General features: G+C 36.8%; 2 protein-coding genes across 2 annotated transcripts; both read right to left on the bottom strand.

The window, feature by feature from the left end:
* Positions 1-537: 537 nt before the first annotated feature.
* On the bottom strand, positions 538-7,571 carry LOC306880343 (uncharacterized protein). The gene is made up of 6 exons (XM_079433826.1): positions 7,490-7,571; positions 7,333-7,395; positions 6,973-7,054; positions 3,239-3,300; positions 2,911-3,022; positions 538-1,461 (listed from the first exon to the last, which is right to left on the bottom strand). Exons 1-6 carry the CDS (start codon positions 7,560-7,562, stop codon positions 1,401-1,403), a joined length of 453 nt encoding a protein of 150 aa, XP_079289952.1. The 5' UTR covers positions 7,563-7,571; the 3' UTR covers positions 538-1,400.
* An 8,725-nt stretch (positions 7,572-16,296) lies between these two features.
* Positions 16,297-116,634, bottom strand: LOC306880012 (voltage-gated delayed rectifier potassium channel KCNH5-like; the record flags this gene model as incomplete). The annotated part of the gene is made up of 12 exons (XM_079433276.1): positions 16,297-17,463; positions 36,240-36,436; positions 42,448-42,700; positions 52,127-52,326; positions 76,999-77,428; positions 80,354-80,446; positions 87,204-87,596; positions 88,825-88,940; positions 96,403-96,531; positions 99,195-99,301; positions 101,981-102,104; positions 116,562-116,634. 12 exons carry the CDS (start codon positions 116,632-116,634, stop codon positions 16,297-16,299), a joined length of 3,282 nt encoding a protein of 1,093 aa, XP_079289402.1.
* Positions 116,635-132,431: the final 15,797 nt, after the last annotated feature.

The following is a 132,431-nucleotide window of genomic DNA, read 5'->3' on the forward strand; positions in this document are numbered from 1 at the left end:
CACGGAGCTACAATCGCAAACCTCTCAGCATCATAACAGACAGGGACAGACAGAAGCAATCGATCAATCAGTCACCTGATTGAAGAAAGACAGCGTTGCTCTGTCGGAAGTTTTCACCTGGGCATGAAGTCTGGCGGCCCGCAGAATGAGCTCCTTGTCCGTGTACCACAGCAGTTTAAAGATGAAAACCCGTGGTTTAGCGCAATCTGAGGAGAGCCTTGTGTACATGCATCGGTAGCGATCTTTTCAAAAAGCCTATACCCAGCTAACATAAGACCAGCGGGCCACTGGTGGCCCACCGGAGTCAAAGTCGGCGGCCCACCGGCGGACGCCGCCAGCGGTTCACCGGCGTTTTGCTCATCGTTATTCCAGCGGACCACCAGCGGCAGCCACCGCTTTTCCGACAGCGGTCCTCTGACGAGCCGCTGGTTTATAATTACTGTATGCTGGCGGTCCACGGTCGGTCCGTGGTTCATAATCAGTTCAATTACGCTAACCAAAATATCCTTGCACACAATAATGGATCAAAAACAATGTAAAATCGCAATTCCAAATTTATTTTCAGTGAACAGATTAAACATGCAAATGCATTTACAGTATATTTATCAGATGGTTTTATCCAATGTGACTTTCAAATAGAAGCATTCGATTCACATATGTCCATATACAAAAGTCAACCACAAATTTAACCATGGTTTAACTATGATTGTTGTAGTAAATTCATGGTCTTATTACAGCATAGTACTAAACCTAAACTTTACCTTGGTTTCAAACACTATGGTTACCAGTTTGACTCCAGCCTTACTAAAATATTACTATAGTAGAACCATGATATCAAAACCTTTATTTGAGGAAACATAAATAAATAAACTAGTTACTACAGTTATGGTTACTAGATTTACCCTAGTAAAAACATGGGTACAATGCTTTTCACAATCAAAGCTGCTTTAGAAAATGCATATTTCAAGGTTACAATAATAATAAAAAATTCCTTTAAACAACCAGAGATGACTGTGACTCAAAGGGGAGCATCTTCTGGAAACAAATTAACGTCCATATGTCAATAACTCTAAGATAATACAAGTTATTTGTTCAAAGTCATGTTCAGTTAAACAGACAAACATTAAAAGGGTAAGTTTGGTGAATTTAAATCCACTTCATACTGTCACAAAGTCTGTAATATGTAAATAAACAATATTCAGATAATGCAAAACATTATTGGGCATAGAGAAAGATTAAACATTGTTCGTTCACATATATTACCATCATAGTAACAATACAAAGTGGGTTGAAAATCACTCAACGTATGCTTTAAGGCAATGATTACAATACATAATATGTGTCAGGTTGGTATGTTCATCTTTAGTTGCCATCATCTGGAGTCTTCATGAGTGTTGGCATCATCTGAAGTCACCACAAGTGAGGCTGGATCCAAGATGTAGTAACATTGGGATGGGCAACCTGAGAGATAGACAGGAAAACAAAAGGAAAAGGATTAGCATAGATGCTGTTCATATTATTTCATTTATTTAGAGTACAAGGTTATGAGATGTGTTATGTAAATGCTTGACTAAAAAAGATGTATTTTTAATCTAGATTTAAACAGAGAGAGTGTGTCTGAGCTCCAAACATAATCAGAAGGCTATTCGAGAGTTTAAGAGTAAAGATCACTGCACACTGAGTCCGAAATGTTCATCTGAAATTTTCACACGTTAAAAAATAAATACGATCTCACATTGTGTCAATCACGTTTGCGCACTGCCTCCGAAATTTTCGTCCGTCAAAAAAAAATTCGGATCAGGTTCGATATTCGCATCCGTAGCATGCATTTTGATAGGAAAGGATGGGGAATGTGAAAAAAAAGAAAAACGCATCCGAAATTTTCGTCCGTCATAAAAAAAAAAATTGGATCGGGTTTGATTTTTTTCCGTTTCTCGCATCCGTAGGAAGCATTTTGAGAGGTGTTTTGACAGTTCAGAGCCACCGTACAAGCGAACGCCAAAATCCAGAATGGCGATTGTCAAGTTCATCCACTTCATCTTGCAGCACAAAGCACTGTATATAGTAGGCATGGGCTAAAATGGGTCTAAAATGTGTTATTTTTAAATGTCTGGGTAGAAAACAACAACTTTTTTCCCCACTGAACACAATATTTTTTTTTAAGAAACATATAGAACATTTTGGAAAGGTAAACATGTCAAGCTAAATAATTAAAATAAATAATTGAATTCTTCTTAATTAAATTAAGTACAGTCACTTAAGTGAGCCTAAACCTGCAGCTCATATAATCAATAAATAATAAATCAATAATCAAAAAATAAATTACTTTCTGTAAAAAAGAAAAAGAAATCCTTATAAATGAAAAAATAAAATAAAAATGCAGTCACTTAAAGTGAGCCTAAACCTGCAGCTCAATAATCAAAACCATAATCAAAACAATTTCTGTAAATTTAAAAAATAATAATAATAATCAAAATAATTTAAAAAGCAGTCATTAAACCTGTAGCTTAACAAGGTTTTTGGAGACATGCTCACTTTCTACACATTCATTTTTCAGTCCAAGTTATGATGCAGGAATGTTCCCCTTTCCCAGATTGAATTTGGATCGGTGAGGTACGGGGCTGTGTGACTCATTATGCTTTTCGCTGCACACAACTGAGGGAGTCCTGAACTTTCTGTCTTTGACAACATGTAAAAAAAAAAAACTGTGCATACCGCAGAAATGTTATAATGAAATATTTTAGTGGTTTTGAAACCGTGACTTTTCCAAACCGCGGTATACCTTGAAACCGATTATCGTCCCATGCCTAGTATATAGATCCTTGCACACTGAGTTCACAGAAATTGGTGGTTTTCTTTTTAATATGTGGCTCTAGTATCACTAGCAAAGCATCAAACTGAGACACTGACATCCTGGAGTAAACTTTGAATCGCCCGTGATAATCCCGCTGCTCCTTAATAAGGAGGGGGAACTCTCCATCCTCTCTATATCTCAGGATTGGATGGACCCAATATTTCCTTTCTGTTTTTTAAGAAGCGAGAGGACAACAAAATCATCCTCAATGCTTGAAGACTCCATTTAGTAGTGTGGAGAAATCTAGAATATGTATATTGATAGATTCATTTTTGTATAAAAACTAGGCCCCCCAAATATATTAATTTTTCTTTGTAATGTCTGTTAAACTATTATTGTTTTATTTGTTAAAATATTCAGTACATGCATAAATTTTTTGCATACTCACAGCTAAGCCATGGTTGTCCAGTGGGTGACGGTAGCCAGATGAAAATCCCAGAGCAGACCTGAAAGAGAAAAAGAGAAGAGTTAGTAGTAGTTCACGCAAAGTTGTGTTGCACGGAGCTGTGGTGAGATCTGTAAAAGAACTGCTGGCTGAAAAAACGAAAGAACCCAAAAATCAATCAGGCTTGTTGCCTTCTTCAAGTGTGTTACAGTAGGCTACTGTTTTGCGAATTTTTTCGCAACGGTTTAATTAACACGCATCGGACTCAGTGTGCAAGGTTTCTGTTCAATTTTTAGGATTACGAATACGAAAAAATGCATCCGAAATTTCGGACTCAGTGTGCAGTGACCTTAAAACACAAAAAAGCTCTGCTTCCTTTTAGGGGTGTGCGATATGACGATTTTTGATCGTGGACGATAAAAATGTCTCCACGATCTGCTTTTGAAGAAATATGGTAGTATCGTGCTACAGCGCACATTGTCAAATACAGTTCTGGCTCCTCTGTCTCTATATACTGTACAACACGACATACAGCAGTAGAGTTACTCTGAAAGGACACTGCACTTATTCGCGATCGCAAAAGTACATTATTTGCACACAAGCCTTGCTGGTTAAATGTTTCATTCACGCGCTGGTCTGATGTGCGCTTTTTCTGAGCACATACACCTGAAGCACGCGCACTAAAACGCCTGTCTAACAGCGCCTGATTACTCAACTAACTTATATTTTGCGCTAATACTGTCAAAACACACAAGGTTTACATACAGACTGAGTTGGTTATCTCTAAAATGAAAGTAAATATAGTTAAGAGAGAAAAAGATGCGTGCCTGTATATTAGATGCGTGTAGGTCTTAAAGGGACAGGACACTAAACGTGCTGTCACTGTCATTAAAGGGATAGTTCACCCTAAAATTTTATTTCTGTCATTATTTACTCACTCACATGTTCTCCCAAACCTCTATTAATTTCTTGTGCTGAACCCAAAATAAGATATTTTGAAGAATGAGGGTAACCAAACAGTTGCTGTCTACATTGACTTTGATAGCAGGAAAGAACAATCCTATGGAAGTCACTGAGGACCAGCAACTGATTGGTTTCCCACCTTCTTCAAAATAGCATTTATGTTCAGCAGAAGAAAGAAACTCATTCAGGTTTAAAACAACTTTTGAGTAAATGATGGTATAAAAATAAAACATTATGACAGAATTGACAGACAGATGACAGAATATTTATTTTTGGGGGAACTATTCATTTAACATTAACAATATGGAGGACCAAACCTGCATAAATTAAATATGAATAAATAAATATATTAATGAATAAATAGATAAATAAATGTGACAATAGGAAAATTAATAAACGACTTGATAAAATAAATATGATTAATTTGTAATAAAGTAACCCCCCCCCCTTAATTTATTTTCTGCTTTTATACATTTATAAACATTTTTTTAACTTTTATTTTTTCATTAATTCTTTTTAATGTATTTTTATTATTTATACATTTATTTTGAGATTTATTTATATATTTATGCATTCATTTTTTTTCGAATGATTTATTCCCACATGTATTTATTTATTCATTTATTTTTACTTTTCCGTGTGTAACATGTAAATGAGGAAGGTGGTCCTTGTGTAGCTTCAGTGCATCATTGGTTGAGAGTTCACACGTCGCATCGTCAGCCCAGCTAAGCGATAGAGATGAGTTTTCAAAGAAAATAGCGGCAAGTAGTAATTCATTGTCCAGTTTGCTACGGGATGTGGCAGATCAGCTGGAGAGTTGTAAGTTATTTTCACCGAACGTTATTCGCATTAGTGCCGAAATATTTAAAATATTTTCCAGAAATAAAAACAGGAAGCTGAAGCCTGGAACCATCGACATCAGACCCTAGGGTGATGACACCCAGTTATTAGACTAGAAACCAAACATCCTCTGGGTGTCTGACTCCGACTATATATAAATAAGTCTCAAAATAAATGTATAAATAATAAAAATACATTAAAAAAGAATTAGTGAAAAAATAAAAGTAAATTTTTTTTATAAATGTATAAAAGCAGAAAATAAATTAAGGGGGGAAAATCGTATTTTATTAGAAATTAATCATATTTATTTTATCAAGTCGTTTATTCATTTTCCTATTATCACATTTATTTATTTATTAATATATTATATATCATAATATAATATATATCATATTTAATTTATGCAGGTTTGGTCCTCCATATAACAAAACCCAAAGAGAAAAATCACTCACTATTCTTGACTGAAAAACTTTAATCCAGTTGCTTTAGGAATCAGTCTATCTAGTGTTTTATTTTTATATTTGTTCATTTAATTTCATTGAATGCTCTGCTAAATACACCTATTGTACCTGGAAATAAAGCACTGTTTGTTTTATTTGTATATTATGTGTATTTGTAATGTGCATCTTTGTTCTTATTTTTTAATAAGAAATATAAAATAATGACAAAGATTTTTATCTTCGCCCACTTTGGCCTAAATATCTGCCATGTCTTTTTTTTTTTGTTACCTTGAAAGGCTTTGTCTTTCTAGTTTGGCTGTAATGCTCAGACAACTTGTAAAACCAACATGACAAAGAATCGTGATAAAATCGTTAATCGTGATATTTCTAAAAAAAATCGTGATATGATATTTTTTCCATATTGCCCACCCCTACTTCCTTTACTGGAGTCTGATATTCTGGGTACTGTCAATAGTCCAGAGTTTTGTGACATTATTTAACTTACTTTGCTATAATTTTGTTAAATCGCAATCCGATTTTATTCTATATCCCTTAGTAAGCATATCATTTGTCCTCAGTATTCAGAGAACAGACATACTCTACATATGCCACAGTATTATTGAAGTGAGAGGAACATCATAACTGTAATTTACACAACTGTTCAAAAGTCAGTAGGATATTTTGCATCTTTGAAAGAAGTCTCTTTTACTCACCACAGCTATATTTATTGTAAAAGAGAAATTAAAAAACGCATTAAAACTATAACATTGTGAAATATTACAATTCAAGAGAACTGTTTTTAATTGGATATGTTAAAATTGTAATTTATTGCTGTGATCAAATCTGAATTTTCAGCATCATTACTCCAGTTTTCAGTGTCACATGATCCTTCAAAAATAAATTTGATATGTTGATTTGCTGCTCAAGAAACATTTCTGATTATTATCAAAACAGATGTGCTGATAAACATTTTAGTGTAAACTGATTTTTGTTCCATGATTCATTGGTAAATAGATTCCAGACCTTTAAATGGTAGTGTACAATACTGTTCAAAAATTTGCAGTCAGTGAGGTTTAAGAAATTCATATTTTTATACAGCAAGGATGCATTAAATTGATGAGAAGTGAGAGTAAATATTTTTGTTTCAAATAGACAGTTACTTTTCAACTTTGTTCATCAATGAATCCTAAAAAATAAAAAAATAACACACAAACAAAATACAAATCAGAAATATTTTCCTGAGCAGCAAATCAGCATATTAGAATGATTTCTGAATGATCATGTAAAACTGAAGAGTAATGAGGCCGAAAATCCAGCTCTGATCACAGAAATAAAATACATTTTAACATCACTCACTCATGTTTGGATGTCAAAACCTTCTTAAAATAACTTTAATAAAGAAGTGTAACAGATGGATCATGATACATGCAAATATGTAATGAAAAAATGCATATGAAGTGATTTAATGATCTTTCTCAGCTTAATGTTACCTGTTTCCCACATCTCTGTCAGCAACTTCCTTCAGAAATATAGTTATCTTGGAGCTTCTAATCTGTTGCAGAAGTGTTATTCCTGAAACCACAGAACAATTTTTATCAATAATAGCTTGCCATAAAATATCAAATCACATTTTAATTAGATTCAGTTAATTCACGCTCACTGATTAACAGGAAAGATACAGCCCATATTTTAGGATAAATAAATTAATCTAATTCCAGTAAGCGATTGAAAAAACCTTTACAAAGCTATTACAACTTCCCATCTAACGTTACACATAAACATGTGATGAAAAGTGAAAACTTTGATAAATCAGAGCTCAATATACAGAGTTAGCATACCAGTTAGCATACCTTGTCTGAAAACAGTTGAGATGCTAACGGACTTTTTCGAAGACACTAAACTGTCTTTATGACCTAAATATTCAACAGAAACGTGTCAATTAATAGTAAGAAAAGTGTCAGGAACAGTTGTATGTAATATTTGTGTGACTTTAGGTACTAAACTCACCCGAAAACGGTGAAAACAGCAGCGAGAGACGGAGTGTTGCAGCTGTCAGTTGGAGAGTTGTGGCCGTTTCCATGGTAACTCCCGCTCTGCAGCGTTTGATTGAGACTCAGCGCGCGTCCATCAAATCACGTCACAGCCACGCAGCATTTAAATAAACATAAACAACTAAAAATAATAATTTGATAAAATTTTGGATTTTAATCGTTTTGTAGCTCTATAACATAGGTGTAAACTGGAAACCGCACGTGACAGTGGGGCAAATTAGCACTTTTATTTTTATTTTATCATATATTTTTGTTATTTTTATGAGATGTATGATTTTGTACTGTTGTTTTTATGATCATTCAAACAATGTATTTAATTTAAAAACGTGCTTGCAGTATTTTTATACTGAACAATAATAATTAGTTAATTCTCTCACTATTTTTATTCAGTGCTTCAGATTCATTTTAACTGTAATACTGTAAAAATGTAATGTAAAACATAAATTTTAAATATATTATAAAACAAAGATGTCATATAAGAGCTCATTAGAACACAGGACAGACCCTCTTCTTGCCACTGGTGTACCGACGGAGGCCCAGCTGCGGCAAACCGCTGGTGGCGTGCCACCCAAAAAACGCCAGCTGACCGACGGCATTTTTAGATTGGCCGGCTCGCCGATGGTGTGCCGACGGTGGTCCGACCATGTTAAGCCGCTGAATTTGTGCCGCCCAAAAAACGCTGGTGGACCGCCAGGTCATTGTTTGCTGGGTAGGGTCGCCCTTTTCGAGAACCTTCAGGCAATCTAACCAGATGAAGATTGCTGCGCCTATGCGATCCTGCAAGTACACAACCTGTTGCTCGAGCGCGGCAACGCGCCTATCGTGATCTGCGACAACTTTCTTTTGTTCTCTCATTTCCCCTATAAGAAGATCCAGTTTAGAGTATAGCGACTGAACAACTGACATGTGAGAAGCGAACTCGTTCCGCATCGCTGTCAACTCGGTTCTTAGAATGTCCTCAAAGTGTGTAACAGTGTTCCCCATCTTGTCCATCATATCGCTCGCGGTCGGTAACTTGGATTTCTTCTTAATCGGAGAAGCCGACAGAGACAACTCCTGCTGTTTACAACTGCATGCCATCAGGTAAAGCACCACCAATGAATAAATGAAAAAAATCTGCAAAAAAGAGGCCAAACGTACGGAGCTCTACTCAAGTGTGACTAGGTTCATGAGCACGTCACGTGACTCCGTGACCCTTCTTTTTAATGTTTTGTTCCTCTGATATTTTCCTTTTTTTATCTTCCAGTTCTCTCTATCTATAGTCAATCTGCTAATATCAGTCCTGTACACTCAAATTGAGCCCTCTCTTCTCGCTATCATTACAAGACATGCCCCCTTACTGCTGATTGGCTGCAAGTGTGTTTTGGGACATGGTCCAACAAATTGCTTAGTACACCTTTAAAAGCTCACTGTAGAGAGAGATGGAATGAGTGAGTGTGATTACCTGCATCTGACCCACATTCATTCTTCAGCTCACTGCAATCTCATATTCACAATAAAACATAAATTTGAATGTCCACTGATGAGATTTTGCCCTCAGCCAAAACTATTTGCTCTGGAACAAATAATAGATTAATGAGACCAAACACTGCCCATTAGATTAACCCAAACAAAACTCATATTTAACCAGACACATCAAAGCCAGCGGTAAATTCCAGAAGATCTGGTCGAGGTGAGGCTGCTTTTGGCACGTTCATGAGAGTTGAACGGTCCTGGAGCTCAAATCTCCTAAAACACTGAAGCAAATTTTCAAATAGACGTTATCTTTATTATGAAGCTGCATATTTGAAGTCTAAAGAAGTATATTCTCTCCTAAAAACTCTTAAAACTACATTCCGTGACAAATAAACAGTACTATTTAAAGAATTATAGAGAAATACCGCAAAATAGAATGATACAAATGGTGAAACGGTTGGAGCTCAGTTATCATTAGAATATTGCACTCCTCTCTACCAATCAGATTCGAGGACCAGAAATAACTGTTGTATATAATATAATATAATGTAATGTAATATAATAGTTTTTATTGTTACATATTTAAAAATTAAAACATATTAAACATTAAAAATGTTTTATATTGTTAAGTGAAATAAAGTGAAATAAATATTAAATGTAAAAAAATGAGATATTGCCTTGGCAACTAATTGAAATAACATTTATTAAAAATAACACTGAAAAATAAAGCTAAATAATATTAAAAACCGACAAAAGCACATAAAACTAAAACTTGAAATGAAAACTGAAAATATAAAAATAAATGCTAAATAAAAATATTAATAAATACTGTAATAGTATATAAAGTACAAAAAATAACACTGAAATTGGTCTTGGTATAGTACTTGGGGTCGGAATGGAAAATAAAAATATATCACTCACCACTAATTTGGGTAGCATGTAAAACTTAAAAACAAATAAAGAGAAAAAGTTTAAATTATTCATAAGCATCTTTGATTCTAGCGTAGCAGATTTTAATGTGTGGAAGTGACCATAAGAGATATGTACTTCTTGGCTTTTGAGAGTCTTTTGGGCTCTCCTTACACTTCGAGAACCATCTCTATGAAGTGTCAGATTGGCTTTGTATTATTCAACTATAGGCACTCCACATTTGACATAAGGGTGTTTGGAAGGGTGAAATTTGCCTGGATGTGTTCACTGAATAATCTTACAGAGTAACTCTGCAGTCCATCTTGAGGTATCTGATTATAGGGAACAGATTCAAAAGTCCTCAGGTCAACACTGTTGGCAAGGTAAGACATTTCAGTGGAGATTAGTGTTTAAATTGTCAAGGAAACAGTCACTGCATCACAACTTAAAAACAAATACTGAAGGTTCTGCTGGAGTTGGATCAGTGTGTCAAATCATTCAGATACAGTTAATTAACGGTTTTTAACATTCTAGATTATCAGAGAGCAACTGGATAGTTGAAACAGGACAATAATTTAATGTGTAATGCAATAATATGATACAAAAACAATGTGCATTTAAATACAGGTAAAATTAGAAGAATGACAAGATAAGTAAATTAGCACAATTAAATTTTTATTTTATAACATCAGTGTATTACACTGTATATAACAAATTATTATTAATCATGCCAGTGTGGTAAAAATAAACACTTTTCCCCACCTCAGAAATATTATCATAATATTTTTTACACTGATAAAAAGGCAGTCTCATTTACAGTGGAAAAGGAGCTTAATAAACTCAGTGGTCACTGCTTCCAAAAGGGTTAAGAGGAGCCTGGGCAGCACTTCAGCTATGAGAACAGATGAGAGCAATGAAATTCTGATTATGTCTGAGACATGGAGGTCTGAAAAAAAGAGAAGATTGACCTCCTACAGTGTGTGAACTGCAGATCAGCTTGAATTGATGGTTTATCTAACACCAATTTCTGTCCAGTTAGAAATTAATTTGAACCTTAACCACCTTTTTATTCATAAACAAGGTTCTTGTGATAATTTTGAGGCAAATGCCTCATCCTCACCTTTACAGTGCCTATAAAATACCTTTACGCTCATTTTCATGTTTCATTGTTGAATAGCACTGAATCACATTGGACTTAATTTGGCTTTTTGACACTGATCAACAAAGAGACTTTAATTTCAAAAAGGAAAACTGATCTCTACAAAGTGATTCTGAATATAATCAGTTTTAACCCTTATATGTGACTCACCGAAGTCATCATCGGTGCAGCCAAATGGTTTGTAGTCATAAATACTTAATGTTAAATGAATAGTTAAATGGACTTGTGTGCATTCTCTGATGATTATAAATACTTCTATCTGCGAGGTCCAAGTTTTGGTGAGTCAGAACTGCGGCAGAACATAAACCATGAGAAAAACCTAACACTCCGAGCAACTCTGAAGAGAGTAATAGAAAAGCACATGCCAAGAGATGGACGTGGCACTGAATATCTCTTGGATTTAAACCAGTAATTAAGAAATGGAAATGCTTTGCAGTCACAGCTTTATGGGCGAGTGACAGAGAAGCCACTGTTGAAAAATGGGATAATGACATCTCATCGACACTAAGACATGTGGGAAATACTAAACCCAGCTGGAAGAAGGTTCATTTGTCTGATGAGATGAAAATAGAACTTTCTGGACATTAGACTAAATGCCATGTTTGTTGTAAGTCAAACTGCACAAGATCAGAAACACACCATCATGCTGTGGGGATGCTTCTTTCCCTGGCAGGTTTGTAAGGGCGGAGGGTAAAAAATTAATGCAGGAAAACATAGAAGTCCTGATGGTGTCTTTGAGACACTTGTGACTTCAGAGAATCTATGTTTTCATGCAAAATGGTGACCTTAAGCATAAAGCCAAAGCTTAATATTACAGGGATAGTTCCCAAAACTGAATATTTTGTCATCATTGACTTATATCCTACAGTTCCAAAACCTGTATTAGTTTCTTTCTGCCGATGAACACAAAAGTAGATATTTAAAAAAAAAAAAGATTGTTACCAAACAGTTGATGGTTGTCACACACGGTTGCAGAGATAAGATTGATGAAGAAGATAAGGTAATACTTTAGTATAGGGACCAATTCTCACTATTAACTAGTTGCTTATATGCATGCCTACAATATAATTTACATATTGGCTGTTTATTAGTGCTTATAAAGCACACATTCTGCATGAACATATTATATCCCTAATCCTACTCAATACCTATACTTAATGTTTACAAATTAGGAGTTTATTGAAGCAAAAGTTATAGTTAATGGTTTGTTAATGGCAAGAACTGGATCTTAAAATAAAGTGTGACCAAAGATAAAGTTCCAAAATAGGCCATAACATGGACGACACCAGAAAAAGGAACTTAACTAAAAAACAATTAACTAATGAGCTAGAATGAACAGAATGAATCAAACAGACTAAGAAACTAGGTCAATGAGGAAGACAACCAAAATACAAAGAAACAGAACTTAACTGTGACAATGCTAGCCATTGATTAAATTTTATTTTATTTTTTTCTTCAATAATTTGGAAGTCAATGGCTACCATCAGCTGTTTGGTTACCAACATTCAGACAGAATGACAGAAATCAGAAGTTGAGGGTGAACTATCCCTTTAACAAATCCAGATTTCAGTCCAACTGAGTATTTATGGGGTGCACTTTACAAAGGCTCATCTACTCAAGATATTAATGCGACCTGACAGAGCTTGAACAGAAATAAATACATACATACATAAATACTAGGGCAAAATACTTGTTTAATAACTAACCGTAAGACGTTTTGACCAATAATTTGTCAAAAAAGCCAAAATATATCCTGTGTGAAAAAAAAAAAAAATCCAACAGCACAAATCCCTTTTAAAGGCACAGTAGCTAATATTTGCTGAGAGACAATCTATATTTATGTGTTATTAAATAAACCAAAAAATCAAGATCAAAGATCAAAAATTGGATTAAATTAATTTTATTTAAACCGCTTTAATTAATTATGGGTACTGTTTGATTTTAACATCCCAGATTTTGGTTTTATTTTTTTCTTTTGTACTCTTTTATAGAGACTGGAGATATAATAAATGGCAATTTTATATTAGTTACTATATATGATGATTGTGATGCAATGGCCAGCATGTATTCACAGACATTAGAAATGTTCTGTATTGGCATGTAGCATCTTCATTCACAAAGTAATACTGTATTTTGTGATGTGGTTTTAATGATTTAGTGCCCAGGCCTCTGCCCATTTTGTGTGTGTGCATGAAAAGTCGCAGCAAAACACTGCTTTGGCAGGCAAATATCATTCTCATTGGCATTAAGTTTTATACAGTTCAAAAATGCAGCATGCAGTCAGATGCCAGAGTCCAATGCCTCACTGGGCCTGTGGTGCTCACCGTTGTCTCCAGCGTGTGTAAGGACCGGGCACGTCATCTCAAACCCTCCCCACTCCGAAAAGTTTCAATACCCAGTGGAGATGAATACACTCATAGCTTTCCGAAAACTGTGTGTAATCCTCGAAACAGGCAGCCTGGGGTCCACGCAGCGAGTCAGATCCATTCCATTACAGAGACAAACGTCGTCTCCCACACTATTACAGCTTTTAGCATCTATTACATCCATCTCTTCAATTTCATGGGAGACTCAAAGAATAATCCTTTCACTGTCTGTGCTCCTCTCCGCTGGGCTGAATGACAGGAAAAATAACTCCAACAGAATGAAGGAGCACAGGACACTGAAATCTCAAGGCATGAAACCAGTGAATGAAAAAAAAAAACCCACACATAATCAAGGGTGTTTTATTTTTTATGATGCTCCAAGTGTGTTATTATTGGAGGATATTATTACTGTTATTATTATTTTCATGATTTTCAAGTCAGCTTGAAAGGGACAGTTCGGCCAAAGATTAAAATTCTGTCAAATTTATTTGCTCTCATTTTATTTAAACCTAGTTTAAAGTTTGTTTCTTTTGTGAAACACAAAAGATGCTATGTTAAAGAATGTACTGGTTGATCTTTGCCATGTAATTGAAGTTAATGTGAATCCAAACTGTCAAGTTACAAAATAACATAAAACAAACAAACAAAAAGTTTTTTTGTACAATATCAAACTTTTTCACTGTGTTACATTGAAGAAAGATTCACATGGGTTTAAGCAAGTAAATGTTGACAGCATTTTCATGTTTTAGTTAACTATCCCTTTATAAACAAATTCTCAACATCAAATCATGGGGTTTAGAAATTTTATGCCCATATTTCTCTGAATACTGTCATTTTTCTTATGTTTATTTTGCTTAAGTAGCAAAACAGAAAACCCAATAAGGCTTTTATCACATCCACTGGTGACAGATAATAATGGGGCTGAGAATATGAGCAGGACACTGATTTAATGCGATTAGTACAAAAGAACGAATGTCTTTGGTCCCAATAAACATCATAAACTCTGAAACGATGATTAAACCAAACGATTAGTAGTGAACTAATATTATTATTTGAGCACTTACAGTGATGAGCATGTGTTTATCAAAGAGGGAACCAAATTGGGGACTAACGGGAGGGATATACGATAAAGGCTATTGCTTTGACTTACTGTTGCTTGTTTGTGGATTGCTTTATGAAAGAACATTTTTATGTTAAAGGATCTATATGCAATAACAGGAAAATAAATACAACCACACTCCTGTTGTTGTTATATTAATCTTAATAGTCTCTCTTCTGAGCCCCATTCACAATTCAACATCCCTTGTGTTAGGTATGAATATTACCAGAATGGACTAATAACATACAATAGAACTGATGGGAAATAAGAGGTGTAGGGGCATTAGTCATTACACTATAAACCGTCTAAAGCACCCATGAGTATGCTGATACGCAGTGAGTCACCGCCTGTGACTATAATAATGTAATATTTAGAAAGTTCCCCACAGCACTTTCAAATGACCAACTGAAAGGTTAATTCAAAAGCACTGCCTTACAAGGCAGTTTAGTGTGGCTTTAGTTTGGGTACTGGATTAAAATGTAAACGTTTTGAAATATGCATCTGGAATGAAATTATATGTGGGTCGTATACATTGATATCTCTTGGGAAACAATACTGGGAATCCATGACCTTTCCTATGTAACACACAATGTTGATACCATGCAAAGAATTCAGTGCATGCCTGTATAATTTCCAAATGACCTGAATGTGTTCATGCTTTCCCAAAATGCAGGCGCCCCTATGTGACTTGCACTTTGTATGTTTGCATAATTGATAAGGGAAAAACAATTAGAGCTAAATCCATCCAGCATGCAGATATATCTCTCTAAAACATGTATAACAGCCCCTCAAAAATTGGGCTAAGTCATCACTCTCTTATCTATCGTAACGTTCCACAAAATAAATACAGAAAAGGCTATAATGATAATGGAATTTGAAACAGTGTTGGTAATGAAATGTGTTTTGAATATCAAAAATTTGTTTAGTTATTGGATTATCGCCTTAATCACATCCAAGAAATCATCTGGGCAAGCAATCCTGCAAACGTCCAATTATTATGCTTATAAAGGAGAACTGCATACTGGGGGAAATAATATTTGAGCAAACTGTGCTAAAGGGATTGTTTACCTAAAAATGAAAGATCTGTCATCAATTACCCAGCCTTGTGTTATTTCAAACCTGTGTGACTTTCTTTGTGTCAAACACAAAATCTTGCAATATGTCTCTTGTTTTGTGTCCATACAACGAAACTTTATAGGGTATTACCGTTTTTTGTTTTTGTTTTTTACAGACAAAAATAGGTAATTCATTTTTCAAAATATCTTCTTTTATGATCTACAGAAGAAAGTAAGTCATACAGATTTGGAACGGCATCAGTAAACAAAGACGGAATTGTCATTTTTTGAGTAACTACCCAATTTAAATGATTGTAGCTATTAATAGCCATTTCACTATGAAGAATGATCGATGGCGGTATTAAACCAAGCCTGATTCTGTCTTACAGCAACCCAAGATCCCATGTCTAGGGCATCAAGCTGTCATTCAAAGAGAAAATGCCCTGAAATATCACCTGGTTAGAAGATCCCATGTGCAAGGTCAGAATAAAATCATCTCCGCATGCAGCCGACTCTGTACGTGTACAAACAACTACTATCCGTAGAGAAGATTTCATTGGCAGGCCAGATTCCAGCTGGACATGCAAGTATATATTTACAACAGCAAGGATCCTTCCTCTAATCATCAGTATGCACCGTTCCTTCCTGAGTGTGAGGAAGGGAAGTGATAAAAACATATCAAGATCCAGCATATCAAGATCTAAATATATTTATCCTAATTCAAAGGGGTCCATTGTCCCCCTCTGTTTCTGGAGTGACAGGCAGAGAAACAGCAAAGATGTCCTGGCACTGAAGTGGGGTTTTTGGCGAGGAGGTCTGAGAAGGTGGGGAAGGTTTCGTCTTCTCCGAAAGGAGTCTCAGAATCTCCCCCACCTGGTCCTCGAGAGCCGCTAGCCGGCTGTTTAATGTCTGGATGTCACCTTTTAGCTCCAGCTTTGCCTCGTACAGACTGTTTTGAAGCACAGTCTGTTCAGGGAGAGACTGAAAGTGAATCCCCCGAAGGGTCATGTCGCCCACTCCAGGGCTGGGCTGTTCATACGGGCTCCTTTCCATTGAACATCTCTCGTATGAGCTCCGTGAATCACCAACCCGGTCAATACGCAAGTCACTTTTTGTGATTCCGCTGTCGCAAGAATCAGTCTTGTGTAGAGCACTATTCTCATCAGTCTCATCGCTACTGTTACCATTTCCACTGGGACCCCTTTCGTAAGACTGTCCACCCTCTGCTTCCTGGCTCTTCCCATCTTCAGAGATCACATTTAGCGGCTGGGATACATCCTCCCATTCCTCTTCCTTCTGCTGTGGCTGCTTCTCTAGTTCTAGCGGAAGCATAGGAGATGATCCTGATGCAATGTTATGAAAACGCATCCAGCCTCGTCCTCTTCCTCCTCTTGGTCTCACCGGACTTGTTACCTTCAGACAATTTGAGTCCTCTATGCCAAAACTGGGCTTGAGCTCCATAGCCTCATGGCCTTCACTCCTGTTCGGTTCCTCAGTCTGAACATAGGCTAGGGCACTCTGGATTGGGGTTATCTGAGAGACGGTCACAACGCTAGAACCACTGTTCCCATTTCCTGAACCAGGGGCCCCGTTTTGTATGGGGGCCACGTGTTGGTGTTGAAGAGGATGGTGGCCCTGGTACTGGGGCTGATATTGCTGCTGATGAATCTGGTGGGACAGTGGATGGAGGTGGTGTTCCACCTGAAACTGGTTCCTCTCCAGGTCATGCTGGGATGAACCTTGTGTGCGCATCTCCTTCTGTTGCTTGAACTTTTGGAAGAGCTTGCGGACAGGATGGTCTACAGGGATTGACAACGTCACCTCATTTTTGTGGTGTTTCCTCTCCTCTTCCTCCTTCTTGACATCAACAATCTTGCGGAAAACAATCTGGGGAGACATAACAATATGTAAGAAATCTGTATGTTTGGAATCCATGTCTGCTTTGAATGAATGAAATAAAGAATTGATTCAAGTTCTAGTAAGAGGCACTAGTTACTAAGAAGGCATGAAGAACTTTTACATTATACATTTATGCATTTAGCAGACGCTTTATCCAAAGCGACTTACATTGCATTCAAGTTACAGTTTTTTTACATTTTATCAGCTCTTGCTTTCCCTGGGAAATCAAACCTATGATCTTGGTATTGCTAACACCAGGCTCTACTGTTTGAGCTACCAAAGCTGGTTATATCATCCACTGGCTAATTACATTGGAGCAAGAACATATTTGTCATGATTAGGGTTGCATAGATTTACGATTCCTCAACTATTCTTCACTCGAGACCTTTACATCCAAAGCAGAGGGGAATAGGTCACCATATACAACTCCTGAGAATAATTCAAATCCCATAGTTTTGGAAGCCAGTTTCCACCTAAAAGTAAAATAATAAATATGTTAAGTGTGAAATTAAGTTTAAAATCAAAAATACCTTTAGGTGTACAACAGCTTGTTACTGGGGCAGTACCTTCAAAGCAACATCTTTGTAACTCATTTACTCCTAAAAGGTTCAAAGCAGTACCTTAAGGGTCCATATTATTACTATGAGGCTATAGACCATTTCAAAGATGTAAACAATAACAAAGGCGTTGGAACGCTACTGCACATGTCTGGTCCTGAAGCATTTCCGGTAGCACCATTTTTAAATCTCAGATCTGTCAAAACAAGCGCGTGACATCAGTCTTATGTTTGGTTAAACTGAAACGAGACAAACAGTGTCACTTACGTACTTATCATGGTTTGTTGCTAAGATGTCCGGGGAGGTTTTTAGTGGACATTTAACTTGCATTGCTGGGTCAGTCTGTATGTCTACACAAATATTCATTTTCATATTTATTTGTACAGCTCTTTTCACAATACATATTGTTTCACTGCAGCTTTACAGAACATGCATGTATATTACAACGCTAAACGAATACTAGTAAACTAATCACAACATGCCATTATTACTGATTTCATTTGTTTTAAAATGTGTGCTTAGTTTGGTCAAGTTTGTTGCTGTGGAACAGTGCGAGAAAGCATTTGAATGCTCTATCTGAGCCATCATGTGGTCACAAATAAACAAAATGAATGAAAATCAATGCTGGCTACCGTGTTTTGCATAAACCCGTATTATTATTATTTTTTAAGATAAAAGCATAGCCTAAATGCAGAATAATAAATGCACACACACTATATACAGTCAAAGTCCCTTTAATCTATAGTCTTTGATACAGTATATATATATATATATATATGGGTATGTATGTTTTTATCCACATTTACTGTAAACACACATGCACATCCAGTAGTACTGCTCAAAAGTGTGGGCACTATTACTATTTTTAGTAATATGTATTCTTTTTACTGTTTTTGAAAGAAGTATGCTCATCAAGCCTGCATTTAATTGATCTAAAATACAGACAAAAACAGTAATATTTTGAAATATTATTACAATTTAAAACAATGGTTTCCTAAGTTTTTTAGAGCTTTATAAATGAAAACCTTTTTTTATCTAAAAAAAGGTTTTCATTTATAAAGCTCTAAAAAAAAACTTACTCATTTTTTAGTGCACTTCCTGCAAATTTTGGAAAAATAAAGGGTCTCAATTAAATACGTGCAGTTTTACATGGTTAGTGCAAATTGTCACATGACCAGAGTAGTTTAATTCCTGTTTGCACCTTGATAAGATGATGGCTGTATCAAAACGAAAGGCTAGTAAAGCATGTTAACAAAGATATGACAAAGATTTTTGGAACATATTATCTTTAGGGTGTCTAGTATTAATACATGAATTCACATATATTCAGTTTTGTTGAGTGTGGTCATAGAATGAGTAAACGCTTTCCCCCAAAAAACTATATCACAATATTACTGACTTTGTCTGTATTTTTGATCAAATAAATGGAGGCTTGATGAGCATAAGAGACTTCTTTCAAAAACATTAAAAATAAGTCGTAAAAAGTCGTGACGTATTGTCAAGTATGGTGACCCATACTCGAAATTGGTGCTCTGCGTTTAACCCATCCAAGTGCACACACACAGCAGTGAGTAGTGAACAAATGCACACACACACACACACACACCGTGAACACACACCCGGAGCAGTGGGCAGCCATGCTGCAGCGCCCGGGGAGCAGTTGGGGGATCGGTGCCTTGCTCAAGGGCACCTCAGTCGTGGTATTGAGGCTGGAGAGAGCGCTGTACATTCACTCCCCCCACCTACAATCCCTGCCGGCCGGGGACTCGAACCCGCAACCTTTCGATTACGAGTCCAATTCTCTAACCATTAGGCCACGACTTCGAAATAGTAATGTGTCCAGACATTTGACCAGTACTGCATATAAACAAAAGACATCCTCTCATTGTTTCCAGCAAGTTTATTCATATGTGATCAATATCAAAAGCAGCAGGTTGGCCATGAGCAGCTTTAAGTACTACATTGCATTTCATCCTCAAGTTCTCAAACACATCTGGGTGTTCATATGGTCACATGTGGTTTGGCACTGTCCTGTCTCGCTGTAGCACTCACTGTCTTAGGTGTCTTTCATTACAGATGATGGCTTTCCTAAAGACAAAAGTAGAAAAACAATGTTAATTTAATGCACAATATTTATTAATAATACTATTGTTGTATAATACATCAGTACATGTTTACCGTTAGCTTTTGTAAACTACTGCAGTTAACTGTTTCACTATTCAACATTCAAGTTTACAGAATACATTTCTATAATGTGTTACTCAATGCATTTATCTGCTGTCAAGATAGCTAGATAACTAATGTGAACTCATATTTAATTATAGCCCACATAACACTTGGCAATAAAACGGAAATAAAAGCTTGGCCTTTTTCACTAAACAAGAATCAAAATGCTAGGCTAGGTGTAAACAATGGTGAAAACTCATTGCTGCATTATACTTGAAGAGTTAACGTAAATAAATACAAATAATCAAATGGGGAAAAAACATTTCCACATTTCCTTACCTGAATCGAAATGTGCGCTGTATATCCTAGAGTTGCTATTCTGCTTCTCGCTGCACTGCTGCAATCCAGGCACGTTTCTCAGAAATCTAAACCCTTTAATTCCAGATTATTTATAAATTAATGTTAGTTCCAGGCCAGAGGGAGCACCCAACCACCGAGCAACAAGGATCTAATTTTTAATTTTGACATTTTAAACAGCAATCCCACTGCGCAACAAGTGCCTGCCGCCATTTTTTTGAATGCCCTCAAACATTAACCGGAAACGTCCAAGGAACAAAGACGTCACCGCCGAATATCCGTTGAAATGGTCCATAATATATAATACCTTTCAGAGGTAGATAAGGTAAAAAGATGTCTTTAAAGGTACTGCCCCAGTGACAAGATGGTGCATCCCTAAATGTACTATTTTGCACTTTTTTTCTGAGTGTGTTTGTGAGATGTAAAGTGACACTGTGTGATATAAAGTCATAACTGTGAGAAGCAAGATCGTAACTGTGAACTATAAAGTGGCATATATCAAAAATAGAGTTCCTAGGAAACCCTCCACCTGCCCCAGCTCCACCTGTCTAGGTCCACTATGGGTAATTTCATGTATGCTATGTGTGTAACAGTGACATGGCTTCAAGCTCACAGAAGTGTGTCTGTGTATGTATCGGCAGTAGTGTTTCAGCAAGAGCCCTTACTGATTTACATTTCACTGTAAAAGATTAAGTATTTTCTCTCATGCTTGCAGCCAGCTATCCAGTCAAGTGCCACTGGCATGGTTCCTGAGGCATGATATTATTGAGCAGGACAGTAGAGTACACAAACGAACAACACTGGAGCTGTGCCAAGTGGGTCAACAGTTAGGTTCAGGAACTAGTACCATTTAAACTACCAGTACTTTGAGGTTAACAGAGACCTGTACAGTGTTTGAGAACTTTTACCCAACAGCAACACAGCACCTTGCAGAAATAGCCTGCCCCCCCCCCCCCCCCCCCCCCCATTTTGTTTCTCTTTCAGCTGTGAGTATACGCATGGCAGTAGCTTTGATCGCATACGTTTTAATTAGAGTGTTAATTAGCCACCCAAGCCCCCTAGCTGAGCACCCTAAGGAGTTCTGTGCGGACCCACCTGACATACAGAGCAGGACAGCTTGTTATTTTTTATGGAATTTCATCAAACATTCAAAGACCAGCCTGAAATAACATTTTGTTTTGTGTAAAACTCTCACTTATAATGAGATCTTATAATGAGATCACTTATAATGATAATCTTTGTATCACTTACACATTACAGTAGAAAAAAATCATGAACTTCTTGTAAATTACTGCATTCTTTTTCATCACTATCAATGTCGTGTGAGATAATGTCACAGCGACTGTGCTGATTTAAAAGAAAAAAAATCCTCCAGGCAAACATTGGTCTGTAGTGTTAAAAATAGAACAGAGCGTGTCACGTGCCCTTCAGTTATCCCTGTGCAGTCTTTCGGCACCCTGAAGTGCTGCGTCGCATGCCACTTCTCATCTCCCAGGAGGACTCTAGTAAATAATGAATCCAGCCCCCTTCTGCCTCTTCGTATTATTTAAATGTCGTTTAATACGAGCAGAATGAGATGGGAGTGACAGAGTCAACTAGAAAGAAAAAGAGAGAGTGGGCTAGGAACAATGTGTAGCCAGTGGCGTAACTTTGCTTTGAAAAGTGGTGGGGACACCGCACAAAACGTTTTGCTATTTGTTTATTTAATAACCGAATTTACTTGGTGACTGATTTCAGAGTTGGAAATGCACTTAATTTCCACACATGCATCACATTCACAAATATGTCTATAAACATCCAAATAAGCAAAACGTAACATTCACAATGTGGAAAAACTTGCTAAAAGGACAACTTGCTAAAAGTAGGTGTGATCAATGCACGCGCTGAACGAAGAATCAACATTACGTCAAGAGTCAAGACAAGCCCACAAAATGTTTCCTCATCCAATCAAATAATTTAACCAATCCTGAACTACGCAAAACCTTGTGTAAAACATGAATGAGAGTTCATTTGTGTTTGAAATAGTTAAACTACCTTTATTAATTAAATAAATTAAATTGTTTTGACGAATCTTTTTTTTATGACGTTTTTATAAAAGCTCTATTTTTTCCTCCCCCACCCCACATGTAAAGGCTAGTTAACGGTAAATGTTGCTACCTATAGCATAAATGTTAAAACATCAACAAAATGTCCAAAAGAAAGTGTGGAAGTGATATAAGAAGCTTTTTAGTGAAGCAGCCACGCACAGTAAAGGCCATTGCACACTGAGTCCGAATTTTTCGTCCGAAATTTTCGCACGTTGAAAAATAAATACGACCTCACGTTGTCAATCACGTTTGCACACTGCCTCCGAAATTGTCGTCCGTCAAAAAAAATCGGATCGGGTTCGATTTTTTGCGTTTTTCGCATCCGTATAAAGCATTTTGAGATGCTTTGAGAAGGTGTTTTGACCATTCAGAGCCACCGTACAAGCGAAAGCCAAAATCCAAAATGGTGTCAGACAAATTAATACACTTCGTCTTGCAGCACAGAGCACTTTATGACAAACAAATTGCGGAATACAAAGATACAGAATATAAAGAACTGCTGTTGCCTATTTTTTTATGCCTGGCGCGCACCTTTCCGATGCCGCAGTTCGGGGGGTGTGTGTGTGTGTTGGTGTATCCATACCTCAGACAGTCTCTGTTCAGGATAAATTGGTTCACGGAAATTGGTGGTCTTCTTTTTAATATGTGGATTCAGTATCGCTAGCAAAGTATCAAACTGAGGCACTGACATCCTGAAATAAACTTTGAATCTCTCGGGATAATCCCGCAGCTCTTTGATATGAAGGTGGAACTCTCCTTCCTCTCTGCGCAATCTAAGGATTGGATGGACCCAATATTTCCTTTTTCTTTTTCTTTTTTTAAAAAGAGAGAGGCCAACAAAATCATCCTCACTGCTTGAAGACATTTTGTATAGTTTTGCGAATTCTTTCGCAACGGATTAATTAAAACGCATTGGACTCAGTGTGCAAGGTCTCTGTGCGTGATGAATTTTTAAGAATGTGATAAAACGCATGCGAAAATTTCGGACTCAGTGTGCAGAGACCTTAAGACTAAAATACAGTATTAACATTGTAGACTACAAATAAATTTTAAAAGAGGTACAGGATCTGTAGACTAATTAATTATAGGGAAAGGAAACTACATATCCCATGACGCATATCGTGTATCTCGCGATAGTTTCACAAGGAGACTTAATATTCATCTTTGAGGATGTTGAAAAGCTTCTGACCGGCGGAAAAAATAGTTAAATGAATGAATTAGATTATGAAGAGTGACGATTTGTAGATGGTGCTTTTCCTTTAATACATACCTTACGCAATCTATTTTTCAGTTACTTTTTAAAAGTGGTGGGGACAATATCGAGCCTGGTAAAAAGTGGTGGGGACATGTCCCACCCGTCCCACCCGTAAATTACGCCTATGTGTGTAGCCAAATACAAAATAAGTGCTAGGGTGCAGAGTGAGAATGCAACAAAAGAAACAAAGGTGTGTGCAGTGATGGACGCTAATTATGTTTGGGAACTGACAGGAAATGGTTCTAAAAAATACTTGATATAAATAATAGTCATCACATAAATGCTAGTTGTGGCATTTAATTTGCATTCTGAACTTCTATTTTGTCACTATTCAGAACAGTTCAAATTAGGGTTTCACTGACACAGCATATCAATTTTGGCCAATACTGATAAGCTGTTAATAATTTTTTATGTTATGACATAACTCATATATGGTAAAAATCAATGCTATTTTGTAAAAAAAAAAAAAAACATTAATTTAAAAAAATCAACATTAATAAAATCAAACTACAACATTACAGCATTATAATACACATATGGACAATATATTCATCTTGAGATTTGCTAAAGATCACATTTAACAATGTTATTAAATTAGAGTTGTTATTGTTATTAAAAACAAGAAAACGAGAATAAACAGTTAAATATTCAATATCAACTGATTCCAGTAAATTAAAATAATAATATTTAACATTTTTATGCATTTAGCAGATGCTTTTATCCAAAGCGACTTACATTGAATTCAAGTTACAGTTTTTACATTTTATCAGCTCTTGCTTTCCCTGGGAATCGAACCCCTGACCTTGGCGTTGCTAGCGCCATGCTCTACTATTTGAGCTACAGGAAAGCCATAATGATTATAAATAAGATGCCATTAACCAATATATAATGCATCCCTAATTTAAACAGCCATACATGTATCTGAGCAAACACTTAAAACAACCCACATCCTTCAGAGGGTAAAGGACACAGTAAGGCTGCTTATTATGGATAAATATAGTACCGTAATCTCTGTGTACCATTAAACACCATTACATACTGTATATGAATGTTAAAATGCAGTGTAAGTGATGTGTATAATATATGGATGCAATGTTATGTGCCCTTGGAATAAAACAAGAGCTGTGAATTAAGTGAAGTACCATTATGCCAGAATATAAAGAATTTGCTCTTTGGCCTCAGCTATGCACGCTGTTTAATTATTCCCTTTGTGCAGCCTCTTATTGGATAATGACAATTATCACAACGCTCAAGCTATCTGCTGAATAAAAGCAGAGACAGAAAGAAAAAAACATGTCAACAGCCTGCATCTCTGCCGCTGAGGAAAACTGATTAGGGATTTATAATGATCTGTTAGCATCCATGGGGAATTTTAATGAAGAATCCAATATTTCATTTACACTCTCTGGAGCAAGCGTTATTATTCTAACATTCTTCACCTGTGTGAAGAGACTTTTTTCCTGTTCCAACAAAGATGGATTGTATAATTGGAATAATTGCACAGGCATGCTGGGTCAGTCTTGTTTTATTTAACACAGCCATGAGTCCCCTCCTGGACAGAAACTCAAACTAATGAGCTGTAGTATTAGACTAGTATGGCTGCAACACCAAAAACTGTCCAGCCTGCAATTTAACAGAACTGTCACAGTAGGAGTATTAGATACAAATCAACACAGCATTTCTTCTAAATTTCTTGAGATAACATCAGCCCCACACAGCAACAGCGACTCAGCCAATGGCCTTGGCTTGGGTGCTGGACTGTTTCAGACTACTGTAAAACAGGAAACCTGTTTGAAAACAGTCAATACAATTAAACTTTAAGGGGTCCAAAATACCCATTTCAGACCACATTGACAAAAATCATGGACAAAAAACTTCAAAAAGATATTCTTCAAAATATATTATTGTGTGTTTTACAGATGAAAGAAAGTCATTCAGATTTGGGACAACATTAGAGTAAGAATATAATCACACAACTTAATTTTTTTTGGCTGGACTATCCCTTTGAACAACATTATCACAAGAAGTGTCAGTGTGGTTAAGTTTACTGGAAGAAATTATCAGCGTAACACATAAACATCAACATTTAACACCATGTATGGTTGATTGAGACAGAAGTAGAGCAGATGCATGAGCTCAGAAACCAGGCCACGTGGTTAACGGAGGAAAAAAAGACAACATGAATGATTTATGCTTACTTCAGAAGCATTGGGACATAAATAAAGGGTAGCTCGAGTACTATTAAACAATGTTAGGTGTGCAATACTTGATGTGCAATACTTTTGAACAAAGCAATAATTTAGCTGAACTATTTAGGAAATGCTCTCAAGAGATGTCCAACTTAAATGGTACAATTACTCTTTTACAGTATATGCCTAAAATGTGTGCACTGGGAAATACTGTAAGAAACCCATAACAGCATTTAATCAAACAAACAACAGAGTCCAGCTCTGAGATTAAGAGTGTTTTTTCTTTATCATTCTTCCTCTTTAATGCACCTTCAATGCTAAATACATTCTGCTACAAATACATGGTAGGATGGTATTTTTTTCATTATAAATTAAGCAAATGTCAAGGATATATAAGTAAACTTATGAGATCAAGTGAGTATTTGGGTTTTGAATTTTTTAAGTTTTCTTTTGTTGAAAAAACCTTTCAAGTAAATTTGAGACAATAATCACGTGACTCATTTGTACAGACAGTCAAAGATGCTCTCTCTCTCATTAACCAGAGTACCAATTGGTTCTCATGCGACATGCATTTTCTATGAGGAATAATCCAGGCAATACTGTCTGTTAAGTTAAACTCTCAAATACTTGTTTCTTTAATAGATACATTTAGTTCAACAAGAAAAAATGTCCATTTTCCAAAGAAAACATTCTCACAGTGTTGTTTATTCCCCTTGGATGTTGCCTGACTTTGATAAATACATAAAAGGAATGAGACGACACTTTCATCACTCATGACAAGAGCCACGTGGAACCTAACAAGCCCTGACAGTGACTGAGTGACAGATAGCGGGAACGGTGACAGTTACACCGCTCCGATGTATCCCTGAGGATGAGGTGGATTATGAGAAAAAGGCCTTAACATACAAAAATCCATTTCTTTTTTCTCATTCAGGTTTTATGAATGCCTCTTCCTTTTCAAAAAAATATACAGTACTGAAATGCATTAAGATAAACAAGATAAATAAATCCTATTTTTGCCTACTGATTAGATTTACATTATTTACTTTTATTTAAATTGGTTATTGAAGATTAAGCTACCAAAAAAATAAATTGAAGTAAGGCTGTTCTTGATTAAAAATATAAATTTATAAAACCACTTCAAAAGCCAGGCACAGAACTCTAGTTATAAAGTCTTTGCACAGTTTTATACACCTTTGTCTTTCTTTTTTTTTATTAAACCGGTGTTCTCTTGGGTATTCCAATCCAAGAAAAAAAAAGCGATAAACTGTATAAAGTGTGTGTTTGTGGATGTACTGTAAGAGAAATTCATATTTCATATGCACCTGAATTATCCCACACTGGTTTGGTGTTTATCATTCTATATTAAGCGATAAGCACAACCAGCATAGGAAAATGAATCAAAGTGAAATGCACAGCATGACTGCTGACACTTATAGTTTCTCTTGAGAAGCATAAAAACATTAGCCTTTGTTCTGGTTTGCATTGTGATATGATTTGAAAAGGTTATGAGTCATATTATACCCAGGTGCAGAGATATTTTTTTGTATATTATATGATAATCAACTCACAAGGTTCATTTCTGTGCTTGGTTTGAAATTATTCAAATTACTCACATTAGCCCCGCTAAGATGTAATAACAGCAGCTGTTGAAAGACTTCCAGTCTCTGCGGTCTTTCATACAGCTGTTGAAGCTTTAGTTTTGTTAGAAACTGTTGAAACTACATCCATTTGCAGCTGAAGATAAATTAAGTATCTGCAGACTGGGATTCAAGCCTAGGAAAGTGGTGTAAAGCCCTAATTTTGAGCTGTTATCCCATGAGCAAAATGCAACAGCATGGTTACTTGCTGATTCTGGTTTTCATTTAGTTAAATTTTATGAACAGTCTCACTGAAATGTCTAAATATATATATATATATACATATACAGTGGGGCGCAAATAAGTATTTGAAACACTGCTGATTTTTCAAGTTTTCCCACTTACAAAGAATGGAGAGATTTGTAATTTTCATCGTAGGTACACCTCAACTGTGAGAGACGGAATATAAAAAAAATCCAGAAAATCACATTGTATGATTTTTAAATAATTAACTTCCATTTTATTGCATGAAATAAGTATTTGATCACCTACCAACCAGCAAGAATTCTGGCTCTCACAGACCTTTTAGTTTGTCTTTAAGAAGCCTATCCTCCACTCATTACCTGTATTAATTGCACCTGTTTAAACTTGTTACCTGTATAAAAGACACCTGTTCACACACTCAATCAATCAGACTCCAACCTCTCCACTATGGGCAAGACCAAAGAGCTGTCTAGGGACAAAATTGTAGACCTGCACAAGGCTGGGATGGGCTACAGGACAATAGGCAAACAGCTTGGTGAGAAGGCAACAACTGTTGGCCCAATTATTAGAAAATGGAAGAAATTCAAGATGACTGTCAATCTCCCTCGGACTGTGGCTCCTTGCAAGATCTCGCCTCATGGAGTATCAATGATCTTGAGAAAGGTGAGGGATCAGCCTAGAACTACACGGGAGGACATGGTCAATGACCTGAAGAGAGCTGGGACCACAGTCTCAACGGTTACCATTAGTAACACACTACACCGTCATGGATTAAAATCCTGCAGCTCGCGCAAGGTCCCCCTGCTCAAGCCAATACATGTCCAGGCCCGTCTGAAATCTGCCAAAGACCATCTGGATGATCCAGAGGAGGCATGGGAGAAGGTCATGTAGTCAGATGAGACCAAAATATAACTTTTTGGTATAAACTCCACTCGCCGTGTTTGGAGGAAGAAGGAGGATGAGTACAATCCCAAGAACACCATCCCAACCGTGAAGCATGGGTGTGGAAATATCATGCTTTGGGGGTGCTTTTCTGCAAAGGGGACAGGACGACTGCACCGTATTGAGGGGGAGGATGGATGGGGCCATGTATCGCGAGATTTTGGGCAACAACCTCCTTCCTCAGTAAGAGCATTGAAGAAAGGGTCATGGCTGGGTCTTCCAGCATGACAATGACCCCAAACACACAGCAAGGGCAACTAAGGAATGGCTCCGTAAGAAGCATTTCAAGGTCCTGGAGTGGCCTAGCCAGTCTCCAGACCTGAACCCAATAGAAAATCTATGGAGGGAGCTGAAACTCCGTGTTGCCCAGCGACAGCCCCAAAACCTGAAAGATCTGGAGAAGACCTGTATGGAGGAGTGGGCCACAATCCCTCCTGCAGTGTGTGCAAACCTGGTCAAGAACTACAGGAAATGTCTGACCTCTGTAATTGTAAACAAAGGTTTCTGTACCAAATATTAAGTTCTATTTTTCTATTGTATCAAATACTTATTTCATGCAATAAAATGGAAATTAGTTTTTCTGGATTTTTTTTCTAAATATATATTCTGTCTCTCACAGTTGAGGTGTACCTACGATGAAAATTACAGATCTCTCCATTCTTTGTAAGTGGGAAAACTTGAAAAATCGGCAGTGTATCAAATACTTATTTGCCCCACTGTATATATATATATATATCAGAAAAAGCTAATTTACAATGAGCAATACTTCAATACTCCACTGGTCTTGATTATGAAAAAAGATGATAGAAAAGTCTAACAAGATTGGAACTTACCTCCTTTTGGGACTTAAGCTTATTTTTGTTTGTATATGCTTACTCGTGCAGGGGTATCCCTCCAGCTAAATCAAACACAAATGATGAATTCAGGCTCACTCAAAAATGACAGGAATCTGTGTTAGATGACCCAGGCTCATTGGAAATGTGTGATTCTGCCATTTTTGCAAAACCTGAAATACCTTGTTTAAGGTACATTTCGCTGCACTTTGCCGATGGCACATCCACAAGAGGCGCTATCATTTTTCTCCATTGCAGATGTGGGTTTATTAAAATATTGATATTGCATAGCTTGTTACATGTTTAACGGCAGTTGAACTATCCAGTCTCTGGCACTAAATAGCATGTTTAATATTCTGCAAAACGTGACTGTGGCAGCATTTTATGTTGTTTGTTGTACATATAATGGCAGTTCATAAATGAAATGTCCTCTATTGCATTTAAAATTAACATACACCTACACTAAAACCTAACTGATAGTGTTAGCAAAAGCAAATGTGAGATGAAAACTTATTTGCCAAAGCAACTCTTTTGACTCCTGTATCAATATCATAACTAGGGATGCAAGATATGAAAAATTGTAACCGATACTGATAACCGATAATTAAGTCCTTCTCATGGCCAATGCCGTGCAGTTTGTGCACCCAGGAGAATACAAAATCTAAGATTCACTGATTAAACTGATAATTTAGTAGCTCTAACTATAGTAGGCCTAACTATAGCAAAGTCCTGTCCTGTCCTGTTAAGTCCTGACTCTTCAAATGTTTTTTATTTTTTGTGTAAGGCACCACAATACTTTGTAACAAGAATTATGTCAGAACTATGGTTTATCGGCAATTAACAACTCATTAACAACAAATTTATAATCAAATATTTCATGCATAAAGAAATGCATCTATTCAACGTTTTTAGTGCACGAGGATGAGAAAGTTATATAGTCTTTAAGCAGTGTTGGGAGTAAGGCGTTACAAAAGTAATGCATTACAGTAACGTATTACTTTTTGCTGTAACGCAGTAGTGTAAGGCATTACTAATCAATTTTCAGTCATATTTTACTCAGTACATGTTCAGTAACGCTTGCATTACAAAACATTTTTAGCCCCCAATTATTATTATTATTATTTTTTAAAATTTAATTTAATTTAAAGTTGGGCTCCTACTTTTTTATGTCCCTAGGGCTGGGCTTTGGGCCAATATTAACATCATAGTTCAGACGCGGGCCGGGCCTCGGGCCTGTTTTAGGCTTCTCCTTATCTTTATATTTTAGACATCCATCAATTATTGATGAAAAAAAATTGCAGCGCTGGTGGAAACAACATGAGTCTGTGCTGCCGCGACTGTCAAGAGCCGTCAGCACAGCTGAAGAGTTCTGCATTCAAATACACGCAATAAAGCAAAAGCCCCAGCAAAAGTAATTACCATGAATGTGTCCGCGGGAAATAGTAAGGATTCGCCATCTCCTCGTTAGACGCGCCTTAAGAGAGAAGTGAATCTTCACGGATAACAATTGTATTAAATAGTTTTTGTTTTCGTTTTTATTTATTTCGTTAAGTAGCAATTTAAAGTTTTCTTTAGATATATTTATCATGTCCGTGAGGCATGTATTTCGGTTCATTTTTGTGAAGCGCTCCTGTTCAAGATAAAAGGACGTTTTGTTGATATTGTGAGTGCACACAAATAAAAGTAGACCCTTTACAGTTCAAAATTATGTATTACTCTTACCTTTATGAGCACAAATTATGGCGTACGTTGTTTCCATTGAAAACAAAATTGCAATTGATTGCGCTGCTGCCTCCATGTCCTGCGCTTTAGCTTCCACTCTCCGCACAAACTACTGATGCAGCGCACATTTATCTAGGTTTAACGTTTAAACATTGTTATATGCTTGAAGTGTTTTAGTATATCTATAGATTTTATTTTAGGCAAGTCATGATGATTTGAGAAGGCTAAATTGATCAAACATAATCTATGATCAGCCTGCCGGTCTGTCGTTACTTTAAGAAAGAAAAAACTTATTTAATGAACAAAAAATGCTCCAAACGTTTTTTCTAAATGATCTTAATAAAAAGCCAGAATGAAATATAAACACTTTGCCATTAGGGCAGGGCTCTAGTGCATTTTGTCATTTTAGAATGTTAAATTCTACTTCTGTGGATATTTTGGTGAAAGTAACTCAAAAGTAATACAGGAGTCATGTAACGCATTACAATTCTGAGACAGTAATATTGTAAGGTAAGGAATTACTTTTAAATAACAGTAGTAATCTGTAATGTATTACAGTTTGGAAGTAACTTGCGCTTGTCTTTAAGTCACGTGTTTTCAAATACATTATAAAAAAAATGCATTGACATTTGTCAGCCTTGAAAAAAATGAAAAACAAAAGTGCATGCTCAACAAAAATAAAGTGCATCCTCATACCAAGGTTGTTAAGTCGCAACACTGGTTATCACTTGCCCACCGCAGCACCATCCCTCACTGTCATTTAGATTTTTTTAATAGTAATAAAAATCATTTAGTTCAGTTAGAGAACAGACACTACAATTAAAACTGAACGTGGCTGCTCAATGCAGCACACCAAACGAACGACAGTCGCGCATCACAGATCAGATTTCATTTATCACCTGAGGAGAGTGAGTCGAGCTGACTGACAAGAGTGAGGTGGACAAGATGATGGCAGAAGAGTTTTGCCACTAATTTGAAAGTGAAAATAAAACGCGCACAGAGCTTACAAGCTATTTAAAACCGAAGGAAAGCGAGGAAAAGAGAGACGACTCAAACGACGTCCACCCCCCATCCACCGAGGTGATACCGGTAAGGTGTTGACACACGTCGATTAACCAGTGGGAATATTTCCTCACTGTCACAACCCTACTTGGTGCCTTTTTTCCTCCTTTCGGAATCATAATATTTGGTATTATGTTTGGGTGTAAAATAACTCAGCAATAATCACTGTAGGAGATTTGAAATGTGTCCCTGAGTTTTGAAAGATTCAGATTATTTTCTGCAGTGCAAATGGGTGTAAAGGCAAAAAGCACAGGGAATTGAAACAAACGTGCACTGAGTCTTCCAACACAGCAAAATCCAACAGTGTAGATTAATGGAATCTGGCAGGCATTTATCCTTCCTTTGCAGCCCCTTTAAAAAATGCACTTACAATTTTTTTTTTTTTTATGAGTTCAGCATGTCACTAAATGCATACTCACACAGTAACACGTATTTGGGGTTGTTGAGAAGATTTTTTTTTTTTAAGTTTTATCTGCATTTATTATTTCCGTGATCATTATTCCAGTCTTCAGTGTTACGTACATGATCCTTGAGAAATCATTGTAATATACTGATTTGCTGCTCAAGAAACATTTACTTTATTATCTATGCCAATTCTTTGATGAATAGAAAGTTCACAAGATCAGTAATAAAAATATTTTCTAGCAATGTAAACCAAATGTTCATTTTTGCAAGGCATTAAAAATGGACGTAAAAGATCCCTAAATGTAAAATTCAAAAGGATTCATATGGGACACTGCTGATCAATGCACCAAACAAGTGAGCTGTTCTATTAAGCACGGCTTATTTTCTGTGTGGACACACTGTGTTCTGATGATTTCTGTATGAATCTTACTCTTGTTGCTGAGGGAGCATCTCTCTGCCTGTCCTGTTGGTAATGGAGGGGATGATAAAGTTGCTTCGCCCACCTTATTGGCAGGGGTTTGCAGCTTTCCAAAGGCCTTGTAAATCTTGTTAGGAGGAAAGCATGGCAGGTGTGGAGGATTCTGCTTCCTCTTTGCGTTTGCTGCCTAGATAAATCAGCTCGGGCAAAAAAAGACTCCGATCTGACACTAATCAGCAGCCAAAGACAAACAGTTGTGAGCCCAGCGGGTAATGGTGGAGTATTCATTTGAGATTGGCTTGCATTGTCTGCTGATCTAGCAAAGGGATTGTCTACTGAATATGTGGCCTTGAAACGGGATAGATAAACTCAGACCTTTCCTTTAAAACTGCCAAACAATATCTGTCAATATCAAACCATCAAAGCTCGTCGGTTCCACAAAGCTTAATGTGATCTACTCTGACCATCATTAACCACAGGAGTTACTTTAACTAAAAAAGAGAGTTCACAGGAACAGTTCTTTACAAAGCACACCGCACAGCTAATCCATGACTGAATGTAAAGCAGTGGAAAAATTCACTCACTAACACACTAGGGCTCTCTTAGAGTGACCTTTGCTTCAGAGATATTTACAGGGCTTTCACTGAGCTTTTTTCCTTACAATCAGGATCGCAGTGAGCCGTTCAGACATTGACCAGCAGAGATAAGCGATAATGAGGGAGTCTGAAGGACAGCTGAAGAAGCCTTTAAAGAAAGTGTGAGAACTTGGGGTGTGAATCTTTTATTTTTATAATAATGCCGCCTCCTAAAACACCTCTTTTTAGCCAAATTCTAAGGCATCATCACAAATATATTTCGCCCATTGCCAGAATGCATTGTGATGAGCTCAGTGAAAATATTAATCCAGGAAGTTTAGGGTGAGTAAGATTTTGTAAGTAATTAATCACTTTAATTAGCAAGGATGCATTAAACTTGATCTAAAGTGACAGCAAAATACATTTTACAAAACACTTCTATTTAAAAAAAAAAAAATGTTTTTGTTTTTTGTTTTTTACTTTCTACTCATCCAAGAAAATTAATAATACAATTTTAATAATAAATGTTAGTAATAATATTTTTTTCTTCATGTGACACTGACGGCTGAAGTCATGGCTGCTGAAAATTAAGCTTTGCCATCATAGAAATAAATTACATTTTAAAATATATTTAAAAATTAATTTAAAAATTTAACACAATATTATTATAATTTTTTAATTATATAAATGCAGCGTTGGTGAGCATAAGGGACTTCTGATGAACTAATATGATTATAAAATATTAATATTATTCAAATATCATTAAATAGTCCAGTGTAATTACATATTGATTGTATATTATATATTTCATATGCTATAATTACAATTTCTGACCAACATTTGTAATGTTGTGTGTAGGGTGAAGATGAGATGACAATAACGTAATAATATTAGTAGGAGGCCACACTTATTATAATCATGCATGATAAATGTGTGTGGTGTGTGTTAGTCGTGTGTGTGCGTGTATTCCCGCTGATTTGACTCATGCTTTATTCAGAGTGTGCGCTTCGGGGGGCCGTTTCTCCTCAGTAAAGCCGGCCCATCAGCAGCGTAACCCAGTCGACTGAGCACAGCGGGGCAAAGGGGCGGCCTCTGTCACTCCACCGACAAAGAAACCAACACTCTGCCCTTAAAACACTTCACACTATTTTCACCTCAGCCTGGTCACTTTAAACAATGGTTCTTAAGTCTAATATAAATGATAGATCTAAAGTCTAAGATAGCATATTCAAATAATAATCAACAGTAAAATCACAGTACATTAAAAACCAAAAGTAATAATGCAACAAGAATTTTTCATTAGGAGTGAAAGCGTGTAGTCTACTAATGAAAGACATATCCCGAGCTCTACAAATCAACTGCATGCAAAATTCATGAACTCAAAGTTACTCAGAGACCTTGAAGAACCATACACATTTAAATATATTAATGTGTGCCCTTAGCAAAGTATCCTCTCATTAGACAGGTCCTCTTTTGCTGTGGCCAGAGGAAATAAATTCATATCATGGCTTACTGATTCCTGTCTGTGTCCAAGAAGTCCAGCAGCTCTATTTTGTTTACTTGAAGGCATACAAGAAGGATCTCCCTTCCCTCATTATTTAAAAAATGACATTAACACACCAAATTTCAGTGCATCGTTTCCTCAATATAGATTAGATATAGCAAGAGAGGAAATCTTTGCATCTAAATATAGTTTTACACAATGCTCACTAATTATGAACTCAATGGCAGTAAAGTGCACGGCTGAGGTCTTCTAATTGTGCTGTGAGTGCACAGGGTCTTTCTTTTGTCAAGAGACCCAAAGTTCTCCATGGGCGGTCTGTCAGAATTAATCATTTATGTATTTAAGGAATGTGAGGTCAGATCTGAAAGCCACAACAGAGCTCTGAACTCATGCCAACACTGCACATAGCAGGACTGCACAACACACATTCAGGTCAAAGTGCACCAGGATGTGCTTGAATCTCTAAAACAAAAATCTGACTGATATGGCAAAAGAAAAAAGAAATATAAAAATAATAATAACAAAATAGTTTATTTCACTCATAAAGCAGCAAACAGTCTTGACTTTTTTCTTTGTGTCTGGTTTTTGAATACTGTACTTTTTGCTTCAAATCGAAGATTGTCATCATGTAACTCATCTTAGAGCTGGTTGGTTTTATTCAGGGTTTCTAATGTCTAGATTTTTAAATGCAGAAAATGGATGAAAAACAACCTTCTTGAACCAAGACTTGAGAAAAAGTGGGCGATCATGTTTGAGTTCTATACTCCACGGCTTTTTAGAAGGGATTCAGCAAAAGTCTGTTGCCATTAGAATGTGATATTTGGTGATAACAAGTATGTAGAACTTACCCGCTTGCGGAGGTTGCAGGTGAGGATGAGGTTTCGGGAGAAGGAGTTGGCGAAGGCCGTGTAGAACTCCAGCACTTTGAGTAACGCGTCCCTCCGGATGACATGCAGGTCGCAGTATGTCAGAGCCCTCACGTTAGCACAGGCATGAGCCAGTGTGGATTCCTTCCAGAACACATCACCAAACACATCACCCTTACCTGGGACAGGAGACAGGGAGTATAGTTTGAAACGACATCACAAATAAAGTTGCTGGTAAAAAGTATTCAAACCCTTTGGATATGCCTGGATTTTCGCAATTATTCAAACTTGTAATTCATGTACAATTATTCAAACTTGTAATTCTGACTTGTATGTCAGAATTGTGAAGAAAAAAAATCTGAATTTTGAGTTTGTATCTCAGAATTAATGGTTTATATCCTACAGTTCAGACTTGTGGGATAAAAAAGGCCAAATTACCTTTTGTATTTTTTTTATCCCGTGGCAGAAACAAGCTTCAATAGGTAGATCTTACTACAGTATGACATAGATACAATATCTTCTAAGTTCACACACCACACTCAGGAGAGAATCTGTACAAAGTACCCAGTGTTCTGTGCTTTTGATGAGGGGCATCATTAGGAGCCCAGCAGGTTTAGTCTGGTGGGTTCAAGTAAACGCCTTGGGGCTAATTTACTCACAGCATCTTCGCATCTTATTTCATTTCATAATCATTAAAGCAAAAGAGCATCTGATACAAATCCCCATTAGAGAGAAGAGACATTAACTTCCTCTCTACAGTGTCTCATAAGGTCTAATGTCATGTCGTTTGCAGTTACACACAAGTTAGTGAAGGGCACGTCACATTCTTGTGGCAGCAGTACATCAGCAGACTCGAGAAATGGAGATCAAGAAATAGTCCATTTGAAGAGAGAGAAGTCTTAAAACGTGCCTGTATGCGCACGTGTTTATCAAAACAAAATTGTTGTCTTATTTTTATTGTTCATTGTGGAATTGGTTCCAGGCTCAGAGTTAATAAGTTAAATAAAGAGGTAGCAACTGTCCTTTTGCATGCGCTGATTTGTGACTGCGTGTTTTGAGTTTGAGCTCCATCAAGTTGATTCTTTATCGTCTATTTTCTATCTTAAAAACTATTTTATACACTATCATTTTCGTTTCTATAATATGTGAATATATCCCCTATAGCATTATAAAACAAAACCAATCAGAGCGCCTTGTTATCACTAGTTTTATTTTGATTTCTTGAGTCTGCTATTAGCTTATAGCCCGTTAGCATCAGCAGCGTGGCTGCCGCTAATCTCTCTTAGATTGCTAATACTCTATTCACACACATTACCATTGTTTCACTGTTACTTGCTTAAATGGTGGATTTGTGTCTATCTTTGAGTGCAGGTGAGGACACATTCGAGCAGCATTCGGTGCAGCTGGAGCTGGAGCCTGTGGAGAAGTAGATCCGCTACCTGGTGGAGAAGCAGGCCCAGCTGAGAGAGCGGAGAGCCGCGCTGGAAATATCCCGGGTAAGTATACAGCACGCTGCTAACACTCCCACCACCTCTACTCCGTGTGTTTCTCTGCACAGACCCTGTGCACCCAGGACACGATCTTCCCAGATGTCCTTCACTCCGGCGCCGGAATGCCACGGACCCTGGGTGCACCAGCAGCGGAAGACGCGAGCCAGGCCCTGGGCGATGACCTCTCCCCCTCCGCTTCCTCCAGTCTTCAAGATCTCCACCCGGAACCGCTTCGCTCCCCTCCGCGAGATGGAACGCGACGCTGTGATCGTCAGAGACTCCATCGTCCGGCATGTCCGTGCTACGTCAGCTGAATGTAAAGTGCACACTCACTGTTTCCCTGGTGCACACTCACTGTTTCCCCGGTGCTCGTGTTCTCGATGTTTCTGCGCAGATACCCGCGATCCTGAAGGGCGACGAGAGCATCGGTGCTGTCGTGCTGCACGCGGGGGTTAACGACACCAAGCTGCGGCAGACGGAGACACTGAAGAGGGTCTTCAGGAGCCTGATAGAGACGGTATGCAGCACATCGCCTGCAACAACGATCATCGTGTCAGGACCGCTTCCCACGTATCGACAAGGACACGAAAGGTTCAGTAGACTTTTTGCTTTAAACTAATGGTTATTGTCATGGTGTAAAGAACAGAAACTGCTCTTTGTTAATAATTGGAATATTTTCTGGGAGCGTCCTAGGCTTTTCCGTGCTGCTGGCCTGCACCCCAGCAGAGTCGGAGCGGAACTCCTGTTCCGGTTTAACTCTTTCGAAATACTTCTGCTTAATGTTACACTGTTAGATATGCAAAATAAATCTCTCCTGTCTCTTGCTCTGGCTACTATGTATAGACCGCCAGGTCCATATACAGATTTCCTAAAATAATTTGCAGATTTCCTCTCAGATCTATTGGTCAATGTTGATAAAGATCTAATTGTCAGAGATTTTAACATTCACGTTGATAATACAAATTTCCTTGTATCATGCATGCTGCGTATTACTGATATTAGTTATATGGCTCCGCGTTATCGTCCGGGCAGAACTATTGTTCCAGCCACCAAAGACAGATTCACAAATAACCTGCCTGATTGATCTCAACTGCTCTGTGTACCCATAAATACACATGAACTAGACGAAATGACTAGCAACATGGGCACTATCTTCTCTAATACATTAGAAGCTGTTGCCCCCCTCAAATTGAAAAAGATTAGAGAAAAACGTACTGCGCCATGGTACAACAGTTATACCCATTCTCTCAAGAAAGAAACTCGTAATCTTGAGCACAAATGGAGAAAAACTAACTTAGAAGTTTTTAGAATTGCGTGGAAAAACAGTATGTCCAGCTATAGACAGGCTCTAAAAGCTGCCAGGGCAGAGCATATCCGCAAACTCATAGATAATAACCAAAACAATCCAAGGTTCTTATTTAGCATAGTGGCTAGATTAACAAATAAACACACGCCACCCGATCTAAATATTCCCTCACAGTTTAATAGTAATGACTTTATGAATTTCTTTACTGATAAAATAGATAACATCAGAAATACAATATCAAATGTATATTCTACTGCGTCTAGTATTTCAGCTTCATTCATCGCACCCAAAGAAAAACTGCAGTGCTTTACAACTATAGGACAGGAAGAGCTAAATAAACTTATCAGTGCATCTAAACCAACAAAGTGTTTATTAGATCCTGTACCCACTAAACTACTGAAAGAGTTGTTACCTGTAGCAGAAGAACCGCTTCTCAATATTATTAACTCATCGTTATCTTTAGGTCACGTCCCAAAACCATTCAAGCTGGCGGTTATTAAGCCTCTTATTAAGAAACCACAACTAGATTCTAATGAACTGGCAAATTACAGACCCGTTTCAAATCTTCCGTTTATGTCTAAAATTTTAGAAAAAATTGTCTGCTTAATTGTGTTCCTACTTGCAAAAGAATTATCTCTATGAAGAATTTCAGTCAGGTTTCAGGCCTCACCATAGCACAGAAACTGCACTTGTTAAAATTACAAATTACTTGATTCTTGCTTCAGACCAAGGCTGCATCTCATTGCTAGTATTACTTGATCTTAGTGCTGCGTTCGACACTATAGACCATGACACACTCATAGATCGATTACAAAACTATACTGGTATTCAAGGGCAGGCTTTAAGATGGTTTAGATCCTACCTGTCCGATCGCTACCACTTTGTTCATTTAAATGGGGAGTCATCTCAATTATCACCAGTAAAGTATGGAGTACCACAAGGATCTGTCCTAGGTCCTCTGTTGCCCCTTGGTAATATTATTAGAAAATATGGGATTAGTTTTCATTGTCATGCTGATTATACTCAACTATATATCTCAGCAAGACCAGATGAAACTTCTCAACTATCTAAGCTAATAGATTGTTTAAAAAATTTAAAAGATTGGATGACCAATAATTTCCTCCTATTAAATTCAGATAAAACAGAGATATTACTTATTGGACCAAAAAACAGTACACAGAATCTCTTGGATTACAATTTGCAACTGGTACTGGTACTGTTACATCCTCTAAAGTCAAAAATCTGGGTGTTATATTAGACAGCAACTTGTCCTTTGAAAATCATATTTCCCATGTTACAAAAACAGCATTCTTCCATCTTAGAAACATTGCCAAGCTTCAAAACATGCTACCTGTTTCTGATGCAGAAAAGCTAGTTCATGCATTCATGACCTCTAGACTGGACTATTGTAATGCACTGCTAGGTGGTTGTCCTGCATCTTCAATAAACAAGCTACAGATAGTCCAAAATGCAGCAGCTAGAGTTCTTACCAGGTCAAGAAAATATGATCATATTACCCCAATTTTACAGTCTCTGCACTGGCTACCTATTAAGTTCCGTATCATTTACAAAATATTATTACTTGCCTATACGGCCCTAAATGGTTTAGCTCCTGTGTACCTAACTCGTCTTCTACCACGCTACAATCCAACCTGCTCCCTAAGGTCGCAAAACTTTGGACTTTTGGTAGTACCTAGGATAGCAAAGTTCACTAAAGGAGGTAGAGCTTTTTCACATTTGGTTCCCAAACTCTGGAATAGCCTTTCTGATAACATTCGGAGTTCAGACACACTCTCTCGGTTTAAATCTAGATTAAAGACACATCTCTTTAGCCAAGCATTCACATAATGCATCTTATAATCTTGTACTGCAGTTATATCTGATCAAATGTACATTATTATTATTCTTTAGCTTGTGTTGAACATTTTATTTTTGCTTAGATGGAACAGCAGCTACGCTAATTATGTCTCTATTTGTTTCTCTGTTTCTGTCATGGGATTAACATCCCATGGTAACTAGGAATTACAGAAGCTTCAGTCTGGATCCAACCCTTAAATGATCTGAGATGACTGAACACCTGAGAAAAGATAATGCCAACCCCTCAGAGGACCTCAGAGGATGCCAATGCTCAGACAACATACAGAATTTCCAAATTTTGCCATAAGTTAAATACATTAAGGTTCTGCAATATATAAATATATTGTGGAAACTTAATTTCCTGTAGAGCTGCTTTGCAATGATTTGTATCGTAAAAAGCGCTATACAAATAAACTTGAACTTAAACTTGAACTTTTGTTGCAGAGACATTAAAAAAATACAGCTATACACAATTGGACAGATCAACAATGTCCGGATAGTTATTGTTTTGTCCATTTTTAATAAGAGGTTTACGAGCCAGGACTTACTCATCTTTTACAAGAGCAGTTTGCATGCTTAAAAATATGCCTTTTTCTCTTGACAACAAATCTGGTCATTGTTAAAGCACTGGAGACTGTGTGAACTATCAGTGCACATCTCTGTGAAACAAAAGACTCAACAATCAATGGACGGAGAATCGGTCCCCACAGCTCCATTACTGCAGGACAAGGAGACGGCGTGGAAAGAGTAACAAATGCCACATATAACGCAAGGAGCAGACTGTGGACAATTATGTTACTTCGGAGAATGAACATTAGTGAGTTCACTGTGCAAGATCCTGTGTGAAAACCATCTTTTACGATCCACTGCAATAGTATTGTGCCCTTTATAAGTTTATCCAAAGCTTGATATGTTTTGGAGCAGGGGTGTGTGCCCTCAGGAAAAACCTGCAGAGCTCTGAAATATTACTGTAGTATAAACAGGCTAATTGTGCAGCATTGGGCTTTCTTGAGTTTAATGAGAATGCAGAATGTTGTGCAGAAAATATTAACAGAAGTAGCAAAGTATATATTGAAATAATACAGGGTTCTGTATTTGTTCAAGAATATTCAAGTTGCTTAAAAACTGAATATTTTGGATACTTCTCAAGTTTAATTTTGAAAGTAAATTTTTGTACAGGCACATATCTTGCCGTCTTGAGGACTAAATGTTCAAAAGCTATTAAAAGATATTGAACATTTTCAACATTATTGGCTAAGAAAAAGATACACTTTATTGTACACACAGCTGATTTCTTGTGACCACAATGGGGTATGTTGTCACAATATAAGGGGTAAGTTGCCACAATGGCAACTTTGCCAGTTTTGCTATTAACCAAACCTAAGACTATTAGAAATCAACCTTCTAGTAGATCTAGCAAAGTCTAGTTAATTTAGTGTTAATGTATGGTAATGTGGTTTTACTGTGTTCACTTGTGACAACTAACCCCTGAGGTCACGCTTGTATTTTTTAGTGTGGAAAGAATGATTTAACTCACCTAAAATGGCAATAACCTCATCATCCTGAATGACCTCCAGCGATCCAGAAACCACAAAGCAAAGAGTGTCTACGCTCTCCCCTGCATGGAAGATGAGATCTCCTGGAGCGCAGTGTGTGGTCTGGAACTCCACCGCCAAAGAGCGCAGACAGCCATCATTGGCCAGCCGGAAGGCAGGGTGCTCGTTGAACACCTGGCTGTTGAGGTGCACACAGATGTCTGCACGCATGTCCTTAGGACAGATGGACAGAACCTAGCAAATAAAGCAAGGAAAGTCATGTCTTAATGAAACATTCCCTTAACAGTATGTACATAGTTTGATGAAACTCTTCTTGTCATAAAACCTGAATTCATTTGTTCTATTTTGGACCTGTAATTACATAATACAGACTTTTTGCCTATATAGCATTAGTTACATACGTCCTTATATAAATTACACAGCTGCTTATATAAAAAAAAAAAATTATATATATATATATATATATATATATATATATATATGTGTGTGTGTGTCTGTGTGTGTGTGTGTGTGTGTGTATGTATATGTGTGTGTATATACACACACACAGTGCCTTGCGAAAGTATTCAACTGTATGATTTTTCAATTTATACAGATTATTTCAGAATTCTACCTTACATTTTATATATATATATATATATATATATATATATTGTGACGAGTCGGCTGGCTCCCCCCTTATTATCATCACCACCCCGTCCCGTATTCGCCGCCCTTCACCAGGCTCCCGACGGGAGTGGGTGTGTGAGAGAGGAGGGGCGCTGAAACAGCCAGGGCTGGCGGCGTGTGATGAGGCGCACCTGATCCGAATAGAGCCTCATCACCACCGCTGTTTAAATGCCGGGCGTGCCTCTCCTCGGGAGACCGGTCTCTTCCCCGTGCATGCACTCTGGTGTCCTCGTGGGTCCAGGAAGGGAGTGTCGAGAATGGATCGAGTTCCGCACCCGCGAGACGGCTAACGGGCCAGGATGCCGGGCCGTACTATCCCCCGGAAGCGCCGCGGGCCGAAGAAGGACGAAGCCGCTAGAAGAAGCCGCCGCCCCTCACGCCCCGGTCCCGAGAGGCCTTCATTCCAGAACACTGCCCTCCTTCACGAACCCCGCAGCCCGACGAGGACACCAGACCCCCCTGTTTATTTTTGGACACTTTTACCCCCTTTGGACACTTTATTATTTTGTTTAACAAAAGCCTCTCCGAGGCCTGACGCCACACCCACTGTCTGTCGTTTGCTCCTCCCGCCACTATATATATATATATACAGTGCCTTGCGAAAGTATACAAACCCCTTCATTTTTTCACGTTTTGTTATGTTGCAGCCTTATGTTAAACTGCTTTAAATGACCTTTTTCCCCAAATCAATCTACACTCCATACACCCAAGCTAAAACAGAACTGTCACAACTTCGTAAATTAAAAAAAAAAATGAAATAAAGTACACTGCATAAGTATTCAATTAATTGTTCAAACCCTTAACTCAATACTTAGTTGAAGTTCCTTTATAGCCTCAAATCTTTTTGTGTATGATGCGACAAGCTTTGCACATCATCATTTGGCAATTATCTGCCATTCCTCTCCTCACCTCTCAAGCTCTGTCAGGTTGGATGGGGGCAGACACACATTTTCAGGTTTCCAAATATTTGATTGGGTTCAATCCCAGGCTGTGGCTGGGCCACTCAAGGACATTCACAGAGTTGTCTATAAGCCACTCTTGCTGTGTGCTTTGGGTCATTGTCCTGTTGGAAGGTGAACCTTCTCCCCAGTCTAAGGTTCTGAATGCTCTGAACTGGGTTTTCATTAGAGCTATCTCTATATTTTGGTGCACTGAGCTTGTCTTCTACTCTGATGAGTCCCTCAGTCCCTGCCGCTGAAAAACAGCTCCACAGCATGAGGCTGCTACCTGCACACTTTACTTTTGGGATGGTACTCTGCAGGTGATGAGCAGTGCCTGCTTTCCTTCAAACATGATGCTTGGAATTTAGGTTCATCAGACCAGAGAATCTTGTTTCTCACAGTCTGAGGGTCCTTTAGGTGCTGTTTTGCAAATTCCAAGTGCGTTTTCATGAGTCTTCACTGAGGAGAGGATTGAGTCTGGCCACACAGCCTTAAAGGGGAAGTCGTGGCCTAATGGTTAGAGAGTCGGACTCGTAATCCAAAGGTTGCGGGTTCGAGTCTCAGGCCGGCAGGGATTGTAGGTGGGGGGAGTGAATGTCCAGCGCTCTCTCCAGCCTCAATACCATGACTGAGGTGCCCTTGAGCAAGGCACCGAACCCCCAACTGCTCCCCGGGCGCCGCAGCATAAATGGCTGCCCACTGCTCCGGGTGTGTGTTCACGGTGTGTGTGTGTTCACTGCTGTGTGTGTGCACGATGGATGGGTTAAATGCAGAGCACGAATTCCGAGTATGGGTCACCATACTTGGCAGTATGTCACTTCACTTTCACTTCACTTTCACTTTCACTTTTTAAAGCCCAGATCGGTGGAGTGTTGCAGTGATGTTTGTCCTTCTTTAGGTTTCTCCTATCTCCACATATGATCATGGATCTCACCTAAAGTGACCATCAGGTTGTTGGTCACCACTCTAACCAAAGCCCTTCAATTGCTCAGTTTGGCCAGGAGGCCAGCTCTAGGAAGAGTCCTGGATGTTCCAAACGTCTTCCATTATAGATAAAGGAGGTTACATGCTGTGAACCTTCAATGCAGCATAATGTTTTTCTGAACTCTTCCACAGATGTGTGGTTTGATGCAATCCTGTCTTGGAGCTATACGGGCAGTTTTTGGTAACACTTTATAATAACAGCATGCTATGAATCATTAGTTAAGCATTAGTAAATAATCAGTTCATCCTTTATAAAGCATTGTCCCAACATTAATAGTCATTAGTAAGCACTTTATAAATATAGCTATAAATGCCTTGTTCTTTATTTATAAGCATATATATTACAAAGGAGATTTAAAGGCTCAGTTATCTTCCTAACAGAAAAAATAAACAAACACAACAGAATACAGAAGGGATACAGAACTCAGAAATATTTATTTCAAGATGCAAAAGATATTTTTTTTTCTATGAAATTGCAGAAGTTTCTTTTTCTTTTTATCAAGTGTACAGTTGTACAGTTTAATTTGTTGCATCTTGAAAAAAATATTTCTGTGTTCTGTATCCCTATGTGTTGTGTTTGTTTAACTTTTCGGTAACACTTTAGAATAAGGTTCCATTTATTAACATTAGTTAATGTATTAACTAACATGAACAAACAATGAACAATGCATTTATTACACAATTTATTAAACTTTGTTAATGTTAGTTAATGAAAATACAGTTGTTCATTGTTTACTCATGTTAGTTCACACTACATTAACTAATGTTAACAAACACAACTTGTGAATTTAATAATGCATCAGTAAATGCTGAAATTAACATTAATTAAGATTAATAAATGCTGTAGAAGTATTGTTCATTCTTAGTTCATGTTTACTAATGTTGTTAACTGATGTTAATAAATGGAACCTTATTGTAAAGTTTTACCAACTTTTCTGTTTGGAAGATAAATGAGCCTTTAAATCTCCTTTATAAATGCTTTACAAGGTATGAATAGTCATCACTTTAGATGAGCTCCCAAAAATAGATGGCTGGCAACTACTAAAAGTTTTGTAACTACGTGACTTAATTATGAATTACAGCAGGAATATGTGTTAATAAAGCATGCACACTGAGCAAATATTATCATGTGTCTATATAATAAGATTGATAAATGTACATTTAAATAGTTTAGTAATCATTTACTTATACTTTCTAAATGATCTTATGAACCACTGACAACTCTTAAATAACTGGTTTGTAAATAACGTAATAATTTAGAAATTATAAATTGATCATTAATACAGTATGAAAATACAATTATTAAACATTATAGATGCGCTCAAGAATAAAACATTTATAGCTGTATTTATAAACTACTTACTAATGCCTATTAATGTTGGAACAATTCTTTATAAAGGATGAATTGACTATTTACTAATGCTTAAACAATGATTCGTAGTGTGCAGTTATTATAAAGGGTTACCCAGTTTTTTTACCTCAGGGCTTGATCTTTGCTCTAACATGCATTTTCAGCTGTTAGACCTTTTATTAAGACGCGTGCCTTTCCAAATCACCCATTCAATTTATTTTGCCGCAGGTTAACGTTACTCAAAGTGTGGTAACATTTACAAGCAAAATGAATGCTCCTGAGCTAAATTTCAACTGTCCCAGATAAGGTTATGAAAATTTATGCAATGGAATCATTTAAGTTTTTAACTTTAATAAATTTGCAAAGATGTTAAAAACCTGTTATTTGCTTTCTCACTATGGTGTACAGACTGTAGATTGATGTGGGGAAAAAAGTAGTTTAATGCAGTTTAACATACAGTCATGGCCAAAAATATTGGCACCCTTGGTAAATATGAACAAAGGCGGCTGTGAAAATTAATCTGTATTGTTAATCCTTCTGATCTTTTATTTTAAAAAATTCACAAAAATCTAACATTTCATTGGATAATAAAAATTTTAAATGGGGGGAAATATCATTATGAAATAAATGTTTTTCTCAAATACACGTTGAACACAATTATTGGCACCCCTAGAAATTCTTATGAGTAAAATATCTCTGAAGTATATTCCCATTCATATTTACAATTTTGTGCACTCCAGGGTGATTATGAACATGAAATTATCCAACCATGGCTTCCTGTTTCACAGAAATATAAATAGGAGCGAAAGCAAAGCCTTAATCATCCATCACAATGAGAAAAACTAAATAATATATTTCTGATGTGCAGCATAAGATAATTGAGCTTCACAAATTAGTGAAGTGGCTTTAAGAAAAGAGCTAGAGCAGTGAAAATCCCCATTTCCACCATCAGGGCAATAATTAAGAATTTCCAATCAACACAAAATGTTACGAAACTGCCTGGAAGAGGACGTGTGTCTATATCGTCCTAATGCATGGTGAGGTGGAGAGTTTGAGTGGCTAAAGACTCTTCAAGGACCACAGCTGGAGAATTGCAGGAAATAGTTGAGTCTCGGGCTCAGAAAACCTTTAAAAAAATTGTCAAACAGTACCTACATCACCACATGTTGTTTGGGAGGGTTTCATGAAAAATTCTCCTAGCTCATCCAAAAACAAACTCCTGCATATTCAGTTATCAGACACGACTGGAACTTCAAATGAGACTGGCTTCAATGGTCAGATGAAACTAAAATAATTTGCTTTTTAGCAGCAAACACTAAAGATGGGTTTGGTGAACAAAGGGATAAAAAGTACCCCATGTGTAAAATAAAATATACTGCTGTATTTTTGATGTTGTGGGCCTATATTTCTGCTGGAGTTCCTGGACATCTTGTTTAGACACATGGCATTATGGATTCTATCAAACACCAATAGATAAAAAAAATCAATAAGTGACTGATTCTGTTAGAAATCTTATAATGGGCCATGTTTGTATCTTCCAACCGGACAATAATCCAAACATAAACCTCAAAAACAACACAAAAATGAGTCACTGAGCACAAAACCAAGCTTCTGCTATGGCCATTCCAGTCCTCTGACCTAAACCCTGTAGAAAATGAGTGAGGTGAACTGAAGAGAAGAAGCACCAACATGGAGCTGGGAATCTAAAGGGTCTGGAGTGATTCTGGATGAAGGAATGGTCTCTGATCTCTTGTCAGGTGTTCTCTAACCTCATCAGGCATTATAGGAGAAAAAATAGAGCTGTTAAACTGGCAAATGGAGGTTTCAAAAAGTATTGTGTGTATATATATATATATATATATATATATATATATATATATATATATATATATATATATATATATATATATGTATATAAAATGTAAATTAGAATTCTGAAATAATCTGTATAAGATGTAAAATCATACAGTTAATAAATAAATAAACAAACAAAAACAAAAAGACACTGAATATTTATTCTAGCTTAAAAAAATGTAATTTGTGAGGAGAAAAAAAGAAAATGAAACGATATGAGTGATAGTTGAGTTGAGTTGATATTTTACTGCAGAACATCTCGATTAACCAATGAGAATCAAGTATTGCAGAGAGTCATGTAATAACATAGAGTACATCAGTTAATAAAATGATAGGCTAGAGAACAGAATTGCATTGGTAAGCAATGAGTTTATGCTCTTCATTACTTAGGCTAGAGAGAAAAAAGAAGTCAAACAGAAACATGTTCAGTTGCTGGTGATATTTGGAAATGTCAATTTCTGAATATTTCACTTGTGTGCGGTCTACAGTGAGAGCTAAATTAACACCGAGCTGAAGAACCTGAGGTTATTACAAAAAATATTCAATAATATTTATACTGTAATGCTATTAGCAAACTATGATTAGCTGCCTTTGACACAATTATTAACAATGAACTTTTATGTATAATAACAAAAGATGATTAGAACTGATTATGTATGTTAATCATGACAGTTTTGAAACTGTTTATTGATTCCAATTTGGACCAAAATACAGTTTATTAATGAGTTTAAGTGTCTCATTAATGAGCTTAAGTGTCTCATTTAGAGGAGGGCCCCAGTATTGGTGTAAAAAACAGGAATCAAATATCTTCGGCATCATGACAGCTAAATACATTTTATTTTGGCAATAACAAAGTCCAATTATAGGGGTTTATGGAATTTATTAAGTCATATCAATAACTGTCCATTTTTTTTTTTTTTTGTGACATTCAGCCAAGTATGGTGACCCATACTCGGAATTCGTGCTCTGCACAGCAGTGAGCACACACACACCGTGAACACACACCCGGAGCAGTGGGCAGCCATTTTATGCTGCAGCGCCCGGGGAGCAGTTGGGGGTTCGGTGCCTTGCTCAAGGGCACCTCAGTCGTGCTATTGAGGGTGGAGAGAGCGCTGGACACTCACTCCCCCCACCTACAATTCCTGCCGGCCGGAGACTCGAACCCGCAACCTTTGGATCACGAGTCCAACTCTCTAACCATTAGGCCACGACTTCCCCAGTTCCCCACGACTTCCGCAGTCCCCCATCTACATTTGATGTAGATATACAAAAATCATTGATTTACCTGTGTAACTTAATAAAAATGGCACACAAAAGAGGCTTTTGCATCTGAACTCTTCATATAAATATACATATAAATTATACATTATATATATATATATATATACATACACACACACACAGAGGTACATCTCAAAAAAAAAATTATATCATGAAAAACTTAGTTTTTTTGTAACTTATTTCAAAAAGTGAAACTTTCATATATATTTTACATTCATAACATGTAAAGTAAACACAGCTCATGAGTAAACGATCATCCCTACAGTATAAATTCTGGGTATCTCTTGTTCTTTGAAACCACAATAATGGGGAAGACTGCTGACTTGGCAATGGTCCAGAAGACAATAATTTTTTTGTAACTTATTTCAAAAAGTGAAATTTTCATATATTCTAGATTCATTACGTCAAATATTTAAAAAGTTTTTTAGTTTTAATTTTGATGATTAAAGCTTACAGCTCATGAAAGTAAAAATCCAGTATCTCAAAATATGAGAATATTTCCTGAGATCAATCAAAAAAAGGATTTGCAAAACAGAAAAGTTCAAGTTCTTTAAAGTATGTTCATTTATGCATCAATACATGGTTGGGGCTCTTTTAGCACAAATGACAGCATCAGTGAGGTGTGGCATGGAAGCGATCAGCCTTTGGCACTGCTGAGGCACTATTGAGCCTTCAGCTCATCTGTATTGTTTCTCCTCTTTCTCTTGAAAATATCCCATAGATTCCATATGGGGTTCAGGTCAGGCATGTTGGCTGGCCAATCAAGCACAGTAATATCATGGTCAGCAAACCATTTGGAAGTGGTTTTGGAATGGTGGACAGGTGCTAAAGTCCTGCTGGAAAAGGAAATCAGTATCTCCATAAAGCTTTTCAGCAGATGGAAGCATAATGTGCTCCAAAATCTCCTGGTAGACGGCTGCATTGACTCTGGACTTGATAAAACACAATAGACCAACACCAGTAGATGTCACGGCACCCCAAATCATCACTGACTGTGGAAACTTAAAACTGGACTTCAAGCAGCTTGGGTTCTGTGCCTCTCCAGTCTTCCTCCAGACTCCAGACTTTGATTTCCAAATGAAATGCAAAATTTAAATTTTTCTGAAAAGAGGACTTTGGACCACTGAGCAACAGTGCAGTTCTTTTTCTCCTTAGCGAAGATAAGATGCTTCTGACATTGTTTCTGTTTCAGAAGTGGCTTGGTAGCACTTTTCCTGAAGACATCTGAGTCCAGCTTCTATCCACTCCTTGTGAAACTCTCCCAAGTGTTTGAATCAGCTTTGCTTGACAGTATTCTCAAGCTTGCGGTCATCCCAATTTCTTCCTTCCAGTCAACTTTGCATTTAATATGCTTTGATACAGCACTCTGTGAACAGCCACTGCTTTCAGTAATGACCTTCTGTGACTTACCCTCCACAAAGAGGTAGATACAAAACACGTATGTAGGCCTTTCCGTGCATGGAAAAGAGCTAATATACTTGACTTCACTTCACCAGAATGCAATTACAACTGCAGAAACAATTACACTTTGTGCCTTCATTACCTGTAGAGGATTATTCTGGTCAGGCCTATTAATCTATATTCCAATTCTAATCTACTGCTCAGGTCATGATAAATAATGCAAACGAACTATGTTATACGCATGTATAACAAATATCTAGACTTTTGAAACATCTTCTGCTTAATATATAAATGAAAAGTCACAACAGGCACATTTTTTTGCTCTGCAAGTTTCCATCTCTGCTGTCTTTTGAAATGTTTAAATTTGCCTGTTATGTCCAGTGCCATACATCAATAAATGGAGAGGATTTCTCACCCCACACTGCATGAAAATCAGTTATGAGAAGTCTAAATTTGAGCCAGAGGTTGAATAGATCTACTACATTTCCTGAGGGTTGATGTCTCCTGGGATACTATGCAATTTCCCATTCCTCTTTTAGAATGAAATACAAAAGGAGGTTTCGATGCAGAGACACTTAAACAAAAAAGATGGCCCGCTTTTCTCCACCTCCCTTATTTTAAGTTTGACATTTCTCACAGTATAATAGCATCCATCAGAAAAAAATATAAAGCAAATGATTTCTTTTTAGTTCAGCATATGCCTTAATTTGGGGTCCATAATTAAAATCAGAAAGAGATGAGGAAACTGCTTATTATTCCTGTTACCACTATAAAGATTAAAGAAAAGTAATTAAACAATGCCTTCCACGATCAAAACCACATCCTTAGCCTTGCCTAGCTAAATAAATATAATAAGTGTTTGTGTTTTCAAAACGTGTCTTTCACAAAAAATAATAATAAAACAAACACTGATGAAAACAGCCATGATGGCCCATGTTTGCAGAGAATAAACCTGCATAAATAATGTCACGATTGTATAAAAGGGTTCAAATGTTCCTCCAGTCTTTATAGTTACATTATATTAGATCAAAATTAAAATACCCCAATTTTCCATTAATTTTTACACAAATTATGTTTCTTGATCAATATATTCAATGAGAAGAAAAAGAATACATTTCCCTCATTAGGGCTTACAAGGTATGTGCTAAATACATCAGAAAGAGGACCAGGTTTACCCACCTTCTCTGTGTCTATGCCTTTGGTCATAGCCCATGTGGACACAATGTAGTCCATAACTCTCTCGCTCAGTCCTTTAGGAACCTGATAGAGCTTCAGGAAGTCTCTCACATTGTTCAGCATCTCATGGTAGCGATTGGTGTTCGTGTACATCTGCTGAAAGATGGTGGTCACGTTTCCAAAGATGGTGGCGTACAGAAGAGCTGCAAATCAGAGAGGGGCACTTTAGAAAGCTGCTATATATAAAAATCAAAGGCTAGACTGAAGTGAGAGTGTCTAGAAGTATCTGAAGAGAAATGGGGTTTGTGATTCGCTGGCTGAGGAGAGCTTTAAATTAGCTTTGGTGCTAATGTCAGAAACCAAGATCAGCAATTTGAACTTTCTCGCGCATTACATCCCTCTAGTATACCTTCTATCACATTTTCTAGAAGCAGAGTAAAATCTGAAGCACTGTTAGAAGAAACATGATTCTGACTGAAAACTCTCATCAACTTTATGTATGTATGTATGCACGTTTAAACCTGTGTGAATGTTTTGACACAAATAATGGATTATCAATAATTCAAGTTTTTACTTTTTTCTAAATTTAACATTTAAAACCAAACTGAACCACACAATGTAGTAAAATATTAAAATATAAAAATCCTAAAATGAAAATTGCATTGTTGTTGTTTTTAATATTATCATCAACAACATTAGTAATAACAACAAAACAATATTACTACTACTATTATTAACAACAACATTAGTAATATTAGTAGTAATATTAGTATTGATAATAGTAATATTAGTAACAACATGATAATAATAATAATTATTATTATTGTTGTTGTTGCTGTTGTTGTTGTTGCTTTTAATATTATTATTACCAACAACATTAGTAACAACAACAACAAAATAATATATGAATAATTGTATTGTTATTAGTATATTACTACTACTACTATTATTACTGTCAACAACAACGTTAGTAATATTAGCATTAGTAATATTAGTAACACCATCAATAATAATAATAATAATAATAGTCATCATTATCATCATCATCATCATAATCATTATTATTATTACAATAAGTGAGTCTTATTTTCAACAATATTTATAGCTCAAACTGGGATAGGTGAACATTTTGTGACATCCTTTTCTATGTACATACAGTGCCCTCCAAAAGTATTGGAACAGTAAGGCCAATTCCTTTATTTTTGCTGTAGACTGTAAACATTTGGGTTTGACATCAAAAGATGAATATGAGAAGAGAGATTAACATTTCAGCTTTTATTTACAAGTATTTTCATCTGGATCTGATACACAACTTAGAAGATAGCACCTCTTGTTTGAACCCACCCATTTTTCATGTTACCAAAAGTATTGGAACATGTGACTGACAGGTGTGTTTTGTTGCCCTGGTGTGTCCTATTCATTGATTATTCAAACAATAAATAGCATTGAATGTCTATTCTGCTATTTATAACTCAGTTTCAGATCCATGCAGACTGCATTTATAGTTAGTTAGACGTGTAACCAACATGAAAACCAGAGAGGTGGGTGAAAAACGAGCAATTGTGAAGCTGAGAGAAGATGAAAAACCAATCAAACCATTGCACAAACACTGGCAATAGCAAGTACAACCATTTAGAATCTCCTGAGGAAGAAAGAAACCACTGATGTACTAAGTAACACACCGCAAACAGGTAGATCGAGGAAAACATCTGCAGTTGATGACAGAAACATTGTGACAGCTGTAAAGAAAGACCCTAAAACAACTGTTAGTGACATCAGCAACAACCTCCAGAGGGCAAGAGTGAAGGTATCACAATCTACTGTTCGCAGAAGACTTCATGAACAAAAGTACAGAGGCTACACCAGAAGATGCAAACCACTCATTAGCAAGAAGAATAGGAGACGAGCCTCAAAAATTCTGGGACAAGGTTTTATGGACTGATTATTTTGACTGATTTTATGGACCAAAGTGATGGAAAGGCTAACGTTTAGAGAAAGAAAGGATCTGCTCATGATCCCAAACACACAAGCTCATCTGAAACACAGTGTACACAGGTGTACATTATAGTACACATTACACAAGTAATGTAATGGCTTGGGCTTTCATCGCTTCTTCTGGGACAGGCTCATTAATCTTCATTAATGATGTAACACATGATGGCAGCAGCAAAATTAACTCCGAAGTCTACAGAAATATTTTGTCTGACAATTTACAGAAAGATGCAACCAAACTGATTGGGAGATCCTTCATCATGCAGCAAGATAATGACCCAAAACATAGTGCCAAAACAACAAAGGAGTTCATCAGGGGCAAGAAGTGGAAGGTTTTAGACTGGCCAAGTCCATCTCCACACTTAAACCCTGTAGAGTATGCATTTTACCTGCTAAAGAAGAGACTGAAGGGAGTAACCCCCCAAAACTGAAAGAGGCTGCGGTGAAAGCCTGGAAAAGCATCACAAAAGAAGAATACAAAAGTTTGGTGATGTCAATGGGTCACAGGCTTGATGCAGTTATTGAAAGCAAAGGATTTAAAACTAAATATTAAGTCTTTTTCACTTTAATCTATGTTAATTCTATCTGTTCCAATACTTTTGGTAACATGAAAAATGGGTGGGTTCAAACAAAAGGTGCTATCTTCTAAGTTGTGTATCAGATCCAGATGAAAATACTTGTAAATAAAAGCTGAAATGTTAATCTCTCATCTCATATTCATCTTTTGATGTCAAACCCAAATGTTTTCAGTCTACAGCAAAAATAAAGGAATTGGCCTTACTGTTCCAATACTTTTGGAGGGCACTGTATATACTTTTAAGCTGATGCAAGATGTAATATTTCATAAAAATTATAAGAAAAATACAAAGAAGTCTATTCTATTACAGAAACATGATTTAATCAAACTAATAAAATCTGCCAAACGTCAAAGAATGTTTCAAGTATTAACAGAAATTATATTCCAAGCAACAACCAGTTATGTAGCTTTTTAGTCTGCTAGTATATATTTGCCAGCAAACATTGGCAATATCCCCCTAATCCTATCCCAATTTACGCCTGAGCGTTTCCATGGAAACGCAGACCAAAATAGTTTCTGAAATCTATTGTTATTTTGTTACCAGTATGTTCTGAGAGGGTGGATAGGAAAATGGCTCAGACAGAAAGGATGAACAGCATCAGCAGAATGTTCCAGTGGAAAGCGAGAGGTGAGGGGTAATGCACTTCAAATCACATCAGTGATTGACAATAGCCCAGTCATTCAGAGAACAGAGCAGGGTCTGTGCACCAATCATCCTCATGCCAAAGACCAGCAGGAGCTTGATCAACATTAACGGTCCATGCAAACCAAAGCATTAATTAACTGCCCATGTGAGTGAACGCAGGCTGAGTGATGATAATAGCGTCTGCACTCTGATGCAGCAATTAATTTCTAGCCGAGATACCAGTGACGCAGATAAATTTTGGGCCAATGATTAATTCGTGTGTCAGTCGACTGCCTGTTTTTACTAGTGTAATCAATATGAACGAGTGCAATAAAGAGTCATCAACTGAGACATATTTTAAACTTGTCTGGTAGTCTAGAAATGTATGTGCATAAGGCGATTACATGCAAACCCACATGATGACACACACCTGAATGAAAACAAACAGGCCACAGACAGTGTCATTTAAACAAAGCAGTTTCATAGAGGTAATTTCAACAAAATTACAAATACAATACAATTTGCCAATGTACATGAGACGTGTTTAGTGAGTAATTATGGGATTAATCAGAGTTTATAGGTAATTGATGAGGTTAGTTTTTCAATGACTGAGTTCACTGTTAGTATAAAGGTCATGCAAGCACACGATAAAATAGAAGAAGCTGAGCTAACAGAACAGAGAGTCTCACTACATTACACAAACTATGCGGAAATAGAAAATTTAGGGTAAACAATAGAAATAAAATGCAAATGGGAAAGGATGACCTATGAAACAAGCATAAATGGGGGGGGGGGGGTCTTTTTTTATACTCTTTTTTTTTCTTTGCTTTTTACTTAATCTTGCAAGAATGCATTAAATTGGTCAAAAGTGACAGAAAAGATATTTATAATTTTACAAATATGCACATATAATTAAAAAAATAAATTATTTTGGACTTTATAAACAGTGAATCCTGAAAAAGTATTCAAGAATAATAAGAAATGCTTTAAAGCAAATCAGCATATTAGAATGATTTCAGAAGGATTGTGTGACACTGAAGAAATGACGTCTTCATCACGGGAATAAATTACATTTTAAAATATATTGCAATAGAAAACAGCTATTTTAAACTGTACAAATATTTCACAATATTACAGTTTGTTTTACTGTTTTTATTTTTGTATTTTTGATTACTTACATGCAGTCTTGGTGAGCATATGAGACTTTTCTAAAACAACAAAAAAATTCCATTGAACCCAAGTTTGAACAGTGGTGTACAATATATATTTCAAAACATGAAACCTTTTGACCTGCCAACAATAAACATGAAAATACAGATTTTTTTTTTTCAATGTAGATAATAATTAAACTAGACTGTCCTGGGAAATCTAATTCTTGACACCAGATAGGACACTGGAAGCAAATTTTGCAGCCATAAATTATTAAAATAAAAACTAAATCAAACTAGACACATAAATTGAAAAGACTAATTGAAAATAAATGGAAATAAAAACTAAATTAAAAACTGCATTTGTTGAAATTTTCTGGCATAAAAAAAAAAGATTATATTTGGCAAAATATTCAAACTGATTTTTTTTTCCACAGTAAAAGTGTATGGAGATCACGGATGTGGAAAAGTGTCCATAAGCAAAGATGATATGATTTGGAGTGGAGAGGATGCATGTGAAATTATGAAATTATCTCTTTAGCTTCTAGCACTGCCTTACTTGATCTGCATGAGCATAAAGCTCCATCAGTTCTGCATTACTTCACATTCATGGCCTAATCAAATCTACTGGAGACATGATAGTGGGTGGTCCCCTGATGAGAAGGGAATATTATATCCATATAGGTGCTGGATAAATGTTGATTGATGGAAGCAAAGAATGGTTTCGTGTTAGCCACACATAATTTCTCATCGTCATTTCTGGCACCATCGTTTTCATAAATGTCTTCTCTCCTCCTCTGAAGCAGACATTTTCTCATTAGGTCAGGGTAATAGCCAATTTGATGCCTTTTTATGGGGCGGTAATGGGAATAACAAAGACCTTGCAGATGCACTTTTGATGATGGCTAATGAAATAAGAAAGAGTGGTACCGGACTGGAGAGGATTTTCAATTGGACTGGATCTCTCATGCGCTGCATACAGGAGGAGGAAATAGTCACCCTTGCCCTTTGCAATTACAGTAAAATGATTCATGTGCCGTGGCAGAAGCTTGCCTTGTGCAATTTTACTGTTTTCAGAAAGATACTGTGAGAATGTAGAAGGTCCACCTATAAAAATCGTCCCGGGCCTGAAGCAGCCCAGATAAGAAAATACTGTTTATTGTCAAAATATTGTAAGGAAGGGTTTCCCAAGCAAAGGATCACAGCCCCTAGAGGTTGATGATGGAACCGCAGGGTTTTGTGAGATTTTGAAATAAAGGACAATATAAAAAAGAATAACTGTTAAATAAAGTACCTAAAATTTTAATAAATAATCAAATTTAAATACATAAAATTTTAATAATATCAAGTTTAGTGGTCATTATACAAAGACATTTACATTTTAGTGCCACTAATTATCAATCAGAAATATGTTAGTAACACTTTACAATAAGGTTCATTAATTAACTACATTAGCTAACATGAACTAAGAATGAACAATACTTCTACAGCATTTATTATGTTAATTTCAGCATTTACTAATGCATTATTAAAATCAAAAGTTGTGCTTGTTAACATTAGTTAATGCACTATGAACTAACATGAACAATAAAAAACTGTATTTTTATTAACTAACATTAACAAGGCTTAAAAAATAGTGTAATAAATTAATTGTTTGTTCAGGTTAGTTAATACATTAACTAATGTTAACAAATTTCACATTGTAAAGTGTTACCAATATTGATTGATAACGCTTTCCAACGATATTGTTACTGAGATTTCAACATATCTCAGATTTCTGGTGAACTTCAAGTAAATAATAGGGTCATGTGTGTACTTAAAAAACAAAAAGGTTTCTTGCTTTACAAATTAATTCCCTGCACCAAAAGCAAGGACAAAATATAAAAAAGATCTAACAAAACTATAGCATATGGCATGCACACACACACACACACACACACACACAGAAATCAATATTTCAGTCTTGTTTTCCAATAAAAACTAAACAACATTAAAACAATATACATTTACCTGACAAGCAAAATTACATAAAATATTAATGACACCTTTAAAATAAGTTTATTTTTCTTATTTTGCATAAGCATTAACCTCATTTAGTATTTTTTAGATTTCTCTGAAAACCAGACCTAATATCGTCTGTCTTTCTCAAGTCCAAATATCTTGTTTTAATGGAATAGTCCACCTAAAAATTTCAATCTGCTAAAAGTTTACTCTAAGATCTCACCCTCAGCTCATTTGTTTATTTCAAACATGCAGGTTTTCACTTCACAGACATTTATTGATAGAGTCGTGTGGATTACTAATGGATTATGGTGATGTTTTTATCTGCTTTTTGGACTCTCATTCTGATGGCACCCATTCACTATATTGGATCCATTAATGAGCAAGTGATGTAGTGCTAAATTTCTCCAAATCTACATCTTCAATGGCCTGAGGGTGAGTACATTTTCAGCAAATGTTCATTTTTGGGTGAACTATTTTCCTTTAAGGATGTTTCAATGGCCAGCAAGTCAAAAATACTGAGTAAGAACATGATTTTTTTCAGTGTTGAATCACAATTACTGTCCTTTTGAATAACGAGCACAGTAAAGGATCTACACTAGGCACAGTGATTCCCAAAGGCATCTGGGTCAAAGTAACAGTCTGTTCAGGCAGGTGTTAATAGCAACGGTTTTGATTCATTCAAATCTGTATCTTTACACTCAGCTTTGCAAAAAGTCTCAGAACGATCCCTCAGAGCGCCTTCCCTCCAAGCATCAAATGAATGATTCATCGCCGCATTGAAGAAGTGACAATCTCTAGGATGTGACAGTGATATTAAGAGCGATGACAGCACTACAAAGTGAATCCCTTGTAATAGCTCCAGTGCTCAATATCCAAGCTCTTATTAAATATTTACAGGGCTGACTCATGCGCTGCTCCAGTGAGCTGTGCTGCCCGGTGGCACAAAGTCGTGAGCTGCAACCCTGCAGAGTCCACACAAGCCCAGCACGCGTAATTGTGTTGAACACATCCCAAAATAATAAGCGCAGCAATGTAGGACAATATTAACAAGATTAGGAAAGCGATGACTTATTACATGTAAGTACAGATGATTGTGCAGGGCTGAGTCCCAGAGCTCCACAGCGACTTTTTTTTTGTTACGCGTGAGAAGTGGGCCTGTGAGCTCTGAGATGTATGCGGAGGAAAGCAAATGTACTGCGTAGTCAAGCTTGCTATTCAATTCCTCCTCTGGCCAAAACTTTCACACACAGGAAAACATTATCTGCGCAGTGTTTGTGATGTACTGAGAGACTTTAATGCACTGTTGGTAATGAGGCCATCCTATTAGGATACATAACACAATGTATTATTTACTACTAGGAAAAATGAAAACTAAACACTAGTGCTTTGTTTTCCACTGGTTGTCGGATTCTATTTACCAGCTTCCACCATGGCACAAAAAATGTGATTTTAAGTGTCTGTTTTGCATGTGAAATATTATGGATTATGTACGCCACGTAAACATCTTATTTACAGTATATAGTTTATGCTAAAGAACACGTTTTAGCGCACAATTGTGGCGTTTAGTGCTTTTAAGGCCTCAGCTTTTCTATTGAAGTGCTGAACAGAAACAAGGTGTGATGTCCTTCATCAGCATAGTCTGTTTCAGAGTCGTGCTTCTTTGAAGTGTATATTAAGGCTGTGGGAACCTCACCTCTATCACAGCTTGATCAGGTAGAACTGTACCCCAGCAAGTAGATGCTGAACGCCAGGTGTTTGCACAGTCACCATACTGACATCAAATGCAAGGTCTTACTGTAACTTCTTCATGGAGAATAAACTTTATTAGTATTAAAATACCTGGTTTAACCATTCTGACTTTTGTAAATTGTGAGTTTGTTTAGTGTGCTCCTGGCAGAGCTTCACCATCATTCTGAGTATTAAAGGAATACTTTGCACAAAAATAATTTCGTTTTTTCATCTGAAGGAATTTGGGGAAATTCAGCATTACATCACTTACTCACCAATGGATCCTCTGCAGTGAATGGGTGCCGTCACAATAATCCACATGACTCCAATCCATCAATGTCTCATGAAGTGTTTGTGTTTGATCAGCTGTTTGGACTCTCATTCTGACGCACCCATTCACTGCAGAGGATCCATTTGGTGAGCAAGTGATTTCTCCAAATCTCTTCGGAAGAAGAAAAAAACTCGTCTACATCTTGGATGGCCTGAGGATGAGCAAATTTTCAGCTAATTTTCATTTTTGTGTAAAATATTCCTTCAATACATCAACTTTATCAAACAGTAGCTGAGCTAAAAAGAAAACATTTTCACTTTCTATCAATGATTAACACCAATTTGATGATGTTAACCTTAATGGACATAGATTACATGTCAAATATAACATGTCGTCCTTCAAAAGCTTTTTGTTCAGAAGTAATGGATCAAAAGTATAACAAAAGCAGGGACAGTCCCTCTGGGGCAACCTGGGGTTAAGCACTTTGCTCAAGGGCACATTGGTAATAGGGCCATGTGCTGCACTTTAGGCAATAATGAGCATTTAATTTTGACCAAGGGAGACCAATTAAACCCACAATTTTAGGAAAACCCTATTGCGGTGTCTCTGAGTTTATCCCTCAGTGCTACATCCTATGAGAGGGGTTCTGTCAGAAACGTAGAGCAGAGATGAAGGTTGACATGCTATTGACACAGCTACAGTGGTGTACATTTATGTTGACTTGTCAGGGAGAAACGTCCAGTATACTGTATGTTCAGATATATAGAGCTAAAGGCCATGTTCATATTTTTTAGCACAAGTGAATGTGTTTTTGCTGTTTGCTGACACATCACTCCCTAAAGCAAAGCACACATCTTCTAACTTCGCCCACATTCTCTCAGGGAAAAAAACCCCCAAAAACAACACATATTGTTTGAAGGAAATAGTTGGTGTGTGAGTTTTGTTAAAGGTGAAACATGTGTCCTCGCCTCACCTTCACCTGAACATCTTTCTAACTCGAAAAATTATCTATCATTTTTCTATATCAGTATCGACCTCCATCTGTCTGTGTATCTATAGTGTTGAGAAGGTTACTTTGCAAATCTATCTATATACCTCCTGTCTATCTGCCTCTTTATCTATCTGTCTGTCTATCTACAGTATCTACCTACAGAATCTGTTTGTCTGTCTTTCTATCTACTTATCTATAGTAACTACCTACCTACCTACCTGTCTATGTATAGTACCTGTTTGCTACCCATGTACCTATACCTGTATGTCTATCTACCTAGCTGTCTATCTATAGTATCTACCTACTTAGCTAGGTGTCTGTCTATCTATCTATAGTATCTACCTACTTACCTCCCTACCAACCTGTCTACCTTTTTAATCATCTGTAGTATCTATCTGTACCGCAACTGCCAAAAATTGTGCTCCCTGAACCTCCTCTAAATCCAAGCATATTGCATACACATCTCAGAAAAAAAAAAGAAAGAAAAAGACTTGATTGATTCAATATTATCCAATAGTGCTGATTTGGGGCCTTAAAAGTACAGAAAGTCAAATTTTACATTTATTTATAGCTGCGCCTAACACGATACACAAGGCCAAATGTAAGGAAGAACTAAGAAACAAGCCTTTACCAATGCAGCTGAGTGAGCTCCTTTAATCACTATCTGTGCCATCAGCAAAAACAAATACATACCGTTGTTACTGCCTCAATGCGAGAAATAACCACCATGCATAGCAATCAAACCACAGTGTAACTATATGTATCTGTAAAACCCCACCAGACATAGATGGAAATTAAAATGAAGAAATACCGAGGGGAGAACGAGAAGAGCACTCTCAGATCAAACTCTCCCACTTAATGAAGATGTTCAAACACATTCTTCAAAAATTATATTAAAACATTGCTCTCTTTAAAGAAAATATGCATGTGATAAGATATTTTCTGTAATTTCACTCTCTTCCACTTCTGTTTATAAATCATCACAGGAAACTGTTCGGCATTACGTGAACATGGAAGCAAAACTCTTGACTGATTGAAACGTGCTGCACTCCTCTCACTAGATGTAAGACTGCTGGTCTAGTGATGGGTAAAGATGTCTGAATAACGTGACTCATTACTAATGAGGATTATATAAGCATTCTTTCAGACTGATGAGTCATCATCTAGAGATCTCCCTGAGCATAATTTATTCAAGAGGAGATAGGAGTTGTTCCTCACACTTCTGCAGTAATGATCAGTATGAGGGGGACAGAAGGTCCATCTGGAAGGCAGAGATTAACATTGATTTGATCAAGTCATTAATATTGCTAGAATCACAAAATAATTTTTCCTCAAAGGACAAAGAAAACCAAGACCACACGATTCTTGGTCGGTCACAGTCAGGTCATCATACAGGCTTGTTACTTTCAGTTCCATATTTCTGTGTAAATAAATGAATGTCATATACGCTTAATTTACTTCATAGGTGAAGAACACATTGGCCCGGTAAAGGAATTATGCAAATCACAGAGAAAGACTGAACAACAAATCTGCCACAATCAAGGAGTGAAGATGGTGCGCCAGTACTGTACGCATTGTTCTTTTTGTTTACTATAGTAACAAGTGTTGGGTTGGTGAGAGATTATAATGAGCTGTTAATTATCAAGATTACTTCAAAATATTGGAGAAAGGAAATGTGTGTATGCTAGCATAATTACCAGCAAAAACAATGTGATAATAAAACCTACCATGCTGCAATATTTCATTGGTTTGACTGATATTGATTTACTGTACGTACATGCATGCAAGAAAAATTCCCTCACGGATAACACTGTCGCCTAATTAAGTTGGACTATGAGTAGTTAGTGAATAAAATCCATGTTTTTGTGCTGAAATACAGCAATAAATAGATGCAAGTGTTTATTGAATTAACCCAACCATCTTTCTGATACAATTCAGTCATTTTTCAGCCGTTATGAGGCGATGACCCAGATGAGTCAGTAATTGTAAGTTAATGTAATGCTCTAGTGCTTGGAGGAATAAAGTCGGCTCAGTTCCAGCATCAGCCCAACAGGGATAGATGCCTTAACACACACGGTCAGGTTCAGCAATTACTACAGAGCCTGAAGGCAGACACCATTTCTGTCCATCACTCTATTTCTCTCTCCCTGTGTTGTACTTCTCTCCCATATTATTTTATATCTCCCCTCTGCTCTTTGAAAACTGCTATAGAGCAGGACAAACACATTTTGTTCTTAAAAAGTATTATTAATAGATTGTAATAAGTAATATAAACAATGTCAACTGCATTATGATAAAGTCATACTATGGTCATTACCCTGAATCTTCACAACTCTAAGCTGTTGGCACCTGACTATGACATTACAGTCAAAAAAGCAGAGTGTGTTTGACAGTACATTTCTTCACAGCTGTCATACAGCATGCAGCTTTTGACTCCTTTGTGCTGTCAACCTGCTGGAGATGTCCAGGGTTTGCTCTTGAGTGAGCGCCACATTCACAGTCAATCTGTAAGGTGTGTCACTTAAGCTGAAGATTTATAAGGTCCACAACATGCAGGGTCAGAAATTAACTAGGACTCCTGAAGAAATGCCACACTCCAAAGTGACCCAAATAACACGCCTATATGTATATACCAGTGTCCGAAATTAACTATATGGAGTTGATTTTTCTGACTAGTATTACATACTGTACATATGTTTAGTTTTACTTTAGTAGTTAATTTTACTTTAGCAGTAAATTTTAAAAAATTTACAAAGCTGGTTACTCACTAAAAACTTCAACAGATCATGTTTTCAGGCCATTTGAAATCTTATTTTGATGTAACAAAATGGTCCCATTAACACCATTAAATTGTTCATTTAGACTGATACACGAATGCTGAATGCACGCGAACACAAGTGGTGAGATTTATCGCATGAACCAATCAGCCAATCATAACCAGTTATATCGCAAATGAAGGCATTGCCTCTTCTCACATGACTTTCCCCCATTCATTCTCAATTACTCCACTCCAAATTCAATGCATGCTAGTGTCTGTTAAAACTCCAACTGCTGGTGATGCTGTTGGACAGTGTTCCTTTAGAAAAATGAGTGATTCATACACTTTTTAATGTCATATTTTATAATATTTGCGTTGTTTTATTTAGATTGTTTCTCATTCAATTTTTTGAGGCACTGCCTCCCTTGACTCCTCAGAGGAAACACCCCTGATAACACACCCAGAGAGTGCTCACTAGGGCTGCACGATAAATCACATGCGATTGTCATGCATGTTTTGACAGTAAAGCCGGTTCTGTGATTAGTAGTAAATGTCTATCACCTGCTTTCAAATGGAGCGCCATTTACTACACAGAGCCGTAGTTCGCTGACAATGCGATTCATAATCGCAGATGAATCGCATTCGATTATGAACATGCCCCCACATTTCTACGTCACTGTGTTGGAAGATTTGCATAACACCACCCAAATGTTTACGCAAATCACAACGCACTAGATAGCTGGCCAATCAGAGCACACTGCGCTTTTCAGAACAATGAGCTTTGTAAAAATCAACGCGTTTCAGAAAGGCGGAGCAAAGAGGAGCAACAATAATGTACAATATGTGGGAAATAATGTTTTTTGAACCTTAAACCAAAAAATACATTGCATTAGACCAAATACACAAAATAATGTTATTTTTAGTAGGGCTGCCCCCTAATAGTTGACTAAACATTAGAAGAGGCTTGGTCGACCAAAATTGTATTAGTCGTTTAGTGGCAGAAAAAAAAAAATCCACAGGCGAATTCACACAGTCCGTAACAGACAGATCGTTAACGGTTGGTCTAGTAATACAGTATGGGCAGGACATCCAAATGCTCGTAAGTAGCCTATTAACAACTTTGCACGGCTGATCAATCTAATGTTAACCTATGTAAATGTGCGCTACTGAAGTATGTGTGAGGAGTCTGGAAGCTGAACAGTAGCGTGCTCACTGCAGGACAGATGGAGGCGCCAGTGCGCTCACTTGCTCTTAATACTTCGTCATTTTTGGTCTTACGGTAAAGACTGTACGTTTATATGTGTGCACTCACAATAACAACAAAACATTGTGCTTTTGTAAAATATTAAAAGGAAATGATGAGTCAGTGTTGCTGAGTTCATCTCTTAAAGGGGTCATACAATGCGATTTCAAGTTTTCCTTTCTCTTTGGAGTGTTACAAGCTGTTTGGGCATAGATAAGATCCCTGAACTTGCAAAGACTAAAGTCACAAAACCAAAGAGATATTCTTTATAAAAGTTAAGACTCAGCCACGCTCCCCTAAAATGGCTCATTTAAACACGCCCCCACATGTCACGGTGTGGGAATATTTGAAAAACACTGCCCAAATGTATACACAATGTAAGAGGGCAGAACTATTATTCTCGCTGTAGTATTGTTGCTGCCGCTGGCGCCATGTCCTGGAGACGCTGTGTTTCGTTGTGAAAGTGAAAGTACTTTGTTTGGGCTTCCAAAAGAGGACACAACTAGAACTAGTGGTTAAGTTGTATTTACAACACTGTTCCAAAACAGTTCAACCCAAATATTAGAGTGTGTGCACTGTGCAGCAATACAATAATGTTCAGTATGTGGAAAATAATGTGTTTTTTGTAACTTAAACCGCATATATACATTGCATTACACCAAATAATGTTCATTTTAGCAACACCATATGACCCCTTTAAACCGAAAACAAAGAAAGCACTAGTTTATCAAATTATTAAAATGTTAATGCAGCCTCCTTACAGTTTTTCACTGACACATTCATAATCATTACTTCTGCCATTGCGCTGTGGCAAGCTTTATGCGTGTGCTTATAGGCTATGTAGGCAATTAAAGGCTCATCATAATGATTTAAATGGTTTATTAATAAACATGCGATTAGTTGACATGAGAAAAATCCTTAGTCGAGGGCAGCCCTAATTTTTAGCATCATCATTTGACCCCTTTAAAGTATACTTTCCTTTTTCCCCAAAAAATCATTTCAAATATTGCTATTGCCAACAAAACAGCCCTACAGTGTCACGGAACGCCTCGGGAACGGCGAAGGAAGCGCCGTGAAAAAGATGGAGTCAGGGTCCAAGTGCGGGTAGGCTCTCTTTTAATTCAAAACAAACAAAAAGGTCAACAAGGCAAAAAAACAAAGCAGTAAAAGAATGGGATACACGTCGGCAACACAGTGCATGCATCCCCCGAGATGAACATAACACTACACACAAATACATTTAATTCACCCAGACAGAGCAGCAGGAGTGTGGTGTATAAGTAGTCCATGATAATGGGGAACAGCTGGGAGTGTGAAGTGTTTACAGGTGTGTGTAATGTGACAGGTGTATGTGGTTATGGGAGATGAGTCCAGGAGGACGGGAGATGGCAGCCTCCTGTGGCGACAGGGAGAAGCGCAGGACCCGGACTCATGACATACAGTGTCTTACTAATTACATTTATAGATTAAATTTAAGAATTTGACACAAAAGATGATGCATATATTTAATTAGGTTAGAAAAATATTATCTCATAAAGGTAAAAATCGATTTAAACTTATTGGAAAAGGTCATTTCTGTTTCCCCTGCCAAAACAGACCACCGCACAGAATATGAAGATATATAAAAGGTTTGGGATTCATCTGTCCACGGCAGTCCTAAACCTGTCAAAGTACCGGCACAATAACACGATCAGCAAAATACCGTCTATTTATCGTTATCAACAAAATTCCAGAAAATATCAAGATATCACTTTTTGTCATTATCGCACACCCCTGTATATTCATTTTTGTCCTTGTACATATTTTAGTCAGTTACTGTTTTAAGAAAAAAATATTTAAAAAATATATCATATACAGTCAGAAAAAATGCCACTTAGAATCATGAAGTTAATTTCTGTCACTTGACATTTACAGTATGCATTTATCAGAGCGCACTCTCACTTTCTCAGTAGTGAGGTCAACGATCTTTCTCAGCTTACAACAACAGAGGGATTTACAACATGCTGTCTATCTTCCCAAAACTAACCCTCCTTCTCCTACTGCATTAAGTAACCTCCTCCTCTCTCTACATCTCCACAATCGATACGGCACCTCAGAGAGGCACTCAGTCCCCTAAAGCTGAAGATACACCACAGCAGTGTCTGTCACTCGCATTTTCCACATCTGTCTCCCAGTAGTGCCCGCTGGTTTGTACTTATTTTCAACCCCAGTTTAAGTGCAAACATTTTCCAACTCCATTAGGCAGTAAACACAAGGAAATCTCTTGACACCTACACCCTTAATAGTTCACAATATTATCTGACCTAACCCAGGGAATTATGAGTCTCCTGCCAAATGCGAGTCAGGCTTGATAATACATCGGTATATTGTGGACCAATAAAGGAGACTGGCAAACCACCAAGAGCCCAAAAAAATAGTGTGTCAGAGAATTTATCTCAAATTAATGAAATTATACATGCATTATGCTGTTCTTAAATTAGACACAGTTTGACAACAATTTCAGCTATTTATAGTGTTTCTGTACAACATTGATTGTAGGATCAATATACCTGTCATTTGAATGGACTGGGAGATCAATAAACCCTCTGGACCTTAAACTCCTGACACATTCTTCCTCCTACTTAAAATGCAGCACATAATGATGCATTGCATAATACATGTCAGCCACTGTCCCTGTTTGCTGTAAGACATTATGGGCGATCTAGTTTCTCTTTCCCAAGACTGCAGCAGGAGGAAAAAGATTTGATTTACATTTGAATAGGTGCAAACCCAAAATGTCTTGGCAGAGAAAACAGCAAATGATTGTGAGAGGTGTGCATATGAGAGAGAAGACTCAGAGTAATTATACACCAGGACACAAAATCTTTGGGTGAACAGGGCTAAACAATGCAACTTGTTATTATTGTACAATTATATAATAAATTTAAAAAAATGTAATTGTGTCTTGTAACCTGTACTAAATTCCATAGTAAGTAAGTAATGAAATGCTGGTATATCATGTGATTAATTTTATTAAAATGTTTAATCACTTGACAGCACTGCTATTATCAGAAGAACATGAAAAGGAGAGATGGTAAAAACAGCATCTGGACAGCCATGAGCTCAGGCACAGTCAGTATTTAGTCAGAGACGGCAGATCAATAACGTCACAAATGCAGGAATGCATCAATGTATTACACTGACTGAAAAAGTTAACACATCAACTTTATTTGTGAATACTGCTGCTTATTGACATATGAAGCATGAAGAAAAGACATCCAGAACAACACTGTGCAACTGGTGAGTGGAAATGACTTTCCCAGTGGGGTGTTTCAGACATCTTGTCATACGCAACACATTCAAACTCTCTAACAACATAGCCGTTATAAACTGATGTAAGTGTCCTTGAAATTACAGCTGTTGAAACAAATCTTACAAATCTAACTGTAATCTTACTGTCTTTATTATTTATAAATGCCCTCAAGAAAAAAAAGTAGCATACTTTTAAAAAGAGTAAGTACTATGGAAATAGGTAACATACTTAAAGTGAAAGTGACGTGACATACACCCAACTTGGAATTTGTGCTCTGCATTTATCCCATCCAAAGTGAACACACACACCCAGAGCAGTGGGCAGCCATTTATGCTGCGGTGCCCGGGGAGCAGTTGGGGGTTCAGTGCCTTGCTCAAGGGCACCTCAGTCATGGTATCAAGGGTGGAGAGAGCGCTGTACATTCACTCCCCCCACCTACAATCCCTGCCGGCCCGAGACTCAAACCCGCAACCTTTGGATTACGAGTCTGACTCTCTAACCATTAGGCCACGACTTCCCCATAAAATAATATACTTAAGAGCAAACTGAATGTAATGTTTTCCGACACTTAACTGCATGGTAATTGCAATTTAATGAAAACGTAGTATAGTTTAAATTTATATTAAATGGAATTAGTTGAACTTTAAAGTGCTTTCTAACACACATATCAGTATACTTAAGTACATCTTTATATGCAACTTCAGGATTATTTCTATTGTCTTTGAAATATTGTCTTTAAAATACATATACTGCCAAATACTGACAAACATGAAATGTTAAACTAAAATATATTTAAATGCCATTTCTATTGAAATTTTCATGTCAAGTATTAAATCATGTTTGTAATTACACATTTGTGATGACAAAGTTGCAATTTACCACTTTTAAAAATATATTAACTTACAATGTAATATTGAATAACACACTACAGTTAAAATCATAACCAAGTTCTTTACATGTGCTTTAGTTAGCCAAAATATCAAAATAAGCGGGTTTCTTTAAAGCATGAGAAAAGATTATGAAAACAAATTGACTGAAAATCTACTTTAAATTAAAATGTTTAATCTGACATTTCATAAAAGCTTAGTGTTAAGAAAACATGAAAATGTAAAAACAATTACAATTAAGTGTACTTTTTCACAAGGATTCTCATCATCACTTTATGAATTATTATTACATTACAAGATTGAGAAATTGCAAAGATACTGAAGCTTCTGAATCTTTATGTATACTCATGAACTGAGCAAGACAAGCAATGTAACATTTGCCATTTTCTCATATGCATGCTCATATTTGCCGTAGGGTTATTAACAGATGCCCCTGTTGTTTGTTGACATGCTGAGAATGCACAGACACTCGCTGACTATAATGCCACTTTACGAGATGTGATTCCATTAGACATAGATCTGTTTCTTCTGATAATGTCTGCCTCACTGAAGGCAAAAGTCTCCCCTGTGCTGACTGTAACATTCCCTACAACAGTTGATGTTCAAAGATAGCTCAAAACGAGCCACGGAGGGTCATTACAGCTACTGCCGAGCTCTATGAGATGGGGAAACTATCATATCGGTGTACCAGGAACACATAAACTTTTGGAAAACCCTTGGGTGAGACCATTACTGCTGACAGAACTGTACTGCAGCAGCGCTCTGGTCACTGCCAAAGAATGGACGAGGTTTATCCGTAGATTCAGGCCCCAAGGAGTCCTGATGCACAGAGAATCAGTTTCCTTACTCAGCACACACCATAAGTCTTAACCTAGAACGTATTAAAATGTTATGTTGCTGAGTCTTTTGAACGACAGCCTTGCATTTGCCTTACACCCTACTCAAGAGAATGAGTGAGACAAAGAGAGGGAGATGTGGACAATGTGGGCAATTTGTTATGTAATGTATGTTTTATTAATCAGTTCAGACAGCTCTTAAAGGAATAGTTCTCCCAAGAATGAAAATCCTGTAATTTTTTCATTCTCATGTGGTTCCAAACCCATTTGATGTTTTTCTTAGGAACATGAAAGGATAATGCTGGAAATACAAATAATTTTTATATACAACAACAGCTTAAAGGGAGAAAAACGACCCGAGAACTGGAACAATAAATGAATGCATCTTTTTAGCTACTTCTTTTCAAATAACTGATTGATCCGATTCAAAAATCTGATTCATTCTGCAGTATTGTTATTGTTCACTAAAACTAAAAATTGGAAAAAATCAGAAATGAAATTAAGTATAGATATTATATGAAAAATGTAAACAAAAATTTAAAATGTTGCCTTGGCAAATAACTGAAATAAAATCAGTGTTGGCTGAAGTATTAAATTAGCTAAACCTGAAATTAAAATAAATTAGAGCTAAGTTTAATTTTTTTTATTTAAATTACTAAAACTAATATTAAAAAGCTAATTAGAAATATTAATAAATACTACAAAAGTATATAAATCAAACAGGTTTTATACATGTCTGGTTTGTAAGAACATATTACTATATCATAAACTTAAAAATAATATACATTTGTGAAGCTTCTTGAAAATATCTCATTTCATATTCCACAGAAGAAATGAAGTCATATGAGTTTGGAACAAGTTTTCATTTCTGGATCAACTGTCTCTTTAAGGGTCCCAGAAGCAGCAGTATTTGCTTTCTCTCCTGTCTCAGTACAACAAAGATACACTGGACCTTAACAAGCCCAGGATTTATGTTTTTCTTTTTTTTAAAGTACAAAGCAAATGTATGCACCAGCAAGAAGAACAAGAGTCTAAACTGTAGCTCTGTTTCACTAAAACAAGCTGATCAGCACAGCTGGATTTAACATGGTGATTAACCTAATGCTAATTCCACAGATCTAATATAAATCCAGTCCCATTCATACAATGCATTAAACACTGATTCACCCTCACCACACAAAAAGTACATCCACAGATCCGTGATTAGCACACATATAACTCTAAGAACAGGCAATTAAACTCGGTTTGTGTAAATCCGCTAGTCTTTATAAATTCATATGGTTCATTAATGCTAAATGTCTGCTTCATCATAATTTAGTATTAGCTGGATTTGGCTAATGCAGTACAACAGAATACCACACAATGCACCATATTGTAGCACTGTGAGATAAATACACAAACAACACAAGACTTTCTCTCCATCTGCTGTCATTTGTGCGCACAGAGAGAAGTATGACAGAAACTGTGCTACTACACATCAGGAAATAATCAGCACTGCAACTCACTACAACTAAAACTGATCTGAAGCCAGCTGTGCTTTATAAGCTGGAGTCTGCCAAATTAAACTACCTTAGGTCAGCTTTCCAATTAAAACTTTAAAGCTGAAGGGTGTAATTTCTGTGCTACTAGTGGCACTCATTGAAAGTGTAAAAATGAAAAATCACACCACTGATTGAGTCACAAGTGTCACGCTGCTTAAATAAACAGAAATCACAGCTAAAAAAATATTTTAAAGAAATAAATCTAAAGAACCTTAATACATTTTATAAATAAATAAATGCTGGTTTGGTTTGGATATATACAACCCCTGGAAAAAATTATGGAATCGCCATACTTAGATGTTGTTTACCCAAATTTTTTACTTCATAACAAATAAACAAATCACAGATATCACACAAAACTATTTTTGTTTAATAATTCAACATTCTGGTTATGTGAAACATACCTAAAAAAAAATATTAAACTCTTTTGATTAATGAAAATTAGTTTCCATATCAAGTAGAGGAAAAAAAATATGGAATCATTCAATGTTGAGGAAAAAATTATGGAATAATCTACCAAAACACACAGTTAGTACTCATCTTGCTTTTATGATGGCCTGAATTCTTTGGGGCATGGACTTCACTAATGAAAAACAATATTCTTCATCAAGCTGGTTCCAACTTTGTCGAATAGTGGTTGACAGATCAGTTTGCAAGCATTTTTCAATTTCCACCATAAATTTTCAATCGGATTGAGATCTGAAGTGTTTGCTGGCCATTCTGATGGCCATGAGTTGATATGCCTTTCCTAAAGAAAAGCTTTAAAGGGGTCATCGGATGCCCATTTTCCACAAGTTGATATGATTTTTTTAGGATCTTAATGAAAAGTCTACATATTTTGGTTAAAATTTGTCAATGGTAGTGTAAAAAACACCTTTTTTACCCTGTCAAAATCAGCTCTGTTTTCAGCAAGCCGATTTTTAGTCCATGTTGCTTTAAATGCTAATGATTCTGCTGACCCTGTCCCTCTCTTCCGTGGGGTGATGAGCAGACTGTAAACTTCAGCCATGAAACTGGCTAACTAGCACATTATTAGGAAAGGCGATTTGCAAAGATTCATAAAAAACCCTTATACTCACTTCTTCTGTAAGTGAAGCTAGATCACGAATGATTCGCGTGAACATAGATGCATTTAGGCAGATCGGGATCGGCGCACTCATTTCAAAGCGAAAGTAACGTTAATCCTCTGCATCTTCAGCGGCTCAGATGTCGGGAGTAAATGGCGACTGCTATGTTCATTATTACATCCAACAACAAAGCACCTCAATCAATTAATCGGAGACATCTTGTCTTCCCCGCACCGGAGTCAACACAATGGCAAACAGATCACAGCTCTCTCAGGGTAGGACTAAGGTAAGACAGTCTTGTCAATCAACTATCGTGGAAGCGGCCTGTACAGAACTATGTAATTCTGACAGTAATCTCAGAACAACCTGATTTGAGAAAGGCAATTTTTAAAATAGGGATTATAAAAAATCCACTGGGTGGATTTGTATCATTATAGGATGGATGTGTACACACACTTCCAACACACATTTATGTTCAAACAACCGATGACCCCTTTAACACTCTTTACTCTGTGGCAAGATGCATTATCATCCTGAAAAATGACATCACCAAGCTTCTTTTCTATTGATGGAATGAGAAAAGTGTCCAAAATTTCAATGTACACTTGTGCATTGACTGTTGAGGTAAGGATTGCCATTTCCCCTAGTCCTTTACCTGACATGCAACCCCATATCATAAATGAGTTGGGAAATGTAGTTGTTTTCTTCAGGCAGTCATCTTTATACATTTCATTATAACGGCACCAGACAAAAGTTCCAGCATCATCCCCTTGTCCAATGCAGATTTGTGATTCATCACTGAATATCACTTTCATCCACTCATCCACACTCCACGACTGCTTCTCTTTAGCCCACTGTAACCTTGTTTTCTTCTGTTTAGGTGTTAATGCTGGTTTTCGTTTGGCTTTTCTATATTTAAATCCCATTTAATTCAGCCGGTTTCTTACAGTTCTGTCACACACATTGACTCCTGTTTCCGCCCATTTGTTTTTCATTATTTTTGTTAAGCATTTTCTATTTTCAAGGCAAATTGCTTTGAGTTTTCTATCGTGACGCGTTGAGGTCTTCCTTGGTCTGCCTGTATGTTTTCCTTTTGTAACCTTTCCATTTTGTTTATACTTGCACCAAATTTTAGAAACAGCTGACTGGGAACATCCAACTTCTTTTGCCACACTCCGTGATGGATTTCCTTCTTGAAGGAGTTTTATAATCCTTTCCATTGTTTCAACAGACAGCTCTCTTGTGGGGGCCTTGTTTCCTTTCAATTGGCCAAGTCCAACAGCTCCTTAAGGTCTGGAGGCACTCTCTTTTAACTGCTGACTAATTAGCATTTTAGATATCTGCCGGTATTTATTTCAGAAATGCAAATTACAAGCTGATTCCATATTTTTTCCTCAACATTGAATGATTCCATAATTTTTTCCTCTGTTTTATATAGAAAACAATTTTCCATTCATTAAAATGTTTTAATTTAATTTGTGTGAGGTATGTTTCACATAAACAGTGTTGAATTATCAGACAAAAATCGTTTTGTGTCATATCTGTGATTTGTTATAAGTCAAAACTTTGGGTGAACATCTAAGTATATATTTTGTATAAACGTGCTCTAAAAGTATTCGATAGGAAACCTTGCAGGTATCATCATTGTTTGATTATTGATAAGTATAATTTTTTTTACTTTTGACAATTTTATTGCGTTTTATAATTGTTGTCTAATGTACAAAATTGTTAACAATCTTGCACCCTCACCCTTAAAGGAATTCGTTTTTTCTTGTACTGAAAATATAAGACAAACTAGAGCTTCGTCTAGAGGTGATTGTGCAGTGAATTTTAGAGCTACTGATTTTGGTCGTTCAGCTTTCTCTTTAAGGGCTGTTAATAACTGGAATAATTTACCAATTACTATAAGACAGTGTTCTACTTTAGCACAATTTAAGTTACATTTGAAGTCATGGTTAAAAATGAGTCAGGTGTGTGACCATTGAGTATTTTCGTGTTTTTAGTGAAATTGAGTTGTAAATTTTTTTAATTTGTTTGTAGGATGATGCTCTGCATTATTTATAGGGGATATTTTATAGAAATTTGGTTTGTAGTTTCTATGTGAGAAATCATATTTTTTATGTCAAATTTTGGAGGGATTTTAATGTAAATGGTATTATACTGATGTTTTTTTGTCACATAATTTGTTTTGTATTCTCCTGCCCAGGGACAGCAGATGAAATTTAGCTCTGTAGCTAATTCTGGGGCAGTTTTCGGACTGTCTATTGTCCCTGTCAAATAAAGAATTAAATAAAAAATAAAATAAGTGTGGTGATTCCATAATTTGTGGCAGGGAATGTAGATACAGTTGGGCAAGAAAGTATTTAGTCAGCCACCAATTGTGCAAGTTCTCCCACTTAAAAAGACGAGAGAGGCCTGTAATTTTCATCATAGGTACACTTCAACTATGAGAGACAGAATGGGGGAAAAGAATCCAGGAAATCACATTGTAGGATTTTTAATGAATATCCAGACTCAGTTTGCACCTCTCTTGGACTACTGCTCCTGTACCTGGATTATCTCTCTGCCTTGCCCTGTTGGATATTGTTTGCCGATTGTCGACCCACGCTTGCCCTAGGATCACTCTTTGTCTTGCCTGTGATGTTCCTGTCTGCCATTGTATGAACATTACTTGTTTTGTGACCTCGCATTTTAATAAAGCCTCGCAAATGGATCCGCACACCTCACGTCTTGTTCGCCCCGTAACAATATGCAAATCTATCTGCCTTTGACCACGGAAAAAAAGCATGTTCTTAATAGTTTATCAGCGTGTCTGGATGACGTAAAATCATTGCTCTCAAAACATTTCCTTTTCCTAAATTCAGATAAATCGGAAGTTATTGTTTTTGGTCCCTCTGAAACTAGAACACAAAACATACCTAATCTTGAGTTCTTAAATTTTGCTATTTCATCCCAAGTGCGAAATCTGGGTGTGGAAATCGACAACGGCTTGAATTTTGAAAGACAAATCAGCTCTGTAGTGGGCCTTTCTTCCTTTCTTTCTAACGCCTCTTTAGAAGTTGCTATCCACCCCTTTATTAAATCTCGGCTGGATTACTGCAACTCTCTATATTATGGTGTTTCAAAGACTCAAATTTCCCGTTTACAAGTCGTTCAAAATGCAGCAGCTAGATTCCTGAAGGGATGTAAAAAATCTGATCATGTTACACCCTTTCTGAGATCTCTACATTGGCTACCTGTTCAGTATAGAATTGAATATAAAATCTTATTACTTGTCTATAATAAGAATCTTTAAATAATCTTGCACCATCTTATCTGATGGACTTACTCCACCCGTACACTCCTAAGTGAGGACTAGATCGGGAAACAAATTCCTCCTTCAGATTCCTAGAACCCGCTTGAAAAAAGGGGAAATAGAGCCTTTGAAGTGGCTGGCCCCACTCTGTGGAATAATCTCCCGACCCAAATTAAAATGGCTTCCACTTTATCTGAGTTTAAATCTGCTCTCAAAACTCAATTGTTTGTCTCGGCTTTTAGCATGTAATTTATCCTGTTTTTATTGTCTTGATTATTGTGATTATTGATTGTGTTTCTTTTTTGTGTATCTATATTGTAATTATTGCACAGCACTTTGGTCGGCCGGCAGCCGTTAGTAAATGTGCTTTAGAAATAAACGGAACTTGAACTTGAACCTTAGTGTGAGTATATTTTTAACATATTTTCAATTTTGGGTGAAATATTCCTTTAAATGTACATAATTGAGCGTTACCAAAATAAACTCTAATATCAATCAATAACAGTCATGGCAACGATATATTGTGCTTCCTCTAATCTCCAAACATTAACCAACCACATGAAGCTCATTCTGATTAGTAAAGCATCCATGAAGCAAAGAAACAACTTAGTGATACTTACAGCCCACCATCATCATGGCCACAGAGAAGATCTTCTCCCCATCTGTAGTAGGTGCAATGTTCCCAAAGCCAATGGTGGTGAGACTTGTCATGGTGAAATAGAGAGATGATATGTAGAGTGTGTGCTTACTGGGACCACCTTCCCACTGGCCAGAGCCACTGGCATTGTAGCGATATGGTGTGCCAATGCTGATAGCTAACTGATAAAGCCAACTTTCCCTCTTGATGTTGTTGCTGGCCTCATCGAAGATCTCGTAATCACCAATGCTGTACCAGATGCAGGCCAACCAATGTGCCACCAGGCCAAAGACACAAACCAGTAAAACTAACACAGCAGCACCGTATTCCAGATAGTGGTCCAGTTTGCGTGCCACTCGACCCAGACGGAGTAAACGCACCACTTTCAATGAGCTGAACAGGCTGCTGAGACCCTGGTGAAGAAAAAGAGAATGTGTCATCAGAGATGGTAACAGCATGTTAACACTAGCTGACCTCCATCACAAATCATGTTATAAACATATTGGGGGAAAAAATCAATAACAATTCACAAGGCACAACAGATCAGCAGCCAGTGAGCTTGTTGCTCAACATTCAAATACTCAGCTAGTGCTTGCTGTAGCAGTTGAAGCTCGCTTCAGAAACCCTCCACCTTCCCCAGCTCCACCTGTATAGATCTACTATGGGGTGATTTCATTTCATGTTTTTTTTTTATCGTTTAGCAGTTGGAAAAAATCCTTACAACAAATGATTGCAACTCTGTGTCCAAATCTAACCAAAACCAAACGTCCCAAATCTAAAATAAATAGAACAATATTTATAATTTTATCTTATCGTTATCATTTTTTATATTTTAGCAAAACAATATTTTGACAATATTTTAACAAAACCGTTGCTCTTTTTTTAAAATAAGAAAATTTATGGCAAACTAGTCAATAAGAATTTATTTTGGAGAATTGAATCCTTTGAGTTTTTAATGACACTAAAATCAGTTGTATTACTTTGTTCAAAAAATTATCATTTATTTTAATTTTGAAATTATTAATATTATTTATATAAAGGTTATGTTTAAGTCATTGTATGTATCAAAATACATTTCTGCATTTTTAAAGAAATCCAGACAAAAAAAAAAAAAACCTTTTTACATTTTACTTTAATGCAGCATATTTTGGTTGGTGACATGCTTCTCTGTGTGCAATGTAAAAGAGCTGGAAAGAAAACAATTGGGTAAGAAAAGGCTTAGAAACATAAAGACATATTTATGTTGGCATGTATCATCTTATATTGACAAATTGCACTTGAAAGGTTTCGTTAACATGACTTTGAAAAAAAGCCAGATGTGGATTTCAAGGTGAGATCTTCCATGTTCACTTGAACATTAATAATTCCAGGTTGATGGGTGTCATATAGCTCCAGAGACCTGCTCTTTCAGCCTATAGCTACTTTGATCTGACTAATTTCATGTCAGAGGAGGAGGAGAGGATGGATAGCTGGGATTCCTCAACTGATCCTACCACTCCATCCACCACATCCAAAGAGAATCGTAGAAAGAGAATTTCACGAGCGAACAAAGTTGTTTTATTGATCAGGCAAATTCTTTTGAGCTTATGACAAATAACAGCTAATAGTTTGGATGCATGTTGTTGAGTCTGTATCATTAAAGGGTGGAATAAATATAGTCTTTTTGGCTCTGAAAGCAAAATAAAGAGGATGCTTTCACTCAGCTACGCCCACGCTTGCACTCTATCCCTTTGAACAAAAGCTTAAACATTGCTTGTCAACTTCGGGCCAATGCAGATTATAGGGCTTTAAAGAAAAAAAAGCCCACTCTGATTTTCTTAGCGTACACAAATACAGCATTAACTCATTGGTAGGCCTACATAGAATATGCAGACATTTTCTGCAAGCAAGAAGAAGATCTGTATAATGGACTTAATATGGTGTTAAACTACAATCTAAAGGTTAACTTAAGTTCACAGTTACAGAGGTTTAATTTCTGGAGTTGGCGGCACTTCTACACAAATGCAATATCCAACAGAATCAGGAATCAGATCACATGACCCAACTGTGTGCACTACCACTGGCTGTAGCTGCAGCATATTGCTGCTCATTTATTTAGCATCACCAGTGGCTGCTGTCGCTCCCATTGAAAATGAATAACTGTGTTCAGTGTTGCTCAAAATTTGGGAACACACCAATATTAAAATGGTAAACAATACAATAATAGCTAATAGGTTTTTCTCTTGTACAAAATGTTTTAAAAGTAAAAATAGAGGAAAAGTGTAGCTATTAATGAAATATCTAAACTAAAAAATATAAACACACTAAGGACATGAGCATGTACAGAACTTTGTAAATGAAGAACATTACAATTTTACCATCAGTAAAATCAGCCATTTCTTATTGAATTTAAGACAACAAAATAACTCTTTAATGCAATTTCTGTGATTCAACCTAAATTCACTTTTTAAGCTGTCAAAAATGAGGGGGTGAGAAGTAAGTATACCTAATTGTTGCATCCTCAACAGCTTTGGACTGTCAGCCCAGAACTGTTTATAAATAGTGGCCGTGATGTGTACCTCACAGCAAATTAGCATTTCCTCCACCGAGGGTTTCTGCTTTTTTTTGTTCAAGCCGTCACATAATCAAAAGGCTAATTTCTCAAACATGCTTTATGTTCCTGAAAGGAGCAATTTCCCCTAGACACTGACACGGAGGAAGAAAGGTAAAAATAGATGTGTTCATTCTGCAATATTGCATGAAATCCTAAGGCATTTACTACGCTAGCAAAAAAAAAAACAATCCTAATTTTGCCAACACAGTCAATTCCCCAGGCGGAGCAGCTCTTAATGGATACTTTTCCAAGTAATTTATCATTTTGAGGGCCTATATCTAATTTGCAACTGTGCTTACATAGCATTTAGTAAACCATAAAGTGTTTTGTCTTTGTCTTTGAGGCCAAACAAATGAGTAGCTATCGGGTGTGAACATTAGATGTTATGAGTGCTCATAAATGTTCGGTTACTGTAGATGTGACGACCCCACAGTTGTTTCATGGGATAATGGAAGAGAGAAACATTAATGCCTATTGGTGAAACATGCTGCGTGTGGTTGTGTGTGTCAGGGCATGGGGAATGAAGCTTGTGCTGTCTAATTTGAATTGACTCGCATCTAAAATCACTTTAGTTAAACAAACACACTAAGGGGTGCAGCATTCAGAGTAACATTAGCATAAATTAGAGAGCCATCAGTGCATCTCTGCTCAACATTGAATAGGAGAGAGGTTACTGAACTACTGTACAAAAGAGAAAATGGGACAGAAGAGCCATAAACAACCCAAGAAAGAAGAGCGAACTTACAGGCAACACTGAGTCCTCCGCACGTGTGCCGTTGCGTTGAGAATGGGCCGCAGCTGGCATGTGGCCCACTGCAGAAGAGTCTGCAATGGGATCCTAAGTCAGAAAGACAGAGGCAGACGTTTCACTTCATGGCAAACTACGCTTGCGCATGCATAAAATAAAAATAAGCACAGAGATGAGATGGACTTTAGGATTCAAGAGACCCATTTACAGATATTAGATCTGAACAGCAGCACAACGAATGCGTCAAACTAAGTAGTATGAACGGAACAGCAGATGTATGCGGGAAGAACGTCATATCAAGATGCTAAAAAAAAACAAAAGCGTTATATAACAAGTGTCCTATAACAACAACTGACATGTCCTAATACGCACTTCCAGAAAAACCTTTGTGTGAAATGATTAAAGGAATAGCTCACTTGAGATTTCTGTCATCATTCATTCACCTTCATGTTGTTTCAAACTGATATGACTTTCTTTATTCTGTGAAACACAAAAGCTATATACATCAGCTTATTCATATTGCTCTTTTCCAAACAACAAAAACGATACAGTGTGCAAATATAAAGTGGCTGTCAAGCTTCCAAAAAGAATTAAAAAAGATAATTTACAATAGCTTTTAGTGACGAACAAACACAACCACACAATATGTCTTACAGATAACATATCTTGAAAAAGATTTTAGAGTTTTTTAAAACTCCATTTTTATATTTTATGAATTTAGGTTTAAATTTTGATTTAAACTTTTTTTTTTCTTTTTTTTCTGGAAAAAAAGTATTAATTCTTCATACGTAATATTATACAATTTTGCTTTTCAGTAAATGTATATTTCATTCATTCATGCATCTATCTTTTAACCACACTATAGACAGTAATAAATAAATTGAATATTTTTTTACCCCATTCTTTTATGTTTAAGCATAAATCTCACTTAATTTATTGAGGTTTATGCTTAAAAAACAATTTGCCGGCAATTGTGCTTCTCAAATAAATTTATTTTTCAATTAACGTTATTTATTTTAAAAGGAATTAAGACAAACATATTACTTAAGAAAAGTATTTTTTGTAATGCAGGCCACAACCTCCTTGTACAGGCGGTACAGGGCACCAGTTACCAAAATTCCATACAATTATTAAATATGTATATATTGAATATGCATATAAGCAATAAGAGCTGCCATGGTCACTGTACAGTATAATTGGGAAACTGTATGGTAAAGAGCTTCTTAATAACTTCATTTTGGAAAAAAGTTTGGAACGATATGAGAGGCACTAAATGAAGACAGAATTTTTTCTTTATATAACCCATTAATACATGCCAAAAAGAGCAGGTATTACACAACACAAGTAAAGAGACCAGAATATCCAATAAACATGGGCATGTGGCCCACAGGGGACACAAAAACATCTCCAGTTCATAGAAAAACATCTGACAGCTGCGCATCAATCCCCATGACAGACAGTCGTATTCTTGCCAACTGCTTGTGCCTTCAAATATTTATAACACACTTTGTAGCATTATTATGAGCAGCCTTTTTTTGTGTGACATCACAATGTTTCAGTTTGTTTAACTTTCAAAGATATATAAAAACTGCAAAATAATTTTCTTGGTCTTTTTTTTATTTATTTATCACTGATCATTTGTTTTCCAGATTTAGACAAGTCCAACAAACAGCATTGTTGCTTAAAACAAGAAAAACAATTTAATAATTGGGTAATAAAACAATATAAAATTATTAAATTGTTATTAGATATTATAATTTATAAAGATTATTATTATTATTTTTAGTGTTGCTCATTTGCACTGTCATCTTGATAAATGCCCTTGGTTTCCAGTGCTCAGTGGGGGTCTAACACATTGCACATTAGCATTTACACCTGCCAACTCAACAAGTGTCCAGCTGAGGATGTGGTTTGAGTCAGGTTTGGGAGACAAACAGAATTCACTGAGGGTCAGCTGAGTGTGACATTTCAACAGCAACTGTGTAAGAGGCCATCAGCTTTCATAAAAACACTCTCTGCTGATAAATATATACAATATGCACAATATAAACATGCACATTGGCATGTACAGTATACACATTCAGAAAAACACATGCATAAATGCTTGGGGAAAATGAAGATGTTTTACTCAATTTATTCTATTCCTTCCATAAATTCTCTGTATGCTTTTGAGTTTGAATACTCAAATGTTCTGTTCCTCCACTTTTAATTCTCTAACTCTGTCTGATTCCTTCTTTATTAGTACTACAGCTTTATTAGTATCTACGACTGCCTTAAAGATGTAGATCATCTTAATAAAGGTTCTTAAATGTTTCTCTACAGCGTATAGGTTCATTTTATGATGTATTGGGTTTTTGAGTTGCTATACTGCTCTATGAAAATATATAAACGTATATATTATCTAACTAAAAATACAGCATAGGTTGTGTTTGATCACAGAATTATCACTAAGTATAAAGAAATAAAGCAGCTGCACAAACAAACATTACTTCTCTCCTTTTACAGACCATCTATCTGACACATAACCTTAGCTGAACTCAGCCTAAACATGCAGATTTCAACCACATCAGTGATACAGCAGTGCCACACGGTCCCACATGCCACAGGAAAACTTTATTGAGATCCAGGCAGACTGCAGATTTGGGACTTCATTGTGTTCCAGTGATGCAGAGACTAATGCATTCCAACAACATCACCACAATGGGAAAGGATGTCTGTTGCCTGGGCAACCATGAACTTACAGCACCAGTAGGAATCCAAAGAGTTATTTTATTGGATAAATATATCATACCATGCATATGGAGATTAATAATGTGAAGAAGCTTAAAGCAGAATCATATTTTATTCTGAATGTCCACAGTTGCCCAATTTAAAAACCCTCTGGGGCCGGCTATATCGCCGGCGATACCAGCTCGGTTTTTTTAAGATCAGTGCAAAAGACACTAAAAATACTCTGTTGATTTGGTCACACAAATAAGTGTTATGCATCAATCGAAACTGTTAAGTGTCTATTTTTTTTGTGTACACTCATGATTACAACAAAACTTTGTGGTTTTGGGGAAAAAAAGAAAATAAACAGGGTGCGCTCTCTGTCTTCTCCATCTCCGCGATCTGTTTATAGTAACGCGTCACTAAAATGAAGTGCAACTCAGCAAATACTCAACACAGAAACATGGGAGCTATCTCTATAGAAAGCCTGAAGTGTCTACTTTCAAATTAAGTAAGTCATATCGAACAAACATTATGTGATAAAGTAATCCGTATGAAACCGACACGATGTTCAGTCTGTCCAGTCTAACTCATTATTTTTAAAGAGATCCCGCCCCCTCGTGTTCACATGTAAATAACCACATGATCCGCGCGCGCCTGGATACGCCCAACATAAACAAAGCGTCAGGAGTGAAGAGTTCATCGCTGCTATACTGTTCGTTTCTGGAAGAAGACCTTCTTTTGTAGTTCACAGCATGCTTGAGTCTATAGCTGCAGAATCATAACAGCTACTATAAAATCATACATACTAGGCTATAAGACTGCAAAATCATAGTTGTTTTTTCCTAAACTGTAATTCCAGACTACAATGTTTGAATATGGTGGACAATTAATTGTGCGTGAGTCTATAAAACCTATATATATAGATGCTCCTGATGTTAAAATGCTCACAAATGTTTTTGGTTGTTTGTATTTTATAGAATCAGGTACCTGAACCACAGATGATCCTGATGACTTTCTTCTGATGTTGGTGATGTTGGTACAGTGCTCTCAGAGGAACACAGTTTGATGTTCAACTACACTGATGAACATCTTGTTTTACTATGGTAAAACAAGATCCTTGACTACTGATTGTTTTTTTGTTTTTTTTCTTCTTGAATCCATGGACATAAGTAAATGTCAGGTACTTGTTTCACTTGTTGAACATAATCTGTTGCAGGAATGAGTTAAAGTCTGTTCACATCTCTGTGGTTAGATCAGTGTGCACAATAATGTGTCTTTGACCTTCATTATGTATGTTTTGATTATACTGGGTTGTAAATAAAATACAAATAATAAAAAAAAAAAAAAAAAAATTCAGTCTCCTCACATTATCTCTTACCTGCTTCAGTCACAGTCACACTGATGGGCCATTAGCAGCCTTTAGGGGAGGGCCCTTTGTCTCTCAGGTGAAAATCACTTAATATTCAAGGCTATTACCACTCCCTCGCATATTGGCTTTCAATCACAAAACATGTTTTTAAAAATTTAAATATATTGTTTTCTGTGAATGATTAAGCAGAATGATTTTCACATAATTTTGAAGTAAATATTCTAGCCTAGAAGACTGATTACTCAAAAGTCTTATTCAGGACTATGTAGTGTGAGTTTTATGGCCTTATTTCAGCTACATTTTTTTCCCAAAATTTACTAACCACACATAATATTTTTTTTCAAAAAAATGCAAACATGTACATCCATCTTGGGCACATATTATTGTAGCACAGTTTGTGTTGAATACAAAACAAAATACATGTTGGTCAATAGTATGTTATAAGTTGCTGAAATAAGCACAAATATCAGGGCATGTCAAAACGTCAAGGGCCCCAAAATCACCTCAGGCCCCAGAGGGTTAACCTACAACCATTAGGACGCCTGTGCCCATTTAAAGTTTTTCAGACTTCCATCTCAGCTCTCTATTAGATCCTCCAGACAGATAAAAAAATGGCAAGTAAAATCTCCCACTGATCCTCCAGAACTCGAAGTACACAGAAGTACAAAAAGTGTTTCATTCAAAACACAGGTGTAAGAGGAACACAAGCATACTGAAATTTACTTCAAGAATACTTAAATGGACAGCACATCACAAAATAAAAATGAAATGAAAAATCATTCAATCATTCACTCGTGTCTTTCTAAACCTTTATTCTACTTTACACAACTTTATTCTGCGGAACACAAAAGAAGATATTTTAAAGAATGTTGGTAACCAAACCATTTTGTTTACTTCTCAATATATCTTCTTTTATGCTTATATTAATCTTTGAGCGACAGAAAACTTATCATTTGTCAAATACTGCATCCTGTGGCGAAAATATATCACAGCAGCTCTAAACATTGAAAAGACTTGAGCACAACTGATATCACACAACCATCTCAGTCCCTCCTAGTCTCTCCTTCAACACACATCTACACAGACTCCAGAAATCACGCAGCCCACTTATCATTGAACTGTCTGGCTGGGCTGAGACCATTTAGGCTAATGCCCAGTACTGTGAGCAGCCACTGATATGGAAAGAGATGGCAATAATGGATATAGTTTTCACGACAGAGTTTCAGCCTCAAGAAATGTTGGAGGGAAGGGGGTCTCACTCAATCCCACTCCTTTCTATCAAGAAAAATAAATCATTCCTCACGAGCACAAAAACACGCATACAACACCGCTTGTGCAAGTCAAAGAGAGGAACATAAGCTGCATTTGTTTCTTCTTGGTAAGATATGGAAATGTATGCTGGAGAGGTCCTGTGCAAACAGTAATTACCGTAAACAAGATGCACAGATGAATAATCACCAACTTTAGTAATATGGAGGAGGATCAATTATAATGCAATAGCTGAGTACAGAAAATTTGACTGGAATAGTCCATAAACATATCACCAAAAGTAATAAAATCTAAGAAGATGAAGGTTTATTGATTTGTGCTTTTGCCTTTAATTGGTCATCGGGGAACAATCTAATATGTTATATCTGATCAAATAAACTGTAAACAAAAAGACTTTTGTTTGGCAGTAATTTGGATGAAACACAGTGCACAGAGTAAACTGTTTCAAGGTCTTCTGCAGTTAAATCATCATTTAAGGTATGAAAGTATTTAGTTAAATCATTATGACTGCAGAGTCCAACAAATAAAGGCAAATCTATACTGATAAACCGGGATGATCACATCATTCAAGTCAGTGTTTATCAGAGGATATAAACTATGGCTAGGGATGGAAATCTTAAGGAATTTAACCATTCTGGTAACGATTTGGATTCCTCTTAAAGATTCTGATTCCTTAACACTTCCATTAATGATTCTTTTGATTTTGAGGAAGAAATGTTTGGGAAAAAAGAAAGCTGGGATTGTTTCAGGAATAAATGTAGAACAACAAAACCAAAAAATGGCGGTGACATTTCATGAACTCCCTTATTTTTGTCATAAAATACCACTGAGAGAATCAAATAAGTCTGATTAATTAAAAAAAAACTGTTCTATCTGATTCATAAATATTTGTGATTCCCTAAAAAGTACTGGCTAAAAAGAGTCATTCACCCAGGAATCAGGCTCGAGCTGCTGTTTTTTTCTTCCATCGGCCATTCAAAAGTTTGGGGTCTGTCAGATCTTTTGAAAGTTTTTGAAAGAAGTCTCTTATGCTCACCAAGGCTGTATTTATTTGATCAAAAATGCAGTAGAGTAATATTGTGAAATATTATTAAAATTAAAATAACAGTTTTCCGTTTAATATATTCTCAAATGCATTCTAATATGCTGATCTGCGGATCAACAAAGATTTATTACTATTATTTTTACTATTATCAGTGTTGAAAACAGGTGTGCTGCTTTATCTTTTTGTGTAAACTTTTTGATGTGTTTGTTTGCAAATTTTTGATGAATAGAAAGTTCAAAAGAACAGCATGTATTTGAAACTAAAATCTTTTGTAACATTATAAGTGTCCTTACTGTCCACTTTTGATCAATTTAATGTGATCTTGCTGAATAAAAGTACTGACTCCAAACTTTCAAACAGTGACATTTATATATAAGTGTATATATATATATAAAAACTACCATAGCTTTGATATTGCTCGAATAAATGTCTTTCTTCAATGTTGTGCTTACCTCATCCACGTTTTCAAAGGCATTAATGATGTCATAGGGCAGGCAAGACAGCAGGTCTATGACAAACCAGGTCTTCAAGTAGTTCATTCGTATGAGCTTTGGGTCAGATATGACCTCTCCTCCAGGTCCCACAAAAGTTGTATGAAAGTTCAACACAATATCCACAAGGAAGATGACATCCACCACGCTGTCCAGTACCAACCACACCAGGTTGTTCTGTTTGGTCTTAAAGGACACATTGTAGGGCACCATGATGGCCGTGTAGAAGGTGAGAATGAGGATGACCCAGTCCCAAGTGGTCTTAAAGGTGCAGTAGTGCAATATAATGTGAGGTGGAGTTTTAGGAGCCTCTTGCTTATATTGAGGGAGGATGTCAGAGCCCAGCTGAAGAGCCTTGGAAAGACAGAACAAAAAAATTATTAAAAGAATGAGAGACATTTAAAAAAAAAAAAAAACATCCATCAAAAATATCTGATGTTCTGATGTCACTACAAGGTTTCTTAAGTGCTACCTTCATCAACCAGTTTTGCTTTAAATACGACCAGTTTTGCTGATGAATATCTAAGCTGGCCTACCAAACTGTAAGTAATATATATCCAGTAAATATATGCAAACATCCTTTAAACAAGTTACATTTATTTGCATACTTTTTGCTGATTTAAGCATAAAAGCCTGTTCTCATCAAAGACAATAATGATACTATAAACTATAAATAAAGTTTAAATGATTCCATGAGAACAGTGACGTCTGAACCACAACTATAACAATTAATGACACAACAATATTGCTGGAATCACTTTCAGAATGATATTTCCAGCTTATGAATGAAAAAAACTCACATCCAATCAGAATTGCAACCCTTTTTGCTTGACTTTAAAGAGCTCAAGCATTTAAAGTGGTAGACGACAAAAATACAGCATTTGCTTAAATACAGAACATTATCGTACACTGGTGAGAATTTTATTAATATAAAATTGTATAGTTCTTGGTATTCTCTAAAAACATTGTATCTTACAAAATACAGTAAGTTTTTAAGAATGTTGTAATTGTTTTCACAAAACTGATAATGAATTTTTTTTTTTTTTTTTTTTGGCAGTGCGACGAGACCACCACGAAAAATCATGCTGGTCTAAGCTAGTCTTTTGCCCTGTCAAAATTATGCACTGTAAGGAATATATACCTCATGAAAGTTTACAGTGAAAAGTTTAAGCTTATGTCAGCAGTCATTGGACAGCTGAGTCAACTGTCATTTGTCTTGAAATGAAGTCAGACTTTATTTCTGCCATGTGGGACTGAAGACAAAGGCAGCTGACCTTTTTGTATGTGCATATGTGTGTGTGTGGGTCAGGATTTGCCTACACTGTGAGGTCCAAATGACTCCAAAAAGACAGTAAATGAAGATCAACTACAAAACCTGACCAGCCAAAGGTCCTTGCGAGGTAAAAAAAAAAAAAAATTGCTGAATACAGTTTTAGCAAAAATGCAAAAAGCCTTACAGTATATGAAGGTCAAGAGTTTGGTAAAGAGAAAGAAAACACCATTAGCTATCATTAGCATAAAAACAATAGAAGTCAATGGAAACTCCTGACCATAGAAAAACAAATGTGTGTGTGACACTCACCTCTGCCAGTCGTGAATGCTTATGGCTGACCTCAGTCTTGTTCATAGGTGTGAGCTGCTGAAGTGTACTCCGGCTATTGGTTAAAGCCCTAGTCAGCCTGGCAAACTTGGTCCATCCTGCCACATAGAGAAACAAAATGGTGTATCAGCAACAGGAAACACTTCTTTGCCTCCTCTCTACTTTTCTTCACTCACAAACACACTTTTCCACACAAATAGTAGCGCTGCTGGCATCACGCTCCTCAGCCAAACAGCAATGGCCCACGCGGATTTCCACCGAGGCTCCTGCAAATGCTGACACCAGCGAAAACTGTTCTTCCCCATTCCTTCCTTCCAAAAAAACTCACATCTTTTTGTATACCCATGTCCCATTTCTAAAGTCTGTGCCATCAACATGTCGCAGCCTACTCTTTCCTTGTTTTGTAAAAACAGAAACTGTTATGAACCCCAGGGGGCTTTTCACAAAGGCATAAAGTTTCTTTATGACTTTAAAATGAAAGCATTATGACATGGTGGAGACACGAAGGAAGATGTTGCATCCAACGGGGAGCCTCGTTTGAAGTCATTGCTTTCTCATTAATAAAGACTGATGGGAAGATTGTCTTTTGATCTCAATAACCCTAAAGTCAGTTGGGTCAGTTGAGTCCTACAAAGTAAAATCTTCTCAAAGTGATTGTACAATGTGCACGTGCCAATGCGAATGCAATTTTTTTCTGTTAATCTCATCCATTCTCTTTTTTGCCCACAGGAAGGACTGTTTTTAAAAGCTTGCAGGGTGGGAAAAGAGGTTAAACATTAATAACATTGCATCTCTCCCATTTAAGTCACATCTCATGAATGTTCAAACACAACAATAAAGTACTGGAGTACATTGGGTCTCTTGGAGGCACTCTCTCTCATTACAACAGGGACATGGAGGGGAAGTCTTTCTGCACGGCCACATGAACAATGAACTCAGTGAGGGGATAAGGAGGGGAAATCAGCCATGTGCACTTATTGGTAGGATGTATGAAAATAGCACGCTGGTCTGTTCAAGCCCATTCAGCGGGGGACGGTTTTATGTCAGAAAGTCAAACTGGCTACATTTAAGTTAAAAGAACTTTCTGGGTTCATTACAAGTTAAGCTCAATCAGTACAAGTAAAGCATTTATGGTATAATGTTTACTACCACAAAAAGTAAAATTGTTTAAATTGCTTTTTTTAAGGCCATTTAGGGTTTATAGCAATATTATGGCATGGTAACAAAAGTTGTATTCCAATGAATATACTGTAAATTTACATATTTATGTACAAACATTTTAAATCATGTTAACATATGGTTTAAGGCATTTTAGATATTATAGTGTTACGTTGTCAGTGACAAAGTCATAAAATTGTCTATAAATTTACACAGAAAGGTTTAGTAAGCTATTTCTTCCTTAAGACAAAGTTATGACAGAAGTGTCAATTACGCATAAATTATATTCCTATAAGGTTTTTATCTGACATGGTGCTGCTGTTAATCTGCTGAAAAAGAGATAGGAAATCTGACAGTGCAAAAAAGAACTATGTTACAGATAGGAGGAGGAAAAGGAGAAAAACAATGGATGGTTCAGGCCATCTGGCTGTCTTAAGGCAAAGAGTCACAACGCTGCACTGGACCCCTAAGGCGTCTTCCAGATATAGTCCTTCTACAGGGAAAAACAATGCTGGGTAGCCGTGTCAAGCAGCCATAAGGCAAAGCCTCAGAGAAATCTCGGATTGGCCATTGCAGTCTCATTGAACCCTATCAGACCTATGCTACAATGGAACATATGTTTGCCCAAATGCACCACATCTGGCTGAAGAGTGGCAAACTAGGTCTGCAAGACTGCAACAGACTGCAGCAGTGAAGGAAACAGACTAAGGGGAGATTTCACTAAGAATCACACCCGCTGATAGAAGTGTTTATTTGCGCATGCCATTTGCATCATTTTGCTGCCCAATGCACTAAAGGAATTAAGCAAATCAGGTAATGATACAGATGAACAAACAAATTCTGAATAAAATTTTCTTCGGGGTTGGATCTGAGTGCATGACCGTAGAGAATGCAGCAGACTACTGTGAAATTGCACACTTTCTATTGGGATTTCATTCTTTATGAAGAATAAAAAATAAATAATTGACATTCTTTAACCCGGTAAATCTTAAAATCTGACTAAATGGTCAGTACAATCAAATTTTTTTAAATAGTTTACTGAAACATTAGACAAAATATTTTTTAAAAATGTGTAATTTGGTGCAGGTGCTGATATTTACATGACCAAAAAGTAAAATTCAATTATTAAACTTATACTCCTGTTATTTGTTTTCTATCTACAGCTCTGAATCCAGTATATGACTATACATAACCACAGATTCTTCCTTTATGAGGGCTGCTAACTACATTCCTTTGAACTTCTACTGGCTAGCTCTCAATTTATGCTAGTGTCAGTGCAGAGGTCCCAAAGTATACGCCTGATGAGCTGAAAATCCTCCCCAGGTAACTATCAGATGCTTACAGAAAGATCTGGAAGGATCTCAAAGGGTTTCACTGTTGCCATGGAGCCCATATTCATTCCTCGTTTTTCTTCCCTATTTGCTATGATTTGAAGTTTGTGCCCCTCTGGGTAAGCTACCCTCAATGAGATCACGCTGATAGGCCAGAGGTCCTCAGAGAAAGAACATGCACTCACCGGTGGTTTAAATGTATGCACAGATACTTTAAATGCTGGGGACGAATGTACAGTCAACACAAAGTAACCCTGTGCGCATTGGGAGCACTGACGCCTAACGGTGCTTTATTATTTCTATGCAGATGCTTTGCATATTTCATTGGACCACCAGTGCAGAGCAGGGCATTACCGACAGGAACACTATTCCAGTGGGATTTTGAGACAGCATATGTGGAAACGTACATGGCCACACATACACACATACACACTGTACACTCTTTAGCTCTATGCTCTCCCCAGGGGCAACAGTCACATGGAATGAAGCTCTAGGGAAGATCTCGATTATACAGCTAATTACAAAATGCCTGTGATGCAAATGACACTAAAAGCTTCACTAGCTACGCACAATGCATGTAATGCTTTACCTTAAAAAACAACAGTAGAAGGCAAAGCCTGAATTTATTTATTTATTTGTTTATTTGGATCCCCATTAGCCACTACCAAGGTAGTGGCTATTCTTCCTGGGGTCCAACAAGTAAAAAAACTAAATTACATTAATCCATAACAATAAAAACCAATACAATAAAACATACAAACCCAAAATTCATTCACAGCATCAAGATCAACAATTTACTGAGTACTGTACCATTAAATATTTCTAGATTTTTTCAACCTAATTTTACTTATTAAAAACATGTAAATGTCCGATGGCAATTCATTCCATATTTTCATTCCTCTATACATTACAGTCCATTGCTTTGCATTAGTTTTTGAAACAGGAAGCAAAAAATATCCTTTTGATGCATGCCTGTTAAAATTATGACTAGGACTACTATACAAAAGTTGTACAATACACTTGGAACTCTCAATACTGAATTGTTTCTTATAAAACAAAGAGAAACAATTGCCCTATCCTTCACCAGTGGCCAACCTAGAATTTTGTGCATTCTCATATTAACCCTTCTATTACAGGTCAGAATTAGTCATGCAGCTCTATTCTGGACTAACTTCTAAGTCTTTACTTGATGTACTCGACCATACCACTGGACAATAGTCTAAATAAGAACCATTGTTTGCACAATTTGAGGGATGCAATACTGTGGTAAATTTTTGCACATCTCTTAATAACTGATAGACTTCTTCCCATAACTATTACCATATTTTCTATCTGTTTTGACCACTTCAGCCTACTGTCTAGAATAACTCCAAGAAATCTAATTCCCTCTACCTGTTCAATAGGCATACTCTTTACAGACAAATTTAATTGTGGTTTAAGTTTAAGTTTAGAATTTGATCCAAACACAATACTTTTGGTTTTTGTCAAATTTAGAACCATCTTATTATTCTGTACCGAATTAAAAGGAACAGTTTAATCAAAAACAGTAATATTGTGAAATATTGTTACAATTAAAAATATTTGTTTATTTAATATATTTTAAAAAGCTATTTATTCATGAGATGAAAAGGCTGAATTTTCAGCAGCCATTTCTCCAGTCTTCAGTGTCACATGATCCTTCACAAATAATTTTAATATGCTTACGTAATACTGACTCTTCAACTCTAAAGGAAACTAAAATTAAATCAAGCTCTTAAATCAAGTAGCAGATGCTCTATAGCCCATCACTCTCATTCCAGTAAGGCCATCAATCACATCATGATTTAAATATATACTTCCACTACTGGAGGAACCTTATTAAGTACATCTTCTAATTTAGTGCCAATACAGCTGATGTCGCAGTTCAAAGCTCTCAATGCAGGCTTTCCATACCTGATTCTGCACTCTCTCATCAGTAAACACACATGAGCTATTCATGAAGCAATACTGAATACACACCTGGCGTGTGACGTTTAACAAATGCCCCTTTAGAACAACAGATCTCATATTTACCTAACAACAAGCTCAAGTGACGTGCCAGGCTATAAATAATCTGATTGTGCTGTTAATATTTATTAGTGCATCAAGGGTCAGAAGCGGCATAGATTAACATTTTGATAAGGGCAAATAGTCCTTCATTTACAAAGTAATCACTGTAGGTAATTTGAATGCCTGATAGATACTTAATAAAGTTTGTGGTTCGGTGTGTGGCATTACTAAGGCTCATCTTAAACGAAACATGGCAGTGCGCACAGACGCAGCGGCTTCTCTCTCTGCCGACAGAACGGTGTTTTCGTGTTTTTTGTCTTGTAAGTCGCAATGTTTTTGTCCTCATTTGTATATCTGTATAGTTGTATGTACATATGTTTAAACTGTATTTATCCGTATTTGAACGTCTACTGTCAGTGTCTTAAATGTTAACTGTATGCACCAAGGGTCTGAGAGTAACGCAATTTCAATTATCTGTATGTATGTGCCGCACATGTGGAAGAATTGACAATAAAGGAGACTTGACTTGACTTGATCTATGTCAAAGGAATGTGAGCACAGTCACCTGTGATGCATTATTTTCTATGTTCATAAATATTTAATAAAAGCTATATGGATAAGTACAGCCAGTAGAGATTTGGTTATTCAACTGGGAGAAGATGGGCAGTAATTGGTTACTGAAACTGTGGTGTTTTCATTGACATTTTCATACCAAATACCATGTGACTATAACTGCCAAAGCAGGGAGATTACTATTCAAGCACTAAAGCTAGATTTCAGGTTCTTTATTGGCATCAACGGTTCCTTGAAGAACCTTTCACATCCATGCACTTCTAAAAATGAAGGTTCTAAAAGGGTGTTTTCACAGTGATGCCATAGAAGAACCATTTTTTTTGCTTCTTCCAACAACCTTTCAGTTAACATTTCTTAAAGGAACCATTTTAAAAAATCTACAGAAGCTTTTTCCACTATAAAGAACATTTTGTGAATTCAAAAGTTCCATGCATGTTGACGGTTCTACATGGAACTGATTCCAATAAAAAAACTATTTTTTTAATTTTAAGTGTGGTACCTTTCCACAAAATGTTCTTAGTGGGAACAGTTCTTTAGATTATAAAAACTTCTCTTTCAGTTCCTTCAATAACTATTGGTTATACTTTATTTTAAGGTCCTTGTTACAGTGTATTTATGCATTTAAGAACTGAGTAATATTAATTAACAACATACTTACTGTATGGCTTAGGTTTACTTGCATGTAATTATGCATAATTTATTGTTATTATAATAGTAAATACATGTAATATGTGCAACAAGGACACTTTAAAATAAAGTGTTACTGAACTATTAACTGAAAAGCTCTTTGGGGAATCCAAAATGGTTCTTCTATGGCATTGTTGTAAAAATCCACCTTTTGAAACCTTTATTTTTATTAGCATTTGCTACCAGAGCTGTCACTACTAAATGCAGAATTGCTTCATTTCAAAACTGCTTGTTCATTGGATGGTCTTTCCATCTGATAGGCTGTTTATCTGCTAGAGAGTGATACTCGCTGAACTCACTTCCTGTCGCTCTGTGCACACCCACTGACAAGAGTCTCAGTTGGGCACAGGTGCCCTGCCACAAAGTGACAGCAGCTGCCATCAAGTCTCTGAGGGGAAATTCCAAATATATATATATTGTGTGTGTGTGTGTGTGTCTTTAAAGAGCTTCTGTGTGGGCTAGGATCACTGTCAAAGGACAAGTGCTTCAGTTTAGCAGTGGCACAAGATGACAAGGAAAATTGCCACTGGTTTATATGATATCGAGAGAGACAGAAGCAGAAAGGGAGAGTAAATGGTGGGAAAAGTAGGATCTGACAATGCCCATCAATCATAAATACACATATAGCCTATACAAGTAACCTCCACGGCTGACTGCAGTGATGCCCACAAGCAGCAGTCTCCAACATAAAGTGACAGCTTGTCGCTCTCATTATACTACCTTGTGCTATTGTGCCAAGCAGGCCGCAACACACAAACATCCCCACTTAAAACACATCCAACTGACCTTAATTCAGTATTTTTGTGTGGTTCTTCAGTAAAAATATCTAAAGTTAAACATCCTTAAAATAAGATAGATTTTCTTGAAATATTGTGTAAGATATTTATGACTTTCAAATGTAAACCTCACTCAATTTTGTTAGGTGTATACCTTATTAAATATTATTTATAATTTTTTAAAGTATAAAGTAATTCTGTTAATGAATATATCTGGTTGGAAACGTAACAAAAGTCAAAATTTTACTTCCCAGACACATTTAAGTCAAAATATGTCGGCGCCGGCAGCCTCGTGGCGGTTCAGTCAGCTAACTGTCCAATCAAAATAAAGGCAAAAACTACCAAAATTATATGTACAGGTACACTGATTTTGTTTTAGGAACATTTTTACTGGAAAATGTAAGATTAACCAGTCATTTTTTCCCCTTTTTCCCAGTAAAAATGTCTGAATCTTAAAATAAGTAAATTTACCTTAAATGTTGTTGTAGATAAATTTACCTTAATATATTTACTTTCATTATTTTAAATAAGTTGTTAATTACTTTTAAATGTAAACCTCACAAAATTTTGTTAGACGTATACCTTAAAAAATGAAACAAACAAATAAATACATTATTTTAGTAAGTAATTAAGTAATCTGCTAGCAGATTTGTAAAAATATACTTAATTTAAGAAACGTACTCGGACTCCTAAAACTCAAACTATTAATTTCCAGGTACAGAACCTTCCCAGGTAAAGAACATTTTATTAGAATATAAAAGAAAAATAGATTAAAACTTATTTTAAAATTATGTTGACATTTAAAAATGAATCCAATAAAATAAAATAAAATCTCACTGTTCATCCAGATTGCATTTCCTATGCAACCATTAGATAAATGCTTTACATCTTTTTTTATCATCATATTCACATTAATAAATGCACTATCAATTCAAGTTTGTGTGTATCTGTGTTTTTACCACAAGGCTGAAAAATGCAACACTCAAAATAAGACTTAGAGTTCTTACCTCTGGTGGTCTCATCTTCAATGGGTTGCTTGAAGACAGTGATGTCTTTAAAAGTGCAGAGGAACAGGACCACCTTATCGTTCTCATTCCTGATGGGGGCCACCTGCATGTAGAGCCACACAGGGGTTCCTGACAGAACCGGATGATCACAACGAGAAAGGAGAGAGGGCAGGATGAAAGGAAAGTAAAGTATGAAAAGTGGTACGTGAAAAGAAAAGAATGGAGGGTTTAAAAGAAGTCATGACCAGAAGGATAAAAGACATGGATGAAAATGATGAGAATGGTGAGGGAAAGGGAAAGTGACAGAGAAGTTAAAGGAAGGGAAGGAGTAGAATAAATGATAATGAGATTATGGTGGTGAATAAAGATTTCAGGACAAAGACAGGAATTGAGAAAAAAGAGGGAAACAGGAAGATCATTGAGACCAAGGTTCTCGGTTCACCCGTATGAGAAATATACCGTGTAACCCGTGTTCCTAATGGGTCATTACATCTGAGCTTAACAGGACAGCTTTATCTTATAGAGGCTACATGAGGAGCTTTATCTTTATAGTAGCTGCATTAGAAAAAATCAAGAGCGGACAGGATGCAATTGTGTCCAAAATGCAAGATGCTTCGAGGTGTAAATGATCAAATAACTCAACAAAGATGGTACATTTTTAGGGATGGGCACGAGTCGGTCATGATCATAAATTACGTGACTGTTAACAGAATCTGGATAAGGAGAGTAAGGAGATAAGAAGAGCGCACGCACACACATACACGACTCCACATCTAAATCAACTGTGTGTAACTGAGTGCAGCTGAATGGAACAGAACACAGACTTTTTAAAATAACTGTTTTCAACTTGTTACAATGTATTGTCACACTGTGGGATCTTAGTTGTCATTAACGTCAGACTGTATAAGCAGTCAAGACATACATAAGAAGATCTGATGGAATTTTCCATCATTAATCTACGATGTGTTCGGTGACGGTGAGCTGCATTTATTTACATGCAGAATTGAAATAGTGACTAGCAAAGAAAAACAATCTTCAGTGTTAATTTTGATAATGGCTTGTATTGGTACATTCATAATCCTGTGAAACGTTTTTGGCTGTTGACGTTAATAATATGTTTAAATGTCGGTAATAATTTCACCACCAACAACGCATATAATATTCTCTCTGACTTCCCATGCTCCCTTATGAAAATTAGCCATAAAACCAAAAATCATGGTTCTTGTAGCCATGGATGGTAACCACATGGTTTTGTTACTTCAAATAATAGTTTACAAAGAGGTATTAAGATAATATTTTTTGTGGTTATAAAATCAGATCTAAGCCAACTACAGCTTTTATTATTACTTAAAATGCATTATATAAAATAATGAGGCAATAATGATTGGTTAATTAATCATTACAGTATATGGTTTCATTGAATAACATTGTTAAAATATATAATGTAGTACAAAATAAACAATTTATGTACATTACATATTATTACAAATCCTGCAAAGGGAGCCAAAGGTCTGGTAATTGCTGCTGTTACACTTACAGGATGATCAAGTCCTTTAATATTGACCAACAATTTAATTCAAATATCCACTTAATCTTTCATTTTTGGCCACCGTTTTGCGACAGAAATGCTACAACCTCAATAATTTCTTCAACAAAAACATGTGGACGTCACAACCCTTACAAAAATCAACCATGGTTTTATCATAGTAAAACTGTATTAATAAAATAATAGCCATAGGTAACTGTCTAAAGCTACAATTGTAATTTGTAAATAATACAATTTAATTACAATCTATTTATTTATTTACTTTTATATTTTATTAAAGTTCTATTTTGACCCCTATAGTAGGTGGTTTTTTTTTTACATCCATTATATTTGGGAGAGGGGGCACAACAATACAATTCTGCTTAGGGCACCCATTTTGCAAAATTAGCGATCAAAGAGTACAGATTTCAGCATAGGATCAGATGAAACTTTTAGGATTTAGGCCAAAATCGTACAGTGCGCACCCAAGCTTTATGTCAAAAAAGCTGTGGTGAAAACAGAAAGTGAACCACAGGGGAGCCGAGCTAAAAATAATATAAATATAAATAATATATAGTATAACACAATGTAACAACCAACCTGAGAAGACATAATGACTTAAATGCCCAAATCTATTTCAAGTAAGACACTTTTTTCACAAAAGAGAGGAGAAAGTTTTTAGAGAAACATAGTGGCTCTTTTGCCTCCCCTTAGCTTGTTAGAATTCTTTTCGATTTCAGAGGTGTCTGGCCTTGCCAATCAGCGAGATTTTTCATTTGCGATCTGGGACAGGAGCTAAAAACTGAGCCATAAAACCGGACACTTTCTAATGGCTGTACTGACATTCACGCAGAGTTTGCAAATGAAGTGGATTAGTGAATTTTTAATGTAACATCCAGGCACACTTTTCAATGAGCAGGTTTTGTGCTGCTTGATACAGTGCCTGTATTTAAATGAAGAAAGTTCAAAAGAAGCCTATATTATTTGAATACCAATAAAATGGGGTCTACATTTTTTAGCACTTATATATTGATTAACTTAACACGATATAACATTATGATTACACGAACAGTTTTATGGTTATAAAAACACATAAAAGTCACAAAAGTTAGTTATATATATAAGAAAAATTAAGCCATTTCCTTAAATAATTTTCATACATTTCAGGAATTCATCTTCCTACATGGACACAATTGCATCTCTGTACTCTGTACTTTCTGCTAGATGCAGCAGGCAAAGCTGAACAATCGTAGCTGGGAATACTCACTGTTCTTCTTATAGAGCAGCACTTCAAAGCAATTGGACTCATAGTTATCAAAGGTCTGTCTGACTTTGTCTATTGTCTTCTTGTCGGTCAGCTCGCCGTACATGAAACTGCCGGAGATACAGAGAGACAAAGGATGAAAAGTCGAAAAAAGGTTGTGAGAGTGAGAGAAGTGGGTGGGAAAAGGAGAAACAGGTGATGAAAATGAGCAAGACAAAGAGAGCAGAAAAAGAGAGTTAGAGGAGAGTGCACACCTGTGCACACATCCGCCCAGCAAACTCTACCTTGTCTTTCACTGTCAGTTAATTCACAGAGTGTGCACAAGGGGGAGTGGCTGATGACACATGCTGTCAGCTACTGCAGCCGCTCTATTTAACATGTGGAGGCTGGACAAACAGTAGACACTGAACTACGATTCCGACATGCTCTGCCCTTAAGGTTATGTAAAAGGAAGGAAACATTCAATTTGAAACAGTTTAGGAGAGCAGCAAAAGAAAAGATATTCTTGTGTTTTTAGCGACTGAAGTTCTCATAAATGTTTGCAAATAAGGTAGCAACACTGGGATTCAAAAGTCTAAGACCACATTGAAAATCTGGAAGTCAAATTATAATTCTAGCCTGGAAAAATACAAGAGGTTTTAGAGAAAACAGTTCATGCAAAATATTTATAATTCTTGTCTATTTTTAAGTCACTCGTTAAGTAGATTTGTGACAATGATCATGTGAACACCTCTGTACAGTTCTTGGTTCATGCTGCTTGAGTGATAATGTCATTAAAGAGAGAAATACAGAAAAATCTCAAATTCATGTTCATTTTCTAATTCAGCTTTTTACTTTTTTAGATTTCATTTGTATTGCTGATTATAAAATTTGGACTAAAAATGTGTATCAAATTCAAAAAATGCCAAAATGGTTTCAGACTTTTGGATAATACAATTTAATAATGATAACAAACAAGACATTCATAAAATTCTTAAACATTTTATAAAATTAAATTAGATTTAAATATGAGAGACAAAAATGTTCAATACATAATGACTAAGCTTTAGATTGTGGAATTGACACAAGGAAGAGGTAAGACGTAGGATGAGTATGGTGGATCTTTTTATGCAGTATATTCATATATATTGGCTATTTATATATTGCATATATAATGGGTATATTAATATTTCCCATTTTTCAGTTTCATGACAATATTACAATGTGAATGTAGTAGGGGTGTGCGATATGACGATTTTTGATCGTGGACGATAAAAATATCTCCACAATCTGCTTTTGAAGAAATATCGTAGTATCGTGCAACAACATACATTGTGTCAAATACAGTTCTGGCGCCTCCGTCTCTATATACTGTACAACACGACATACAGCAGTAGAGTTACTCTGACAGGACACTGCACTTATTCGCAATCGCAAAATTTATTGTTAATTATTTGCACACAAGCCTTGATGGTTAAATGTTTAATTCGTCCGCTGAATTTTATGAATGTCTTGTTTGTTATCATTAGCGATTAGTAGAATATGGTCATGCACAATATGTGCTTTATAAATACTAGTAAAGAGCCAATATGCTAGTATTATGCATGCTAATAAGCAACTAGTTAATAGTAGGAACTGCTCCCTATACTAAAGTGTTACTGTTTTTTTATTATTTAGCTCTTTATTTCCATCTTTTCCAATCATGTTATAATCAAAGTAGTTTAAGAGTTACAAAGTAGTTACTGAGCACTAAAACTTTTTCCTTTCTCTATCTTTCTCATCTACTGTCTATTTCTTTCTTAAGTGGACACCGGAGGACAATGCTCTAAACGTGAGTCTCGTAATGTAGCGATTTTAGCTAATTACTACAATCAGGACAGGGTGGCTTTGAAACCTCTTTAGCATTGTGCTAAATCCCCCAGTTTCCTTTTAAAGATTTTATTTGTTTTGCATCTTATTATCATTTCAGCTTCCATAAAACTAAAAATACAGAGGTAATTATGGTGCATTTGAGTTTTGTGGCCCTTAGCTACTCAGATATTTTTAGTATCAAATCCTCACCCTTATTGCTTTAGCTGACAAAGGCTTGTGCCAATTCTACCTCTAAAATTCCCCTTGAATCCTGAGTCAATCTGGAGTCATATCACAGTCTGTAGGCAGATCCATATCACTGCATGTAGGCAGAGCCAAATCGCTGCAGTTGGTTTTTCTATTTCTACTCCGTTGATTGGCACCTTACTGAGCGCATTTAGCGCTAACAAGGTGTTCAGTGATGGCTCAGGAGAAATGCGCTCTCTGAGTGGCTAAATACCGCATGAAGATTATACTATGGTTCAACACAGCTGAACTGATGTGAGAAGTGTGCTTCAGCATTATTGCTAACTCAAGCAGAGTGAGAAAATGACACTTCTGACCCTAACATTTCACCAAATCATTACCGAAGCATCCTCAATTGTCTGATGAGTGAAACTAGCAGTCAGTTCTCACTTGAAAAAGATAGAAAACAATACTAAATGATCAGACTCTGTACTTCATCTGCTTCCTATTCCGCATTGCATCAGTTTAATAGATTCAGCTTCTGCTATCTGAGCATAATCCCTCTGGAATCGTTTGTGAGGCTTCGTTTTCGGATCCAAAATAATGTAATTCCGTGAAAACACATAATTTTGTTATGATGCACACTAATGCATTTTTGGATCCGGCATGTCTTAGCCAGAAAAGTTGTGAATATAAATTTAAATCACATCACTGCCTGTCCTTGACTACTGACTGAGGACAGGGTAAAAATAGACAGGTGGAAAGCCTCTCACCTGCAGGTGCTGCTCTTCTGCATGACCTCTGCCCTGTGGTATCCAGACAGCTTGCAGAATCCGTCATTACTGTAAACTATAGGCCACTCCACGATTTGAGCGTTCCCCAACAAGAAACTTGTCTCTGCAATCAAAAATAAGAGAACACATTTATAAATGTACATAAATAACTAGTACACTATACAGGTCCTTCTCAAAAAATTAGCATATTGTGATAAAGTTCATTATTTTCTGTAATGTACTGATAAACATTAGACTTTCATATATTTTAGATTCATTACAACACAACTGAAGTAGTTCAAGCCTTTTATTGTTTTAATATTGATGATTTTGGCATACAGCTTATTAAAACCCAAAATTCCTATCTCAAAAAATTAGCATATCATGAAAAGGTTCTCTAAACGAGCTATTAACCTAATCATCTGAATCAACTAATTAACTCTAAACACCTGCAAAAGATTCCTGAGGCTTTTAAAAACTCCCAGCCTGGTTCATTACTCAAAACCGCAATCATGGGTAAGACTGCCGACCTGACATCTGTCCAGAAGGCCATCATTGACACCCTCAAGCAAGAGGGTAAGACACAGAAAGAAATTTCTGAACGAATAGGCTGTTCCCAGAGTGCTGTATCAAGGCACCTCAGTGGGAAGTCTGTGGGAAGGAAAAAGTGTGGCAGAAAACGCAGCACAACGAGAAGAGGTAACCGGACCCTGAGGAAGATTGTGGAGAAGGACCGATTCCAGACCTTGGGGGACCTGCGGAAGCAGTGGACTGAGTCTGGAGTAGAAACATCCAGAGGCACCGTGTACAGGCGTGTGCAGGAAATGGGCTACAGGTGCCGCATTCCCCAGGTCAAGCCACTTTTGAACCAGAAACAGCGGCAGAAGCGCCTGACCTGGGCTACAGAGAAGCAGCACTGGACTGTTGCTCAGTGGTCCAAAGTACTTTTTTCGGATGAAAGCAAATTTTGCATGTCATTCGGAAATCAAGGTGCCAGAGTCTGGAGGAAGACTGGGGAGAGGGAAATGCCAAAATGCCTGAAGTCCAGTGTCAAGTACCCACAGTCAGTGATGCTGGTGTTGGTCCACTGTGTTTTATCAAAGGCAGGGTCAATGCAGCTAGCTATCAGGAGATTTTGGAGCACTTCATGCTTCCATCTGCTGAAAAGCTTTATGGAGATGAAGATTTCCTTTTTCAGCACGACCTGGCACCTGCTCACAGTGCCAAAACCACTGGTAAATGGTTTACTGACCATGGTATTACTGTGCTCAATTGGCCTGCCAACTCTCCTGACCTGAACCCCATAGAGAATCTGTGGGATATTGTGAAGAGAAAGTTGAGAGACGCAAGACCCAACACTCTGGATGAGCTTAAGGCCGCTATCGAAGCATCCTGGGCCTCCATAACACCTCAGCAGTGCCACAGGCTGATTGCCTCCATGCCACGCCGCATTGAAGCAGTCATTTCTGCAAAAGGATTCCCGACCAAGTATTGAGTGCATAACTGAACATAATTATTTGAAGGTTGACTTTTTTTGTATTAAAAACACTTTTCTTTTATTGGTCGGATGAAATATGATAATTTTTTGAGATAGGAATTTTGGGTTTTCATGAGCTGTATGCCAAAATCATCAATATTAAAACTATAAAAGGCTTGAACTACTTCAGTTGTGTTGTAATGAATCTAAAATATATGAAAGTCTAATGTTTATCAGTACATTACAGAAAATAATGAACTTTATCACAATATGCTCATTTTTTGAGAAGGACCTGTATGTATATGCATATTTAGTGCTCATATTATTGTTTGGCACGTCAGTTTAACTAGTATGGAATGAATGGAATTAAAGCACTTTCTTTGGTTTAACAAACCTTAAAATAGTCATTTATGTAGATGTTTTCTTGAAAGCCTAGAAAGCAAGGCAATCACATGCCATTTCTCCATTGATGCTATTTAAAATTTTTGCAAACAACATTAAAATATTTTCTAAGTCAAGACATTCCACTTTGTTTATATATATATATATATATATATATATATATAAACAAATATATATATACACTACTTTTCAGAAGTTTAGGTTTGATAAGTTTATTGAAAACAAGTCTCTACTCATCATGGCTGCATTTATTTTATCATAACTTGAATCATCAAGACGGCGCTGCGCATGGCAGCATTGTGCTTGGCTCTCCTGTTGTTTTAGTGTTTTTGTTAGTTTTTCCTGTTTTTTGTTTGTCAAACACGATCAGTTTCACCAGGAAAGAACTGCTGAACATTCGGCAGAACACACCACAAAATTTCCAACCGGTTTTTCGATTATTCGGATGTTTTGCTGAACATAGTAGTCGGCGGAGCTGCAGTGCTCTTTAGACGGGGAAAAACGCGCGGCGCGGGACATGCTTCTACATCAATGAAAGGGGTACAAATGCAACAGTGTTAAAGAAGATGTGCTGTTCTGATCTAGATACGCTTTTCATCAACTGTAAACCTTTCTACTTGCCGCGGTAGTGTCTACATTCCACCGCAAGCACACGTGAGCTCAGCTTTACAGAAACTTGCTGATCAGATCACAGACACAGAGCAACAACACCCGGACTCTGTTTTAATCATTCTAGGGGACTTTAATAAAGCAAATCTCTCCCGTGAACTGCCAAAATACAGACAGCATGTTACATGTCCCACCAGAGACAGTAATATACTGGATCACTGTTACACAGCGATAAAGGACACATATCACTCTGTCCCACGGGCAGCTTTAGGACTCTCTGATCACTGGTTCATCTTATTCCGACCTACAGGCAGAAACTGAAATCAGCAAAACCTGTATTAAGGACTGTAAAGAGATTTATAACAATGACAAACCATGGTTCACTGCAAAACTCAGACAGCTCCGTCAGGCCAAAGAAGATGCTTACAGGAATGGGGACAGAGTCTTGAATAAACAGACCAAATACACACTGGAAAAGGAGATCAGAGTGGCAAAGAGGAATTATTCAGATAAGCTAAGGATCCAATTATCTTCCAGTGACACGGCTTCAGCGTGGAAAGGTCTGAAAGAAATAACCAATTACAAGACACCATCCCCCAGCACTGTGGAGACTCAAAAACTGGCAAACGATCTGAATGAGTTCTACTGCAGGTTTGAAAAAAACACCATTCACACCTCCTGCAACCCCCCTCTCCCCCACACCGGCACAGCAGATAAGAGAAGATGACGTGCACCACATCTTCAAAAAGAACAAGAGAAGGAAGGCACCAGGCCCAGACGGAGTGACACCAACCTGTCTAAAATCCTGTGCTGACCAGCTGGCCCCCATCTTCACACAGATCTTCAACAGATCACTGGAGCTGTGTGAAGTCCCCCTCATGCTTCAAAAGCTCCACCATCATCCCCGTCCCAAAGAAACCCAAGATAACAGGACTTAACGACTACAGACCTGTGGCTCTAACATCTGTGGTCATGAAATCATTTGAAAAACTGTTTTTTGCTTATCTGAAGGACATCACTGGACCCTTCCTGGATGCCCTGCAGTTTGCCTACAGAGCAAACAGGTCTGTGGATGATGCAGTCAACATGGGACTGCATTACATAATGCAACACCTGTACAGACCAGAGACTTATGTGAGGATCCTGTTTGTGGACTTCAGCTCGGCCTTTAACACTATCCTTCCAAACCTCCTCCTGCCCAAACTAACTCAGCACTCCGTCCCCACCTCTGTCTGTCAGTGGATCAACAGCTTCCTGACAGACTGGCAGCAGCTAGTGAGCCTGGGAAAATTCACATCCAACACCTGCACCATCAGCACTGGAGCTTCCCAGGGCTGTGTTCTCTCCCCACTGCTCTTCTACCGCTACACCAAGGACTGCACATCTAAAGACCCCTCTGTCAAGCTCCTGAAGTTTGCAGACGACACCACACTGACCGGCCTCATCCAGAACGGTGACGAGTCTGCTTACAGACAGGAGGTTAAGGAGCTGGCTGTCTGGTGCAGTCTTAACAACCTGGAGCTCAACACGCTCAAAACTGTGGAGATGATCATGAACTTCAGGAGAAACCCCCCGGCACTCCCCCCATTCACCATCATGAACAGCACTGTAACAACAGTGGAGTCATTCAGATTCCTGGGCAGCACCATCTCTCAGGACCTGAAGTGGGACATTCACATTGACTCTATTGTCAAAAAGGCCTAGCAGAGGTTGTACTTCCTTCGCCAGGAAAGTTCAACCTGCCACAGGAGCTGCTGAAACAGTTCTACTCTGTCATCATTGAATCAGTCCTCTGCATTTCATTAACTGTCTGGTTCAGCTCAGATACCAAATATGACCACAGAAGACTACAGAAGGTAGTCCAGACTGCTGAGTGAATCATTGGTACAACCCTCCCCAGTCTCCAAGAACTGTACTCATCCAGAGTGAGCAAAAGGGCTGGTAAAATCATTCTGGACCCCTCACATCCAGCACACTCCCTCTCCCTCTGGTCGATGCTACAGAGCTCTGAGCACCAGAACGACCAGACACAGGAACAGTTTCTTCCCTCAGGCAATCCATCTCATTGAACATTTGAACAATAAACATGAAACACACAACACTATCATACTTTTTATTTTTTATTTAATACACATACTTATTACATTTCAAATTTGCACCTAACATACCTGTACATACTGAATTGTCTATTTTGTATATTTGTACTTTTTTTTTTCTTTTATTATCTGTGTCCTGTCCTGTCGCTGTCATTCTGTCACACTGTGGAGCTACTGTCACTAAAACAAATTGCTCGCATGTGCAAACATACCTGGCAATAAAGCTAATTCTGATTCTGATTCAGTAAATCGAGAAACATTGTGAAATATTATTGCAATTAAAATAACTGTTTTCTATTTCAGTATATTTTAAAAATAAATTTATTCTTGTGACGCAAAGCTGAATTTTCAGCATCATTACTTCAGTCTTCAGTGTCACATGATCCTTCAGAAATCATTCTAATATAATGATTTGCTAACGTTATTTTTTATTATAAATGTTGAAAACTGGCCCCAAACTTTTGAACAGCAGTGTGTATATACATCTTATTTTATTTATCATATATATATATATATATATATATATACTAAATATACTAACTACAAAGCAACATGTGGTGGCTAAATCTGCAAACTAACTATTTAACAAATAAACTGCATTAGTTTTTGTAGCTGTGACTGCAAAATAAAATAACAAAATAATGAAGTAAATAATAATATAAATATAAAATAAACAACACGTATAACACTTAGTCTAATCATTTTAAATGACCAGACACCTTTTTTCCAAAGGTTAAACACTTCCCTTTCAGTGGCAATTTGTTGAAAAAAAAAAAAGACTTGAGTTTCAAGCCCTAATTTGTGGAAAATGCCTTACTCAGTTCCTTTTTCCATTTGACAAATTGAACTGCAATGCAGTCTTGACATCAATGTAATTGATACATAGTGGTCTAGCCATAGCAGGTGGGTTAAAGACCTTAACATTGTTCCTGCCATTAAAAAGACTCATCCTCTCCAGTCTTCATTAGTGTTTTAGTGAGGCTAAAGCCAGCTGACTTCAGCCTCTCGACGCAGGTTAAAAATAGCAAGGCAACGAGAACATTACAGCACCGGAAACAAATCAAGGCACAAATTGTTACAGAAATGTCTGTGCCAATATAAATCCTTACGCACCCACAAAAATAATCATCTTTGCTTACACACACACACACACACAAGGCTTTTATAATGCGGAAGAGCTACAGTTCTCTCTGGACACATGCAGTCCCCCCTAAGGAAAAGAGAAAGAGAGAGAGAATGTGGCATTTGACACAGCCATTAAAAAAGGTGGCCACTTCTCTCCTTCATTGAATAGTCTCCATTATCTCTCCTCCTCCTCCTCTTTCAGTTTGCCTCCGCAGGACCAGCTGAAAGGAGAAGCGGAAAGGATAAAGTGAAGTGCTGTCCCCTTGAGGAAGGAGAGTTGAGACTCATTACAGCGGTCTCCATGCCATGGCCCCTGCCCTCGGATGAGGGGCCAATTTCAAGGAAGTGCTCCCTGAGGATGCAAAAGACCTAGATGCTGTTTGCGGATCGGGGCTCGGTGATATGTTAATCATGTAATGCTCTGTCACTGATGATATATCGCATTCTTAGCCAAGACAGCACGGTCAGACTAATAAAGTCTCTGCTAAGAAGTCAAGCATTAATAACTAATATGGAAAAGGAGTTCAGGCGAGTGGAGCAGGACCATGTACAGCCACATCCACAGCATAACCACAATACAGGAAAGTCTAAGCGAGGAATGAGCGGTGTTGTGATGAAAGTCATTATAGCTTAGATGTTAATTACTTTTTCTATTGAAATTTTTAAAATTTAGTTCCATTTCTAATTGTTTTCTTTACTTTAGTTTTCATTAGTTTTAATGTAGCCTGGGGACGTGGTGATGGGGGGGAAAAAATGGTATTTCCATGATTTTGTGCAAAAAAAACTGTTTGCTCGTAGCAGGGCTGTTACAGTTAATAGAAATTAAACAAAATCTATATAAACAAAATTGTTACTTGATTTTTTTTTTTTTTTAAACGAAAAGTTAACTGAAATAAAATTGTATATACATATTATGTATACATATATACATACAAAAATAAAGATGCTTAATTTGATGTACTGAAATAACAAACTTAATCTGAAATAAAAGTTAAAAACTATTTAGACATATCAAAAAATAAAAACATGACAATATATTATTAAACAAAAACACACAATAAATTAATAAAACAAACTAAATTACTTTGAAAAATGAAAACTCAAAACATTAATAAAAGCTATAATAGCATCTATAACACTGGTTCCCAAAAGCATAAAAATAAACATTTTTGCTCCCATCTCATGATTTTTGTTTTCCATCATCATGTCCCCTTAGGGACAAGTTTTCAATTTGTTATTACTAATAATACATATCAAAAACTGAACATTAATTTGTGGCCTTTTTGTTGTATTGTTTTTACAGTTTGGTACATTAAATGAATTTTAATGCAGTTTATTTTTTTCCCAGTAATGTTTTTATTTCAGTTAACAATAATAACAATAATGAGATAAAATATTTATTTAGAATTAAAACTTATAACAAAAATGGTTGAAACATTCTTCAAAATATCTTTTGTTAACTACACCTTTCAGAATTCAAAGCCTGCTTTATAAAGTAAAGTAATACACAGTTAACACAGATCCACCTCAAGGCAAAAAGAGCATCCATTTCACAGGCCATAAGAGGACACAGCTGTTTTGTCTGGCGGCATGTAAAATCAATGGAATATTGAGACTAGAAAGAGTTTAATCTTTATAATCTCACTTGAGGCAAATTAGCACTCAGGTTTACCTGTGTCTCTCTTGAATTACTCTTGTTGTTTTTAAGAGCAGCTCATGTCAGCTGATGTAGACTTTAAATATCTCAAGTGGTTGTAACATACACATTGATTACACTTCCAGATCCACGTGAAGCCTAAGGCAGTCCGTCAGCACTTTATGTGTAATATGGGATGCTGCCGAAAGCTTATCGTGTAGATGGTGAATAAGAGGCATATTGACAGTGATGAAAGACTTAGTGATGTGCGTGCCAACCCCACATGGGAGGCCAACAGACAGCTGCTAGGCTGCTCTTCACAATTTCGTGTTTACTGGAAAAACATCTCACATAAGCACTCACATGGACACCTTTACATATAGCCTATACATTGTTTTCTTTCTTACTTTACTTGCCCACTCACACAAACCCATGAGAAAGCTGCATCTTCTTTTGCATGTTGTAAAACACGTCACTGCAACATTATAAAATGCACTATAAAAAGAAATTGGGAAAGTTCAAAATCAAGCCAGCATGATGCATTGAGATTTTTCAGTTCAGTTTGCATTGCGTAACTTCTGAAAAAACTGAAAAAACTTAAGTGTTCACTAAATGGTAAATGTTCAGCCAATAACAAATTAGTAACTTTACTATTAGGTCCAATTACTTAACATTAGTTAATGCATTAACTAACAACTAACAAAGAACAATACATTTTAAAGTGTATTTATTCATCTTTGTTAATAGTTAATAAAACTGTGCAATGTTAGCTCAGGTCTATTGAAAAATATTAACATACAACTTGATTTTGATAATGTAATATGTTCAAATTAACATTAACAAAGATTAATAAATGACTCTGAAGTTCATGTTAGCTAATGTATACTAATATTAACAAATTAAACCTTATTGTAACGTGTTAGCAAAAAAAAAATGTCAAATCATCTACAGACTTCTTGTTTAACAATTTATCGATACTTTTTTGTCATAATTTCCTTCATACACATAATTGATTTAAATTACTGTGAGAAAGAGAACATCTGGCAAGGCAAAGATTTATTAATATGGTATGAAATAGTTTCAATTAGAAATATAAAAAACTCAACATGCAAATATTACTGGCAGCAGCAATATCTAATCTGATTGGCTGCCAACTTCTTTTTCTGATATACATTTCATTAACCAAGCTCTTAAACCCCACATTAAAACACACTGTGGTTGGTCTCTTTGAACATGAGTCAGGCGGTCTTATCCCGTTTAAGTTTTAAGTTCTTGGTCAAAAAAGTTGCAACTAGGACCAAGTCCTGATCTTATGCCACACGTCAAACATCTGACTAGGCAAGACTAAAATAATGTCGACAATCAATAAACCTCAATGTGGAAAACGATGATCACTGCACAACGAATAACTAACAGCATTAGCATAAAGTCAGCAAAACCCAAAGCAATACACTATCCGCACAATTTATTCATGCTGCAATGCATCATGGGAGCTTTCAAGTCAGCAGCAATGGTTCAGTTTGTTCTGATGACTCTCTCAGGCTAGTAGCGACAACATTCAGGGGGAGTATTATTGATCTCGCATGTGTTTTTACATGTATTCAAAGTCACATTTCTTAGAAGGCTGGAAAATGTTTTATTCCTTGGCCTTTTTCAATGCAGAGAGACAGGCCATGATTCAGATTCAAAACTTTCGGGTTTGACAAAAGAGGGAAGTAGATTTATAAATTGCTCTGATTATTAAACCCTGTGCGGAAGAGTCTCTACTGTCAAGACAATTTGTGACCTTTTCTCTGGCTCCATCGCCTCTCGCTGTCTTTCTTTATCTCTCTATAATTCTCTATTCAATTACGGCGTGACACTTTGTGTGTGTCAGCATCTGACTCCATTACTTCCAGCAAGAGGAGAAATGTCCACGGCGTGTGCATTAGGAAATAACCATTGTCAATCTCCGGCCAAAGGTCCTGCCTTAAGCAAACGGCTTTGAGGATAGTTGTCAATTCAATCTCAAGCGCACACTTTAGAAATTCCAATAGAGAAGGTTCAGACAGGGTCAGACAACTTTGAGATTTCCCGAGGGCTAATATATCACCTTTAATAAAGCACATTTGTCCAAACTGCCAAAGGTTTGCTTCAGATTCAAAACGGCTCATTTTATTATGATTAAATGCTGTGAAAACATCTTGCCTTGCTGACTTAGGATCATGCCCAAGGCTATTCAGGTGGGAAACCCCATGCTCGTGAATCATTCGCTGCTTTACCAATATGTGGCAGTTTTTGAGCCTGAGAACAAATACTACTGTTCAAAGGTTTGGGGTTAGTTATTATAAAATTATTTTCTTTAATTTATACTTTTATTCAGCAAAGATGCATTAAATTTATCAAAAGTGACAATAAAGACCTTTATGGTCCAAAAGATTTCAATTTCTGAAAAAATGTAGTTTCCAGAAAGCAGCACAACTGTTTTCAGCATAGATAATAATAGTAAATGTTTCTGGAGCAACTCATTTCTGAAGGATCATGTGACACTGAAGACTGGAATAATGGCAGATGAAAATTCAGCTTCGTCTTCACAGAGATAAATACCATTTTAAAATATATTCACTTTGAAAACTGTTATTTTAAATTGCAATTATATTTCACAATATTACAGTTTTTACAGTGTTTTTGACCAAATAATTGCACTCTTGGTGAGGAAAAAAAAAAGACCTTTAAAAAAATCTTACTGAGCTTAAATGTTAAATAGCGTAGTCAGGATATATATTTTCCTTAACTTTTAGAAGGTTAGTGCAACGTATTTGAATTGACCACAAATGAGTTTATGAGTAATATGGAGCATTTTATAATATTTTATGCTTTTTGGCCTTTTTGGATCTCAGTAGATCTAGTCCCCATAAAATGTACTGGGTATATTCTAAACAGCTTCAACAAATCTCATTTTGTGTTCCCCAGAAGAAAGTTTGGAATGGCATTTTGTTTGTGTTTTTGTTTATTTGTTTTACTGTTTCTTTAACCTTTTTTACTTTTAGTTGTATGCTAATTCGCTGTAGTCTTCATCAGCAATAAAGATTAAAGAAATTGAAACATTTTCATACAGCTATCCAGGATGGAAACACAGAGATGGTACAAACCCACAAATACATGGAAATCCGTCAAACAACAGACTGGACTGGACTGACAACACAGAGATGCTGTAGCAGAAAGACCAGAGAAGCCTGAACTTTCTGAGGAGGCTGTCAGAGACGTTCTACCAATCTTCTAGGCTTGAAAAGAAGATGATGGTGCAACTCGAGTCTGTAACATACGAATCCCCAAGTAAACGCTCCCTTCAGAAGGTCTGGTGCCATTAGGAGGTACAAAGTGTCTTTCCTGCACTCATCTGCATGTTACTTATGGCAGTCACTGCAGTGAGAAGTAATGACATTGAACAAGCACAAACATTCTATTTTTGGAACCATTAACAATGCATTCATATTTTTTTTTCTGTGAATGGGATGCTATTGCATTGTATGTGTTCTTGCACTGTCTACTTGGAAGTATGTTTGTGCACCTGCTACTCAGTGACAGGGTGACTACAGGGAAATTGGAAGAAGAAACAGATCCTATTAAGATAAACCTATATTTACACAGAGTACACCATTCTTAGTGCCTGTGATCTTTGTGAAAACGATTTTCTGTTGGCCATTATAGAGCCTAAGCATGTTATAAAAGCAGACTATTTTCAGTTTAGATACAAATCAGATACTGGTTCCCTTTGGTAGTGAACACAAAACACAACCAGCTCTCTGTTCTGGTAAACTGTGGTTAAAGTAAGATAGCACTTTCATTACATCTGTGGCTTTCTAATCTGCATTCTTATCTCCTCACATGCTGTTCTCTGTCTTGTTAATTGTATACTTCTTTTTAACTGAACTTTAACATCCCTTTGCTGTGTGTGTCTTTTTTTCTCTTTGAGAGTATGTGTAGCGTGCCTATACACCTTACAATGTGACAAGCGTTACAAAAGAGCAAGTTGAAGATGGCCAGGGGCAGCCATGCTCAGACGAGCCATGGTACATTGCATAAGCCCAAAACGCAAATGAACAGTTCTAAGAAGGTAGGAAAAACAGAGAGAATAAATGAACACAAAAGTGGGAGAAAATGTATAGCACATAAAATAAAAAATAAAATATATAATAAATGAAAGTAATTTAAAACGTAATTCAATGCTGAAACATACTATCATAACTAATCATTATATATGCAATTTTAAACTCAGAACTGTCAGCCTTAAATGCTGGTACAGTATAGCTGTCCTCAATATCAAAAAGAGCTTTTGAAATCATTTAATTTCCCAGTCAGTGAGAACCCTGCTGTCATTGATTAGCCAAACATCAGGCTGACTACAAAAAGCTTCTCCAGCACATCAGAACTCAGCACAGTTGTTTCTCTACTTACATAAGAAAATTGGAAGGAAATGTGCACTGCTTTTGCCGTTCTGACAATGATATGTAAAGGTAAAAAGCTTTATGAAAGTTGACTTTGTTTACCCCCAGCTGTGTGTCTCACTTCCCCTAAGTGGGCTGGAAAAACTCAAACTCTGCTCTCCGCAAACAAAGGAGAAGACCTAGAGGGAGGTGTTTGGTTGTAAATGAGGGACAGAGACACAAAGCCTCAGAAACACCTACATCATTTCGACAGCTGCACTCGTGAAAGGCTTCATCATTTTGAGGTGAACATGCTGCGTATGACTTGTTCAATTTACTTGAACAATTTAAAATCTTGCCAGAATTATGCTCAGAGATTGGATAATTTTTGGCTATTACATAATTGACAACAATTCAGAGTTTTGATAGCTTGGCTTATTACACCCCATTCAACTTTCCTGCCAAGTGCGATTTAAAGCTTGCTGCTGTTTTAGGGTTTCAACTAAAATGACGAAGGTAGTGGTGTTTTTTTGGTGTTTTTTTGCAGTCAGACCAAACCATGTCTCATCTTTCTGAAAATATTCTTATGTTACCTTACTATCTTACTAACTTCATAAAGACAACATAAAAGGCCTAAACTACCCTTCTAGAATCCAACTGAGATCCTGCCAAACTCTCTCCAAATTATCCCATAAATCACACAGTGCTCACATCCTTTATTTACCACCTGCACACTATTGTCTTATTATAACTGCATAATCAGATTGTAAATAATTATCAGCACTACAATTCTAAAATGTTCCACAAGGAGAATTTTGGCATGTTCATCATCAATACGTTCTCTATTCTTCACTCCCAATGCATGCAGCCTCAGTTGGAGCTGACAGCTCATTGGCAGCATATTGGCACAGGCTTTAGATACATTTTTAAATGTACCTTGGTGAAATTGTGGTAAGGAAGAAGATGCTAACCTTGACTTTTAATTACATGCAACCTCTCATTTTTATTCTTGACACGCAATACTGACTCTTCCTGACTTTGTTTTTGACTTGTGCCTTGTACTGACGGCTGTAAAAGTGTTCATTCATCCAGATACAGAATGCATGAACTTCCTTGTAAATTAGTTATTTAAAAAGCCTAAGACAAGAAAATAAATGTAAATTTAAACGCAAGAATCAATTATCCAGCCCATTCAGATTCTGTCAGCATATTTGAATTAGTAATGGGATAAGGGGTGGATGTCCAGAAACAATATGAGATCTGCTGAACAACTTTATCTGCACTAGAAATCAAAATTCTTCCACTCGCTGCATCGCTTAAACATTAAACGATGATCATAGTGACAGAAGAGCTCAGAGAATACAAATATCAGCATCTCGTTACAACAATGACTATGATTAGGATTTATAAAAAATAATGTGGAGCCTTCTTCTCAAAAGATGCAAGCTCTGCGTCAGATTTAGTAAAGAGTGTGTGGGAGATCCAGAGACCCTTGGAGGTCAGAGAGCTGCCCACGGCAAATGTCAGGGCATGGTATTATGAGCTGAGAGGGTACCACATTAAAAAAAAAAGAAAAAAAAAAAACACACACACACACACACAGTTCATTAGAAACAACTGCCTGGTCTCAATGTACAGAAAAACACCCAAATTTGTGTCTTTAACTTTTACGTTTGTGTTATGTGAAATAGAGTGAAGAGATATTAACAGCTTTTGTTGCAGTAATCGTGTGTGACCTCTGCTGGTGAGGTACTTTAACACAAACTCATACAGAACCTGTGGCAGATTTACATGGAAACTGTATGTGACACAAAATTACTCACAGCACAATTCACGCCACAGGCGACAAGCCTTCCACACACGAGAAGATCCACCGCAAAACAACCGAGAAAAACTGCATCAACTTTAAATTAACTTTTGCTATGATCAAATATAATTTGATGATACAAACAACTGAGAATTGAGCATGCAGATAAACTGATGATTCTAGAGCTTCTTTGACTGTTCGGATAATAGTAATAATAATACAAATAATACTAATAATATTACTATTGCTACTACTAGTAGTACTAATACTGATAATAATATAAATTGTAAAAAAAGTGATTACACAGCATAAATAAATAAAAAATATATACAAAATTATAATTTATAACAGTCACACATCAATTTAAACACAATAAACTTAAAGTATCAGATTTAATGTTTGGTTTAAAGTTTAACTCAAGTAAGCAAGAAAGGCGGGTTGTGTGATGAAATGGTTGCTTGTGTGATTTTTTTTTTTTTTTTTTACAAGAGTCAATTGACGCAAATAAATGTTTCCCCGCGTGAGATTCATTCCGAGTGTAGGCTGTTGATGCCATATAATAATCAAGTCTTACTGATGCATTACATTAATACATTAATACTGATAATGGATAGCAAATAGTAAAGATAACGTTTTAGGAAGCGATCGAGCGATGTGTTGTTAACTGTGTTTAATTACTATTATTATGGTAATGAAGCGGTCATGTTTAGCTCACGGCTGTTTTTCCGTTTTGTAGCTCTCAGTTTTTATATGTTTTATTAAGCACTCAATAAAGAAGAGTTCATAAAAAATGACTTGAGGCGCGTCAGATCTAAATATTTAATCATACTTTGATAAGGAAAAAATGTGGGTTTCCATTTTTATGGAAAGAAACTCACGAGCTTCACTTTTACGCATAATTCTACGCATTATTAAAGTTAGAAAGAAGAAAAAGAGAGATAATTGAAACATATCTTAAGACATCATAAGACTTTCCCCTTTGCTTTGTCGGGTACTGCAATCTGAAGAAAGCGATCATCTTACCACTTGAGCGACGGACAATATTTTCCAAAAAAGTGTTCTGTGGTGCCACCAGTCCTCTTTTTCCCCCGTGCATTCTGCGGCCGGGCAGCGTCGGTCAGGCTTGCGGACTTGCTGGAAGCTGGTCGTTAAAGTGATGCGGGCGGGATGGGAATCTATCGGTGGGATGGAGAAGATCATGGTAACGCTGCGCCGTGCCTGACTGGTATGGGTCCTTTGTACCACGGAGCGCTCGCAGTTCTGCAGGCTCCGCGCTCCCCTGGTTTGCGCCTGCGCACTGGCGAACTGCAACAATAAAAATGGACTGGCACAGGAATCTCGAGCGCGATGCCCGATGCCATGGAGATAGTCACATGCAACAGATGGTGCCTACTGCGCGCGAATTAGTTACAAGGAAGTTCAAGAGTTACTGTAGATGATGGGAATGTCATTTTAAGTGAGCAGAAAAAGTAAATGTAACGGTTCAAGTGAGTTACGATAGGCGTGATCCATGAATTTACGAAAGGTTTATGCGCAATCTTGATTACACCGAGATGCAGAGTGCTTTTACGTCAATATGATGGTGCCACGTCGGTATTCATCGTGAATATTTCATAAAACTTTTTATGTTCATTCAGCACATTTCAGATGAAACCTGAGTAAATTTCACCATAAAGCCTTCCAAAAAATATGAATAAATGAACACTGAATAAATTAATATGAAAGAAACTACAGGATAGATAAATTAAAAATGAAAAAAATGAATTAACGAATTTGTTGTTAGCTTGATGGTGATTCAAAGAAAGAAAGAAAGAAAGAAAATGAATGAATGAAAATCCAACTCCTGCCATCCTTCCCTGTGGCGCCATATTTTCAAGATTCAAGATTGTTTATTCGTCACATACACAATTATACAGAGTAGGCTATAACCAGCAGTGAAATGTAGGGCAGGTCCGCTCCAAGGACAGTGCAATTGTATAGAATACAAATATTAAGAAAAAGAAAAGTAGAAAAAAATAAAAGAATAAAATAAAATAAAAGATAAAAATATAAATGTGCAGGTCAGTATGTTGTTGACATAAATAGTAATAAAGAGGAATGTGCAAAAGAATGTGCAAAAAAGTTGTACAGGGTATTTAAATAGCAGCAATATGAGGTAGAAAAAAATTATGAATAGCTTATTGATATAGTGATATTTACATGGTCAAGTGATGTTATGACACAGAGTTAGAGTTTAGGAGCCTGATGGCCTGGGGGAAGAAGCTCCTCCTAAGTCTCTCAGTTTTTGCCATCAGGCTACGGAAGCGCTTACCAGATGGAAGCAAAGTGAATAGACGGTTACCAGGGTGATTTGAGTCCTTGAAGATTTTAACAGCTCTATTTTTGCAGCGTTTGAGGTAGATGTCCTGCAGAGAGGGGAGAGCAGACCCTGAGATGCGCTCAGCTAAGCGCACAACTCTCTGTAGTGCTTTGCAGTCCTGATTGAAGCTGTTTCCATACCACACTGAGTCAATACACTTTCTATGGTCCCTGAATAGAAACTGTTCAGGATTGCTGGTGATACCCTGAATTTCCTCAGTTGTCGCAGATGGTACAGTCTTTGCCTGGCTTTCTTAACTTGTGTTTGGATGTGTGTAGTCCAAGTCAGGTTCTCGGAGATGTTTACACCAAGGTACTTGAAGCTACTCACCCTCTCCACAGGGGTCCCACTGATCATAAGAGGAGTGTAGGGCTGCTGTCTCTTCCTAAAGTCCATGATCAGCTCTTTAGTTTTGCTCACATTCAGAGAGAGACAGTTGTCCTGGCACCATGATGTGAGTCTCTCTACCTCATCCAAGTATGCGGTCTCATCGTTGTTGGAAATGAGGCCCAGAACCACAGTATCATCAGCGAATTTGATGATAGATGTGGAGCTGTGAGAGGACACGCAGCGGAGACCAGGACACCGGGATGAGCGCCAGAGACAGATCCCAGTGAGGACCCCGCCACTTAGACAGCCATCGGGAAAGACCACTGGAACCAGTTGAGCCCTTACAATCTGACTTTGCTGCAGTTGGAATTGAACTGCTGGTTCGTTTGGCCAGAGGAGAACTGGCCCCCCGACTGAACCTGGTTTCTCCCAAGGTTTTTTCTCCATTCTGTCACCGATGGAGTTTTGGTTCTTTGCCGCTGTCGCCTCTGGCTTGCTTAGTTGGGGACACTTCATTTCCAGCGATATCGTCGACCTGATTGCAAAGACACTATTTAAACTGAACTGAGCTGGATGATGACATCACTGAATTCAATAATGAAATGCCTTTAACTGAAAATCTTTTTTTTTATCTTTTCATTTTACATTATTGACACACTATTTTTCTTTTTTGATATTGTGCAGTTGCTTTGACACAATTGACATAAAGTTGCTCTGAAGTTGCTCTGACTAGGCTTTGCAACCATAGCAACGCTGCTGAAAGCTTTGTTTCCGAATCAGTATCAGTTTCATTATTCAACAATAATTGAACAAAAATACTAAAAAAGTGTTTAAAACTTCTTTAATGTCGGTGGCTATTACCTTACTGTTCTAGGGACATCAAAAGGCAGTTTATGTTGCGCAAGAGGTAAATAATGTAAATAGCAACAAGTGCATCAGTGAGAGTCAGAGCTTGCGAGTGCCGCAACCTGTTGATCACAGGAACAGATGCTAAAAGCTTTGTCAGTACTGTACTGTAGGCATTATAGCTTTGTAGAAGTGGTTTATGTTCACAAATGTGTTGCCATCCATTAAGTTTTTTACTTGTTCTCTCTGACTCAAATGCATATGCAAGAATGCATAAAGGCTTTGGTTTCTCATCAGGGGAAAGTCCCCTATGACACATGCATGCTCCCAGAATCCTATGAGGGTCAAGTCCTAATTACACAGTGGCAGACAGGTCAGCTTCAACATCCTCTGGAAACAGCAGGACACTTCCCTCACAAATATAGTTTAGTTAGTTTAGTTTAGTTTAGTTTAGTTTAGTTTAGTTTTGTTGATTTATATAGCACATTTAATAACGACAGTGTCGACCAAAGTGCTGTACAAAATAAAAATATATATACATAAAACAACTAACCACATAAAACAAATCACAAATTATGACAAAGATAACATCACACATTATCAAATATTTGACAGCATTTACTCCAGAACTCCATAAGCCGTTTTAAAAAGATAAGTCTTAAGTGAAGACTTAAAAACCTGAAAAGAGGAGGCTGATCTTATATACAATGGAAAATTGTTCTCAGCTTAGGTGCTGCCACCGAAAAAGCACGATCCCCCTTAAGTTTCAGTCGCGTCATAGGTACCGATAACAAAAAAGAATTTGATTACCTTAAAGGCCTGTTAGTCACATGGAGGAGATCAGACAGGTAAGATGGTGCCAAACCTGCCACAGATTTATACACAAACAGCAGTACCTTAAACTGAATTCAAAACTCGATAGGAAGCCAATGCAAACTAATCAAAACTGGAGTGATACTTTCTCTCTTTTTGGTTCCTGTTAAAAGTCTGGCCGCAGCATTTTGGACCATCTGGAGATTAAATAAACAAGACTGAGTAATTCCTAAATACAATGAATTACAATAATCCAATCTTGTTGAAATAAATGCATGAATAACATTCTCCAGATCCTTAAAAGAAAGAAAATATTTAATTTTAGCAATCATCGTAAAATGTAAAAAATGCTGATTTTACGACTGAATTGATCTGTTTATCAAATTTGAGTGCTGGGTCAAAAATAACACCCAAATTCCAAGCACAAGTGCCTAAAGTTTTAGGTATAGGACTCAAAGTTTTAGAAAGGATGGAAGCACATTCAGGGCGTCCAAAGACCAACAATTCCGCCATCCAAATTTTAACTTCACTCACATAATCAATCAGAAACTGGAGAGATATATTGTCATCTGGTTTCATTGGAAGATAAAGATGTATATCATCTGCATAAAGATGGTATGAGATCTGATACTTACAAAAAATCATAGCTAAAGGAAGAAGATAAATGTAGAACAAAACAGGGCCTAAAACGGAACCCTGCGGTACCCCAAATGTACATGCAGCATTAACAGAGGTAAAATTCACAATAGCTACAGAATAGATCTCCCTCTAAAATAGGATGTGAACCAGCTTAATGCTGTTCCCCTTAATTCCAACATACTCCTCCAATTGTCTCAATAAAATAGAATGGTCAGTAGTGTCAAAAGCCGAGCTTAAATCCAGAAGGACCAAAACCCCACATTTCCCAGAGTCGGCAGCTAATAGCAAATCGTTTAACACTTTCAAAAGAGCAGATTCTGTACTATACTGAGCTCTGAACCCAGACTGAAACTTATCCAATATATCACTATTCTTTAAGAAGGAGGCAAGCTGATGAAAAACAACCTTCTCCAATACCTTTGAAAGGAAAGGAAGTTTTGATATAGCCCGGTAATTGGCTAAAACCTGTGGATCAAGGGCTTTAAGTGCAGGGTGTATCGCTGCATGTTTAAAACAAGATGGAACATGACCATCATTAAGAATACTATTAATTATAAACTGAATATATGGACCAATGATATCTAACACTTCCATAGTTACAAATGTGGGAATAGGATCCAGAGAGCAGGATGCAGGTTTCATATAACAGATAATGTCCATTAAAGAAGAAATAGACACAGGCTCAAAACTAGATAGCGTAGCAGAACTGCAATAATCATCAAAAGAGACATTCCAAGAGTGCACGATATTAGAGCGAATATTTTGGACCTTATTAATAAAAAACTCTAAAAAATCATTATAAATTAAAGGAGATGCACCAGGAAATGAAATTATAACAGGATTTAAAACCCTACTAATAGTACTACATAAAACTTTAGGTCTGCTAGCATTGCTAGAGATAAGGTTAGAAAAATATAATGACCTAGCATTCTTAACAAATTTCTGATAAATAACTAAACAATCCCTCAAGGTTTCATAGGAGACTTGCAATTTGTCACTTTTCCATTTTCTCTCAGCTTGCCTGCATTTCCTTCTTAAAACTCTACCTTCACCATTTAGCCAGGGCTGATGTCTCGAGTTAGGATATTTCAATTTCAGTGGAGCAAAAGAATCCAAAATATTTGCACAGGTTTTATTCAAACTTGAGGAAAACTCTTCAAGGTCCATGTCAGAAGAAAATGATTAAAAGGAAACTAAGAGGAGACAAAAGCATCAGCAAATTGTATAGGTGTAAATTAATTAAGTGAAGAGTATAATAACCAGTAAGAGGCTGTTTCACAGGCCTGGACAATAAAGTTTTAAAAATTATCGGTTTATGATCAGAAAAATATGAATCCTCAATCTGAATAATCTGTAGCGAAAATCCAAAAGACAAAATCAGATCAAGTGTGTGACCTTTATCATGGGTGGCACCCAAGACAGACTAAGAAAGGTTAAATGAATCAACAATTTGCAAAAATTCAGAGACTAAGGGTTTGTCAGGGCAGCATACATGAATATTGAAATCACCAAGTACCAAAAGTCGATCAACATTAGGTGCAATTGAAGCTAAAAAATTCTGAAAATTCCTTCAAAAAGAACTTATCATACTTGGGAGGTCTGTAAATTAGAGCACAGAGAATAGCGTGAACAAAAATCACCCGTACAATTGTACCTCAAAACTTGAAAATGTCTCCACAGGTAACAATAAACAGCTAAAATGCTTTTTAAAAATTGTAGCAGTGAAGGGACGCAACTGACACAGGTCACATGACAGTAACAACATAGCAAATAATAGTACGTTCATTCATACCTCCCATATTCATTCTATATAAAAACATACTTTTAAACAGTCGGAAAGTATGTTTCAAACCAAATATAGCACCTACTATGTGATTTTGAATGTAGCTAATATAATGCAATCTTCCAAATGTAATACAGGTCTTTTCAATTGACGTTATTGGCTGTTGAAAAGTTGGAAAAGCAGTGGAGTGAGTTGTTGTCATTTCACATTTACACTGTTTGAATTTTGAAGCAAGATCTCTTATTCAGCATCTTTCGATGATTAATGATACCAATGACTGAGTGATTCACATATTTCCAGGGCTGGAGAGAAAAAGCTTGTGAAATACTATGGAACATGAAGGGGGAAAAAAACTCAGTTTAGCCCCATCTTCTTGGCTCTCATTTATGAAAGTGTTTTTTATAGCTTAAGAACCTTAAGCAGGTATTGTCAAAGGATTTTCTACTGCACATTTCGCTCTAATGTGCCATATGATCAAATAAGGCATGTTTATCTGGGCTGTGACAAAAAGAAGAACACTTTTCCTTTTTATGAGATTTTAATAGTATCCTGTGTTGCAATTTCCTTCAGCTGGTCAGTGCAGGCTCAGGACAAACACCCAGACTCACTGAAATCATTCAAGAAGTGAGTAAAACTTTTAAACTCTTGGGAGTTGAATGAGATGGAAATATCTTCAGCGAGTGTGATTCTCGGTCAACTCTTGCGGTTAAATGAAGCTGATGAGTGAGGCTATCCAGAGGACACTAAATGGAAGTCACAGAACAAAAGTTTAAATGCCAAGGCAACTTTAGGTTTGCCACAAGACTTTTAAGAATCCAAACCAGAATCCAACAGTGAGAGTGTTTGGGAAACCTGTTTCAATTTTTCCAATTAATTTTGGTGACATTAGTGGTGCATAAACAACACACTTCACCTTTAAGGAAATTAAAACGTGTTTGTAAAGAATAGTGGACACAGAAAGGCATTTTTATTTGGTTCCTTTACAGTGTGCTGGCAAACAGATGTGAATTCAAATTAAAGTCATGGTATGTATTAGTTAGAAGTGCCTAAGCACCATTTAGAGGAGGACTTCCGTCATTTACAGTACATATCATGAAAGTAGTACAGAATGAAAAATTGAGAGAGAAGAGAGATGATATTCTTCCAGGGCCAATCAATCACTTACATTCATATTAGGCCCCTGAATAGAGGCCTTGACAAAGCATCATAATAAAGTAGTGAATTGTCACATAGTGGCTTAATGTGCAGGATAAAGAGCGCAGAGCTCCCATTGTAGGCCATTGAAAGCTTTACTGTGTTGCTATGCTAGAATTGGTCTTAAATGAAAAACTATGAAATTCATGCATCAGCAGTAATGGAACAGTTTGCAATAAAGGAAGCACTGGGAATATAGTAATTGAATTATAAGTGAAAATATAATTAATAAATAAGCAGCTTTTTCTAAATGTATAGTTAAATGGTGAACTGAGCAATCCAAGCAGCAGCTATTTGATATATCTTTATATTATTTAATAGAAAGCTACCAAAACTTTGGTAGTGTACATTAGATAAGGTAATATTGTATAATTTAACTTTTCCAACTATGTCTTTTAAACAACCTAGTATTTTTATTAATTGTAACACATACAGACTACTTTACAAGACATAACTCATGTAAATAAGGCCAAATATAATATGAGTGATTGAACTAAAATTATATTTTTTTCACCAGAGCCATTGGTATTGCAATCTACGAGAGCTAGAGCTCAACCCAACAGTATCTGGGACTATGGTTTCCGTACATAAATCCCACAGGATCTGAATTCTCTTCTCCAAAACAAACCAATGACATTCCCAGTCCATGACACAGTGCCTATTAATGCGTTTGAGATGAGTCATCATCTAGTGTGGCTCCCACTACACTCCTAATAAAATTAACTAATCCACCAGTGATACGGCACTGTGGATATTGCCACGTGGTCAATATTAAAATACCTACAGCTGAAAAGCTATTGTTCGTAGTACTTTTCAATGTTAAACAATCATCTGTGCCATAATGGTAACTCTTTGTGCTGCAACGCTCCATTCACCACAGCTGGTGTTGTATCGGCACAGATCGCTAATTTAACACCTATTGTTTTTTTATTATCTTTCCATTACATTTTGCATTTGATTTGATCTCTCCTTGAATTGACAGATCTGTAAAGCACAGGGTTTTGAAAGATATTTTACTCACCATGAGCAATAATATTCAGAGCTATACAAAATAAAACAATAGCCGGTTGGTTAGATTGTGTTTATTAACACTGACATCAATAATAATTATATATTTAAATGAATACTAATAAAGGAAACCAGAAACACCCAGAGAATTTTTGAGTTTTGTTCTGGTTTTGAAGATACTTTATTCTTTGCTGCTTATGAGATCCCATAAACCTGTGTGGTTTGATGGTTAGTGGTTTCAACACGCCAGATTTGGTTATTGGTTGGTTGGTGGAAAGAATAAAAGTTGTGTCTAATGGAGTGGTTGAAGGACCTTCTTTTGAACTATGAGTAAAAGAAAGCCTGTGGTAAACAAAATGTGACGATACTTTGACATTTTGTTCTACATTGTAAATCACACACATATATAACCAAAACACAAATTTTAAAACAGTTATGTTCATTTTTGAAAACATAAGTTTTTATTAAGTAACTAGATAAGAACATTTGGGGTGTGAGTGTTTGTTGTAGAACAAAACGTCAAAATATCATCACGCTGTGTTTACCACAGGCTTTACTTTACTCATAAACTGAAAAACCTCACTATAAAACCCCATAGGAAAATCTCGAAGGAATTAGTGGCGAATTGCTCTTCCCCCACTCTATTTATGTGGTTACATCTAAAGCTCACTTGAATTTGTTTTAGGTCCAAAACATAATAGTAATGACATGAGGGTGAGTAAATTATGACAGAATTTCCATTTTTGGGTGAACTGTCCCTTCAAGTAATATTATAAATGTAAATATTTTTGAGCAAGACCTTAAAGAGATGTGTTTCATAGAATCCTAGAAAGAGTTCCTAATAAGTAATTAAATGAAAATTCATAATTAGTGTAGTGAGTGGTTGAGCTCATTTCGTGTTTTGCTGAGTGGAAGTACTTTGACAAAACGTTCACTGACAAGCAAAAGCTCAATCTTATAGCAAGTGCTGTGTAAGGGCATTACATATTCTTTTGGCTCCAGAATACAAGATTAATCACATTAATGTCTTTTTTAGTTATGCTATGCAAAATGTGTATGTAGATTATGTACACTTCCCTCTGGCAAGCACAGTACTGCAGCAACAGGAATTGAAAAGAGGATAAAACCCAGTGGCTTATTTTGCATATTGACCCACCAATGCATTTAAAGAAACACTTAAAATAAAATTCACACTTCAGGAATGCCAACCACTCAAAAAACAGAAACCCATTTATAACCCAAGAAACCCATAGTGGATATATTTGGCATGTTGATGTAAAGGTTGAATTGAGTGGTGGCATTGTCCAATTTACTGATATAAAAGCATTGTGACAATTGCACTCTGAATGGTGCACAATGCACCGATTACCATATTACAGTGCCAGATCTAAGATGCCAATATATTTATTGCTAAAAGACCATTTTATTGGAATGGATGGTGGATAACAGTCCACCATTGAAAAATGGGTGTCAGTTGTAAGTGAGCAGTGAAAGCGTCTACAGTAAATGGTTATCGCTTGAGATCTAATGCCCTGGTGATGGAATGGAAAGTGTCTAAATTAAATTTGCAGTCTCTTGCAATTATCATGTGAGTACCTATACATTTCGCTGTACTATTCTTATAGGCTAAAGTTCACTGAATGCAGATATATTAGCTGGCTCAATGTCACAGGACAGTCTGTGAAAGAGAAAAGAGGAATGAAGAATGTTGAGGCCTGGAGGGAAATGTCGGCTTCTGACGCCCCAAATCACGTTTCACAACAGTGGGTCAGGCTTGTTTGAGTGAGAATATAACACAACATTGATTTCTCTCCAGGCCACAGAATGGGGGCTCAGAATCAGTAAGTGAGGAAAAGAGTTGATTCCTTATTTAGCCCAGCCCCGTGAGGGGAAAAGAATCGTGCTGGTAAAAGGACCTGTCAGGAACAGCTGATACACAGCAACAGACTCAAGGCCACTGTTTCTGGTCCATCTTCATAGTCTACACATGGAAAGAACTTCTAAGCACATCTAATCAAAACACCGCTTGGCTGGTTTCCTACAGCTGCAATGCCTTTCAGAAAGACACCACCCTGGAGGAGCTCACACACCACCGTTCATGCAGCTCCTCAGTGACCCCCTGTACCTCCATGAGGCTAAGCTAGGGGCATTAGAGCTATTGCTACTTTGTATTTGTCTCTTGTCCCCAGTGTTGAGCACATGATTGTTAAAATTAGCATTGAGATTAGCAATTGCTTTAAGCGGTGTGAGATATGACTGAAAATTTCATTTGAATTTGCACAGACCCTTTTTGCAATCATAATTTATGAAACAAACATTATGCCTTTTCAAGTGAAACGGTTAAGCTAGCGTAAGAACTGCTTTAGGGTTTTAGTGTCTTTTAGGGTTTTATTTTTATGACTGACTAGAACTATTCAAATTATGCATTCAGTATAGTTTCAAAATTGTTTGGAGAATTCAAAATTCTCATAATGAAATTTGATCAAAAAAGATATTTAAAAAGTCAACAAGCACTATAAAATTATCATAAAGGTGGTCCATATGACTTGTGGTATATTCTTAGTGTATTGAAATCATATGATGGTGAGAATCAAACAAAAATTTTACTTTATATTCCATGAAAATATACCCCTCAAATGAGCTGTTAATCGCTGGAACTGGATTGTCGAACTAGTGAGTTGATTCAAGAACTGCATCGCAAATTTTAAGCCCAGGTCAGACTACATGATATTTTCTGTCTGTTACGACAGTCACTGTGCCAGATTATACGATTTTGGCTCCTAAAATCTCTTCGTGTCTAGAACAAGAAACATGTCAGACTACACGTTGCTACCCGATCATTCTTCGCTTGCCGTCTTTAACAACATGCTTGCTGTCATCAATAGCGCGGGACTAGATGGTGACATGAGCGTAAACAAACAATGGCTAGCAAAAAGCATGTTCTGCCCTGTCTTGTCATCAGAAAATCCCCAAAAAGAAAGAAAACCTGACAGTGGACACAAATCTGGATTGCATGAAGAGGACTCGCTAAGAGAACTGAGTCACTCTGTCGCAGTAATCCCTTGAGAAAGGACCGATGCCCATTAGCAGGGCCAATACCCATTGTCTCTCTTTCGCTTCAGCTTGTTTGAAAGCATGTATGAAGGCACGTCTGTGCTCCTATGGGCCTGAATCACAAATGTGACAGAACTCATCGTGGAAAAAATTGAACATGCTAGTCTTTCCGTGTTGAAGCCGTGAAGCATTGCAGACATGGCATAGGTTGTCGTGCACTATGACACACTATAGGAGATGAAATGAGTGAATCTTGTATCCCAACGCCCATTGACTTTGATGAATCCATACGACACCCTACATCAAGCAGATAGTGCCAAAATCGGGCTTAAATCATGTAGTCTAAACCAGGCTTCAGAGTTTTGCCAGTAGTTTTTAAGATTTCTCCAATCAAGCAGATTTTGTCTTGAATGCCCAAAATAGCTGCCCAGAAGAGTTGCAAATATGGTTGCAAAGTAAACGTATTTTCCTTGAAAGAGGATCTAGAATAATCAGAATGGTTTTGTAAATTGAATCAGCTGATTCTTTTAAAATATCTGACTCTAACAGTTTGTTCATGAATTAGACATTGATATTCACACAAAGCTATAATATGACTTCAGTGGACCGGGAATCTAGCACACAAGTTGTATGGACCGTAGCACTCTTTAATGGTGCTTTTTTTTGTGAAGCTTGAAAGCAGCAGGATAAAAGGTGAACCCTACTGGAGAGCCTAGATTTTAAAGATCAGATTATTTTTATAGTCAGTGGTGTTCATCTGTACTCAAAATTTACATTGCCATATTTTTATTGCCATAATATTAGAGTGTTTAATCTGAGTTATCTGTAGTGAATTTTTGCTGGGCTTATTTTCAAGGGACGTTGGAGAGGCTGTCTTCTCCATTTCCAGAAGCTTCTCAACTCATTAAGGGCGCCAGATCTACAGTTTGCAGGAAGTGCTTTCAAGGTTATTGGTCATTTTGGAAGCATCCATGGGTATCTGGCTCAGTACAGTTGATGGGTTATTAAATATTTGGTAGAATCTTTTTATGGTCCCAGTCATCAGTATTCCAGGCCATTATGTAGTTGAGAAGATTGAATTCAGTTCAGGGTGTCTCAGAAGGTGCTTGAAGCCTGAAGAATCTGGTGAGGGCCACCTTTCACATCACAGCCTCTTTCTTCTCTCACGCACGCATTCCTTTAATCGGTCTTATCAAACCACTATCAGAGCACTGAATTTGAAAAGAGTGTGGACACACAGCGGACTAGTATCTGCGGTTTGTTTGAAACCTCTGTGAAACATTGAGTCCAGCTGTTCTCCTGTTCTCAGCAGAGGTCTTTTATTGCGTGTTGTTTGATGATAAAAGATTGACTTGTCTGGGTTATTTTTCCTTTTAGTTGTGTCAACACAGCCATTCTCTCCCCCTCAACACCCGCAACACAAAATGAAAAATGTATCCGAGCACACACACCGCTCTTCCCTCCCTGTTTTCCAAAACCAGTCACCCCTTGCTGTTGACAGCTGTCCTGTTCCAAATCAACCTCCATTCCCACCCACAACCAAACAACAGGTCCAGAGTTCTGGAAGTACATCAGAGGGATACAGCAGGAGCAGAAACACTGCTGGACAAACACACATTTTATAGGCATATTCTGCACAGTATTTTTCTGTTTGATATGCATAATGAATGTAACAAACCTTTTTTGCTGTTGTTTTCATTTTTACAGTGAATGTAACAGTATCTGGGAGGAAGCACTTACTAGGATTGTACTATACTGCTGGACAAGTGAGTTAATGTTTCTGAGGTCTATATAGTTATAGACAATAACAGAAGCAGATCTTTCCTTCTATACTGTGATGTACATTCAAGTGAAACGGATTATTGACAATTTGTTGTCATTTGTTGATTGGATGGAGGCAGATTTAAATGAGAGTTTGCAGTATATTGTAAGAAAAGGGGCGGGGTTTAAGGAGACAAAATGATTGGAAAAGTCCGGCATACGTCACCAGATAGCAGTCTGACGTTTACTAGAAGATCGAGGTACCACATTTTGATTATTAACCCTTAAATGCATACCTCGGGTCTTTAGCGACCAGAAATATCAAGAGAGTTTTGTGCTATTACAGCAGTTAGAGATCCATCCGTGCTGGATATATAGGTCCGGTCTCTAAAGACACGAATATGTAATAGTGATTGGGGAAACATTCATGCATTTCAGGGTTAAATACAAGGTAAAAAAATTAAACATTATGTATAGCTGAATCATTCACATTATGATCTATAACATGAATCTCTGATATTTATTTTTTATTTCATGCCAACTTTAAATCTTATTCACACGATAATAAAACCTCAAAAAGACTGACTGCCCTCAAATGCATTAAAATTATATTAAAACTTCACTATTGTTACCAAATACCATTGAATATACCACCAAATAAAATCAGACATAACACAAAAATCATGTTTTTCACTTGGTTAATGTCTTTCCCCTACTAAATAGTCTAATTTCATCAATTGAAACTCTTAAGAACATTACTAAATGGCGTTGTGGCCATGCATCAGATCACTCTGAATGTAAATTCCTTTTGCATCACAGTCACGTTTAATGGCAGAATTTACAGCCTGTTTTGAATAATGTTGTAAATAAAGCTGCTAGCACTGACTTGAAATTACAACAAACCACAGGCTGGGTTGTTTTTGTCACTGTCAGCCCACCATAATGACTTTGATTTTGGCTTATTGCAGTGATTCTTCAAAAGGAAACTCACATGACTATTCATACACAGCCTGAATTCGATGCATCTGAACCAAAGCCCAGCTGTATACTTTCCTTGTGTGTCTAAAGGCATCACAGAATCAGCCGGCCCTGTAATACGCATCTTATGGGATGCCAGTTGTTATAGTTTAAATCCTAGAATATAGTGCAACATTGTTGTACTTAAATCGGTTGGAAAAAAATAATAGTCTATTAACTATTAAAACTATAAAAAAATAATAGTCATATAACTATCAATTTATGATTGATCATTACTGTCACTTCCACTCATCTGTTTAACTATTTCAGCACAAGTTTTACTGGCTTTTCTAAGGAATTCTCTCATTCCCATGAGGAATATTCTCTTATAAGGACTTTGGCAGTTGCTGACATTGCACAGGGGGATGGCATTCATTATACAGGATATAGTTTCTAACAGTGCATACATTTGAATAATTTATGAGGAAATACACTATTCTTTTATATGCAAAAACATGCAATACAAGGGAAAATAGCATTATATGCATATTTTACATTGCATGTCTCAGATACTGTACCAGGCTGGTGAAAAGCGCTATGGGTACTGATATGCATAACAGTATAAATATTTACCAACTTTTACTAACAATGCACTGAGGGTCACTTTTTTGACTTTGTTTCAAGGACCATTTTAGCTTTAAGTAATAAAGAAAGCTAAAGTGTGAGTATTACTGTTCAGCTTGATATAATTATGTAAATGTTTCTTATATAGCTGTAGCAAGCACAGTATGAGCTGTATTTGCTGCGTTTCAGAATTGAAAAGACTGACTAATGTAGTGAGCCGCACATTGCTGTATAAATGAAAGTTATATAATTCAGTACATCTGCTCCCATAAGCAGTTCACTGATACAGAGGAGCATCTGTGTGATGTCTGGCCCTTCTCTTCTATTGATCACTCACTATGAGATCAATGGCAGTCAAGAAGAACTGACTTTTACAAGATGCTGGCACTGGTGCAGAGCTGTCATTCAGCACTGCCATTTTAAAGGCCTGATGTTAATTATTTATGTTCATTTGCATTTCATAATAAGTGATAGAATAAAGTCATGGATAATAATGTGTCTCTACATGTAAAAGTTTTACCAAAACATTACATTTATGACTCACAATACTCATTTTTAACTGTTTCACTATTGCTTAATCCATTGATCCCCAAAATTGCAAATTACATAAATAATAAAAACATTTTTAAAAGTCTCTTATGCTCACCAAAGCTGCATTTATTTAAGAAATAATGCAGTAAAACTACAGTATTGTAAAAACCCTTCAGAAATCATTCTAATATGCTGATTTTGTGTTCAATAAACATTTATTATTATTATAACTGCTGAAAACAGATGTGTGTGATATTTTTTTCAGGATGTTTTTGATCCGATCGGCTAATATTGCTTGCCTTTAAATATTCGTTTTGGATTTAGGTAGCCTACTTTTTCAATGATGTCAAGGCTATTGGCAACTTAAAGGTAAAATACTTCCGGTGACATCCACCGTGACATTATTTTACCTGTACAAAACAGTCTGTTGTGCTAGTTTATATTGTTGTAATATTACTTTAATGTATTATCGTAATCATAAACACACTGCTTGGTAGTGTAGATAGTTTTACCGTTTACTCCACTTCTAGTTATTTACCTATAGCAGCTACCAGAAATCTCCCACATTCAAATCAAACAGCTTACTATACTTCCGCGTTGCAAAATGAAGTGCGGAAGTTGACTGGCTTTGGGTAACGTTAACTTTTAAAATTGTGCGCAAAACAATGCCCCACCGTTACATACAAACAGCCTACTTAAATTCACCATGAATAGCTAGTATTAGTTAGCATGTAACTACTTTGAAAGCGATAACCGTGTCTCTTTTGATAATTGATGATAATAGCGCTCTGCTCTCCTCCAGGTTATGTTCGTCATGAAGACCAAACAAGTTATCATCAGTGTAGCTTTCAAATAATTACTACATGTTTGCTTGTTGCAGACTTGTAGTGTACTTGCAGGCTGTTTTAAACTTGCTATAAAATAGTGACATTTCCGGGACAGGACACCAAAAGCCAGGACGTCTGGTCATCCTAATGTAAATCACTGGCCTTTA

Source organism: Barbus barbus, assembly GCF_936440315.1.
Source record: "Barbus barbus genome assembly, chromosome: 14".
In the NCBI taxonomy this organism is placed as follows: Eukaryota; Metazoa; Chordata; class Actinopteri; order Cypriniformes; family Cyprinidae; genus Barbus; species Barbus barbus.

Coding starts and splice junctions, on each gene's coding strand:
- LOC306880343 (XM_079433826.1), bottom strand. CDS start 7,562: ATGGAAACGGCCACAACTCTCCAACTGACAGCTGCAACACTCCGTCTC. Junction 7,396..7,489: donor GCTGTTTTCACCGTTTTCGG/GTGAGTTTAGTA, acceptor TTGAATATTTAG/GTCATAAAGACAGTTTAGTG. Junction 3,023..3,238: donor CAACCATGGCTTAGCTGTGA/GTATGCAAAAAA, acceptor CTTAAAAAACAG/AAAGGAAATATTGGGTCCAT.